This window comes from Prunus persica, chromosome G1 (genome assembly GCF_000346465.2).
Source record: "Prunus persica cultivar Lovell chromosome G1, Prunus_persica_NCBIv2, whole genome shotgun sequence".
Lineage (NCBI taxonomy): Eukaryota > Viridiplantae > Streptophyta > Magnoliopsida > Rosales > Rosaceae > Prunus > Prunus persica.
Window position 1 is genome coordinate 3181382 of NC_034009.1, and position 135943 is coordinate 3317324.

General features: G+C 37.0%; 23 protein-coding genes and 2 pseudogenes across 29 annotated transcripts in view; 13 read left to right on the forward strand and 12 right to left on the reverse strand.

The window, feature by feature from the left end:
• LOC109946889 lies at positions 2306-5217 on the reverse strand. Of its 3 annotated transcripts, XM_020556061.1 has the most exons (4): positions 4061-5217; positions 3032-3477; positions 2687-2920; positions 2306-2577 (listed from the first exon to the last, which is right to left on the reverse strand). In XM_020556061.1, the coding sequence occupies exons 1-3, from the start codon at positions 4071-4073 to the stop codon at positions 2738-2740; spliced, it is 642 nt and encodes a 213-aa protein (XP_020411650.1). In that variant the 5' UTR covers positions 4074-5217; the 3' UTR covers positions 2306-2577; positions 2687-2737. The 3 variants fall into 3 exon arrangements, with proteins under 3 accessions (XP_020411650.1, XP_020411649.1, XP_020411648.1); XM_020556060.1 differs by having other exon boundaries at positions 2687-3420; positions 4061-5189; XM_020556059.1 differs by having other exon boundaries at positions 2687-3477; positions 4061-5189.
• LOC18790117 (protein NPGR2) lies at positions 8109-13493 on the forward strand. Of its 2 annotated transcripts, XM_007225150.2 has the most exons (6): positions 8109-8412; positions 8887-9164; positions 10059-10311; positions 10678-11894; positions 12248-12401; positions 12911-13493. In XM_007225150.2, the coding sequence occupies exons 2-6, from the start codon at positions 8907-8909 to the stop codon at positions 13225-13227; spliced, it is 2199 nt and encodes a 732-aa protein (XP_007225212.1). In that variant the 5' UTR covers positions 8109-8412; positions 8887-8906; the 3' UTR covers positions 13228-13493. The 2 variants fall into 2 exon arrangements, with proteins under 2 accessions (XP_007225212.1, XP_020426370.1); XM_020570781.1 differs by lacking the exon at positions 8109-8412 and having other exon boundaries at positions 8433-9164.
• LOC18791613 (60S ribosomal protein L14-1) lies at positions 15958-17972 on the forward strand. The gene is made up of 5 exons (XM_007223790.2): positions 15958-16066; positions 16203-16304; positions 17194-17323; positions 17406-17518; positions 17699-17972. Exons 1-5 carry the CDS (start codon positions 16064-16066, stop codon positions 17753-17755), a joined length of 405 nt encoding a protein of 134 aa, XP_007223852.1. The 5' UTR covers positions 15958-16063; the 3' UTR covers positions 17756-17972.
• On the forward strand, positions 18805-22798 carry LOC18790265 (translation initiation factor eIF-2B subunit beta). The gene is made up of 10 exons (XM_020555594.1): positions 18805-18857; positions 18968-19125; positions 19787-20057; positions 20089-20093; positions 20229-20355; positions 21035-21142; positions 21229-21331; positions 21417-21542; positions 22138-22331; positions 22665-22798. The coding sequence occupies exons 1-10, from the start codon at positions 18805-18807 to the stop codon at positions 22777-22779; spliced, it is 1260 nt and encodes a 419-aa protein (XP_020411183.1). The 3' UTR covers positions 22780-22798.
• On the forward strand, positions 24683-28323 carry LOC109946623 (exopolygalacturonase-like). Its single transcript, XM_020555022.1, has 2 exons — positions 24683-25592; positions 27977-28323. Exons 1-2 carry the CDS (start codon positions 24683-24685, stop codon positions 28321-28323), a joined length of 1257 nt encoding a protein of 418 aa, XP_020410611.1.
• Positions 30984-32180, forward strand: LOC109946626 (annotated as a pseudogene).
• On the reverse strand, positions 38465-39651 carry LOC109946629 (annotated as a pseudogene).
• On the reverse strand, positions 40919-42262 carry LOC18791213 (50S ribosomal protein L28, chloroplastic). Its single transcript, XM_007223595.2, has 2 exons — positions 41949-42262; positions 40919-41394 (listed from the first exon to the last, which is right to left on the reverse strand). Exons 1-2 carry the CDS (start codon positions 42178-42180, stop codon positions 41162-41164), a joined length of 465 nt encoding a protein of 154 aa, XP_007223657.1. The 5' UTR covers positions 42181-42262; the 3' UTR covers positions 40919-41161.
• LOC18790082 (splicing factor U2af large subunit A) lies at positions 44069-54258 on the reverse strand. Its single transcript, XM_007224215.2, has 10 exons — positions 54050-54258; positions 50569-52070; positions 50336-50473; positions 47367-47438; positions 46258-46299; positions 46037-46126; positions 45663-45770; positions 45458-45550; positions 45230-45309; positions 44069-45142 (listed from the first exon to the last, which is right to left on the reverse strand). Exons 2-10 carry the CDS (start codon positions 51970-51972, stop codon positions 44353-44355), a joined length of 2817 nt encoding a protein of 938 aa, XP_007224277.2. The 5' UTR covers positions 51973-52070; positions 54050-54258; the 3' UTR covers positions 44069-44352.
• Positions 55921-58881, reverse strand: LOC18793646 (multiple organellar RNA editing factor 2, chloroplastic). The gene is made up of 4 exons (XM_007223680.2): positions 58360-58881; positions 57983-58080; positions 57801-57866; positions 55921-56342 (listed from the first exon to the last, which is right to left on the reverse strand). Exons 1-4 carry the CDS (start codon positions 58794-58796, stop codon positions 56200-56202), a joined length of 744 nt encoding a protein of 247 aa, XP_007223742.1. The 5' UTR covers positions 58797-58881; the 3' UTR covers positions 55921-56199.
• Positions 59477-61197, reverse strand: LOC18790160 (thaumatin-like protein 1). The gene is made up of 2 exons (XM_007227615.2): positions 60716-61197; positions 59477-60259 (listed from the first exon to the last, which is right to left on the reverse strand). Exons 1-2 carry the CDS (start codon positions 60765-60767, stop codon positions 59583-59585), a joined length of 729 nt encoding a protein of 242 aa, XP_007227677.2. The 5' UTR covers positions 60768-61197; the 3' UTR covers positions 59477-59582.
• LOC18794007 (cyanate hydratase) lies at positions 61865-64367 on the reverse strand. Its single transcript, XM_007223560.2, has 5 exons — positions 64015-64367; positions 63310-63381; positions 62985-63093; positions 62268-62332; positions 61865-62119 (listed from the first exon to the last, which is right to left on the reverse strand). Exons 1-4 carry the CDS (start codon positions 64281-64283, stop codon positions 62294-62296), a joined length of 489 nt encoding a protein of 162 aa, XP_007223622.1. The 5' UTR covers positions 64284-64367; the 3' UTR covers positions 61865-62119; positions 62268-62293.
• LOC18790051 (protein NRT1/ PTR FAMILY 5.2) lies at positions 68589-72924 on the forward strand. The gene is made up of 4 exons (XM_007221999.2): positions 68589-68886; positions 69968-70185; positions 71100-71665; positions 71757-72924. The coding sequence occupies exons 1-4, from the start codon at positions 68763-68765 to the stop codon at positions 72628-72630; spliced, it is 1782 nt and encodes a 593-aa protein (XP_007222061.1). The 5' UTR covers positions 68589-68762; the 3' UTR covers positions 72631-72924.
• On the reverse strand, positions 73159-77063 carry LOC18788577. The gene is made up of 5 exons (XM_007226967.2): positions 76467-77063; positions 75302-76186; positions 74617-75063; positions 74356-74542; positions 73159-74233 (listed from the first exon to the last, which is right to left on the reverse strand). Exons 1-5 carry the CDS (start codon positions 77061-77063, stop codon positions 73254-73256), a joined length of 3096 nt encoding a protein of 1031 aa, XP_007227029.1. The 3' UTR covers positions 73159-73253.
• On the forward strand, positions 79657-89200 carry LOC18793372. 2 transcript variants are annotated; one of them, XM_020555771.1, is made up of 25 exons: positions 79657-79864; positions 80066-80248; positions 82845-83062; positions 83439-83544; positions 83651-83752; positions 84048-84107; positions 84198-84276; positions 84488-84638; positions 84974-85097; positions 85302-85482; positions 85611-85639; positions 85899-86047; positions 86298-86400; positions 86526-86621; positions 86710-86765; positions 86865-86988; positions 87110-87172; positions 87274-87333; positions 87419-87580; positions 87705-87775; positions 87854-87947; positions 88093-88229; positions 88322-88402; positions 88619-88724; positions 88819-89200. In XM_020555771.1, the coding sequence occupies exons 2-25, from the start codon at positions 80075-80077 to the stop codon at positions 88894-88896; spliced, it is 2604 nt and encodes an 867-aa protein (XP_020411360.1). In that variant the 5' UTR covers positions 79657-79864; positions 80066-80074; the 3' UTR covers positions 88897-89200. The 2 variants fall into 2 exon arrangements, with proteins under 2 accessions (XP_020411360.1, XP_007227011.1); XM_007226949.2 differs by having other exon boundaries at positions 84491-84638.
• LOC18793354 (heterogeneous nuclear ribonucleoprotein 1) lies at positions 89474-93688 on the reverse strand. Of its 2 annotated transcripts, XR_002269911.1 has the most exons (3): positions 93199-93688; positions 90795-92117; positions 89474-90291 (listed from the first exon to the last, which is right to left on the reverse strand). XR_002269911.1 is itself a non-coding variant. In XM_007222880.2 (2 exons), the coding sequence occupies exons 1-2, from the start codon at positions 93418-93420 to the stop codon at positions 90936-90938; spliced, it is 1404 nt and encodes a 467-aa protein (XP_007222942.1). In that variant the 5' UTR covers positions 93421-93688; the 3' UTR covers positions 90507-90935. The 2 variants fall into 2 exon arrangements, 1 of the variants encoding a protein (XP_007222942.1); XM_007222880.2 differs by lacking the exon at positions 89474-90291 and having other exon boundaries at positions 90507-92117.
• On the forward strand, positions 95440-96935 carry LOC18789409. The gene is made up of 3 exons (XM_007224622.2): positions 95440-95600; positions 95700-95794; positions 95875-96935. Exons 1-3 carry the CDS (start codon positions 95514-95516, stop codon positions 96536-96538), a joined length of 846 nt encoding a protein of 281 aa, XP_007224684.2. The 5' UTR covers positions 95440-95513; the 3' UTR covers positions 96539-96935.
• LOC18791089 lies at positions 97503-100841 on the reverse strand. The gene is made up of 2 exons (XM_020555545.1): positions 100076-100841; positions 97503-97987 (listed from the first exon to the last, which is right to left on the reverse strand). Exons 1-2 carry the CDS (start codon positions 100306-100308, stop codon positions 97930-97932), a joined length of 291 nt encoding a protein of 96 aa, XP_020411134.1. The 5' UTR covers positions 100309-100841; the 3' UTR covers positions 97503-97929.
• Positions 102706-107626, forward strand: LOC18788175 (actin-related protein 2/3 complex subunit 2B). Its single transcript, XM_020562326.1, has 10 exons — positions 102706-102859; positions 104105-104171; positions 104541-104748; positions 105375-105541; positions 105672-105749; positions 105897-106029; positions 106321-106412; positions 106533-106589; positions 106739-106808; positions 107205-107626. Exons 1-10 carry the CDS (start codon positions 102801-102803, stop codon positions 107393-107395), a joined length of 1122 nt encoding a protein of 373 aa, XP_020417915.1. The 5' UTR covers positions 102706-102800; the 3' UTR covers positions 107396-107626.
• On the reverse strand, positions 108778-110215 carry LOC18793462. Its single transcript, XM_007224859.2, has one exon. It carries the CDS (start codon positions 109705-109707, stop codon positions 108841-108843), a length of 867 nt encoding a protein of 288 aa, XP_007224921.1. The 5' UTR covers positions 109708-110215; the 3' UTR covers positions 108778-108840.
• LOC18791326 (pentatricopeptide repeat-containing protein At1g80550, mitochondrial) lies at positions 110680-114693 on the forward strand. 2 transcript variants are annotated; one of them, XR_002269802.1, is made up of 3 exons: positions 110680-112957; positions 113406-113644; positions 113921-114693. XR_002269802.1 is itself a non-coding variant. In XM_007226294.2 (1 exon), exon 1 carries the CDS (start codon positions 110971-110973, stop codon positions 112336-112338), a length of 1368 nt encoding a protein of 455 aa, XP_007226356.1. In that variant the 5' UTR covers positions 110680-110970; the 3' UTR covers positions 112339-113711. The 2 variants fall into 2 exon arrangements, 1 of the variants encoding a protein (XP_007226356.1); XM_007226294.2 differs by lacking the exon at positions 113921-114693 and having other exon boundaries at positions 110680-113711.
• LOC18792704 (protein PROTON GRADIENT REGULATION 5, chloroplastic) lies at positions 115044-116430 on the forward strand. The gene is made up of 2 exons (XM_007223341.2): positions 115044-115547; positions 116099-116430. The coding sequence occupies exons 1-2, from the start codon at positions 115269-115271 to the stop codon at positions 116201-116203; spliced, it is 384 nt and encodes a 127-aa protein (XP_007223403.1). The 5' UTR covers positions 115044-115268; the 3' UTR covers positions 116204-116430.
• LOC18789840 (eukaryotic translation initiation factor) lies at positions 116846-120502 on the reverse strand. Its single transcript, XM_007227439.2, has 5 exons — positions 120065-120502; positions 119065-119233; positions 118595-118720; positions 117293-117358; positions 116846-117192 (listed from the first exon to the last, which is right to left on the reverse strand). The coding sequence occupies exons 1-5, from the start codon at positions 120298-120300 to the stop codon at positions 117145-117147; spliced, it is 645 nt and encodes a 214-aa protein (XP_007227501.1). The 5' UTR covers positions 120301-120502; the 3' UTR covers positions 116846-117144.
• On the forward strand, positions 127565-132271 carry LOC18793842 (putative disease resistance protein At1g50180). Its single transcript, XM_007226688.2, has 3 exons — positions 127565-128678; positions 129217-131008; positions 131929-132271. The coding sequence occupies exons 1-3, from the start codon at positions 127628-127630 to the stop codon at positions 131930-131932; spliced, it is 2847 nt and encodes a 948-aa protein (XP_007226750.1). The 5' UTR covers positions 127565-127627; the 3' UTR covers positions 131933-132271.
• Positions 134777-135943, forward strand: part of LOC18793097 (peroxygenase) — a 2344-nt gene continuing 1177 nt past the window's right edge. The window contains exons 1-3 of the mRNA XM_007227498.2: positions 134777-135017; positions 135541-135690; positions 135808-135893. Of these exons, the coding sequence (XP_007227560.1) occupies positions 134909-135017; positions 135541-135690; positions 135808-135893 (345 nt within the window). The 5' untranslated portion in view covers positions 134777-134908. The remainder of the gene's footprint in view (positions 135018-135540; positions 135691-135807; positions 135894-135943) is intronic.

Below are 135943 nucleotides of genomic sequence, written 5' to 3' on the forward strand. Positions count from 1 at the left end.
CCCGCTATAATTTTTATATATTATAAATATCTTTGTTTATGCATACCATATTGAAGTCACGTTCTAATTTGGTTGGGTGTTTGGCAGACATAATGAGGCCAATAACCATTCCAATGAAACTCCATTGAGGCCAATTCAAGTAGGAAGATATGTTGGCGAGATAGATATCCTAGTCCTATTAGGATATTTCTTTCTTATTCTGTTGAGTTTTTATTTATTTCTTTTTTGTATAGATATTATGTAATTAGGATTTCTTCTTATTTCTTAGTATAACCCTACTAGGGTTTGTAACCTTGTATTATAAATACATGCTTTCGAAGAATGAAATATATGTGAAAATATTATACCCATATTGTTTGATTAGATATACATACGAAAAACAAAAGAAACTCATCATGTTTGGCTCATTCTAGGGTTTAGGGCTTTCAAGTGATGTGTCCATGGTGGCAGCTAGGGGTGGTTGCGGTTCGGTAACCGCGAATTTTTACTCAAACCGCAAACCGACCGACTATTTGCGGTTTGGTGATTTTTGAAACCGCAAACCGACCGCGTTTTGCGGTTTAAAACCGCAAATTCTCAAGCATTCACAAAAATATAAATTTATAACCTAAATAAATAAATACACAACCTCAATTTCTCAAGCATATATAAATTCACAATCGATTCCAATTCTCAAGCATTCACAACCTAAGCAAATTAAAGTTACAATTCCAAACATTCCAATTAAAGTTAAACTTATCAAGCATTCCAATTCCAAATCCTTTAAAGTTACAAACCAAAAGCAAAATGAATTAAAGTTACAACCAAAAAGAAAAATCCAATTCAAAGTTAATTAAAGTTACAAACTAAAAGGAAAAATGCAATACACCAATGTTACAAACTCAAGTGTTGGTGGTAAGTGGATTTGAAGAACCCCTTTGTGTTGTTTGAGCACCAATGCTATCTACAAATAAAACAACATAGTTTAGTACATTTTATTATAAGAAGAAGCATAAATAACATTAGCATAAATAAACTAATTACTTACAAGTTGTCATATCTTCCATTTCCTTGTAGAATTCAACCTCATCATCCGTTGGTTCCTTGTAAAAGGAAAATTCGTCTGCTCTAAGCCAATCACTAGTACACACTAATGCCTCTACCATTTTAGGATGCAAAGAGCTTCTAAAAGGATCCACAATCCTCTTGCCTAGGCTAAAAGCATTTTCACTAGCAACCGTAGAACTTGGAATTGCAAAGATATCCTTGGCAACTTGTGAAAGAATAGGATATCTTGTTTGGTTCCCTTTCCACCAATTCAAGAGATTGAATTGTTTGCTCAAGGAGCTCTCAAAAGGATCCGTCAAGTACTTATCCACTTCATTGGATATCTCAACGGATTGCTCATCCTTCCTCTTTTGCACAAGTTGTTGCATTAGTTGAAATGTGACATCAACATCATCACCAATTTGTGCAACCTCATCATCTATCTCATCCTCATCAATTTGGCTCACACCCCCTCCAACCCCTTTATACTCATTATACAATTCATTCAAACACTTTACCACCTCCTTCACAATCTCATCTTGCTTTCTAGCATCTCCCCCAAGATTGCCAAAGCTTATTTGGAGCATTTGAAGCTTCATCCTTGGGTCCAGCACATTGCCCAAAAATATCAGCTTATTCACAACATCAAAGCTCCCCCAATATTTGTCAAATTTCAACTTCATTAAAGATGCTACCCGTTGCATAGTAGGATTTCTAGGATCCTTCATTTTAGCTTCTATTTGAACTTGTAAAGCAACCAATTCTAAGAAAATTATTGGGGATGTACAAGTTTTGGTTGCACTAAATTTCAATGTAGCATCATAAATTTTTTTGAGAAAATGCACAAAAGCTAAACATGTCTAATGCATTGGATTTTTCAGATATTAAGTATACATAACCATATCTTGAAAAATCATCTGTGAAAGTTATGAAATACTTAAAACCATCATGTGTTTTAGTGGGAAAAGGACCACATATGTCAGTATGTATAATTTCCAGCAGTTTCTCACTTCTTGTAGCACCTTTCTTCCTCAAATTAGTTAACTTTCCTTTAACACATTCAATGCAAACGTTGTCTTTGTCATGGTGGTTAAGTAGTGGCAACAGATTTTCTTTGTTTAGCAGATTCATTCTTTCATTCGAGACATGTCCTAGTCTCTTGTGCCAAAGTCTATATGATTCTTCTTTATCTGCTTTCCTTTTAGTGCTTATCAGATTGATGTTTAGATTAGCAGTACTTGGATTTGGTTTCTTGCAATTCAAACGAAACATGCCATCATCTAGAAAACCATTACCGATCATAACTTTATTTTTGAAAATGGAGAATCCAGACTCATCAAACTCAAACTGTAAGTTTGATTTTACAAGCTTACTAACTGAAATAAGATTCCTTTTCATAGAAGGAATATAAACTACATCTACTAACTCCAAAATAAAACCAGACTCCAAAACGATCTTAGCTAATCCAATGTACTCCACCTTGACTCTTTCTCCATTTCCCACGAACACCTTCATCTCAGCCTTGCTTGGCAACCTCTTTGTTTTGAACCCCTGCAACAATTAGCCACATGAACTGTTGCACCACTATCCAACCACCATGAATCTGAAGAAATCCCAATTGCATTAGACTCAAAACAAACATTTACTTGACTAGACTTACCTTTAGCCTTCTGTTTATCTAGCCAGCGTTTGTATCTGTCACAATTCCTCTTCATATGACCAAATTCTTGCAGAAGTAACACTTGAAACCTTCTGGTTCTAGCCCCTTACTTCCCTTTTCTTCCTTGTTTTTCTTCCAAGCAATTTTACCCTTTCCAAAATCCTTTTTGGGTTTGAAGTTGTGAACCATGTTAACTCTTTCTTCAGCCTTATCTTTCTTCATATTTTGTTCTTCCTGCACACAGATGCCTATGAGGTCAGTTACTGTCCATATTTCCTTCTGTGCTACATAGGTGCTTCTAAGGTGCTTGAAAGTGCTTGGTAGAGAATTTATTGCAAAGTGTACCATCATATTTTCATCCACATTGACTTTGAGTGCTTGCAGCTTGTTCCCAATTTCCAGCATATTCAATATGTGTGTTCTTACACACTTCTCCCCATTGTATTTTGCATCAGTAAGTTGTGCCATCAGAGTACCAATTTCAGCTTTCTTGGATTCCTGAAATTTTTCCGCAATAGAATCAATGAACTTCTTGGCATTATCAGATGGTGTGATGCTTCCTCTGACAGATGGTGAAATTGATCTCCTCATGATTAGAATAGCCATCTTGTTGGCTTTAATCCATTTTGCATATTTTGCTTTTGCTTCAGCAGATGCAGTAGCAGCAGGTTCTGCAGGAGCTTCTTCTTCAATGACCATCTCATAATCCAGCAATCCTAGAGCAATTTCCACATCTTCCCTCCATTTGGTGTAGTTGGAGCCAATGAGAGTTTCAATCGAGTTGTGATTAATTGAAAAACACATAGTATATATATATATGTGTTTAAAACTGAAAAACCCCAGAATCTTTAAAACATGATCAATTCTCACCTTTAGGTGAAGAAATCAAAACATGTTCATCAACACTAAGATATGAAAATCACATAAGCTTCCTGTACAAGAAAAGTTCCACATCTTTGGACAGAAGAACAATCTTGATAGCCTACATGTTTCATCTCTTATGCTGTTCTGCTGAAAATAATTGCATGATAAATCATTCACATCTTTGGACAGTGAATCATTCATTATGCCTTTATTTTCAACACAAGTTTGATCATAAAACTTTGAATGTACAGATCTTGTTGTGTCTGAGTTGCTTTGGCTTGCTCAGAGCACAGCAAGAACTATACAAACTTTGATCAATTTCTGTTTTGTCACAGCAAGGTGTTAACTTTAACTCTTGCTGTAACAAGTTTCTTTAACCTTGAAAACTTTAATTATCCTTCAATTTTCAAGTTCTAAAAGCTGCAACAAAATTGGTTAGGTAAAAGATAAAATAACTTATGCTCTGATACCACATGTAAACTTTAAAGTTATAATAACTTGAACACTAACCTTGTTCTGCCATTGAAGCCTTTTGTCAAACACCTGGGAGACAGCTCTTCTCTAAGATCACCGATTGCCTTATTCTCAGATTCCAGATGGGGTGAATCACTTGATGAGATTTTTGTGTGTATCGGCTCTTAGAGGGAGCTGTTCTATTTATATGCATCACTCAAGGAGTCTTGCCCATCAAGAGACTCCTTGAGGTATCCTTATTGCTATAGAACTTTTAATCCTAATTCTCATAGAACTAGAAACCCCTTTAGCTTTGTAATCCATATGGGACACTGACACAGAGGCTGCAGGTCGAGAGTTGTGTTGAGCTCTTGATTAGTCTTGAGTCTTGCAATCCGATAATGAATAGAAGACCAATTCTGAAAGGATTGGGATAATAAATTATCTTACAATGACATCTGATTTGGGGGTAACGAAAGGGAGGGTGTGTGGGAAGGAGGTGTTAGGATAAAGGTGTGTGTGTTGAGAATTTTTAGGAGGGTGCATAGGGGAAGGGTTTAGGGTTTAGGAGGGTGCAGATAGGTGTGTGTTTAGAAATTCTGATGGTCAATTTGTTGGGGGTTTAGCTGGTCCTATTTGCTGTAATTCAGCACTAGCTGCGGAAGCTCATTCAGCAATTAAAAGGCTTGCTTTGTCAGCTAACCTTGGCTTTAGAGATGTCATTATGGAAACTGACTCAAAATTGCTTATCAATGGGATAAATGGTGACTTTAGAAACAAAGTGTGGTCCATTATGCCCCTTCTTGAGGAGCTTCACAGAATCTGTGGGTCTATCATAAGGTTCAATGGAGTTGGGTGCATAGAGATTTAAATCGGACGGCTCATGAAGCAGCCATGATTGGAGTTAGAGCTATGGAGCTGGAAAGCTGGGTCTCAAGACCACCATTGTCTCTGGTGCAAGTTCTAGTCTCGGATGGACTCCCATGTCCTCCTTAAGTTTATTTTTGTTTTGGGTTGAAAGTTTTTCTTTGTTGGGTTGTATGGATTCAGTTGAAAGGCTTTTAGTTTTGCTTTCTTTCCTTTATTGTAAGCTCTTCTGCCGATTTTTCGGCTTGGAATGAAGTTTCAGACTTGACCAAAAAAAAAAGAGAGGAAGGAGGGTGGTGAGGAGAAGTTTTATTTTCAATTATAAAAATTATTATTTATTATTATTTTACAGACATGGACCATTTGTGGTACACATTTCAGCAAAAGGGAGGGTCCTATTCGTGCCATGTCAATATTTTTAACAGAATATTTAACAGGGGTAATGGATGTTTTAAAAAATATTTTATTTTCAATTATAAAAATTATTGTTTATTATTATTTTACAGACATGGACCTTTTGTGGTACACATTTCAGCAAAATGGAGGGTCCCATTCGTGCCATGTCAATATTTTTATCAGAATATTTAACAGAAGTAATGGTTGGGGGCAAAGTGAATTACCAAACTTTGGTCAAGGGGGTACTTTGTACCACTTTAACTTTTAAGGGATAAAGTGAGATTTGACCATAATTTCGGGGGCACTACAATAAATAAGTCTTTTCGAAATGAAATATGCTTTGGAAATAACATTTTCTCCACATTCCTCTCATTTTAAGTGGTGGCAACTGGGGACTCATAAGAATTCGTTTAATTATGAGAAAAACTTGGGTAGTGACTTCCCTTACCACATGACAATAATTAGCAGATCCATTGAGGGACGAGAGTGCAGACACTTGCCCTCACTCTACGTGGGATCAACCGATAAAATTGCCCAGTTGGTTTGTTATTATCTTGGAGCATATATGGAGGCAAAGCCTGCAAGATGTTTTACTAAATGCCCCAAATAGGAGGCTGAGACAAAGGAAAACCTAACATATACATCCATTGATTTTGTTTTAAAAAAGATAATGGGTAATTTTTTTTTTTTTTTACAAGCGATAATCTAAATTAGAGGGAAGGAGGTTTTCTTATACAGATACAAAACTATGATGCCATGGGGGTTTGAACCTGAGACCTTTAGTTTGCAAGTCAAAGCCCTTTTCCACTAGGTTAGACCCTGTTGGCATGAATTCACCATTGATGATAAATATGAATATTGAATCATAACATAACATATTTTAAATTTATTATTATTTATAATTCAAATTATGTAATACGGACACTCCATCAGGCTAAAGTGTTAGGGTGTCGAACACACGGACACTCGAACATGCCTCAGATACGACTTTGACACGGGTCAACAGTCAAGACACATTTTGGACACGGTCACTGAAGTCAAAACACGACATGGACCATTTTGAAAATTATAAAACAAAAACTAGGATCAAAACATAATTGTTGAAAATTATGTGGACATCTTTAAAATATTTTTAAAAAGTGGGCTAAATATGTAAATAATATATTTTTAAAATTTTTTCTTTGTTCCTTCATAGCAGCGCTGTATTTTTGGTTGACTTCTATTGATAGCAATTTGGTCGTGAGAGAAGCATCTTTTTGAGTGAGTAATTCATTCACTTTGTTTCTTTTATTTATTTATTTATGCAAACTCGATTCTTATTTTATGAAGTGGGAAATCGTTTTTCTTATTTTGAAGATGATAGATCATATATGAAAAATGTGTGAAATTTGGTTTATGATGAATCATGAATATGTGTATCATTCTTTATTTTATTTAGGGAAAGATGACTAATGCTAAGTTAACTCAAATGTGTATGAATCTGTTTTATGGTAATATGACATTGAAGTATTGAGTATGAAATTTCTTAAAAAATATATATAAGTATATAATATTATAATTTTATTAGAATTTATTATTATTTTAATTAACGTGTTTCTAGCCGTGTTCGTGTCCTAATGTTTTGAAAATTTTCGTATCGCCATGTCGTGTTTCCATGTTCTCATAACTGTGTCCGTGCAACATAAATATCTTGAATGAACAATACATATCACTCGTACCTACACAAGTTTTTTTTCATTAATATTCTATCGCTTATCATAAAAAAAAAATTCATTAGTTATGTGAGAGAGTTCAAAAAATTGTTTGGAATAAAGTTGGGTTCTATAGGGGGTGGTTGACAGAGATGAGGGAAGATATAAGGCCATATGCATTGTTAAAAAATCACCTAAGTTGAATTAGTTAAAAACAAAAACAATAGAAAACAACTTCAATCTAAAGTACAAGAAATTCTTACAAAAAGAAAGAATAAGAAAATCACCTAAAAGGGTTAGAGCACTTCCAGTAATTTGCCTTTTGCCATAGCAAGAGGGGGCTAGAACAGCTACTATTCACGTGAATAGTGGCTGCCCTTACAAAAAGCAAGGTGTGTTTTCAGCAGTTGTCATGGCAAAAGGCAAATACTATTCATTTTTTTTGTTTTTTTCACAAATTTTTTTACCTAAATAATTAATTTGGATAATATTTTGAGATAAAATTTTTGGGTTCATATGTGTCAATACTATTCATATCTCATAATCGGATAAAATTTTTGAATTAGATTTTTGGTTTCAAAAGTGAAGAGTATTGGTTGGTATTTATAGAAAAAAAAAGATTAATTTTTTGGTATTTAAAATAAAAAAATTCAAATTTTTTTATTTTTTTATTACACAAAAATTGGCTGCCGTTGGATTAGAGGACAAAAGCGATCGAAGAGCTGAGAGGACGCCACATGGGCTCACAAAAAGCCATGACATCACTCAGCCCTCAGGCCAGCCCAATCTGCTGGGCTCCACCTCCCGCCCTTGCCAGCTTTTGTTGCTGGAATCGATTTTTTGACCCTAGCCCCCCAAGCCCGAGTTTTGCCTGTACTGCTGGAAGTGCTGTTAAACATAGGGAAAGATGGTAGCTACTCAATACATGCAAGTGGGCAAAATGCTTGACAGACAGAGAGGGAAATTACCTTGCTGGGGCCGGCAGTTGACAAAATGTAAAGTGGAATGGGGTTCATTTTCAAAGTGGGCCTGGGGCATTTCCTTTCGAGTAGGCTGCATTTCTTAAATTTAATTTAATAATGAATTATATTATTATTATTATTATTTTAAATTAGCAGGATATAATTATACGTTTTGAAGTTATTAACAGGTGCCCGAAATCTTCCCTCTGTTCACACCTTTGAATGAAGACTCAGGGGGGTAGATTTCATAATTTAATGCAACAAACTCTGAGCTCCAGAACTGTTAGGAATATATCAAGCAACACATACAAAGCAATATACAAGACTTTCCTGAGAAAAAGAATAAAAAAGGGGGAAAAAAGGGGTTATTTTTGCTTTGGATTCTTGGGTAACAGGAGAAGTCCAACTGACCTTTCCTTGGATGAATTGGAGAGAGATGCATGGGGAAGTTGATGGCTTGTGGGCTCAGTCAATGCTTTTTGCCAACCAAAAGGTACTTTCTTCGAAGGTGTTTTGATCTCAGCGGTTTTTATGCTTTGATGGGGTTTTCTCTTACTTCAACTTTATGTTCCAAAATCATTGTGTTTTCTCTGACTGTGGTGTTGGGCGTGCTGAATTGAAACTGGGTTTTAAGTATTTCTTCTGCATTTTAAATCTTCCTTTGTTTTTTCATCTTTAATGAGATGGTGGGGTGATTAGTGTTTGCAATTGGTGGTTGTTGGAGTCTATGAAGTGGGTTTCCAGAATACTTTGTGAATTTTCCATTTGAATGGAAAGCTTGGAATTTTGTTTTCTGGGAATCAGAATTTTTGAGTAAACCATGTGTTTATAGTGTCAATGGTTGTGTTTCTGATCATCATCTAAGAATGTATGACCTACTAGGGCTGCTCTGTCATGTATGTTCTTTGAAGAGCTCTGCTTTTCTCATTTCTTTCAATTTTTGTTGTTGGTGCTAATTTGGAAACAGCTCAATTGGAATGATCCGGTATGAGAACTAAAAAGTGGATGAATAAGAGAAGATTCAGTATTAAAGGGAGGTTGCATAAGATGCTCAAGTGTATGCGTTCAGGGGAGCAATTAAGGGTAGATGAAATTGCTCATTCATCTGACTCCCTGGCAACTCGGGACTATTCAGCTAGTGGTGGCTACTCCGGTCGAGCAGGTGAGATTGAAACAAAGGTGGATAATAGCAATATTGAAGAAGCTGAGTCTTCTTTGCGTGAGAGTGGTTATCTCAACTATGAGGTTGGTTGCAAATAAGTTTTGCATAGCTCTTACGTTCTTGTTGGCTTTTGTTTTACTCCCTTGTATGTAAACCATTATTGAATAAGTTGAACAACTTTTAAGTGTTGAAAGAATCTGAATATCTTCATCACATGCTCGGTGCGGGTAGCAATTCATATTGTGGGACTGTTTCTTTGAGTTTATCCTTCTAATGGTTAATTTACGGTTATGAGCTGTTTTACTATATACTGTATAACTCAAATGAGTTCCTTATTTAGAATCATCTTCAGCGAAATTAGATATCCGGAAATACAGTAAATAATTCAAGTACATAATTCCAATTTTGACAAAATCCTGAGTTCCATTGCTTGACATTTAGATGAAATTGGAAGTTTGCTTTAAAAAATTCCAAAGACGGTATGATAGATTTGTTATAGTCCATGAATTTGCACTGCAAGCTCCACCTGTGATGAAATGTTTTTGAAGGGATTACACAGATGACATCAATTGTGAAGGCATGGTTGATGTTTGTGATAAATCAATGGCTTTAGTGATGCAGTGGTTTACTAGTTATTTTGTAATTTTCTTTTTTCTTTTCTGAGAACCAGGACCTTGAATGGTAGGACTTTTTGAAGCAGTGACTTATTGACTTTCACTGATTTCAAAAAATCACTAGTTTTGGATGATTATTATCATGGGGTACTCCCCAGTGACACTGATCAAGGTTAAAGAATTAGGCCAATTTTTCTCTTGATAGGAGTCTCTAACACTTTTCTATAATAGGAGATTCTTAGGATTTCCCAAAATTACTTCATATCAGATCATCTGCATTGTTACAGTATATGCTACTGTGGTTTGCTTGAATCTTCCATTGTCAGATAATTATTAAAGCTGAGAGATTTGCATATTTTATAGGAAGCAAGAGCTCTATTAGGAAGGCTTGAGTATCAAAAAGGTAACACAGAAGCTGCTCTTCATGTATTTGAAGGAATAGACATTGCTGCTGTGATTCCCAAGATGAAAGTCTCCATTTCTAGAAGATGCGAGCCCAACAGACGTCGTTCTCAAAGTGATGCTGTCCCACCCATGTCTATGCATGCTGTTAGTTTACTCCTTGAAGCTATTTTTCTTAAAGCAAAGTCATTACAGGGTCTTGGACGGTTTGGAGGTATTCCTTCCATCTCCTGTTCACTTTCCAATTCCTGGCTGTCTTATATGTATTCATACTTTTATGACTTTCTTGCGTCTTGTCTGGGATGTATTCATCTCATGAGCTTTGAATGAACCAGGGAACATCCTTTTGCTTCTAGAATTATAGGTAGTTTATAAAGGATATAGCTATAGTCAATCACACAATTAGATTTCGAACCAAAACTGAAATTCTTACTTGTGTTTTGATACATTTACTTGCATAATTTAGTTGCTTCTGCTCCGCTTTATACATACAAGTTTAAGAACTTTGAAGATTATTGAGAAAGTACATTTTCATAATAATTTCTGCAGGGCTAATTTTACCTGCTGACCCATTTTGCAGAAGCTGCTCAATCATGCAAACTTATTTTGGATACTGTGGAATCTGCATTACCAGAAGGCTTGCCTGAAAACTTTGCTTCTGATTGTAAATTGCAAGAGACTGTAGGCAAAGCGGTTGAGTTACTTCCAGAGTTGTGGATACTTGCTGGGGCTCCCCAGGAGGCTATCTTATCATACCGGCAGGCTCTCCTCTATCATTGGAATCTTGACATTGAAGTTACTTCAAAGATAGAAAAAGAATTTGCAGTTTTTCTTCTGTACAGTGGTTGTGATGCAAACCCTCCAAATCTACGTTCACAGATGGAAAGCTCCTTTGTGCCAAGAAACAATATAGAAGAGGCTGTTCTGCTGTTGTTGATTCTACTAAGGAAATTTGTTGCTGGAAGGATTGAATGGGACCCATCAATCCTTGATCATCTTTCTTTTGCCTTGTCCATTTCAGGGAAAATAAGGGCCCTAGCCCATCAGATTGAAGAATTGATTCCTGGAATTATGGGAAGACAAGAAAGATATTGCACCCTAGCACTCTGTTACTATGGGGAAGGTGATGACTTGGTTGCTTTGAATCTTTTAAGGAATGTTTTAAATAATCGAGAGAACACGGACTGCATTCTGGAATTATTACTGGCTTCTAAGATTTGCAGTGAGAATTTGGTTTGCATTGATGATGGGACCAAATATGCATACAAAGCACTTGGACGGTTGGATGGAAAATGCAGTCAAATGTTAAGTATTGCAAATTGCTTACTGGGTGTTTCCCTGTCGGTTAAATCCAGATCAGTCGCTTCTGATTCTGAAAGGATTTTGAAGCAGTCTGAAGCGTTACAAGCACTACAATCTGCTGAGAAAATTATGAGAGAGAGGAGTCCATATGTTGTATTTCATCTTTGTCTAGAACACGCTGACCAAAGGAAGTTAGATTTTGCACTTTATTATGCAAAGCAGCTATTAAAGCTTGAAGCTGGGTCCAGTACAAAAGCATATACTCTTTTGGCACGAATATTGTCAGCTCAAAAACGGTTCATTGATGCAGAGACTGTAATCAATGCTGCTCTAGATCAGACAGGGAAGTGGGATCAAGGAGAACTTCTGCGAACTAAAGCAAAACTCCATATTGCACAAGGCCAGCTGAAGAATGCCATAGAAACATATACTCATCTTCTGGCTGTTCTTCAAGTTCGGACTAAGAACTTAGGTGCTGAAAAGAGGCTTCTAAAGGTAATAGTAATTAATGGTGATACATTTATTTTGAACCCCTGCATGTTTGATATCTTTGAAAATCTGCTTTGCTGGCAAATCTTTTATTACTATTAGCCAAAATTTGCATTCTTCCAGTACTTTAGCTGACTATAAAATTCATGGTTAGGTTTACTATCAAATTTGGGTTTGACAATATTTTACGCATTATTTGTTATTTGAGATGCATAAATATGCTATAAAAATAAACATTGAAGTGGAGGAGAGGGGCTTAAAGCTTAGCTTTGAAGTCAGTACCCAATTAATGTTTACAGAAGACTGTTCCGAGGTAGCAAATTGTTGAATATTTACATTTTTATTTTTACATTGTACAGAGTAGGAGCGAGATTAATAGAAGCTTGGAAATGGAGACGTGGCATGATTTAGCTAATTTATACACAAGCTTGTCACAATGGCGTGATGCTGAGGTCTGTCTTTCAAAATCCCAGGCTATCAATCCTCATTCTGCTTCTAGATGGCATTCTACAGGTATATTGCTACTAATATATTTATGTAATACTGGTACTCTTTCCATCTTGGATGCTTATATTGATGCCTTTATTACTTCCTGATACTCATTGTCTCTGGTAGCAGAGAATCTCAGTTCTTGAAATATAATTTTGAAGTACAAAGTGAAATCGCCATAGGGTGTAACTTTCGGACCAAATTATTCAAATTTGAAGTGCTATCTCTCTTTCATCAGCCTTCACTTCTGGCTTCGAGTAATTGAGTGGCAACCGCTTCTTTCAGTACTTATACAAAACAGTTGCTTCAAATAATGAACTTGTATTTTGATCTTGATCCTAAAAACCCTTGCATAAAAGTTTTCAAAGTCATTTCTCTTGAATTCAGTTTGAATAAAAACTTTTTGCCATTTTTCTGATCCTCCCCACATTGAAAGGAAACCATAGTACATTAGATGTTGAAAGACCAAAAATTTGTTCAAAACTAGGTAAGGACCTCTTGTTATGGGATTTAAAACTTGGTTATTTTGCTAGGTTTACTCTATGAAGCTAAGGGTCTCCACCAAGAAGCTTTAGAATCATTCAGGAAGGCATTAGATGTTGAACCCACTCATGTCCCAAGCTTGATATCCACTGCCTGTATTCTCAGACAGTTTGGTGGGCAATCATTGCCAGTAGTCAGAAGCTTTCTCATGGATGCACTACGACTTGACAGAGGAAACCCTTCTGCTTGGTACAATCTCGGGCTGCTCTACAAAGCCGATGCAGGGGCATCAGCACTGGAAACTGCTGAGTGCTTTGAGGCGGCAGCTTTCCTTGAAGAACATGCACCAATTGAACCCTTCCGATGACCACCTATACTTCTGAACCTTCTAAACTATGTATGATTCTTCTGCACCTTCCAAACTATGTATGATTCTTCCGCACCTTCCAAACTATGTATGATTCTTCCGCACCTTCTAAACTATGTATGATAGTCAATCAACCAGCGGTTTGTCAATTATACAGAAAGGTGAAAACATAGAATATGAAAAATTGTTGCACCCTCATCTGTGTTGAATTTGCTTCACCTGAAATTATATTGAGTTCTTATCTATTTCTCTACCTTGCGACCTCCTATCCTTTGTACAAGCTGTTTGTTTGTTGTTTTTGATTTCTTTTCCTAAACAAGATGGTATGATTCTGGATTATCTAATGCGCTTTTGTGATAATATTTCTTTGACGGACTCTATTTTCACCCTTGCCAAAGCTAGTAGGCAATAGGCATCATTTTTATTATTGAAACTTTTCAGCTCTATGCGGGTGGGGTGGCTAATTATTTCTCCAATACAGAGAGTATAACCAGTAACCTCAACGAAGTTTTGTTTATCAACACACACAGAACCAAGAAACCTCGAGAAAGTGAAACCTAACCATGATTTTTCTAAAACCATAGTCCTGAATTAGAAGCTTAACCATGATTTTCCTAAACGTTAATTAGAAGCTTAAGCGTGACATGTATTTGCCAACATCTTGATGAACAATCAAAAGTTGAAGTGATATCATTTCGTGGCATGAAAAGCAGAAACATCTAATACGAAATACATGTTTACTACCTTCACCTTGCTAGCAAGTTGTAATAAATGCATCCCCTCATTTCAACGTTAATGCAGAAGCTGCCGTATCTTTCAAATAGATCTGCAATAATGGACCAGAAGTAATAGCCATTAGATCATTAGAAAGTTTCAGATCTGATAGCTTTCATACCACTTTTGTGAGAAGTACAAGGCAGTCTCTGCATGAATATATGTGCACATATATCTTACATGTCAATGAGCAACCATGACAAATATTCAGCTTTTGATCATTTAAAGGGCTGTATCAATTATGTAAATGACAGCATTGTTTTTCAGATTTAGATTCATTTTCATGATTTAAAGGGCTGGATCAATGATGTAAATTCAGCTTTAGATTCATGTTCATTACAACATTAAAGTAAATATCTTATGAAATAATGGGGAAAGAATGACAGGAAAAACACAATACCAATCTTGGTTGGGTAGAATTTGATTTTAAAATTTTACTGAACTAGAGGCTCCTACAAGCCCATGATCCAACCCGAACCTGCCAATTGAAAAGAAAAGAAGCCATAAAGCTTGACATGAAAAGCACAAATTTTATTTGTGCTCTTTGTTTCAAACAGCACAGATAACTGGGCTCTATGTAGATGGCCACGGTGTAGCCATTTTAAAGCGATCGGTCTCTTCTATAGCAGTTTTCATTGATTATAGAGCACAAATGTGTTGCTTCGTGGCAGGTATTTAGAGCACGAATGAAGTATTTGTGCTTTAATTTTAACAAATGATTGAAATGTTAGATGGACTGATTTAAAACCTGTGAGCTGAGCGGTTATACTTTTCAAATATTCTATTTAAAGAGTTTAGCCGCGAGGATATACTTGTAAGGTTTGGAGGCTTGAAAAAGGTTTGAGACTTGAATTTAGGGTTTGGTGGCTCAAATTCGTTTCTGGAATACTAAAATAATTTTTGAAAAATTGAAACTATTCATAAATTGAAAATAATTTTAAGGTCCACAAAATTATATTTAATAAGTAAATATAATTAATTAGTATTTATGAACTAATTTATGAAATTTATTAAAATATTAAAATAATTATTATTCATTAAATAAAAAATAATTAATATAATTAAAATAAGGCTAATATTTTACTTAATTACAAATATTAAACTAAACAAACTAATTTTGAAAAAGCAGGTGTCAATAGAAGACATAAGCTTATTGCACACGAACTGTACAAGCAGAGCCGTCCCAAGAATGTCAGGCTTGTATTCCAAGAAACAACATTACAGCTCGAACCTAAGGTTTTAACCATTTAGGGTTATTTAATTAATATAATTAGTAATTAGCTTTTAGTTATTATTTGTTTAGTGAATAATTAGTATTGAAATATTTTAATTAGTTTTATAAATTACTTAATAAATAGTAATTAATTATTTTGAATTATTTTGTGCACTTATCATTTATTTTGAATTAGTATAGAAATATTTTAATTAGTTTCAGAAAAGGCCAAAAGAAGAATTCAATTGTTAGTTTATTCAATTCGGCCATATTCGTATGTTCTTTTCGTTTAATTTTTTTTTGTCCGATTTTTAATGTTAAAGGAAATTATGGATTTTATCTCACGTTTTAAAAATTAAAGACTAATTTGAAGCAATGGTACTTTAACTTATTAACAAGTTACATTTTAGTCCTTAGACTTATCATTTAGTTTGTATAGTCCTTGTTAATGGGTCTAGTTTAGAAGAAAAGAGCGTTGATTTGCAAACTCGTGGTCTCATGTTCAAATTCTCATGGTATTATAGTAGTGTGTGAGAAATCCTTTTCCTCTTAGTTTAGACTATAGTTTATACTCAAAAGTTTCTATGTAGTCCTTCAAAATAGTAATTATTAAATGCTTGAAATAAAATTCCTAATGTATCCCTAGTTACGATAAAATTGATAGAAATAAAGGACTAAATGTGAGAATATAATCAAGTTGAAGGACTTCGAGAATAATTGCTCTAAATAATTTCTAATTCACCGTAACAAAAACCCTAAATCCCCAACCTTTGCTTCATTTGCTTTTCTACGCCCCGCCTCCTTCCTTGCTCAAAGTTCTCACAGTCGCACACTTGACCAGAACAAAAAATGGTGAGCTCTCTCTAGTCCTCCTCCCTCGTCCATACGAAGTCGTTTGCCTTCTGTTAACTCGCTTTGTTTGTACGACCTCGTGCCGTTCTTCTTTAATCTCATTCTGCTTTGTTTCTTCTTGTTTTTGTTTGGATAGCCTTTCAAGAGATACGTCGAGATCGGGAGGGTGGCTCTCGTTAACTACGGCGAGGACTATGGGAAACTCGTCGTCATTGTCGACGTCCTTGACCAGAACCGAGTACCTTCTCTTTCCTTTTTTCTCTATCAAGTTTTCAATTTTTGTTAATTTTGTATTGCGTTCTGTTTGGCAACTGAGGAATTGTAGGAAATAATTTTTGGGATTCATGCTTTGCTGTTAAATTAGCACGTTGGATAGTATTTTCTGAGCTACCAAGCTGAGATTTTTTCTTCATGAGCTGGGTTAGTTTTTTGTATTTTGTATTTTTGAATCTCCTACCAGCGGATAGATTTACAACAAACTAAACAATTCCTTAAACATTAATGGTTTTCTTGTATTTGATTATGTGAATGTTGCAATTCAACTGAAAGATTGATTTGATATTAAATAAAAGGGTTTAGAGTGAAATATGAATACTTGGGAGTTTGTTTTTCTTCCTTGTGTTGTATATGCCAACTTCTCTGATGTATCGTGCGATGTCTTTTGGTTTTCCGAAGCTGTAATAACTATTTTGCTCATTAGAAGTATAATATGACTACCAGGGGCTTTTCTTGGTTCTCTATTTGCTGGGAAGTGGTTATTCTTGTCAGAATTTGTTTTGCACTGATTAGAAGGGTTAAATCTTTTGGCAGCACATAACCCTCTTTACTATGGCTTTTCTTGGTTTGTAAGTGGGAAAATTTGGAGATATGAACTTTTCATTTAAGTCCAAATGTTAGCATGATTTCCAATCCAACCTAAATCGATTGGGTTTGTCTAGTTTATTAATGATTTGGTTGGTGTTGGTCTGGTAAATCACGACTGGAGAATTTTGGGTTGGTATTGTATTGGGCTTCAATCCGATCCAACCCGATCTCTGCCCATCCCTAGTTGTATGTTCGGTTAACATGCTTCACATCTCCTTCAACATATTTATAATGTTTCTTCTATTGTTAATTGTCCTCTGTAGGCTCTTGTTGATGCCCCTGATATGGTGAGATCCCAAATGAATTTCAAGAGACTTTCCCTAACTGACATCAAAATTGACATCAAAAGGGTCCCCAAGAAGAAGGAACTGCTTGCTGCCATGGAGGCTGCTGGTAAGCTCAATAACTTTTAAACATTGATGGTCCTATTTTCATGTCATACTTTCCTTTTGGATAATTGTATATATGTTGGTAGATGTGAAGAAGAAGTGGGAGAATAGCTCTTGGGGTAGGAAGCTGATTGTTCAGAAGAGAAGGGCAGCTCTTAATGACTTTGATCGATTCAAGCTCATGCTCGCTAAGATTAAGGTTGGTTATGCCATAAACAAATACTTATGTTTTAACTATGAGTTCCTTTATGCAAAACTGTCCTATATTTCCTTTATTAGCCACTGTTTCATATGAGTCTTATGGATGGATGTTTGCTATTAGTTCTTTGTCTTTGTCATGTTGAACCCTCCGGAGCTAATCGGTTTTCCTTATTTGCAGAGAGCTGGGCTGGTGAGAACCGAGCTTGCAAAACTGAAGAAGGAGAGTGCATCTTAGGAAATATCATGATATTTAGTTTACAATTTTGTCATGGATTTTCTTTTGAAAGCTTTATGTTTGAATGTAATCCCTTTGTTTTTCTTCAATCAATTTTAGTTTTCAGATCATTGTTGTTTCTAGTATTGTTGACAAATGTTGGCGCATCTCTTGATTAATTCTGCCAGTCTGTTTCACGTATAGAATACCATTTTCTTGTATGGATTTTTATGCTCAATTTTGGTGCACGCTTAGTATTATTCGTCATTCTGCACCCAGGTGGTGGCATAACACAAAAGAGTTGGTATATCAACAAATTGTGATCTGAGCTGAAATTGGATTGATTGATTGTATGTGGTGCGGTTCGCTACAAAACAGTTGGGGTGCTGAGTTTGATTAGTTCCTATACAATTCGGGAGTAAGATTAGTGATTTCAACTGTTCAATTTTCTGCAATAATCTGCGCAAAGGAGATTTGGCATGAGTTCTTTACCTTTGTCCTTGGCAAAGCAAATCGAATTCTGAAGACCAGTATCTGCTTTCCACTTACCCTCTCTCACACCACTTAGGCGAACTCTAATAGCGAGGGGTTTGTAATTCAAGTGTCTAATTGTTAGGGATTTGTAATTCAAGTGTTTAATTGTTAGGGGTTTGTAATTGAAGTGTTTAAAGCGTTTTGTGTGTAAAATACAAAATAATTATTAAAAAATTGTGTTTTACAAACACATAATAATGGCATAATCTCACTCTTTCCCAACCAAAATAGGAATGAAGTGGTTAATAACTTATATATCTCATTTCAATCTTTCCCAATTAAAATTGGAATGAAGTGGTTATATCTCACTCAAATTGGAATGAAGTGGTTATATCTCACTCAATCTTTCCCAATCAAAACTGGAATCAAGTAGTTATTAACTTCATATATTATTCTTCTCTCCATAAACCCTCACAAGATTTTGAGTTCGTTCTCACAGTTCGTACGAGAAGAAGCCTCTTCAGGTGACTGAAACGATCTCATCCTCTTTCTTTCAAAGTCCGTTTCTCAAAACATCCTTTGGGTTCAGGTTAATTATGGCCGACGTCCAAGGTCTCGTCAATGACTTTGCCACTAAGCTCAGCAAACGGTGCGTTTTGAACTGTTTCTGCTACGTGTATCTTTCTATGCATGCATGTGCCGGCTCTGTATTGTGTTATGTGTTTTTTGTTTGGTTAGAGTTGTTTAATGTGGTGGCAGGAAGGTGGAGGGTTCGAGGGAGACTGCTCGGATGACGGCGGAGTTGCTTCGGACGGTAATATCGCAACAGAAGATGACATCATCCACAAACCATGCCGCCGTTCTTATTGACGCCGTCAGAGGTGTTGGCGGGCGGCTTATTGATGCTAATCCTGTTGGTATGTTCTTTTAGAATTAGAAGTTTTACTTAGGAAAATTGATTAAATTACAATTTCTATTTTTAATTAATTAAGTTAAGAAAATACCCTAGGAACTGATAACGTTTCGGATGTGATTAGAACAGAAACTGTTCATGTAATTGTTATAGTAGTAAATGTTACCAAACTTACAATTGCCAAGGTGTCTGTCTTGTTATCTACTTTCACTGAAAAATTTGCAACTTATACTGAAAACCTAGGTTGCGGATATTTGTAATCTGTCAAAATATTCTCTTGTCAGATAGTCTGGCATGTTATGTTGTCAGATTGAACCATGGCCATTGATTAGGTGGATACATGTCCCAATGTGCAGTTCTGATTTATAATATAGTAACATAACACACCCAATATAGCTATAGCAAAAACATTACCCTTTTAATTGAAATTAAATATATTACATAAGCACTTGTCAGATTAGGTTTTAGAGTATCATCATCACAAGTTTTTAACTTTCAAGATCATAATCAAACATCATATGTAAATCTGCGTACACAATGTATGACTAGTAATGACAGGACGTTCCACACGTCCCAAGATGGCCCTAAGTCTTGTTCAAGTACATGAGAGCTATGAATTTGTTATGTGATTATAATGACTATGTTTTGGAATGGTGGGATTGCAGAACTTGCTGTTGGGAACATTGTGAGGCGTGTTTTGTATATTATTAGAGAGGAGGAGCTTTCACTTCAAGCTGGAGAATTGACTTTATCCTCTCAAGACAGTGATAGAGAAATTGATGAGGAAGATGATAAACTTTTCCTGTCGTCTGCTGCTACTTATCAAAGAATTCTGCATCCACCTTCATTGGCTACGCTGCTTGGGAGCAAAACCGACACACCACCAGCTTGCCATCCTTCAGCTTCAAGGAATCATGATATTGAGGGAAAAGGCAAGTTTGAGCTATCCTTGTAGTTCATATCTAAGATCCCGTAACACTTTGTTATCAAAGAATATATCATTGCTTTTGTTATTATTTACCTGAGAGTACAACAAGCGTCCAATAAAAACAAATTTAGGCATTTAAGAAAAGTATTTTAAAACTAAATTGAAGTTGTCCTTTATAGCTGATAAAAGTCCAAGCAGCTTGACATTGAAGCGCCATATCATGGAGGCAGTAAATGATCTCATTGAAGATATAAAAACTTGCCATGAGCAGATTGCAGATCAGGCAGTAGAGCTAATCCATCAGAAGTAATTTTTCTTTCACGCTATGAACATATTTTCTGCTACGGATTTTCTTCACATATTTAAACAGTCTCCTGAAATTTTGTTGTCTCCTCATATCCATTTGATTTATGATATGTGCATTCTAGCTTCAAAAATTTTTTGATGTCATATTTTGTGAATACTCTGTCCTGATCCTCTGATCCATAACATTCCTTCTTGATTGAATCCATCCTTTTCAGTCATATTTATATGGTTATGGTCCCTCTGGTTGTGAAGGATGATATTCAGGTGGATTATATCCCTATTTATTCAGTTCAAAAGACTTTACATGCAAAAAATAAACATGGTTGTTATATACTGTCGGTTTTACATCCATATTGAATTGGTTTGGGTGGAACATCATTATTAGTTTATTCCTGCCTTAAATATCTTAGCTCTGCTGCTCGGTAGCTCATATAACTTATGCATCTTAGTTGGCATGCAACCTCCCTTAGTTGAGAAGAAATAATTAGCCAAATGAAGCTTGTAGACAGCCCAATGAACAAGTATTATGAAGTGGAGATTTTTGTTCCTCTTGATTAAATGCCTGCTTGCACAGTGATCTATTGATAGACATGTTTCCTCAGACAGATAGTTGAACTTGTCGTATATGTGTTGCTTATGAATATGTACTGGCTTCATTACAACTGCAACTGTTTTTCAGCGAGGTGGTACTAACCTTAGGCCACTCAAGAACTGTGAAGAAATTCCTATGTGCTGCGAAGGAGAAGAAACGATCGTTCCAGGTGGTCGTTGCTGAGGGTGCTCCAAAGTATGTACATGATTAGAACCTACTTGTTGATTAATTGATCCTTCACTCTTTTTTTTTGGCTTGTTGCTTACTTGGTTTTTGCGTAGGTATCTTGGACATGTTCTTGCAAAAGGGCTGGCTGCAAAAGGTTTACAAACTACAATGATTGCCGACTCTTCAGTGTTTGCCATGATTTCACGAGTAAACATGGTAATTTTTAACTTTGCTTACTCTTTTACTTCTGTGCTAATGCTATGTAGAATCTAGCTGTACTCATCAAAAACTTCGCGTACAGGTTGTAGTTGGGGTTCGTGCTGTGCTGGCCAATGGTGGAGTCATAGCTCCTGTTGGCATAAACATGGTTGCACTTGCTGCAAGAAAGCATGCTGTTCCATTTGTCGTGGTTGCTGGCACTTATAAGGTATTGGCATGAAAAAACTTGTACACGTTTACTGAACTTTTGCAAAAAAATTGAAGAATTTCAATACTAAAAGGGAAATAACCTTTCAGTATATATGTCAGACCGATCAATTAAGTATACGGATGCATTATTGCAGTAATGCTCTTCATCTTTATTCACTTAACATTTAGCTGTTCATCATTTTTTTAAAAAAAATTGTAGAAGATCTCAAAACTCAATGTATATAAGGAACAAATTTAATCTTCTATGGATGTTCTGATGCTTATCAAGAAACTAAATAAAAAAAGCATGAATGTTGATTTAGATGCCACAGTCTATGTCAACAATACTATTAACTACCGATCTCATTAGAACTCCTTAGAACTTTACATTTTTATGGTAAGGAGTTTCTATCCTGTCATGCTGAAACTTTTAGACATGTATTGCTGATTTCTGGGCAGCAATTTATGGTTGAAGACTGGAGATCAGTGCAAAGCTTCTGTTTTGCAATTTTAGGATCATAACTTTGCTGCTTAAGAACACATTCTACTGATCTTTTGTGTTTTCTTCCCCTATTAATTTATATTGTCTTGTTATTTCCTTGTTTTTTTTACAGTTGTGTCCTTTGTATCCAAATAATCCGGAGGTTTTGCTGAATGATATGAGATGCCCATCGGAACTCTTATCTTTTGGGGAATTCTCAGATTGCATAGATTTTAGTATCGGCAGCGAAGCTCCTCTTCTTCATGTTCTTAATCCTGCATTTGATTATGTGCCACCAGAACTAGTCAGTCTTTTTGTCACTGATACGTAAGACCATTCTTTTTCCTATCCTTTTGTGCAGAATTAATTTGAAGTTCCATTCGTATTCTACTATAGTGCAATTGCTAGTTCATTCAAAACGTTCAATCTTAGCTTTCTGTTCAATATACAACCGCAGTTACTTTGCTTTAGGTAGTTGTCTTGCACGACTATGATGGGATGCCAAGCAAAAACAGCTTGCACGACATCCCAAGCAATCATTCTCCTTTCGCTGTAAACTGAAAATTATACTACTAAATTCAACTTTAAGTGCTTGCAAATCTTTCCTTTCATTTCTTTAACTGATATGATTTTTTTCATTTTCCTGAACTTCCTCTGCAGTGGGGGGCATACTCCATCATTCATCTATAGGCTCATTTCTGAATTTTACTCTGCTGATGATTTGGCTCTGCAACAAAAACTGCTTCCTGAAAGTGAACATTCTAATTCCATATAGAGGAGCTATTTTTTCTCTTTATAATGTAAGTCCTAGATACTATAGCTTCATTTTACTTTTTTACTTTTTCCGGCATACTGATTATGTCTATCAGTGTGCCTGTAGAGACATTCAGATATCTCATGATTTTGGTATATTTATACGTATTACATTTAAAATCATGGTTATTAAATATCAAGACTAGGTACAATTTCCCCCAAAGATGAAAAGTTTAGTTTGGATTAGTCAAACTTGCTTAGAAGACATTGATGCTTGATTTCCCCTAAAGATGAATAGTGTATTTTAGATTAGTCAAACTTGCGCTGATAAATTTGTTTCATTTTTCAAAGTCAAGATACAGGGTCCAAATACCAACTTCCAATTAATTTGCTCTCCAGACCGCATTTGGAACCCCCTAAATATTGTCCAAAGAAGCAGATAAGCTTGCATCAGAAAAGCAGAACATAAAGACACAGAATGCTAGCAGGAAAAAAAAAAAAAAAAAAAACCAACACAGCAAAGATATAAGAAAAGCATTTGCTTTGCTTACCAAGTTATGGGATAGCTCTCTCCTACAGAAATGAAAATTATTGTCTCAGTTTTTTTCAGTGTTCCATGAACCAACCGTCTTGAAGAAATTTTTTACAGATATTATGCAACGATAAGTTTGGTCTTACAAGCCTGTACCTGCCTGCTATAGTTTGATGTTTAATAATATCCGACTGCTTCCTCGTTTTGTTATGATTATTCTGGGAGGCGAGCTAGGTCAGAAAGTGATACGGTAGAAGGAAAAGGTAATTCAGAAACTTGGAATTTTTATTTTCTTTGATTTTCATCAAAATTAATACAGTGGAAGGATCAAAATCAAGCTGGCATGCTAATCCCAGCTTCAATTGGCCAAGCTTGGGGAGAAAGAATGCCCTCTTGTTGGCTTTGGACTGGTTGTAGGCCAAGAAAAGTATATAGAGTAGAAACTGATGCATTTTCTGGACAATGATGAATTAGTGAACGCATGTTTTAACGCAAGCAATTTATTTGCAAAGATTAAAGGGAGACTTTGGAAAAACCCAAAGGAGAGAGAAAATTTTTAAAAGAAGCAAAAATGGACAAAATTACCCTTATTTATTTTTTAATTTCCTAAGAAATCCTTTACATTTGCATGTCTTTGGTTTGAAAGTTGAGAGGTTATTCTGTCTTTTTTGAAAAAGCTTTGGCTTTTTCTAAAAGTGAAATTTTTTTTATGAGTAAAACCTAAATTTACTAAGATTAAATATATTAGTATTTTATAGGTCTTCAGAACATGTGAAGGTATCTGACCGAAGAAAAAAGACCGGTACACGCACCACAAAATATAAAAAAAATCAAAGAACACAACAATTTATCTTTAGTACTTTCCACTTCTTTAACCCAGCAGAGGTGGCACAGGCAAGAGTTTTCATCACACGAGTAATGGTGAGCCTGACATTAGAACATTTAGAGGTAAGAGAGCCTTTGTTTCCATGGTAGGTGAGATCAATGTCACCGGCGGATAGTAAGCAAAACCTTTGGATTATAAGAAAAATAAAAAGAATATGGTCAAAAATAGATGAACTAACCACCACAATGGTGCAAATAAATTATTTAAGCTAAGTATATGAATTAAAGTTGTTAAGATGTGACACTTTCTAGTTGGTTGATATTAGAAAAAGTATATATAGATGGGCCAACAGTTTAGGCATGCTCTTTTCCTGTTGATCTTGTTAACTCTATCCAGGTATGTATGTATGCATGGTTTTGGTCCTTTTCTGGAATATACATATATTGCAGAGTGTTGAGGAGGACAACAATATTACAAACAGCTCAGCACGTTCTAGATAGAGATTTGGTGACGAATATTCTTAAAGCTAAACAGAGAACAAAATAAGAAAGTGGAAGGAAAATCAAGATGGCTTTGAAATTAAGTTTCTTGGCAATGCTTTTGTTCTTATTGTTAGCATCTACAACTACAGCTCATACTAGTGTGTTTGACGTGACGAGTGCAACATACGGTGCAAAGCCTAGCTCTGATATCAGTAAGGCCTTGGCCAAGGCTTGGAGTGATGCATGTGCATCGCCATCGGCAAGTAAAGTTGTTGTTCCGAGCGGGACATACAAGTTAAAAGAAGCAACTTTCAGAGGCCCCTGTAAGGCTCCTATAGAGTTTCAAGTTCGAGGCACATTGCAGGCTCCAGCAAACACTGGCCAACTCACAAGGCCAGATACTTGGGTTGGTTTTCAATATATTGACATGCTCACCTTATCAGGTGGTGGGACTTTTGATGGCCAAGGAGCACTTGCTTGGAGTCAAAATGACTACCACAAAAACAAAAATGGCAAACCTATTCCCGTTAATTTGCGGTTCGAATTCCTCACCAATTCCAAAGTTCAGGACATAACTTCACTTAACAGCAAAAATTTCCACATGCATGTTTTTGGGTGCAACCATACTACATTTCAACATCTTACCATCACAGCACCTGACGAGAGCATAAACACAGATGGAATCCATATCGGGGCTTCGACTAGTATCAACATTACTCATGCAAAGATTGGAACTGGGGATGACTGTGTTTCTATTGGTGATGACTCCCACCAAATCACAGTGACTGATGTTACTTGTGGGCCAGGCCATGGAATAAGCATTGGAAGCCTTGGAAGATATAAGGAAGAAAAGGATGTGAATGGGATCATAGTTAAGAACTGCACCCTGACTAATACACAGAACGGTGTGAGAATCAAAACATGTCCAGATTCTCCTTCACCTAGCACTACTGCCTCAGATATGCACTTTGAGGATATTATCATGGTAAATGTCAGTAACTGAAAGGACCCGCCCCGAATTTTTCAAAACCCGAGGCGAATCCTTTGGAATTCCTGACATCACTCCGATGCCAGACCCAATTACTAAAGACCGAGACTTCCTGCCGAAATTTCGGCAGAGTCTCCCCTATAAATTGGACATTTTCCAAAATTACAACCTGCATAAAAACGCATTTAATATTCCCAACTGGCAGCATGCACAATATAATTTCATGCAATTCACACAAATGGCCTTCAGCCTTCCAATAATTCTTAACCAACTACCAAACAATTCAAATACCAATTATGACTAACATTTAGTCTGCGGCTGCACCTAATAACCTTAGGCTGCCTACGTACCCTCCTTGAGGGATCAAGCCACACGTAGTTCTTCCATAAAACCCAATTTCACACATAGGCGATACCTTATTTCATTTCTCTGTATTTCACATAATCTCCCCATACGCCGGTACAACCAACGCCACGTATGGGGCCTGTCAACACGCCGGATAACCTACGCCACGTGCGACCATGCCATACTATCATAATATCTCCCCATACGCCGGTACAACCAACGCCACGTATGGAGCCTGTCCCAACGCCGGATAACCTACCCCACGCGGGACCTCAACATCATGTCACAAATATCCCCATACGCCGGTACAACCAACGCCACGTATGGGGTCTGTCGACACGCCGGATAACCTACGCCACGTATGGAGTCTGTCGACACGCCGGATAACCTACGCCACGTGCGACCTCAACACAATATCACATAGCTCCCCATACGCCGGTACAACCAACGCCATGTATGGGGCCTGTCTCAACGCCGGATAACCTACGCCACGTGAGACCTGAACATAATATCACAAATCTCCCCATACGCCGGTACAACCAACGCCACGTATGGGGCCTGTCCCAACGCCGGATAACCTACGCCACGCGGGACCTCAATTTCACTTGGTGGTACTTGTAGTAAATCCAACATCCGGGGAGGTACCTAAAGTAGTGCGTATAGCACTCCAAACTGACATTCTAGACTCTGTTGTACCCTTGTACAACCATATATAATTTATAATTATATAAATTAATTCTAATATTGTGTAACCCTCCACAATCATCTAGTACCCGATAATCTCCCCTAGAAAGGTGAGATTACTCCGGGAGACTCACGGTCAACCAAGGGTCAAACTTCTCTAACACTGGTCAAACGGACCTGCGGAACCCACGACCTCCAATTTCCGATCCGAAGGTCCCTATGGGTTCTACCAGGTATAGGACACTTGTCCTGCAAGTTTGGTTCAGATCGAACGGTCGGATTGCTCACGATCGCACGATCTGACAATTAATATAAAATACAAACTTTAAAATTATTATTCGGAACATCCGGGGCTCCGATTCACAATCCGTGAATTCCTACACGATCCTAGAATTACCTAGATTAACATATATTAAATTTGGGACCATCCAACGGTCCCAACCTATCGAACCCAGATAACGCACAATATGCGATCGTCCGTTCGATGGTCAAACGATGTCCGAATTGAGATCCGCGAAATCCTACGCACTCATGACAACCTAAGGATCTCATTGAGACACAGTGTCACTTTTTCTACAGTGCCCACGCGCCGCCACACGCGCCGGCAGCGCGTGGTGCCCAAAGCGATAACTCTTCGCCGGAAAATCTCAATACCATGGCTCCAAACTCCTACCCTAGGTATAACACCCTATTTGGAGCCACTTTTATTCTTGGACCTACCCCAAAAAGTGGCCGGAAGTGGCCGATCACAGCGGCCGAAGTTCGGCCGATTTTCAATTCGAAAATCGAGTTGGCTACGCTAAGAATCGATCTAATCCTACCCAACAGGCAGCTAGAGCATGAAAAGTAGGTGAGAAACCATACCTTGCTCGTCGGAATCGGTGGCCGGAGGAGGGAGATCGAGCTCCTTGAATTTTGGGTTAAAACCGATCGGATTTTTGCATTTTTCGGCGAGCACAGGTGGTTCCAGTGGCTGAGATTGGTCGGGATGGAAAGAGGAAGATGGCACGGTTTTTTTGGGACCGGTGCCACCCCGAGCAGTGGCCGGATGCGGCGGTGGTGGCCCAAAAATCGCCGCTGTGAACAGTAACAGAAGGGGGCTGTTCTGCGCGCAGGGAGAGAGAGAGAGAGAGAGAGAGAGAATCTGATTTTTATAAAAAAATCTCATTTCGAAATATTTACGATTGTGCCACTGGGCTTCTTTTGACCATGTCTTTCTCGTTACAACTCCGATTCGAGCCCACTACGTGTCTATGAACTCGTCTCAGTACGACCTATCCAAAAATACTAGTCACTGCCCCAAACTCTCTCCGGTTAAAAATATGACTAAAATACCCTTAAATAATTAAATAATTAAATAAGGGTTAAATTCGGGGTCGGGGTGTTACAGTAACCCTATCCTCATAGACCAATTGTACTGCCCATATACTCGGTGTGACCAAAAACCTCCGTCAAAAGTTAAGATCAACAATGTCAGCTTCAAGAACATTAAGGGCTCATCTTTCACTCCACTTGCAGTCAAGCTTGTATGTACCAGAGGCATACCGTGTGAGAATATGGAGTTGACTAACATTGATCTCACCTACGGTGGAAACCAAGGCCCTCTTACCTCTCTGTGCTCTAATGTCAAGCCCAGAATTACTGGCGTGATAAAGGCTCTTGGTTGTGCTACATCGTCCTTGGCACCTCTTCCTTTATCCAAGAAATAGAAAGCACTAATTAATGTTCTCTACACATAAATTAATGTGTTCTACTTTGCTTTTGTGCTACAGGTTCTCTCCTTTGTATCAAGATAAATAAATACACAACACACTTTTCATCAATGCCAACAAGATTTAGAGCCCTCTTATAGCATTGTTGACCTGTTTGATCCCAATTTTCATCACTGAAAACTTCCCTTGTGAATTTGGTAGTAACACCGCATTATATTTCTCTGTCTTATATGAAAAACGACCAGATAAATTCAGAATTTTTTTTTTCTCATAATCTTTTTGGCATGCTGTTGATGGAAAAAAAAAAAAAACCATTCTTGCATTTTTACTGTGGTCTGAAAATAAAATCGTGATTTTCTTCGCTGACACTATGATTTTTGGTGTAAATCAACCTCAACCAACATTCAACAGCAAAAAAATATGCAAGCCAATTTTTCAAGTTAGAAAATTTGTAGAAATATGCATGCCAATTTTGTGTAATGTTAGGCTTACCACATTTTTATACTACATTGTGTACCACCTCTCTAATAGAGGTGGAGTCCACCAATACAATGGGGCCCACCTCTATTAGTGAGGTGGTACACAATGTGGTATGCCTAACATTTTCTTATTTTAATATGGTTGAAGTTTAATTACTATTTTAATTCCATTTCAATCAACTCTAAAGCATAGGCAGACAGTCTTTCTATTTCTATTATCATCAATAATACTAATGACAACAAAATGAGGTCCATAAAATACAAGCATGCAATAAAGCTTTACACTGCGACAGGAGCACCAACCACAAACATAAGGGATGCAACTGACTATGCATGAACTGAACCAATAACGCAGACTCACTCTCAAGGGCATGTCTCCTAACGCATAGTCATTCAACTACAAGTACAATATTACTTTCTGTTCACATATACAAGTACAATATTACTTTATACCAAGCAAGATATTTAGTTTTCTGTTAGGTAGTTTTATTGCTTCTGCAGAAATGGTACGACTGTACACGTTACCTGTAACGACATACGCTTGCACTTTCACTCTCGGATTTTTTCAGTTGCCCCATTACAGTCCTTCTCGGGAAGGAAGTGTCCCACTATGATGTGTGGGATGTCTAGTAAAAGGAAATTTGCATGACATCCCAAGCAATCATTCCCCCGTTCACTATTAAACTTAGGTGCTTCGCAAATTATTCCATTCACTTTGGCATCCTCCTAGTTCTTCTAGTGTCAAGTTGAATTTTGACGGGGTTGTTAGGGGTTTCTCGGGGTATGGAGTGATTTTTCGTGATTCTACTGGTTCGGTTTTGAGCTGTCCTAGGGGTTTCTCTTGGATAGGGATCTGCTCTTGAGGCTGAACTTTTGTTAGTTGCGGCTGCTTCTTATTCTTAGGGTAATAGGTGGCATAGACTTTGGATAGAGGTGATCTTGTGCTTCACTATTTTTCTTCCCATTCTTCTTCTGTCCCTTGGCAGGTTCTTGTTAGATGGAGGAATTGACTTGATCAGTTGCGTAAAATACACTTTCATGTTTCTCATATTTTATTGAAGGTAACCATGTCTCTGATTTTTCATTAATGACTTTCCTTGTTCCATCGAGTATCTATTAAAAACAAGTTCATTCTACTTGTGATGTCTTCAAGATTCTATAATATATTACTTCTCATTGTTCTTAACTTCTTCTCAATATGGAGACTTCATCATACATCTATAGCCACATTTCTGATTATAACTCTGCTGAATATTTGGCTCTGCAACAAAAACCTGCTCCCTAAAAACATCAAACATAATAGTTTCAGTGAAGGAATGCACTATTCCATTTTCAGATCACAGAAAAAAAAAAAAAAAAAAAAAACCTTCACTTTGGCTGGTCAGTCAATTATTTTTACCGAATTCAGGTACCCTGTTCTTGTTAATTGACTACAAGGAAATGACTGCATTGTCTAATAAAATTTCATGCAACATTCATGCCTTTTCTAAGTATTTAGCGAATAATCGAAAAGGCAGTCAGAAATTATTAGATATTAGACAACAAGTCTCGGATGAGTAAATGTAAAATGAAAAGAAGTCTGAGGAGTGCATGAAGATGATTGCAAAAGTAATTACAAAATTTCAATGGATATTCAACAAGATAAAACTGGAGTCACTAGTTTGGGCCGACTCTTATTGGCTTTCCCCAACAAGGTCACTGTCTTTTCATGCTGATCTTCTATCCTAACTCTATCAAGGTCTTGCAGGTTATAGATTTGGTCCTCCACTCTGCCGAAACTCAAGAAATATTGAGTGATCTTGCTGCTAAATTCTCAGTGGACACTTTCAGGGATGAAAAACGTGATGGAAGAGGTAAAAAATGCTATAAGATAACTGGTGTGCTCTAAATCCTGTTGGCATTGATGCTTTTCAAGGAAATATTTGCAGCATAGTGCTGTCTTCCGGTGAACACCTGCGTTTTCTTGGTGACGGTGTTTTTTAGGCTAAACAGCTTACTAATTATAGTATAGAAGTTGAACTACAATGCATCTTCTTAAGGAAACCTATAAAAACTGCTAGTGGTTGGTTGGATATTTTGATGGTTTTGACCCTAGTTAGACTAAAAATTGGCCTCGAAGCAAAATGGAGCTTCATCATCCTTCCCAACAAAAAGAAAATAATCAAGTGAAAAATCAAGATGGCTCATAAATTGAATAGCATGGCAATGATTTTGTTCTTATTGTTAGCATCTACAGCTAAAGCTGAGCCAGGTGTCTTTGATGTCACAACTGCAACATATGGTGTAAAACCCGGCCCTGATATTACTCAGGCTTTGGCCAAGGCTTGGAATGATGCATGTGCATCGCCATCCGCGAGTATAGTTGTTGTTCTGAGCGGGACATACAAGTTAAGAGAAGCAAGTTTCAAAGGCCCTTGCAAGGCTCCCATTGAGATTCGAGTTCAAGGCATATTGCACGCTCCCACAGATGGCAGCAGACCGACCAAAAAGGATACTTGGGTTGGTTTTGAGCACGTTAACATGCTAAGCTTATCAGGTGGTGGAACTTTTGACGGCCAAGGAGCACTTTCTTGGAGTAAAAATGACTGCAACAAAAACAAAAATTGCAAATCTAATGCTATTAATCTCAGGTTCAATATCACCAATTCAACAGTTCAAGACATAATAACTTCACTTAACAGCAAAAATGTCCACATGAATGTTTTTGGGTGCAAAAATGTTACATTCCAACATGTTAACATCACAGCACCCGGAGAAAGCGTAAACACAGATGGAATCCATATCGGGCATTCAACGGCGATCAACATTACTGATGCAAATATTGGAACTGGGGATGACTGTGTTTCTATTGGTCATGGCAGCAAGGAAATCACAGTGACCAAAGTTACTTGTGGACCAGGCCATGGCATAAGCATAGGAAGCCTTGGAAAGTATCTGAATGAAGAACCTGTTGTTGGAATCAGAGTTAACAACTGCACCCTGAGAAATACACAGAATGGCCTGAGAATCAAGACATGGCCTGCTTCTCCTTCAGCTAGTACTGCCTCGGCTATACACTTTGAGGACATTATCATGGTTAATGTTGGTAACCCTGTCCTCATAGACCAAAAATACTGCCCGTGGAATCAGTGTAAAAAAAAGTTCCATCGAGAGTTAAGATCAGCAATGTCAGCTTCATGAACATTAAGGACTCATCTGCCACTCCACTTGCAGTCAAGATTGTATGTAGCAGTTGCATACCATGTGGCAGACATTGATCTCACCTACAATGGAAAGAAAGGCCCTCTTACCTTTCAATGTTCTAATGTCAAGCCCACCATTACTCGCGTGACAAAAGCTCTCGCTTGTGCTACCTCTGCTGGATTAAAGAAGTAGAAAGTACACTACAGACAAATTGTATTGTTTTCTTTGACTTTTTCTGCTACATGTACGGGATTTTTTTGGGTCAGATACCTGTACTTTATCTAAGAACTAGAAATACTAGTGTATTTTTTCTTTGCAAATAAATTTCTTATACTTCCAAGATTAAAGCAAGTGAGTCCAAAACTGACAGAAGACCTAATTTGCCAGAGGGTTGCTTCATGAAAATTTTAAATGATATATATTATACATACACACACAGAGGATGGACTCAGGAATCTTAACTCGTAGGGTCATAGTGTAAAAGTTCAAAAAAAAAAAATTTAAGATTAAAATAACATTGAAAATGAAACTATAGTACATTCATTCATAATTCATGTAAAAAACAACATTACAAATTACAATTGGCCATGATGAGGTTTCATATTTTGAAAACGTAGCAGCAATGGAGGAGTCGGGGCTTAAAGGCTTGGTGGGGGAGAGGGTTAAAGGTTTGTGAGGGGTGGAGATTGGGGATTTAGGTTTGAGGGTTGAGGAAATGGGGGTTTTGGAGTTCTCAACTCGGGAGGAAGGGTTTGAATAGATTATACAATCTGTTCTTTTTTTTAATTTTTTTTTAAAGACCTAGACCAAAACGACGTCGTTTTGGCCAGGTCTTTAAAAAAAAAAATTCGCTGAGCTGGTCCAAAACAACGCCGTTTTGTCCAACTTCCTTTTAAAAAAAAAAAAAACAGAACCCCTCTTTAGCTTCTTCTTCCTCATATCTGCAACATCCACCTTCAACCATTCATGGGGTCCCATTCATGGGGTCACACCCATTCAAAGGGACCTTTTACCTTGCTTTCATGGAGTCCATAGAGTCGTTTGACCCAATTGATCCTACTGTGAGTCCTTCCCTGCACACACACATATATGTGTTGAGGAGGACAGCAATACTACAAACATGTACGTTCTAGAGAGTGATTTGGTGATGAATATTCTTTAGGCTAAACTGTTAGTCAAATAAAGATAATTAATTACTATATTTACAGAATTTCGAAAATAAAACTTCACTATAAATTCGAAATAAATACAAGAAAATAACGACAAGGAAAATTAAGAATGCTTTACAGATGATCTCGACAACTTGGTTCTATCTCCTTAAGACGAAATTGCCTCCTCACAAGTGTTTTTAGGATTTGCTTAGTAAACATCTCCCAAGATACAACGATCGACTTCTTGTTGAAGTAACATTCCAATCCCCAAGAAAAGCTAAGTCAAACTTGTGTATGAACTCTTTCTTACTAACTCACTATATTTCTAAAAATATAATGCTATGAATGCTCCAAAAACTACTATTGTAGGATGATAATTGGATTAAGCAGAAGTCTGGGATTGCTCTCTATTTATAGAGAGTTATGCATATGTTCAGGAAAGATGCGACTGAAAAATTTACACATTGTTGTGTGTTTTCAGGGGAGAACCAGTGTAACTTTTCATGTTTAGGCAGACACTACTTTTGGTTGTCAGTCTTGATACACGCGGATACACCATTTACACAACAGATACATTAGCACGTTGACCAAGACCAGAGTAATGGCAACGTTTAACACTTCTTTGCAATTTTGAATTGCAACCTTTCATAAAACATTATTTTATTAGTGACTTTTCATAGAAAGTCTCATCCCATCAACCGTAAATGTTGATAATAAAATATTGATTTTATTTTGTGTAACTTAAATAGTCACCCATAGGGCCAATGGTCATATACCAAAAATCCGATGATCATGTAACATATTGAAAAGTCACTGGTCCACAACTTAATATAATTTTTATTCACATTATTATAATATTAAATATTTATAATTTAATTTTCTAATAATTCTCCACACTATGAGGATATTATCATAGTTAATGTCAGTAACCCTATCCTCATATACCAAAAGCATCCGTGTACTCAGTGTGACCAAAAGCCTCCGTCGAAAGTTGAGATCAGTAATGTCAGCTTCAAGAACATGAAGGGCTCAACTTTCACTCAAACTGCAGTGAGGCTTGTATGCTGCAGTGGTGTACCGTGTGAGAATGTGGAGTTGGCTGACATTGATCTCACCTATGTTGGAGACAAAGGCCCCCCCTTAGCTCCATGTGTTCTAATGTCAAGTCCACAATTATTGGCGTGATAAGTTCCGTTTCTTGTGATACATCGTCATTGGCCCTTTATATATCCAAGAAGTAGAAATTAGTAATTATTGTTGTACTAGCGGATGGACAAGTAGACCATGTCTTCATTCTTACGCCATAAAGATGTATTTTAGAGACTAGAGCACATAATAATATTATTTCAGAATTTATGATGTGTATTTGAGCATGTGTGAGTTGAAGAATACACAGGTCCCTCATCGAATACTTAACAAAATACACGAGTTCCATATCAGTTAAGTATCCGACGTGGGCCATGTATTGATCTGAGTCTTTTTGTTACTGATATGTAAGGCCTTTCCTTTCATTTCATTCAACTCTAAAGGCGGACTGTTTCTGTCTCCATTATCATCAATAATACTAATGACGTCAAAATGAAGCTAATACAAGTATGCAGTAAAGCTTTACACTGCGACAGGAGCACAAACAATAAACAAGGGACGTGAAGACTTCCACTGACTATGCATGAACTGAACCACTAACGCAGAGTCACTCTCAATGCCTGTATACAAACCACTCACGCAGTTTCACTAACGCTTGCAGATTCATTCTACGCTTTCGCTATCAGCTTTCTGTTCACATATATACAAGCACAATATTACTTTCTACCAGCAAGATATTTATTGGTTTTGCAGAAATAGTACGACTGTATACGTTTCTGTTGGTATTTTAGGGTGTTTCGCTCTGATACCATTGTTGGGTTTAAGAGTGAAGGGGTTTTAGGATAGAACATAGCTTTGTGTACATATGGCTAGATTGCTAGCTTATTATTAGCTTAGTTTCCTAGCTTTCTAGCTTGATCATTGCATTGAGCTCTCAACACTTATTTATATATAGAGAGAGTTTGTTGACATTGCCTAAGTCCACCGACTTTGGCCTTTTTACTCAAGCCACATATTTTATTTCTCTGGACTTTTCTAGTAGATAGGATATTTCTAGTCTTTTATAATAATTATGCCATGCAGCCTTGAGCTTGCCGACTTTGCATAGTCGGTGAAGTCTTGAATCTCTAGATTTTTCTTGAATTATCAAGCACAAGCATTATATTCAACAGTTCCATATATGTATATCAACACACACTTGTACATCCACTCTGGGATTTTTTTCAGTTGCCCCTTTACAGTCCTTCACACAAAGGAAGTGTCCCACTATGATGTGCGGGATATCCAGTAAAAAGAAATTTGCATGATATATATCCCAAGAAATCATTCCCCCTTTCACACTATTAAATTTAGGTGCTTTGGAAATTATTCCCTTCACTTTGGCATCCTCCTAGTTCTTCTTGGGTCAAGTTGAATCCTGACGGGGATGTTAGGTTTCTCAGGGTGTGATGGTTATTATGAGGGATTTTTCAAGATTCTACTAGTTCGGTTTTGAGCTGTCCTGCGGCTTCTCTTGGATAGGGATCTGCTCTAGAGGCTGAACTTTTGGATAGATATCCACTAGAACAAAAAATGCTGTCGTATAAGTGAGCGTCATCTCTTGCAAGGCATCAGACGCGTCATATGTTAACAAATCAGACGACGGTTCTAGTGTAAAAACTGTCTTCTATGTGAGTTTAAATGAACCGAAACATGCTATTTTCGTTGTCCGGATAAACTTGAGAAGACAAATTCAGTTATTTTCTGTCAATGACAGTTTTGAGTCTTATAACCTTCATCTGGATGACTTGTGTAGAAGAATACTAGTCATAACACATTTATATACCACCTTGTGTACCACATCTCTAAAAGAGGTGGACCCCATTGTATTGGTGGATTCCACTTTTATTGGAAGAGTGGTACACAAGATGGTATACAAATGTGGTATGCCTAGTATTGCTCATTTCACAATTTTCGGTTTTCATTTGCATTTAATGGACTATTTCAATTGGTCACATACACTTTAAAAAATATTCATATATTACTTTCCATAAATTTCATCAAATCATTCTCGTACATACCACAACACCAATATGATCTACCATACAAAATAATTCATCAAAAGCCTTTGAAGCATACAAACTATTTTCTTGCAAAGTTACAAACTTTAGCTATAGATAATCGACCCCATAGCTTTTCAACCTTCCACTTGTTGAGATTAAACGTACGTTCTTGGTCTCTTGCAAATGCACTGAAGTTGCTGTAAAGTAGAATCCATTTAGTCTGCAAACAAACCAACTCTTACTCAATTGGCAGGGAGTGATATAAAATGACCACGATAATGAAATAAGATACAGTGAGGAGTCACATCTGCAATGAATGAGAGCAGGAGCAAACTGAGATCTTTTGTCCTTGTTAATGACCTTAGATCATATACATGTACAAGCACCTTCCTTTAAACCATTCATGATTCAACATATATAAGCACATTCCTCTGTGTTTACCCGGAGGAGAGATGCCGGACCAGGCAAACTGAACTCTTGCTGGATCAAATTAGCATGTGGTGTGACTTGAGGCCCAAGTAACAAGCCCGGAGGTTTGTGAGATATTATCATGCGGGCACCATTTTAAACAGGTAGGAAATGAGGGAGGGGTGGTAGAAAATACATGGAGTCCACACGGTAATAATGTTCAGACATCCACATAGGAGAATTTATATATATATATATATACACACACACACACACACACACACACATACATATACATATATTTACAAAGAGCTTCGGTTGGCGGATCCCTCAAATAAGATAATCTCTACAAAAAAATAACTTAAATTTGAAATCATTTAAGCACTCAATTAGATGGTTGTTATTATAATCTTTACTTAAAGCACCGTGTTCGTCTATTTTGTTGGTCCTAACTAAGTTCATTAATGATTTTTTGCAAAGATGATCTATGAATAAAGACTTGAAAATAGACGCTGGGAACCCTAAAAGGTGTCCCTCAAATAAAATTATTTGAGGAATCCCTTAATAGAAAGAGGAATATATATATATATATGTATGTATGATAACAATACCTCGTAGCCCCAATCAAGAGCATCTAAAAAAATTAAAACATGAACCATATAAAACTTACAGTCCTGATCTCTTGGACCACAAGAGTCCAAGAGATTGTGGTCACTCACCGTTGGATATTAATCTAATGGTTCAAAAAAGTTTCTTAAAAGGAGTTCAAGATTGAGTGAACCGTTGAATTTACATCCAACGGTGAGTGACCACAAATCTCTTGGACTCCTGTAGTCCAAGAGATCGGGACTGATAAAACTTAATAGATAAAGTAAAACTCACCAAGATTGAACCCCAAATTACACCTAACCGAAAATAAAGTTAAAACTAATACCTAGACCTCTGGATATGCGCATTGGAGGAGAGAAAGACAAGCAGGAGAGAGAGTCGAGCGAGAGGGATGGTCGATCGAACGAGCGAGAGAGAAAGAGAGACATAGCAACATTGACAAAAGAAAGAGAGGTGGAATAAGAGGGGTCACTCAAATTCTTAGAGTCTGAGTTTTAGGTAAAAAGATCAAAATCAGAACTCTATATATGTTTAGCAAGATTATTAATTATGAGCAATATAGAGTACCAGACTTTGTTGACCGAATGTTTCATTCATTAAAATATATGAGTCCAATTTGTATTTTTGTTAGTTGATAGCATGTTATAGGAACTTCCAGGATATAATATATTGACATGTGTAACACAAGATTCATATGCTATGAAGCGTATAGTATAGATAAATAAATATGCCTATTACAATATGAATGGATTAGTCACATCATCACGTGGTGCAACACCTAACTAGAAACATTGCGGCACTTCTCACAGTCGGTGTATTTGGTGTATCTAACACGACTAATTTTTGCTTTAATTGTTGGCTATATGCCGAAGCTGTATGGTAAGCATGTAATAACCCGGTATATATTGCTGTGATCATCAATTTAAGTTTTTGAAATTTGATCGAATCAATATGTACCGGGATTGCTATGGTGAGGGATTTTGTAGTCTATTATCTTTCTACATCATATGAATTGAAATATGACGCTTTATTTCATGTTAATTGCTCCGGGTTAATGCTTCTCTCCTTTGTACATGTTCTACATGTTATTTATTTATTTATCTTGATACCAAGTACGATGTAGCACAAAACCAAAGTAGAACACATCATTTTATGTGTAGAGAACATTAATGAGTACTTTCTACTTTTTGGATAAAGGGAGAGGAACCAAGGACGATGTAGCACAAGCAAGGGCCTTTATCACGTCAGTAATTCTGGGCTTGACATTAGAACATAGAGAGGTAAGAGGGCCTTGGTCTCCACCGTAGGTGAGATCAATGTTAGTCAACTCCACATTCTCACACGGTATGCCCCTGGTACATACAAGCTTGACTGCAAGTGGAGTGAAAGATGAGCCCCTAATGTTCTTGAAGCTGACATTGCTGATCTTAACTTTTGACGGAGGCTTTTGGTCACACCGAGTATATGGGCAGTACAATTGGTCTATGAGGATAGGTTTACTAACATTAACCATAGTAATATCCTCATAGTGTATATCTGAGGCAGTGCTAGGCGAAGGAGAATCTGGCCATGTTTTGATTCTCACATCGTTTTGCGTATTAGTTAGGGTGCAGTTCTTAACTATGATCCCGGTCACATCCTTTTCTTCCTTATATCTTCCAAGGCTTCCAATGCTTATTCCATGGCCTGGCCCACAAGTAACATCAGTCACTGTGATTTGGTGGGAGTCATCACCAATAGAAGCACAGTCATCCCCAGTTCCAATCTTTGCATGAGTAATGTTGATACTAGTTGAAGCCCCGATATGGATTCCATCTGTGTTTCTGCTCTCATCAGGTGCTGTGATGGTAAGATGTTGAAATGTATTTTTGCTGTTAAGTGAAGTTATGTCCTGAACTTTGGAATGGGTGAGGAATTCGAACCGCAGATTAATGGGAATAGGTTTGCAATTTTTGTTTTTGTGGCAGTCATTTTGACCCCAAGCAAGTGCTCCTTGGCCATCAAAAGTCCCACCACCTGATAAGGTGAGCATGTCAATGTACTGAAAACCAACCCAAGTATCCGGTCTTGTGAGTTGGCCAGCGTCTGCTAGAGCTTGCAATGTGCCTCGAACTTGCATCTCAATAGGCAAGGACCTCTGAAAGTTGCTTCTTTTAACTTGTATGTCCCGCTCGGAACAACAACTTCACTTACCGATGGCGATGCACATGCATCACTCCAAGCCTTGGCCAAGGCCTTACTGACATCAGAGCCAGGCTTTGCACTGTATGTTGCACTCATCACGTCAAACACACTAGCATGAGCTTTAGATGTAGATGCTAACAATAAGAACAAAAGCATTGCCAATAAACTTAATTTCAGAGCCATCTTGATTTTCCTTCCACTTTGTTATTTTGTTCTGTGTTTTTTTATTTATTTGGAAGGATGATGCAACTCAATTTTGAGTTGAGGCCAATTTATAGTCCGATTGGGAAGGCTCAACACCATCAAACTATCCAACCAATCACTAAATATTTTTATACGAAGTTGCATTCTAGTTCAGCTTTTATATCCTATAATTAGTAAGCTATTTAGCCTTAAGAATATTCATCACCAAATCTCTATCTAGAACGTGCTAAGCTGTTTGTGTCCTCCTCAACACCCCGCAATATATGTATATTCCAGAAAAGGAGGACCAAATTGTATATGACTTGTTAAACACTTCTATTATTTACTTCTACGTGTTTAATTATATTATAAAAAACAACATGCCGGAATATATATTTTCCAAATTGAATATGACTTGTTAGTATTGCTGTCCTCAAAATACCCGAATATATACACTCCTAATTTTGCAGAAAAAGAGGACCAAAATCAACAGGAAAAGAGCATGCCTAAATTGACCCATTTGTTCATTTTCACCATTATCACTAACCATATGACTCATTTTCACTAACCATTTGATCAATTTTTTTTCCAGAACTAATCATTTCGTTATTGGCCAACCATTATATTTAGTTCTGCCGAAATAGTTAGAAATTTGATGAAGGTTGCATGAAAAAAATTGCTAATAGACATTCCCTTGTAATCAATTAACAAATTTAGGCTGCCTAAACTCATTGAAAGAAATGGACCAGCTAAATTGAGTAATAAAACAGAGTGAACCGACTTCAAATTCTTTTCATAATATTTTAGGAAATCTGGGTTGAAACGAAAAGACATTCCTGCATTTTGCTGTGATCTGAAAATGGAAATGGAGAAGTGCACTCTTTCGCTAGACCATGATGTTTGATGTAAAACAACCTCTACCGTATTTTGACAAAATATGCACACCAGTATACATGGTAAGTAAATAAAAAGGGTCTGCACAAAAGATGTCTTTGTCACCCAAGGAAAAGAACAAACCAACTGTATTTGCATAGAAAAGCATACCACATTTTCATGCTCTGTTATGCAAATTGAGTATGCACATAAAGATGTAATCTAGGGGAATAACTTACCTATTCCGGGCACGTCAAGCGACAGAGAGAGAGAGAGAGAGAGAGAGAGAGAGAGAGAGAGAGGTATTGCACCCACGAGAGGGGAGTTCCTCTCCTAATCTAGAGACTAGAGCAAAACAATGCCCTTGACACCAAGAAAAATGGCAAAGTGATCGTTTGCAGAACGTTGGTTTTCTCTTATAATTTCCATATCTCAGGCCCTGGTTTATCATTGAAAGCAAGGCACAAATGTAAGAGGACATTGCCAGTAGAAAAACATTCCTTGTGCTTTAAGCAAATAAAAGTCATAGACTCAATCTACCAAACATACATAAGAGAGCAACAAGGACTTGTAGACTGCAGTAAGGAAAACTAAAACTGAATATTGAACAAGATAGAAAACAACACAACCCCGGCTATCATAACTTGCGAAGATCTATCCCAGCCTTCTTGGCAACGGCATCAATTCCGTTTTTCTCTATGGTTTTCAATGCTTTAGTTGACAAACGCAGTTTAAGAAAGCGCTTCCCAGCTTCCCACCAAACTCTCTTGTATTGTAGGTTCACAAACTGCAACTTTTTGGTCTTGTGAGCTGAGAAGGAAATCTTGTTTGCCCTGTTTGATTTCTTCCCAGTGAAAGGACAAATTCTACCTGAAGAAATTAACCAATTCACAAGATAAATCAATTTCCACCATTCTAACAATTAGTTGTAATGACCCAAATGACCATGAGAACAATCAAGAAACTTCTCAACTAAATTAGCAATCAAGAAACCCCATTTATGGGACAATCCATTCAACTTGATTCCACTACCAGACTAAAATTACTATCCCCTACTACTATATAGAGGAAATGCAATTGAACCCATATTCCCACTCCCCAAAACAAAGAAAGGAAACAATTGTTTCAGCTTCTTTTTTCTTTTTTTCTTTTTTTTGGAGAAGATTGAGCTTCATTTTTACTGCCATATCACATTGTCAACATGTAAAACAATTTTCTACAATTTTCTATGAAGCCTCTACCTTTAACCATAAACATCAAGTTTCCAATTCTACAAATTGATTTTGAAGTCTCTCAGCACTCAAAAAACATCAAAGTGGACAACCTTAAGTTATCTAATTAAGAACATGAAAAATGACTACCAAAATTCCTAAAGAAAAATAAAAACAGAGAAAATATGGGAAATTGAAGGTTAGAGAAATTACGGGCAACAATGGGCTGAAGGGCAGGTGGGGAAAAAATGGAGATGGACTTGGGCAGCTGAGACGACATGTCGTAAGAGATTTTGATGCCACCCAGCTGACTGGTAACGAACCCAATATCCGAAACTGCTTCGGCCTTAAAAGGCTGCAGCAATCTCTTGGAAGACTCTGCTTTGCGAAAGCATAGACTTCGGGTGTTAGCGAAAAACACTCCAGCTGTTGCCGATGCTGCCATTGATGCTCCTCAGTCTTCACTCTTCTTGGTTATCTTTCTTCTTATCTTCTTTTTCTGAAAAAAGGAAGGATTGTATTGGATTGAAGCGTCTGGTTTTGAAGGGCCATAGCCTATGGCGTGCGCCGTGTGTGTGATGGGCATAACGCGGGCACTGGGCCTTGAATCTCTTTTGAGTGGGCTTAACCCTGAGACTTTAAAAAATATATTCAGATAACCTTGTCGATGGGAAAGAAATTTATTAAATATGAAAAATATTTGATACGGGCTTATAGTTCAAGTGATTAAATGCATTTACTCATGTATTCTAGGTTCTAGGTTCGATTCCCCCCTCTCCATTATCACTTTGTATAATTAATATATATATGTCACATTTGTGCATATAGATGTGAGCAATCAACAGTTGATGAGTCCAATAGAAGTCCTAAATTTGAAGGTTTAAGAGCATCCACAATCATGCTCTTTATTTTTTATTTAAATTTTAGCTAAAAACATATAAAAGTTATTTTAGGAACTCTCTATAAAATTTAAACTTCAATCATACTCTCTAGTTTAGGGAATCATAAATGCTATAACTCTTTTTTGATTGGTCCATCTTTATTTAAATAAAATAAAATAAAAAATAGTTAGCATTTAATAAAGGTTTGAAATATTCATTAAATAAAACAGCATTAAATTATAGGGAGCCACTAGGAGTCCTTTCTCTTTCCTCATATTTAGGAGCTCATAGAGGTCTCCCTATTTTAAGAGGTGGATAGGGAGCATGGTTGGAGTTGTATTTTTACAATTTTTCCCTAAAATTTGTCTAAGGTGGTGATTTAGAGAGTTCATTGTGGATGCTCTAAGCAATTGAGAGAGAGCGAGACTGCGAACGAGTGTAGGTGTAAGGGGATGAGGGGGAAAGATAATACAAACCTGTATCTTATTTTTATTTTAGTTTTTTTAATTTATTTTTGCGATTTAGAATAATTAAAATGGTTATTTGAGTAAAACAAATAGTATGAGTGAGGTTAGTCTATATGTGCATATTGGACTAATCTAAGGGTCTTTATTAAAAAGGTCCTCCCATGTACTCATTTTTAGGGTGAGCGAGCGGGACTGCACAATCACAGTTGCATGATATTTTGAGGAGAGATTTTTGATATTATTGATTTCATATCAATAAAATCTAATATTGATATGAAGTCTTATTTCTTTGTTGTTTTGGCATAAATCCTTGAGGCTTTTTGCTTTCTACTTGTGTCAATACCGATTGTTATAAATTTGGCCATGGAAGTTGGAAACCCCAATTTTGGTTTTCATATTTCTCGAAGGTAGGGTTAATTGAAGAGGAATGAAATATAGACTATAGGATTATTAGCAGATGGGAAGGTAAGTTGTATAGTTAGCCAAATCCTCTCCATAATCATCCTCATTATTGTGGCCCCGTTTGGTTCATAGAATGAATTTAAGGACAAATCATTTTTCATGTCATTCCCCAAGGAATGGAAATGGAAGATCCCTTTTCCACGTTTGGTAATGCTAGGAAAGTAACCGGAAAATATCACTTTATTTCATTTCCCATGTTTGTTTTGAGTAGGAATGGAAAACAAAATTTGTATAAATTTTCAATTATACCAATATATTTAAATAAAAAAAGAATGCATTTAATGATATAATGTAATTCTAAATTGTTAATGGGGATAAAATGGTCATAAAAAATATGTATTTAATGTTAGCTCATTTTCCCAAACTTTCCCATGAGGAAGGAAAACAAAACCCAAGTTGGGAAGATAACTTCACTTTCCCCCCTACTATCCCATGAGCCAGGCAACGATTCCCCATACCTAGACTTGAGAAAACAATTGATTTCTCATTTCCAAGTCTCATTTCCTGTGAACCAAACGGGATCTAAGGCTTTAACTAAGGGCATCGTACCCGTTTCACATTTCATTTCATACTCTGGAACGAAGCTCCGGTTAGATTAAACATCAAACTGAATCTTTTTAATAAGATTTCAGCATCCTCAACCTGGTCAACTCTAATAATATTCCAATACATGTCATGGCCAAAGCTCAAAGACAACATATTAACAGGGCTGGAAAATGTTGACTACGGAGACACCAGCATAGTTCGATCATGGAGCCTGTCTAAATGGGTAACATGTCATTACAACACGAGCATTGTCAATAGCAATCAAACATGCTCAATTTTGAAATGAGCCCTGTAATGATCAAGTGAAATGTACTCCACTGTCACAATTCGATCCTCAAACACCCGTCCATGTAAACAATGTGCTGCCATTAAAGAGGCTTCTATTCTTCCAAACTCCACAAAAACGCACCCTGGCTCAAATATACTTCCAAGATCATAATCATGCTCCTTCCCATGATTCTGTTCCTTAATTTCAATCTTCTCATTAGCATCCGACTCTGTTCCCAAACTACAGTCCTTTCCAGCAAAACTTCTGAGTTTCTCACCATCAGCTTCCTCTTGAGTTGATCCCTCTTCTTCAGCCATTAATTTGTTTTCCAAACTTAAGTCATTTATTTCAATAGCTTCAGTAGCCTTAACATCAAAGCATTTGGAAGCATCTTTCGTGCTGTTCAGTTGGTTGTGGAGTTGCTCAGGAACCCTGTTAGATGGGTTCTCACTTCCTTTGATTTCGATATCATCACCAAATTGACCTATTTTACATGATTTTTCCTCCACAAAATCATCTGTAGGCTCATCATCTAAAGCAGTTACACTAAAGCAGCTACCTTTGGTGACTTCATCTTCTTTAACTTCTTTGGCATTGCTAGGAAACTCCACGAACTTATTATCAATATGTTCTTCCAAAGTATCTGTTTTTGCTCCCTTTTGTTCAAACTCTAAGATGTTCTGGTACCCCCCAGATTCTGCATCATCAACGGCTTCAAATACCCCTGTGGTGACGTAATTGTTGCAATGCTTGACAACTTTTACAGATTTGACAGTTCCAAACCTGCATAATTGAAGGGCTTTAAGATTTACTCAAGTATAATTTATAAAGAAAACAAAAACAAAAACTGAAAATGAAATTCTCGAGGACCTGGCACACTCTAATCGCACATCTTCCAGAACTTCTTCTACCTCTGGTTCAGATAGCAGTGAAATGTGCTCTAGATTTAACTAGTTCACATTGAGGAAAAAAAGATTAGGAAAAATAATAATAAACTGATCCATATAAACCGTACTTCTTACTAACCCAAAATTGATCCCATACAAACTGTCAATTTTCCTAAATAAATTAAACATAAAATCAAGCATGACAGCATACCACGTTTCTAAGCTTTAGGACCTGCGAAGGTTGTTTGAGAAGCGGCTTTGCATATTCTGGGATCTCATGTAATGATGCATTTCCACTATTTTCCTACAATATGTCGATTCTTCCATCAGTACGCATCTCCAAGTAAAATAACAAACACGGTCAAGCAATCAAATATCGAAAGTTGTTTGAAAAGGGAAGAGGGTGGTCTTCGTACCAAGGATGATGCATCATGAATTGCTTGAACTGCAGTTAGCACTCTTCCACCCAATTTCATACCATTCAGACCCGCACACGCTTTGAGAGTAACCGACTGGTCTACATACTGATGCAGCATCCAGATGTCATTGGGAAAACAGGGGGGAGAGGGAATTGATTTATGAATATGAGAAAGAGTGCAATATTATAGTTCTAAATCAACAGTGGTAAACACTAAAACGCATGCTTCTCTTCCAAATAAATGTATAAGAACAACAGTATTTCAAACAAAGACAGATAAAACTGACGCTGTTACCAAAAATTAACACATAACGTTTACAAAGAATATACTAGAAACAAAAACTAACTTGAGCCATAAATGTGCTTTATTACCTCCAGAAAAGCATGTGGTTCATTAAGTTCCTTATTGACCTCAAAGTGGTATGCCTTCAAAGGTCCAAAGACACTAATGAGCTCCATAAGCTGGAAAAGCAGCATAAAAGGCCTAGTCACTAAAGTTGATGGATGAACATTGGAAAAGAAAATGAAAAGAGGAGATGAATTTTTGGTGGGAAAAAAGAACTATTTGCATCATAAACATCGTGTCATATTACCATTTCTGATGAAAGAGACTTTGAAATTCCACCAATGAAAATCTGCATAAATAAGGGGAAAATGAAAAAAGAAAAATTAATGAATTTCCAGATAACAACAAAGGCAAGTAGCAATCACAACATTGAGATGTAGTGTGGAATCAAAGAACAAGATAATATCAATCTTCATAAACTATGAAGCTTGGATATATTAGTAGAACCTATATGCTAGACATCACAAGAAAAAGGGTCTACGATGCCCGTGGAGCAAAATTGATGCAATAATACGAGTCTACACATAGGTCTTTTCATGGATACTTAAATAGCCTCTGGGTACGCACTAGAGACTCTTCAGCCTCTGTGAGAGAGAGAGAGAGAGAGAGAGAGAGAGAGAGAGAGAGAGAGGGTAATATCACTTAGACAAACGTTGTCTTGATGCCATATTGTGTCATTATCTTCACAAATATATTTGATTTCACTAATAAGAGTATATCCAAATACATTTATAAGTGCCGTAGATTATTTCCAAGGCATGGCATAAGATGGTTACCAAAAGTAGGGGCAGAAAAAAGATTTCAGTCATCCGTTAGGTATTTACAAGTACTTATCAGGTTCCCCATGCAGTTATAAACTTATGATAATTGCCCTGTATTAGAAAACAGAAATTTGCAATTTTGTAATCATCTTTAAGGATAAAAAGCAACTTTGCAATATTGCAAGATTAATCAACAAGAACATAAGGATCATGAACCATAAAGGTGATGCACAAGGATTGAGTCCTTTTCGCTACCTTAAAATTTTAAGTTTACTAAAACATTACAGGTAGCAAAAAGCTTTCACTATTGAGAAAAACAAGTGGAGGATAAATAACATCAAAAGACCCTGATCTCTTAAAAGTAGCATGCAACAGATCAACTACTTAAGCTTAGTTAGAATCCCAGTCTATCAATGATGTAGAGAATAAAGCAAGGACAAATTTATAAGAACAAAGCCTGGATGATGATGTGACCAACTAACAAAACTAGTTCTCCACTACCCTGAATTCATGAGGAAGTGCATGCACAGTGGTCTTAAACTAATTGTAGCAGCAATTACATGTACAATTACTATATGTTGTATCACCAGCTTACCTTGTTGGGTGAATCCTTCACAACATCACTAATTGTCTCAAGCACAGCCATTGATTTATCTGGGTCACCAGTCTGCATGAAAATAGCAACTGTCTGAAAACCTGCTCCATGGATAGTAAGCACAACATACCTCAGAATTTGCAAAGCAGTAATAGAAAGTAGTTTAACAAAATAAAGTTAAGCTTGAGCATAGAAGAGTAACCAGATTGTACTCAAAGTAAGAATTAATTAAATCAAAGCTTTTTCACTTATGTCTTTTTATTTAAAGCACTTATTATCCAAAAGAAAACATACATAAATAAGTTTCATTGTAATTAATTTGTTTATCATATTTGGATTTTAATTGGATTGGATCCACCCAAATCCAGAAAATATCATTTATGACAATCTCAATTCAGATTCAAATTCTAAAAAGTGGTATGATAAGCAAAACTCAATACGGTCTTTTATCTTTGACCCATTAATTCATTCCGAGTAGGAAACCATGTAATTAAAATTGAAAGAAGGAAACTGTGCTAGGTCCGATTCTGAAATCTGTCCTCTACCCTAGGCTCTCAGCTTTCTTGACACAGAGTCAATACAATGAGATCATCAATTTTTTTTCCAAGAATACCAATAAACATTAACAGATAGCATATGTCATCAAGGTTAATAATTTAAAGGGAAGCTAATTTCAATAAATTGTTAATGTAAAAATAAAATAAAATAATTAAACTATAGAACCTTCTGACTTTCACGGAAATTGCTATGAGTGTTATATCTCTAACAATAGAATACAGCGCATCCATGAGAAGCTAAAGAGCCATAGACTAGACAGAAAGCACATAAAGACTACGGGAGAAAACGTTTGGCCAGATAAGTTTTTTCTCATGCAGGCATGCAACAAAGACAAAAGGCAACATGGAAAGGACGAATGCTTATACTCAACATGAAAGAGAGACGCATGAAAATCACCACAGAACTTGATTTGATCTCTAACTATTTAGTATCTCTCTCTATCCCACTTCCTAACGTTAAAATAGGGCGTCTCTGGATTGGCTAGAAAACTGGATGGCTTCCATCCATTCATCTTGAGCCCATGGTATTTGTACTAACTAAACAATCAAGCAAAGAACTACCCATGCTGACAGCATGAAGCTCATACTCGTCTAAGCGTGTTCCTTGTTTCTATCATGTCTTGTGATGCCAAGATTTCAAAAAAGTTTCAAAAACACTACACAAGAAGCATATTACAACATGCTAATTGCAAAAAGGATGAAATCATATCATGACTGATGCTTAAATTGACTTAAGTCAAGCACATCCATCAGAAAATTCAAGTTGCAGATAATACCACTGGGAATGAGAGCCAGTGTCCTAAAAGACTATATTACATGCAAATTATATGTTAAACGCTAAATAAAGCAAACACTGTACTCCATGTCATTAAATATTACTGTTTAATCCTAGATCAGTAACCCAAATCCAAATCGAGAGAAGAAGCTGCAAGCACATCAAACTTGTCACTACACCTGGAAATCTTCTTATTTAGGAGTCAGCTTCATCATCGCCCTGAATGTGAATTACGACACACCCAACATAAACATCCTATTTAAGAGATTCCAACATGACAGTCAGAAAAATTCTTGTGTAACAGGACAAAGACATTATTCCATGTACAATAGAAAGCTTGTGAACCTACAGTAACATATCCCAATGTCAAATTTAACAAACAACCTTGATTCTGCTTCCAAAGTACAATAATAATACAACCATATAAAATTTTACAGCTAAGAACCAATCCTAGTCCTAAGAATGAGTGTCTATGGCCAACTCCATCATCTAGCGAACGTGCAAAGACCAGGGACTCAAGAACATGATAGATTCAATCAGATATTCAAGGCTACGCATTTTCTTGCATTGCAATACCTCCATCCCTCCCATTTCATAAAGAAAAGAAGGGTGAGGGAAGTTTGTATTAAAACAATAAAAGGTAAAAGAAGAATTAAAATTATCACTTTGTTAGATCGTGTAATTTGCAAAGCCATTCATATAAAAAATAATTTTACACATGCTAAATTGTGTGCTTGTGAAGTAGTCAACATATTCAAAATTTGTCCTATACATGCTTTTGTGACCGCATATTATCCTATCATAGAACATGGAATCGCCGACAGAATATGGTAAACAAAATAAAGAACATAAAATTGGAAAGCTATTTGGAAAAATATGTTTCTTTAACTTGGAAAGCAGGGAAAGAGGGAGTTTAATCACTTACAAACTAGCCATTTATCCTGCCTAACTATTGTCCAATAAATGGCAAAAGGCATGTCACTCTACAATCATGCCATCTGTTCTGTTTTTTTTTAAAGAATTCTCCTGGGAAGAAACCATTGGTCAGGAACTTAGGATTTGACACGGCATGCTGACTTATGGGGCTGTAGGCTTTCTATAGACCTTTGACCCCTCCTTATAACCACCTAGTCAATTAGGGCTCGAAGTCCAAATTTTACTATAGAAAAAAGTTCGTTTTTGCTGAATTTTTGGGCAACCTGGGCAACACCTTTTTCAATCAAGGTAAGCGAGAATTGAAATGGCTTCTGCTCTGTTGTGTGGCAACAGATGGATAACAGTTGGACTTGGACTTTGATTGAACAAATTTGATAAGTAAGAAGACAATTAGACCAAACCATAGTGTAGATTAATAGTCGCCCCTAAGACATGTAATAAATAATTAAAAAATTACAACAAATCAGTATTAAGAAAAGGATTCCACAGTAGGTGAATGCATTATCAACAGATAAACAGACAAAAATACGTTGACCAGCTAAAAGAAGAATATCAACTTCAAGCAACATAACTTCGTAGATCATATATCAAAAGGAAAAGATCAAACAACCAACAACCAACAGAAAACGGTATAAAGCAACAATGAGATAAGAAAAGAAAAGGTGAGATGAGAAATAAAAGGTGAGAATTATCATTCTTACAGCCACTTCAACAAAGTCTTTAGGGCGCCTTATTTTAAGAATGGAACCAGAGAAGTCACTGCCGTCAAATGATAGAGCAGCCAAAGCATCTTCAGGCGTAAGAAACTCCACAACAGCTTGACCCTTTTCTTTGTTAATCTGCAGTTAAAATAGTTAAAGCACGCCTCATCCCAAAGTCATACTTGCATGTATCACAAGGATAAACATTACATGCTCAAAATTATTACTCTTACCGAACAACTAATGCATGGTCGTGTTCCTTGGATATGGTTGACACCCGAAGACAACAAAAAATTATTAAGAGATTCCACTAAAGTGTTCTCAGAGGTTGAAGATGGAACATTTTCTACACAAAGCCTCCTCATAGGCCGGGTAGCTTGTGTTAGTTGGACAGAGTCAATGGAAACATTCTTCTTAGACAATAAAGAATTAGGAGAAGCCCCAGAGATAGATTTCCTAGTAGCCGAAGCAACAGCAACAGCAATGGCCATCTCATGTACATTTGAGGACATATTACTGTTTGATGAATTAAAAAGAGAACCAACTGAACCAGATAATACCTTGTCAGTCGCTGTTGGGGGATGATCCCACCTGGCTCTTTTCTTTTCAGGTGAACGATCAGGTGGGGATGGAGTCTTAATAGCAGACTCAGTTCTTCTCTTCCTCGGTGAATAGCCACCAAGCCTATTCTCAGGCACACCATGTCGCCGATAGTGGCTACTTGAGCCATTACTAGATACTCTGCTCCTGTCAATATCGGAATGCTGTCTTTCAGATCTATCTTTGAGCACATGTATCTCGCTGCGCATCCCTAAATTATGAGATGTATACTTTTGTGCCCTTGGTGAGACGGATCTAAATCCATGTCTATCCTCACGGTCTCTACTTCTTGACCGTCCCCTTTTTAGCCTTGATTTTTCCAAACGTGATTTTGATGGTTCTTTCCCCTCCTTTCTCTCTGAAACTTCTACAAGGTGATGTTTCCCTGGATCGTGTTTCTTTGGAGCATTTCTGTCTCTAATTTTGTCCTCATTTCCATTCTGGTATTTTCTCTTGCTTTCTCGTTCAGAGTTTCCTCTACTTAGGTCCCCATGTCTCTCCTTTCCTTTTGAGTCCCTTGAATGCTTTTTCACAGATTCATTTGGAAAGTTATCAATTGAGCGTTTGTCAACTTTTTTTCTGCTGTGTACTTGTTTTTCAGTTTTTCCTCCTTTTGCTTCAGTTCTTGTATCTTTCTTCGGTTTATCCTTCAAGCTTTCTGACTCATGGCCTCCTCTATCTTTCCCTTTAGCAAAATCAACTTCTGTTTTAGCACTCTTGGAATTATATGTTTCTTTCTTTCTGGAACTTGCCTTCACAGCTTCCTCTGAGACAGATTTTTCAACAAACAGGGGTAAATCTTTATGGTGTCCGTAATCCCCTTCAGATTCAAAACGATCTGAAACATTTTCAACAATAGATTCCCTTGGTATATTCCCTAGATCTATGGCATTATCACATAACTTTTTGTTGTTCCTCCTAAGCATAATCTCTTCACAGCTGAAAGGCCTTGTCCTAGCAGCACTTTCTTCATCATGATGCAGGGAAATCCCACTACTTTTTCTGTTCTTTTCTTGTAGCCGACTAGATATGCTCATCTTGCCCAATATAAATTCAGTGAAACAATTCTGAGGTTCTAATAGAGCATGGGGAACAGTTAACCAGCATTGTGATGGGTATGTCAAAGTGAATATTGCTGCACCAAGAAAAAGAAAAACGGATGTGATATTAGTCAAACACCCATGTGGATCAACAAATTTTAGTCCCTCTGACTACAATGCAGAACAGCATGGTAAAATAGTTGTAACCAAATTGTAGACTACAAAGAAGACTGGAATAGGTCAAGAAATTATAACATCATGCAAACTAGTGAAGCACATGTGCTTTTTTTTTCTTTTCTTTTTTCTGGTTATGTGTTATCTAATTGTGTATCAGTATCATGTGACAAATTGGTAAGCTAAATGCAGGACAACAAGCACGATCTGCACTCCATTGTGTACCCCACTACTACTATTTAATCAAAGACAACAACTCCAATTGGAAACTACCTGTGGGCTTTTCAGTATAAGGAGACAAAGATGGCAAGATAGTCAACAAGCAATCTGTTATACATACGAAAAACTTAGTAATCTAATCTAGGTCTGTCCATCTGTCTGAGAAAACCAACCTGCCCAACCAGATATGGTCAAATTTGCTTGGTTTCCCTTTATTTTTGCTCAGCAGTAGATGCAATTATCAGGATCCTGATTATTTTGGTTTGGTTGTCAGGTTTGAGTGCTGGAAACCCAATCAAATCTGGATGGATATACATTTTACATAAAACTTACGAAAAGAAAAAACCTCACCAAACATATATTCTAGATTATAACACTAGAGGCTTCTTTTCACTACAGTGGGCACCCGCAGGATCCTTAGTGAACCTCAAAACCCTAACCCTTCATTCAGCTCTCTAAAACCTACAACGCCTCAATCAACCACACCCTCTCTATTCTCAATCTTCTCATCACTAATTTTGACAGCTCAAGTCTAGATTTGCACCACTCTCTCACCTCAGAAAATATTTTCCCATGCCATGATGTGTTCTTCGCAATCTTTTCTACCACCGTGAGTCATCATCAATGCCACCTCTGTCAAGCACTTGAGGCTCCATTGAGGCCTCGCACTTCCTGTTCCAATCCAAGCCCGCCAAATCTTGGATCAGACGGGAAATTGTTTTGGAAGCTTAGGATGACATCAAGCCACCCCAAGAAGAAATGCTGAATTCAGATGGAATTTGGGCCCTAAAACAATCCAACTGACCCTAAACATTTGTATTCTTATCTTTATTTTGGAAATTCTTCCATAGGCTAATATTTACATCTTTATAAACATTTGAGGAAAACATGTGAGGCAAACTTACAATGAGACATCTGAAACAATTTAAAATACAAAATTACTCTTTCCCTAAGTAAATTCAGTCTCCTTGTCGACATATATGATAGAATTAGGTGCATTATAGCAAGTCATTGTCCATTACATCCGCCTATCTCAAGAAACCTATTTATCATGTAGGAATTAAATCAAGATGTGTCATCCATCCAATCACCTCGTAAACAAAAACAATCTAAAATAGAGGAATTTTCTCATACACACGTCACATTTGCAATACATATTATGGGTCGTTTCCTGCATTACCACACAAAACCTACCCAAATTCAGAGCTCTCGTTAAACTGAATACAACTTTAGGATATGAAAAAAGAAAAGAACAAAAAAAAATCTGCGTATATTGTATCTTAGAAAAGATGGGTACGAACATAATGCTATCTAATTTATCATTTAGCACTAAGCGAAAAACACATATTACATTTCAAAATGAAAATGTAACTGAAGAAAGCTAAAATCTCCACACTCCACTCACTAACCAAGAAACAATTAACTCAGCCAATACGTTTTGCATTGCCTCTGTTTTCCCAGAAAAAATATTTCCATTTTTACTTCTCCTTCCCTTTCCTCTGTTTTCCCAGAAACCAAACGGAATGGAGTAGGCAAAAGAAACCAATTAAACCCAAGTTCAAATTACAGACGAACATTCAATTAGCAACCTCCATTACTAAATAAAGAGAAAACAAGTTTCTTATAAAAGAAACGTTTCTCTTTGTAGAAAAGGAGAAGATGATGCAAGTAAAGATTGTACCTTTGGGACGAAGATCTGGCAGCGAGTTCAGTACGCCGAGAGAGGCGTGCGTTTATGAAGGGCTTAGCGGCAAGAAGCGGACGTGGCCAAAGAAATTGAGAAAATGGGGAAAACCTAAAGAAAAGCAGAGAGGCAGGCAGTTATCCTCAGACACAAAGAAAGCTGCGAGCCTGCTAGTTTGGCTTGCCCTTCGGCCACTTGACATTTCCTGGATATTTATTTTTTGTTGGAAATTTTCCTGGATTTTAACACTTGTTATTTTGTTTATTATTAATAGGAATAATCTAATCATCAAAGGATTTCATAAAATATTGGTCACCAAATCATCAAGTATCATGAATTCACGATATATCTTATCCATTAGAGCATCTTCAGTGGAGGGTTGTATAATAGGGTGTATGTTAAATATACATTATTTGTTATCAGAATCACCTGTAATGTAGAGGTGCAAACGATTGTAAATTTGCATCACAACTGTGATATGCAAATTTATATACACATGTGCATCCTTTTTTATATCCCTTGCAGGTGGGGCCTTACAAGAGAAAAAGTGAGAAGAGGTGGACAAAAGTGAGCAAAATCAATTATACATATTTAGATTTACATCTTCCTCATTTGAGTAAAAACCACATTTACAACCCCCAAATGTGTAAAAGGGATGTAAAAGTGGCTTTACACCCCTGAAAATACCCCCCCCCCCAAAATACTGTGGATGCTCTTAGAAATAAATAAATGAGTCTAAAAGTAAATAGTTAATTAATTGACAAGATAATAGGATTTAACTTGACATCTAAAGCCAATGGGGTCTAGTCCAACGGTCTTAACTCGCAGACAAGATGTTTCAGGTTCGAACCCTATGACATCTTAATTATGTATGTGTGAGAGAAATTCCCCTCCCATTTAATTTAGACTATCGCTTATACTCAAAAAACTTGACATCTAAAATACTGAGATTTTATTATTTTGGTAACACATCAATTGGGAACAAACTCTATTTGTATTATTGCTCATTTGTTTCTAGTTTTCTTAGGCAACACTTTACCTCAAAGGAATCAAATTGAGTCACCTATATGATGAAACCTCGAGAGTTAAAACTTAAAGATTGTAGGAATAGATTGATTTTTTTTAATCAACTCAAGGGGAGAATTCGAATTTGTGACATTTTCAAACATCAAGGAGATATATTAAAATTAACTTGATTTTCTTTCAAGCGACAACGCATTTAGAATTACAATATATCATTAAATGCATTCTTTTTTTATTTGATTTAAATGGGTATAATTGAAAATTTATACAAATGTTGTTTTCCATTCTTACTCAAAACAAACATAAGAAATGAAATAAAGTGATATTTCCCGATTACTTTCCCAGTATTACCAAATGTGAGAAATGAATCTTCCATTCACACTCCTTGAGGAATGACATGAAAAATAATTTCCCCTCAAATTCATTCCATGAACCAAACGGGACCTAGAGGAATACAAAATGCGTTGTTGGTTTGTAAGAGCTTAGCGATTAAAGAGAAAATTGGGAGGTTTTAAAGTAGGAAATGCTAGCAAATATAGACAAATAGAGATAAAATTGAAATTTCTCACGTCTATCTATGCAATGTTTTCTTCATAATACACTGCTTATAGACCGAGTATATTTAAAATCCTTTTTTTAAGCGTATTTCAAACAAAACAATACAAACTTTTTTTGCAACAAATAATACACTGCTTATAGACCGAGTTCCATGCTCGGCAAAAACAAATTATGAATAACAAATGCTTTTGTGAAAAGAAAGTGTTCATCCCCAATCACGAGAATTTCAAATTCATTCCATTTTGCAAATGGTTTTGTGAATAACAAATATCGATTAAAAAGAAAACTGTAAAACTGGGCATGGGAGCAAAATAATAATTTATATGGGGCCAAAAGGTCTCTAGAGCACTAATATATAGTGTCAAATTGCATACATAAAACTACTAAACTTGAGTTTTGGCATTGCTCAAAGCCTTGAAGGTCCATATCCATAACAACTGAAGGGTTTGCGAACAGCAAATAATGATCATCCAATTTCGTAGTTACAACTCACAAGTTCAACTACCAAGGCAAACAACCTTTTTCTTCACCATAGATATATGTACATAGCTGGCCTTGCATTTATTTTACCGCACATTTTCCCTTCGGCGCACATATCGGGTTCTGTCATTGTATCTTGGTCTGTCCTGAGCTCTCGAGGGCTGTGGCTCCACCCTCCTCTGCCTTTCAGGCGACCTTTGAACAATTTCTCCATTCACAAATAACTCAGCTGCATTAAAGAAATTAAACAATATTTAGTTACAAGAACAAGCCTTTAGAAAATTCAAAGATAATTGAGACTAATAATAAATTTAAGACTAGACATCATTTTAAAATAGGGGTGAACATGCAATGAAGGCACACTGTTTAGTAGTAAAAGGGAACAATGCAACAATGCATATGGCACCAAATCAAACAATAACATATACTCATGACAACAATGCTTGTTGATGAACCATTAAGAGTATATGGCACCAAATCGAACAAGATTTACAACTCTGAGATGATCATACTATCAAAATCACAAATTGTTACCATATGTATCCACTCCAATGATTCTGAAACTCCACAACACCCAAGAAGCAACAGAACAGGATGGAGGGAATTATTATGAGTCCATTAGCATTCAAAGCTAGACATCACCGAAGGCTACTAGCATTGCCAAGATGGACTGGGAGTTAAAAGAAAGAAAAATTCTTGTTAAATCCAGCAAACTGTCAGCAAAGATGTCTTTCTAATGATAAAGGTCACCAAATGTATCAACTCCAATGATTCCGACACTCCACAACATACAAGAAGCAACAGAACAGGATGGAGGGAATTATTATGAGTCCATTAGCATTCAAAGCTAGACATCGCCAAAGGCTATTAGCATTGCCAAGATGGACTGGGAGTTAAGAAAAGAAAACTTCTTGTTAAATCCAGAAAACTGTCAACTGTCAGCAAAAAAATCTTTCTATTGATAAAGGTCACCAAATGTATCAACTCCAATGATTCCGAAACTCCAAAATATACAAGAAGCAACAGAACAGGATGGAGGGAGTTACTATGAGTCCATTAGCATTCAAAGCTAGACATTGCCAATTGAAGGCTATTAGCTTTGCCAAGATGGACTGGGAAGAAAGAAATATGTAAGTTAAACCGAACAAACAGTTTGGTATGGATGTCTTCTAATGTATGTTAAACCAAACAAACTGTAGGCAAGAGTAAAAATTCCTAAAATATGTTTCATCTCCCCTGATCTGCATCTCCATGAAGTATACGAAGCACAGAACAGTTAAGAGAGACATTTGATGTAAGTAAATTAGCATTCAAAGCTAAATAATGCCTCAAAGGCCTATTTAACTTCTCCAAGATGGACTGAGAATTATAAAAATAACTTTGAGGGAGCCAGAATCAATCCCTTCGCACTCTGGTTAACCCATTCTCACTGTGATGTTAAGTATCACACTGAGACAGATAAACAATGAATAAAATCTTCTAAAGCATAATACGTATGCCATTTTATCAAATAGATGGGTGAACAAAGGTGTAAAAAAACTCAAATTACTAAAACCTCAATAAGGAAATCAAATTACTTCAAGAAACTTCTTTATTCAATTGTGAGTGCAAGAGGTTTTAAATAAGAGAACATGATATCTGAAGACGCATAAGTGGTTAACCATTAAATCCTCAAAAAAAAACTTACCCCCGTAGTCTTTATATTCGGGATCAACATATGAATCCGGAAGCACAAAAAGAACACCAGGCATGCCTGAAAAGAATGAAAACAAAGAGATGTACACTCATGATCACATAAACACATATAAATAGTTTGTAGAATCACTTAGAAACAGGTAGCTAAAACATCAATGCAATTTAAAAACAGACCTTCGAGCTTATTCGAGGTCTCCTCGTCAATCTCACAACCAAAACCAAAATACCTCTCGCAGGACACATTGTAAATTTTCTTCTTCGCTTCTTCCTCGCTGTCAGATCACAACAAGCAACAAAACAACAAAAGTTTAACGCATACAAACACCCACGATGCAAAAATAAATAAATAAATAAAATTTGCTTATTCAATTACAATTACAAACACATTTAATTATAGCTACGAACAAATAATTTTTTTAAAAAAAAAACTAAGAAATTCCAACAAGTACACTACAAAAACATTTCAGATATATAAAAAAAAAATCATTTTTTTTCCGATTACATTTCCACCATTTTCCTACTAATCAAACTCGAAATCAAAGAATCATTACCTCCCAAGGATTTTAGCCAGGGTCTGAACATAGCAATCGATCATCTGCTGCTTTGTAGCACCCTCACCTCCAGGCTTGTCCATGACTATGAGCCAGTGCTCATAGTCGCATCCCGGGAAAAGCGGGGCCATTTCAGTGGGTGGACGGTCACTGAAGTTTGAACCGGAGTTAAGGGGCGAGTAAGAACCGCCGGAGCGGTTCACCCGGCAGCGGATCGGAGTGTACCGGGTGGTGGCGGTGGGTAATCGGACGGCATGCGAGAGAGGGGCCAGAGAGCGACGGCCGAGTATAAGAGATGGGACGGAGGGAGGCTGGGTGAGTCTGGATGTGGAGAAGAGACGTTTGGGTACGAGGAGAGAGATTGCGGAGTGGCGAGAGGCGGTGGTGGTGGTTGCGGCGGCGGCCATGGCAATGGCTCGGACTAGGGTTTGAACCATTTTTGGGGGAATGGGACTGTGGGAGAGGGAGAGTGAGAGTGAGGAAATCAGATGAGGGTTTAGGGTGTCGGGGGATAAGGGTATGAGGAAGTATTTATCTGTTTTTAGGAATTTTGGGTTGGGCCGCTACGGTTACTTTCTGGGCTTTGAATGATGAAGATCAAGTAATCCTTCTGCTTCTCACTAGGCCATATATGAAAGGGTTTGATTCTCACTAGCCCATATATTTTCCTGAGTAAAAAGTTAAGAGTAAGATTAACGGTCAAATCTTTCTAGTGGCATAAAGATTGAAATTATCTTGAACATGGTATGCGTTTAATTTAGTAACAACGTGATTTTGTATTGCATATATAGGTTAGGTCAGTTGGTTATGGCAGTACTGAGTTCGTCCTCTTACATCCAAGTTCAAATCCTATTTCCCATTAAATTAGATTAATTTAAAGTAATATAGACTATCGCTTATACAGAAGAACAAAAAAAAACCGTGATTTTGAAGTATTTAATCGGCATGATACTCAATAGGGACATTGTGCTCTTAGTTAGTATAACTCCTTTTGTGTGAATAATCTTCCATGAGGAAATCATTCCTCCACCTAATAACTAAAGAGTAATTTTACATGATGACATAAATTTATACTACAATAAATAATAGTGAGCACGCATTTGGTATTAAGCAACGATATTGAACAATCACCATATTTGGTAAAAAGAAATAAGCAATGATGTATTTGCCTAGTAATTTTTATTTTACAGTATTTCTTGCCACTGTAGGCACATTTAATTCTATCAAGGACAAAAAGTGATGGCATAGTTAGGTCCACCAGTACATGTGAAAGTGCTAGTTTTATCATCAAAAGCATAACTATAAGCTTGAGGGCACTGGCGCTTGAATATCTTTGAATAATCGGTAGGAGGGCATGTATCAGGGCTCCCGAATGTGCCGGTGCAACAATAATCCGGCCGGTTGAAAGCCAAACACGCACTTTTGCAGGCAATCGCACCGCCATCTGACCCTTTTATAGCCAACTCTGCCGGGCAAATACTATTGACATTAGCTGGGCAGCTTGTGGCGCTACATCCACCAGACCCTCCTTGTGGGGCTAATTCGAGAGGCACGTTGAAGCCGTCAACGAGGCTAATATCGTAGAAATCTTGCCCTCCACCCGGGGCCAGAGTTAATTCTATCAACGATGCTGGTGGGATTGCACCAGCACCATTGCACGCGACTTGACCAGAGCCGCAGTCTGCGGTGCCACAAATAAACTTTCCTGTGGCATCTGTGGAGCACTGGGTCCGGCCCCAGAAGCGGCCGGACCATGGGGAAGGGACATCCAAAGATGAAGAGGCCCCGGATGCTAACTCGAATCCGGTTGAAGATAATTGTGCACCACTCCCCGTTAGGGCTCCTGGCCAAACTGTGTAGGGGCAACGGTTTGTGAATGTGAATGTAGCTGAATTAGCCCCTGCACGTCATGGAAAATGAATAGGTTCAATGATTTTATGGTAAACATGAAAAAAGAAAAATTAATTCTAAATCAGTACAAAATAAATGTTATTAAAATAGTAAATCATATATCAAAACATGTGTTCGAATCCTCAACTTAATCATCAAAATCTTACTGTTGGTTTCAAGTCTAAACTTTATCATTTTCCTAACATAAACCGTAAATGCTTAAAAATAGGAAATTAAATCCAAACTCAAATATTCAAACATGGACATAGCCAAGTTAGCTGGAATGGATGTGCTCCCCATTCTACACCCAAGTTCGAATCTCCCCTCCCCGTAGTTTAGATTAGGGTTGTATAAAAAAAATAAAAATAAAAATCTAAACACTAGGTTATAAGCACAACATTAAATCCTAATTTCAAACACAATAACATAAACAAAAACCTAACAAAAAAACCTAATGCTTTCTTACCTGATAGGAAGACAGTGACCAAAAGAAGAGAGAGCAAAGTTTGAGATGCCATGGTTGAGTGGTCTGAAATATTGCTGCTTTGGATCTGATTTTGCCGATGATGCTTTGGGTGATTGAGAACCCAAGAGGTGGTGGGGGTTTAAATAAGGCTATAAGCCCTGAGAATTGGCTTTAATTAAAAGGAGAAAAAAAAAGAAGGAAAAAAATGGAAAATAGTGCATGCATCAAAGCTGGCATGCTTGCCCATAAATTGGTTCATTGTATTTTATATTTCTAATGGATATCATCTCCAGAAAAGGAAAATTAAGTGGGCTGCGTTGAATTTATAAAGAAATGCGTGAATTTCTTGATTTGTTTTGCTGATTAAATCCCTTACTTTGTGCTAATTACTGCCAAGTGTTACATAGGACCGGACCCCAATCTTATCTAAACTAAAAATAAAAAATAAACGAAAGAAAAATAAACTATTAATTAATGTTGATTATTTTTCCTGATAGAACTAATACGACGGGTTTTGATTTGATTTTAAAACTAAAAAAGTGTAATTTTAAACTAAATCATAGTCAGTTTAGTTTGATTCGATTTGGTCTATATGAAAACCGCATAAATCGAACCAAATCACCTATACTAATTTTTTTTTTTTTGGCACTTACTTTCTTATTGGTCTCCCACACATCGGCATCAATTTGTAATATATGTTAGTTTGCTATTTTGGTGGAATATTGAATGTTATTAGGATGTTATAAGTTTAGAAATTGGAATGGTGAATGCAACTTTATAAGTCCTCTTGAAATTGTTCAGATTGTTTTTTGAGCAACTGTTAAGTTGATGATTTTGGCTTCACAACAAGCTTACAAGAAGTAAGAAATATTTGATGTGCTTGTTTCTACATTCAAGTATAAAGTTGTGGATGACAAAAAAAAAGCAAAAAAAATGTAATGTTTCATTTCACTTGACTACTAGATTTGGAAAGTGTATAAATACAAGTTCTGTAAAATTTCATCCAAATCAGAGATCGTTTAGCCACTTGAATGTATTGTAAACATTTCCTTCGATAACATATTGTAAACATTTCCTTCGTTATCGAAAACATCGCGTTCCTATAAGTTTTATTGCTTATTCAATGTCAAAGAACTAGGAACTATCAACTATAGGGAAATGCAAAAAGTTTATTAACCAAGGGGGCAAAGTTTATTATCTTCCATGCAGAGTATGTGCTTCCGACTTTCTTACAACACCATACTATAAACTAAGCTTGCATTTAACAAAGCCAGGAAGCACTAGCAGCTACAGAGCAATACAAGGAGTGTATTGATAAAAGGGGCATAAGTTTACAAGTTACAACACCTGCCTGAGAATGAGGTAAATTATTTCCATCGCAGCCTTGAATATGTGCGCCAATTTCTGTCCATAAACATTGAAGATTTTGAGCATAATTAAATAAAGGATCATACATCATGTCAACTGAATAAGATTTTGTTTAGAAAACAGCCAGGAAGCACCAACAACTATATGGAAATGCAAGGAGTTTACTGATAAAAGTTTACATCACCTGCTGAAGCATGAGGCTGTACTTTATCATTCCAAATGCAGCCTTGAAACCATGTGCTCTGACTTCTGTCAATGGAAATGAAACATTGTAAGCACAATTAAAGAAAAATATAGTAAGGGATGTTAACTGAATATATGTCGTGGCTCAGACCGATAGACATAAAGTATGCAGTATTTCTAAGGGCCAGGAGATATATAGGTAAATAATTTTCAGGTTCTTCAACTGTCAGCCTAGAATCTCAGTGACTCGGCCTAGAAAGTATACATGCATTTCACAAGCCAAAAATATAATAAACATTTTAAACAGGCCCAGCCTTGTCAGCAGGCCTTGAATTTTCCCAAATTGAACAAATGAAGAAGGTTAGTATTATCATCTAATCATAGTCCTAGTTCTAAGGTTAATGCTTTACCATTCTAATTTCTCTGTCACCGTATGGGAAAAAGAACAAGAAAAAAAAAAGCAATATGTCACATGAGCAGTATATTTTGCCAACTGAGATGTGTCAAACTTGCACGCATTAGTTTGATGTTGCTCGTTGTTGCATCTCAAGATTAGAGCTGAGCATTTTCAACTAGGAAAAACTATAACAAAATTGAATTTCTAAGTCTGCTGCTGCAATAAATTACTAATTCACAACAATTTTTCGCTTAACTTTCTATTTTTCAATTTTAATTTTCTGCAAGTTACTATCAGAATAAGGCAGCAGTAGCAACTGACCTGCTCAGAATGAGGCAAATATTTCCCATCAAATATTAGGGCTACCCGGTCCTTGCCATCCACACCTTTAACTTTGTCGACTGAACAGTAGAAATCTATAGCTGACATACTATACATAAAACAAGAATGATCAGTTAAAGAAACAAAAAAGCAAAATAGATTTTTATAGCCAGGTATATTGGTTAAAACATGTCACATACAAATTTCACAACAGTTTTTGCAACAACCAACTCAGCAAATTTCATCAATAACTAGTATGTCAAAAACTTTATTGTAATTCTATAGCATTGTGAATCAAGACACAAAGACACAAAATGAAACTTACATGCCATCACCAAATTCCTCGTTGATAATCTCCTTGATGCTTTCACCAAAATGCATAACTGCTTCATTCAACCTACAGAATTGAAAATCAGCAAATGGAAGGCATACCAGCTAGAAGGATAATTCATAACTATGAGGAAAGAGTAAGCTCCTTCGACCTATTCTTAACATCAAGATCTTTGTAAAATATGAAGGTAATGAATGTGACTATCATGGCGGGTGTTGCATATTACACCTTCCAAGGAACAATATCAGCTTTGCACTGAATTTCAATATCATCATTGTTTCAAATATTTTATCAATATTTTCATTATTACACATCTCTTACATTCCAATTGGATTCATGATACCGTGGGACTCAAACTATTTGAGACAGTCAGGAAAAGAAATGCTGGAAAAAAGTTGGGTTCCATAGTATCTTCTTTTAGCCTCAATCACATCCATTTTAACACAAGAAAACATGATCCACTTCACCATCAATATACCAATATCAATATGATAACCCATATAATCCACAGAGACCTTCATCATAGTCTTTAAGTCTTAAGTCAATGATTACAAACAATTAACAACATGGTTTATATATTATATATGTATAAGCCATCCAAACTGCTTTTCATCACTCCCAAACAAAAACCCATTTGATTATCAGAAGTTGGAACCTAAACTCATGACAAATTAAAGGACACAAATTGAGATGACCCACCTGTAAATAGTGGGATCTTGGATCAAATTAGGGTCATAGGACCTCAAGGGTGGAATCATCATCTCCTTAATGAGCTCTTGGGGCAGGCCGGGAAGGGCAGCCTGCAACTTAGGGGCAGTTTCAGGCTTGAGCTGAGCTTGGCGCCTCAGAAGCTGAGCAACATACACGTTGGTGAGGCCTATCTCCTTCGCTAGCTGACTATAGGACTTGCCAGACTCGCGCTTCAGAGACTGAAGCTGATGGGTTATGATTGCTTTGTTCTCTGCCATTTCAGTTTTCTTTCACTCTCCATGTCCCTGTGTGCTTTTATAGACACATACGCACGGTCACTGTTGGAGCTTTACACATTTTTAAGAGGAAAGCCCAACGATGTTGGGTTGGGTTGGGTTGGGTTTCTTTGGATAAGTTCTGCTTTACATGATTTCTTTGGATAAGTTTTGGCGGCTAACCTTTATATAATTTCTTCACTAACTCTTGAAAGAGGTTTTAAATTCGAATTCTTTTTTTTTTTTTTATACTTTTTTTATATGCTTTTATATAATTTTTTTTGGTTGCAATTCAACCAATTTGAATAGTGTTAAGCGAGTTTAAGTGAGAATAATTTTAAGTAAGCAATCTTTAAGACGAAAAAAAAATTACGAAACTTCGCTTTAATGATGAAAAAGTGGAATTATGTTCATCTCAAGTGAATTCCATTCTTTATTTTAGGACATTTCCTATTGAGAGGGGCGATAGTATATTAAACTCACATACACTACACGGATGCTAAGACTCGAACCCAGAATTGCTTCAAACCACATAATGGGTCCTTTGCAAGTGAATTCCATTCATTGAAAATGCATCATGTAATCAACATCCAGAAAAATAAAAAAAAATGAAGAATTCAACAAATTGAATAAAATTCTAATGTCCTTAAAAAAAAGGCTAAGTTTTTTGTTTTAAAACATTCCTAACTTTTTTATTTAGGGTTCAAAAAGTCATAGTAAGTGAAACATATTAGCAAATTAGCAAGAAGATTATTCAAGATTCAAGCAATAGCATACTAGGAATGGCCACATATATTTTAATTGCCTCTTTTAGCCAGGTCACTTTCTCTAGGATTACCTTGCAAAAGAAGGAACAAATTTACTTCCTTTATAACGGGAACCTAGAGAATCAAATCATATGTGCACCTTCTTAACACCAAAAAAGCTACGCTCTTAATCACTCTTTCGTTGTGTCTTTGAGTGGTTGGAACTTGGCTGGGCTATATCCATGGCTGTCATTAAGGCCACAATGGTTCTTTTCTTCTTGATTGGACTTGTTTTTTCTCAAGATTGTGCACCTACAGGGTCGTCTGCAAAGAATCTCCCTACTTCTGTCGTTGACATGCCTCGTGGTGAGTTCTTTTTCTGAACCTCGTTGTACAAAGGATTTTCTTTTTGTTACTTCAATGCTTTTGAGAGATTGAGAATTAACGGATATAATGTATACATATATATTGTTCCAGGAACTTAACCCTATAGCCTCGTTTGATGGCTTGGCCTAAACTCGATTCAAATCGAGTATGAGTCATCTCGCCCCTTTAGATGAGAATTCTAAACTCCATTGGATTGTTGTCCAATTAATACGTTCAGTCTCGGCATTTATAAGTTCACCAAACATCAGTTATGACATTAATTCAACTAAATTGAAATAGTCGAGCCACCGAACGAGGTTTATATATATGCATAAACTACTGTACTTCCTGGCTACATGATTACTATGTGCTTTATTTTTGGCTAGCTTCTAATTGATCCTTAAAAAATACCCGGCATAATGATTTATTAAGTTAAACTGATTTCTATATACTTTCTTTCATATGATATCAAATTATATGAACACTGAATATTCCTAACTTCAAAGTGACTAATTATATTAACGTACGGTTTAAACACGTGCAGATCTACATCCATGCAGCCCCACAGATCATCGCATAATGCAAGAAACTGAGCAAGATTTTATGTCAAGCATCAATGAAAACCACTCTGGGTCGGATGATGAGATCAAGGTCACAACCAAACTATCAAAATCAAAATCAAAATCAAAATCAAAATCAAGGCCGAGGCCAGTCAAAGCTTCACCTGCCCCTGACACTTCTGGTGCTCCAAAAATAGGATCTATGGAAAAAAATGTTCTTCTCATCGTTGCCATTTTTCTTCTTCTAACAGTTGCTGGTCCTTTTATTGCGTTGGTCATGCTTGGCATTATTCCATTCTTGTTGTATATGGCGACACGATGACCATGACGGGTGAGGAAATAGCGAGCTGTAGGCCTAAGATGATCTGCTTTGTATATCAACCTGTTTTCTTCCTTTGTTAATTAACCATATCTTATTGAAATTGTTTACTTCAAAAGTGTTTTATTATTATTATTATTATTAAGAGAGAGGGTGATTCGAACTTGATAAACTTCTTTCAACATGAGTGACATATATTTAGTGAAGTTGATATGTCACTAGATCAAGAGTTAGGTGGTATGATTGGAAAGTCGCTTAAAGTTATTAGCAAAATAATAAAAGCTATTAAAATTGTTATATTATGAATATCGCATCTAGTTTTTTCTCCATATGTAATAAATCAATTACCAAAGGCTCAGACATCACTTATGCACATCTAATTAATACTAGAGGGATAAAAGTAAGGATCCGGATCCTCTTGTATGATTTTCTCTGTCAGATTTGCTTGATTTTCATTCTCCACATGTCACCTTATTAAAATTTAATATAAAGGACTTGACACATCACCTTTAAAATAAAAACTCAATTTATTGCTAGGGAGATTTTGAAAAAGGCCAAAGGAGAGAGAAATTTTTTAAAAGAAGCCAAAATGGACAAAATTGCCCTTATTTATTTTTGGATTTTCTTAGAAATACTTTACATTTGCATGTCTTTGATTTGAAAGTTGAGAGGTTTTTCTGTCTTTTTTTAAAAAGCTTTGGCTTTTTTCAAAAGTGAAAGTTTTTTTATGACTAAAACCTAAATTTACTTTATTTTATTGGCTAAATGATAACGTGTCAAGTTTAAATCCTTTAAATTAAATTTTAATGAGATCACATATGGAGAACGAAAGTCAAACAGATCATGTCCAAAAATAAATCCCAAACTACAATATCAGTTATCCAATTTATTGGATTATATAGATATATACTGATCCTCTGCACTCGTTGAAGATTCTATTGAGTTTTTAGTAATTGAAATATCACTATATATAATATTATCTGTCGCATTATTTGATTATATCTAGAATTTATATTTTTCAGTCTCTATTTGAATGATTATAATTTATACACGCAAACCATTCATCTAGATCATGGCCCAAGTCGACAAAATTACGTACTTGGATATTTTGGCATTGTATATTGTTGGCCCTACTGGACAAACTAATACTGCCAAACAAAGTTTATTCAATGTATATGGACTAGGAAACTTCTGATCAACTATCGTTTAATTTAAACCCATGGTTGGGTGCAACCTAAGATAGATTCCTTATTCATAACCCAAAAAAGAAGAAGATAGATTCCTTATTTAACAAAAGAAATAACCATATATTACTATTGGCGCTTTTGCACAATTCAACTTAAACCGTCTATCATGTATGTCTTTTTCAACGATCATCTTCTCGCAAAGTATCGTGAGGTTTGAAGATATGTATTTACATATTTTGGGAAAAAAAAATGTTATATTTCTATTTAGATCGGTGCACTAGATGCTAGGTTATATTTTATGAGTTATTGACTTATTGAGGTTTGATAAGAGTTTAAATTAGGTTATACCTTGCGGCTCAAAATCTTGTGAATTAAGAAAAAATTTGAAGCCAATTAAAGCCTATTTATTTCCTTTTGTGTGAACCATTGCTTGATAGTCAAGTCGAGCCTTGGTGATGAGTAGAGACAACCCTATATAAGTGCTTTCATCTGACACATTCTCTAACCTTAATCTCATCATAAAGAGAGAACTAAAACCTTTTCTAAGAGAGAGAGAGTAGAAATCTTAAGCAGTTCGTGTCTTCTTGTTTATGTTGCTGCCGCCGCTACTGTCGCTGAATGAGTTCAGAGGTTGTGTATTCCAGAAAATGGTGTCAGGTATGTTTATATGTATTTTAATTTCGTGTGAAAGATTATGGATGCAAACAGAATCTAACCCAAAAAAAAAAAAAAGCTTGCTGAGAGCTAAGATTTTTGGGGTAGACATTGCATAAAAAGGAAGAAGAAGAAAAAAAATAGAATAAATTGCTAGAGGACGTTAAGTTTCTCGTTAATCCAATTAGGGCATTTTATTTCTTTTTTAAGGATGATTTATTAACTTTAAATTTTTAAAATTAAATTTTAATGAAATAGAGTGTGAATAACAAAAGGTCAAGCGGGCAGAAAAATAAAAGCAGATGGTCAAAAAAGTAAGAAGGGTATAATAAGATTTTTATATATATAACAACTGACAGAGAGTGTGTCTTTTTAATAATATAAACAATAAAAAAGTCAATCATAACTTTTAACTCTTGTATGGATAACGAAAGTCCCCATTATTGAAGCAACATGATATAAAGAAAACTTGTGTATTGGCATTTTTTAAAAAGAAAAAATACGTTTGTATATGTTTGTACAGATACGTTTGCCGAATGAAAAAGCATTCAATCGAGGTCTATAAAAAGGCCATTGGCTTTGGCTAGTGAAGTGGGAAGACCAAGTTCAATAAATTACAGAGAGCTAATTAGAGCTGCAGAAAGAAAGGCATGGCAGCTGAAGAAGGAGGACAAAGGGTCGATCAGTACACACAAGATGGGACTGTGGATCTTAAAGGAAACCCTGTGCTTCGATCCAAGAGAGGTGGATGGACTGCTTGCTCCTTTGTTGTTGGTACGTATCTCTCTCTCTCTCTCTCTCTCTCTCTCTCTCTCTCTCTCTCTGAGTTTATTGCTCTGGGAAGTTGTTAATTTGACCAGATTATAATTGGTCTGATTTCTGAGCCAAGCAACTCATTTGTGATGAGAAGTTTTATTGGTTCTGTGTCTGAAAATTTGCATGAGGAAGATATTAAGCAGTCAGTGGATGATGAAATTGCATGAACATTCACTGATTTGCTTAATTAATTACCAGCTTATATATTATTGTGCGTTAATTGTGATTGGTTGACTGATCTGGCTCATGAGTGAATGAGGGTGTATAAACCCACTCTCACAACCCACACCACACTAGCTATCTCACTACCTACTTAGAGCATCCACAATTTATTTCCCCATTCCTCCCGCACCACACCTATCTCACTACCTAACCCAACACATATAGTTGGCTGGCTAGCATTGCTTGCATTTACACTGCTGTACTCTCTCTCTCTCTCTCTCTCTCTCTCTCTCTCTCTCTCTCCCCTAAGCAAACAAAAACAAACAAATAGCATTGCACCAGCTTCCATACAAGTCATAGGTCAGTCACATGATGAAACAGATTCCCATTTCTATATTTGCACTTCTTCTTTTTGTCCCCTTGGGGTTCTTAAAAAAGTGTAGACTAACCTTACTACAAGTTAAACCTACAATTGTTTAAAATGAAATGTGTAAGTAATCAATCTTAGCCACCCAATGAAACAGATAAATATCTTTAATATTGCTTTGATTATTTTAAGAAAATAATATATTTCAAAAAACAATAGTTGCTTTAGATATTTATTTTGTCTCTAGCTTTCTACAACATCCATGCACACACATCGATCAATTTAAAAGTAACACGGAAGAAATCAACCCTTTGTAGATAAATTTAAAAATAATACACTGAAAATTTCAAGGAATGTTAGTGTAAATAATTTTAATATATATGACATTCACATGTGACAGATTAGCTCAAATCTTCAATGTCCACATATATCCATATGGCCAACTTGGACTTTAAATGCATGCAATTTCTTCCCCCCAGTTGATTTTCTTTGACTTGTATTGTATTGCAGTGTATGAGGTGTTTGAACGCATGGCATATTATGGAATATCGTCGAATTTGGTCTTGTATTTGACCAAAAAGCTTCACCAAGGGACTGTGACTTCTGCGAATAATGTGACCAATTGGGTTGGCACCATTTGGATCACTCCTATTTTGGGAGCATATGTGGCCGATGCTCATCTGGGTCGTTATTGGACATTTCTCATTGCATCCATTATCTATCTATCGGTAAGTCGTTCAAACCACTCATGCACTTGTGACTGGTCTAAAGTCAACATATTTGTTTGCGCCGTCCATTTCTACCATGATTTCAAACCTAAATGTGTCGTTATTAACACGAATAAAGAATTGAACTCGAGTACGAAAAGAGAAGCACGTAGTCTAATTGGACTAATTGCCTGCTACACGATTATCTGATGACAGAATATTTTATATGTACTTGTTTGATAATCATTTTAACTATAATTACGTACATAAATACAAATCATCTATTTTTTAAGTTTACATTCATAAATCATCTTTACAAAAAAATTAGACAAATCGGAAACCATATCGACATCCAATTATATCATACAAAATCAATAAGCACGGTACTTCAAGAAAATACTAAAATTTCAATAACACAATTCAAGTGGTCAAACTATATATAATTATTGAAACTTCAATAATATTGCTTTGATTGGATTGGTGCACGAAAGTTCATTGACTTGGAAAATCTGTGTTTTTAAGACAGTAGTAGGAAGACATCGTTGTCATCTAGACTCTGTCTGATGTCACAACTGGGCGACTAGTTTGAATTTTTCTGGCCGGCGCCGGTCATATATATATTTTAGTTATACGTCTTTTTCTACGTCTATACATTTTCGTCTTAGCCTTACAGAGTATACAGAGCTGGATTTCTTGTATATTTCTCTTGATTCAACTATACAGGTCCACATTAATCAACCCATGCATGTGGATATGGTCCAAAACATTTTATTCTAAGCTAGGAGACATATGTATGAGGAGGGGCATGATGATGTCAAGATTGGGTCGAGAAAAATACAAGAATGACAAATTAATTAATTAATTATTTGATGGGGTTTAATTAATTATCTAATCTCATAATTTGTTTTTTTTTTTCATTTATAATTAATTTGCAGGGAATGTCTGTATTAACCCTTGCAGTTTCACTTCCTTCTTTGAAACCACCTCCCTGCCGAGATCCCCATGTCGAAAACTGCAAGAAGGCCTCCCCATTACATCTAGCTGTGTTCTATGGTGCCCTCTACACTCTGGCCATTGGAACAGGTGGAACAAAACCCAACATATCAACCATTGGAGCAGACCAGTTTGATGATTTTGATCCCAAAGAGAAGAACCAGAAACTCTCCTTTTTCAACTGGTGGATGTTCAGCATCTTCTTTGGCACACTCTTTGCCAACACAGTTCTTGTCTACATACAAGACAATGTGGGCTGGACCTTGGGATATGGCCTTCCAACTCTTGGCCTTCTTATATCTGTTATAATCTTCTTGGCTGGCACACCATTTTACAGGCACAAGGTGCCTACTGGCAGCCCCTTCACAAGGATGGCTAAGGTCATAGTTGCTGCAGTGAGGAAATGGACTGTGACTTTGCCTAGCGACCCTAAGGAGCTCCATGAGCTTAACTTGGAGGATTATACAAAAAAAGGAAAATTCAGAATTGATTCCACACCAACCTTAAGGTTTGTAAATATACATTCATTGACTTAGGCTTTTTATTTTATTTTTAGGTAACTCTGTTCTGAAAATTTGGTGATGTGTATATTCATGCAGGTTCCTCAACAAAGCTGCTGTGAAAACAGGCTCAAACAGTCCGTGGAAGCTATGCGCAGTAACCCAAGTAGAGGAGACCAAGCAAATGATACGAATGGTCCCAATCTTGGTAGCCACATTTGTACCAAGCATTATGATTGCACAAGTAAATACCTTGTTTGTAAAGCAAGGCACCACCCTTGATCGAGCTGTCGGGAGCTTCAAAATCCCCCCTGCAAGTTTATCTGGATTTGTGACCCTCTCCATGCTTGTCAGTGTCGTGCTCTATGACCGGTTCTTCGTCAAGATCATGCAAAAGTTGACAAAAAATCCTAGAGGAATCACTCTCCTTCAAAGAATGACAATTGGAATGCTTTTCCACATTATAATTATGGTCATTGCATCTCTAACTGAGAGGTATAGGCTTAATCTTGCAAAGGAACATGGCGTAGTCGAAAATGGAGGACAAGTTCCCATAACCATATTGATTTTACTTCCCCAATTTGTGCTCATGGGAACAGCTGATGCTTTTCTAGAGGTTGCCAAAATTGAGTTCTTCTATGACCAGGCACCTGAAAGTATGAAGAGTCTTGGGACTTCTTATTCCATGACCACTTTGGGGATGGGAAACTTTCTTAGCAGCTTCCTTCTTTCAACAGTTTCACACATCACCAAGAAGCATGGTCACAAAGGATGGATTCTGAACAACCTAAATGCTTCTCATCTTGACTACTACTATGCATTTTTTGCCGTACTAAACGCCTTGAACTTCATTTTCTTCTTGGTTATGACTAAGATGTATGTGTACAAGGCTGAAATTTCGGATTCGATAAAAGTACTCACAGAAGAATTGAGGGAGACAACCTACAAGCCATCTAACAAAGAAGAATCATAGACATAGCTAAAATAAGCAACCTATGCCGCAGAAATTGAAGATGAAACTGAAATTGTTGACAGTCCCCAGCTCAGTTTGTTAAAAAGGCCTTTAACAGAGCTTGTAGATAGGAATGGTGGATCATGGTAGTGTGTGTAAGGGAGGCGGAAAAATATAAAGCTGTGAATGCTTGCTAGTATTTGCCGGTAAGTACATCATTAGAAGTTGAAATATATATATAGTACTTCCAGTTCTCAAATGAAGGATGTGTTCATGAATATCTTAGAATATCTGAATAGAAACAATTTCTTGAAACTCTTGTCAATAACTTTAATAATGGTGGTAGGACAAATATATTCAGAGTTCAATTTGTTTTGTAAACTTGGATGAAGGATAAGAAAAATGACCTTCACAAACTCCATTTGCCCAATGCCTACAAATAATGATAACGAATTTGTACAATCATCTCTCTATACCCAGCAATATATTGGTTTAGCATTAAAAGTTCAGGAAATTTGGATACAATGTGCCCCCTCACATTTCCCTCAAATTTTCTTTTTGGTCACACTGCTGGAAGTTAGTACTAGAATGCACCAAGGATATAAACACACTGATTTCAAAATGTACATGAAAATTCATCCTCATCACCTCCTCTTTGCTAGCTGGAATGTCCTCTTTAAGAATTGGTTTGCTGCTTTGTCATTCCTGTGGCACAAAACCCTCAATATTGTGTTTGGATCTGACCTGTTCCATCTTCCTGTTGTTGGAGGCATGGGCAGCCTTTGCCCTGAACCCGCAACTCCAATCCCACTTGTTTCGCAAGTCACAATGCTGAAATCTTCCATTAGTTGTTCAGTACATTGCCCCATCAATTCTATCACTCCTTCCGTTGTCTCCCCTTCGTGTTCCACCACATCCTTGGCCATCAACCCTTCTCCACAAGTGCAAAAAACCCGTTTTAAGCTGTCCAAGTCTTCCTCAATCATCTCATGGTCAGTTCGGTAAAACACCCGGGAGCTTCCTCCAGCAACCAAAACCATAAGGAACGCTTCAAAAGAAGCCCTCATTACTTCTTTTATCGCCAAGGCCTGAGCCCTGTCGGTGAGGATTGCACCCAAGAGAGTCAGGTTCTGCTTGAGAATCCGCAATGCAGGTTTAATTCGTGCATTGGCTACATCACCAAGGTAGAGGCTATCATAGAAGACAGAGTTTGAGTCAAGGAAGATCAAGCGGTAGGCAGCTACTTCTGAGACATGTTGGCATGCTGCTTGGATGGCTAAGTGGGCAAGTTCAAAGTAGGAAGAGGCATTGCCGTGATTCCTGCGGCTGTTGGAACAACGGCTACGGGGTGTTGAAGGAACGATTTTAGGGGAGAGGGAGAGGTTTTTGTCAAGAGAATGAAGGTGGGAAAGAAGATAGTGCAAGGTGTTGAGGCGGATGTAGAGGCGTTGCGTTCCTCTGCTTGTTGATGGGCGAGGATTGTTACCGTCATTTATTCCATTTGGGTGACAATCTTCTGCTCCAATACTACATGGGCTAGCTTTTTTCCACAGTTTGAGGAACTTCGAGTCCCGGTTACATCTTGTTAGAGGAGGAAGCGTGGGGATATAACTTTGTTTCGAACCTGAGATAGAAAGACTTTGATTAACACAAAACCTTCCAAGAATCTTTAACTGCTACCAAAATATACTTTGACATAAAAAATATGGATATTAAGAAACATGTAATGTATCTCCATGATCTTACCACATGAAGCAACAAATGTAGTATAGTCCTTGAAAAGATGCTCCAACCCATTAGCAAGATCATGAACTATATTTTCGGTAATTCCTATTGGAATTTCAAAGAAGTCCTCCACTGTTTCCTTGGCCAATTTCATTAGCTCCTCAGCTGATTGTGCATATGGCTCCGATTTGGACTTCGGATTCCATGTCTGCAACACAGATAACTTGTTCAAGTAAGTCAATTTTAGTAAGATTTGATTGTAAAGCAAAGCTTAAAACTTACCTCGCTTTCTTTTGCTCTATTAACACACTCTTTCCCCGCTTTCAATCTCTCATTAATCCATCTTTTCAAGAGGTTCATAATGATTGAATCCACTTCATATGGAACCATCTCTCTCACAATTGCTTTGCCACCATCTTCACATTCAGCAGAGTCCTCAACCACCATTTGGAGCAGAACCTTTTCTAGCTTTCCTGCCCTCTGCAATATCTCAACTGTCTCAGATGTAAGTGTGGATACCCCATTTAAGTATTGCTTTAGTACAGCTCCATAGCAATTGTGCAGTGTCACGGCTGCGACCCCAGCTGCAGTTGTGTGCCACCTCTTCAGTATGGGACTGAAGCTCTCCCTCTCCTTCAAGGCTAAATCCTCTGTCTCTTTGGCCAGTTTAAGCAATGCTTCAGTCACGGCGTCCTCTGCCACTTCAGTGACATTCCCAGCTTCCATAATCTGTTGTAAGGCACAATAAAAGGGAAGATTAGAAGCAAATCACACTTATTTTCAACACTATGTATAATGGGAAATGTCTCTTGTCACACTAGCATGCTATCTCACCAAATTGTGAATCACGACCGTTGATTAAGTGAAGTCACATTAGAATATGCAATTTTAATTAACAATCTGACAACATAACATATCAACAACTAATTAACATTAATATAGTAGTAATTAAGGAGCACATAAATACCTTTTCAAAAGCATTTTTCATGGAAGATCGAATGTAGTAATCCACACGATCACCGGAGTTGTCCACCACTTTAATATCACCTTTCACTCCTCCTCCCCTTTCTGTGATTGTAACATCTTCACCCAAGATCTTGGAAGAAGACAAGGCCAAAGGGAGAAGGTTCTCAATTTGGCCAACTGTTCCCCTCTGGAAATAATCATGGTAGCTCAACAATTTCTTTTCTGCCCACCCCTGCATAGAGCACAACACCGAAGACAAGATCTTCACATACAAAGCCTCCCTATCCGGCCTCTTGGCATTGTTCGCAACTTCAGCCAACATGGCATGTGCAGCACACAAAAGGTCAGGCTCAATCTGCGCGGTTGAGACATATTGCTGAAACAAAACCCATGTAAAGCACACGTTGTGTATAGGCCTAGTGATGCCCAATGTCGACCATGTCTTCTTCATGAGCTCGAGGAGCTCATCGACTTCATCGAGTACTAATGTCTCGTCTCTGATATCGAAGATTGAATAGAGAAGAGAAATATAGATGTGGATGTTGAGGGGGTAGCCATCAGCCCAATGACAAACATCTGTTGGAGTTCCGTTGGAGCTGCGCCATGATAAGGAGACAACAGAGTTGCAAAGGGTTCTCATGGTGTCTGAGTTCTTTCCAGTGTCTATGGCTTTGGTGTCAACCGATCTTATGATATCTCTAAGACGCATGGCGAATGTGTTGGACTTGTCTAGTGGGATTGAAGGGTGGAGAAGGAGGCCAGCTTCGAGGATCTTGAGTTGCCGCTTTTGCCAGAAATGGTACTCGTGGGGGTCGTTAAATTCGGAGGGCTTTAGGTGCCGAAGGAGCTCGAGTGGGAGGATTATGGTCTCTGCTCGCCTACCCATCTGCTCATTAAGAAGATGAGTAAAATTATTTGTACCATATTTACAGAGAGGGAAGTAAAGAATCACAATTGTAACGAAAGTGAGATTCACCTTGTGCAATCAAGGCATTCTAAATTCCTACGATACATTTTATATCACTTTGTGTCTAAATTTTATATTTTATATTCATTAATTATCATGCAAACAAACACACCTGACTCACACATTGCATGTGTTTATATATATATATATATATATATATATATATATATATATATAGAAAATAGAAATGAATACGTACTTGGCCTACGAGGGTCCTCATGAGCGTCTTCCGAAGCCGATTATCACTCCCTTCCGTGACCCTCATCTGCTGCCTCATGATCTCGGCCGACGTCATCGGCCGCCTCGGCCTCGACGGTGGCACGGTGAACGATATCCCGGGGGACCCACTACTATTCGATCCATTCGGAGAGGATGGACTAGACCATCCACCATTTCCGGCGCCCGACACCATCCTCCTCGACGGCGACCGCTTGAGCATCTTCAGCCCAAGTGCCCGCTTTACACGGCTCGTCGGGGTCGTCACCACCCCATTGGGCTTCGACCCCGATCCGGACCCACTCCCATCCCCACCACCATTGTTGTTGCTATTGCTATTATTGTTCTCGTGGTTAGAGTAGAAGACGAGGGCGTTTCGTCCCCCGAAGCCTGGGGCCGAACGACACGCGGTGAAAAAGATCTCGTACGCGGTCTCGCGTACGTCATCGCGGTCTATGCCGTCGAGCTTGCCAAATGGCCAGATGAGGTCGGGGTCGGAGTCGTGGTAGTCGGGGCGGGGGGCGAGGAAGGAGCTGCATAGGGAGTCACGACGAGCGTGGTACTGGTGGCCTGGGCCCATGGCAGCTGCGGCGGCAGGCGACGAAAGGAGAGATGTAGCGGTCGGAGTCAGATATCCGGCGGGGGAGACAAAGCGGGCATTTCTCTCTTAAAAGAGGAGAAAATAAAAAAGAAAGGAGAGAGGATTTGAGAGGTGTGCGTGTGTGTGAGATGATTTGGTTGGTATTGTGTTCGATTGGTTATGATTTATGACAGCGGTTTTGTGAGAGGAAAGAGAGGCGAGAGCCAAATACAGGAGAGAACCAAAACGCTGTTGTGCGAAGAAAACGAGATGCAATGCGACATAGATAGCAAAGTCGCTTCCGAATATTTCTGCTCCTTCTTAATTATTATTATTATTATTATTACTACTCTCTTAATTATTTCTTTAATTGTTTTTGTTTTTGCTAATCTTGGATTAGATTAATATTCGTCTTCATCAAACAAACAGATTGATCTTTTAAAGCTAGTTAGATTCTAGTACTTACACTCCAGCTCATCTGGAGAATGATTTGATTTAGCTTCACACGTACTTGCCTCGGTGTACCAGAAATTTGTTGGTTTCCCTACATTATTATCCACTAATCTCTTTTTGGTAATTAACACACTGTAATTTGTCTGTCTTTTCTGTTTATGTTTATGCGCTCTACTTGCCACGAAGGCTTGACGTAGTGGCTCTATCTACACCTCATGTTTACTATTTCTCTGTTTGGGAAATTTTGCACTACATGATTGTAACACTGTTCTGCAGTGTTACCCATCCACCCACTTATGTTATAAAATAATAGGTACCCTAAAGTAAAACTTCGTCATCCACTCATATTATAATATGTCGATGACTAAAAATCACGTGCATAGTTCTAACATAATGAGATAGAGCTTGCATATGGGGTAGCCTTAAAAAAAAAAAGCATCAATAGGTATGGACATTGGTCTCCACAAAAAGGGTTTATATTGACAGTTTTCGTGCCCAATATACTAAAGTGCTAATGCAAATATTTTTTTTGTACAAGCGATCTAAACTACTCTAAGCGGGGACGGCCGCACTCCCTAACAGTTGTGGTACATAATGGTAAAATGATGAATGTGATTGATTGAGTAAAATAAAAAAGAGAATCAAAATACAAAGATAAAATCGAAGTGTAAAATCTTACCTATATATTTTTGTTTGAAACAGGGTTCATGGGCCAAAAGACGACTTGCCAATTACCATCGATCTGAGGCAAGAGAAGCCCAACCCAACTAGGACCTACAGTAAAAGATGCTCCCAACAGGGGGACGCCCATCAACAACCGTTAAGGCTGAGAACATATTGAGTTTCTGAGTATCTTTTGCAAGTAATCGTAAGCTTAATGGCGGAGGCAGCTAAGGTCTAGGAGGGTTAGTTGACCCTTCTACCATATTAAGTTTCTGGTTAGTGATGATTTGTATAAGTGTCGGCTGAAAACAACTATATTGAAGAAGCTTCCGAAGACAAAAATTGAAAATAAAAAACTACTACCTCCGCGAGTTCTGTGGCAAGATTACTAGTACACCACGTTTCTTTTATCCGAGAAACCCATGCCCACCGCAAACAATTAGTCATTAAATGATTGCCACACAAAGTATCAAAATTGATGATCAATGAAAACAAACTGCCTTGTTAAAAAGAAATGAGATAAGAGATTCTATTTTTTCTTTTATAGGCAAACGATAGTTTAAAGGAAAATCGAACTCGGGTGTAAGGGGTCAAATAGAATTCGGATCCTCTTATTGATTTAAGAACTCGAAAAGAATATGAAAACATAGTTTTTGACTGGAAAAAAAAAATATATGAACACGTGGTACAACTAATCTACGTGTTATAACATGGGTGTATAATTATTGATATTATGTTGTAAAAGTAAAAAATATCAACTATATTGTCCACATATATTATAAAATATGGACTGATTATTCAACGTGACTATATTTCAATGTCACACAATAATGACTTAAGCTCATGACATATCAATCATGTTGTCCACACCAAGAGAAGAAAAGATAGTGTTGGATACCTAAATCAACAATATCATGTTTGCTATATCCATGTCTGCTATATTGCTTTTGGAATGACTCTCTTTACAGTGTTTTTTTAAATATTTGTTCTTATTAATCTAATAAAATTCTATCGCTTTTTTATACAATTTAAAAAAAAAAGAGTTTATATTTTCTTCATTTCAAATTCAAACACATGCACGTATTTCTCGGTAGCAGAAAATTAACCATCAAACTATTTAACTGGGAAGGCCGAATTGGATTGGATATATGGTGTCTAATTGATGACCAAGTTTCGATGAAACTTGGCAACAACCAGGCAACCAAAAATGAGTGGATGGTAATACATTAGAATCTTTATTGGCTCGTCACAATCCGACAGAAGACAACCACCACTGTCCATGCTCCATCTTTTTGAAAATCATATTAAAGGCAAACTTTTGTGTTCCAGTAATTACTAAATTTAGAAAACGAATTAATGAAGTAATTAATAAAATAGTATCTTATACCTAACTAATTAATTTGCTTGGAAAATCTTTTCAGTAATATAAATGGGCCATGTTCCTGGACCTTACTTGGCTTATCTATTTATGCAGAGAGAGAGAGAGAGAGAGAGAGAGAGAGAGAGAGAGTTTTAGTGGCCTTTTGGTTCCCTTTTCAGTGCTGCATTAGTTTCTCCTCCTCCAATCAAAGAAAAGAGAGAAGAAGGAAGAGGGTTTAGGGGAATGCCTGTTATGTTTCCAGGGTTTTAGGCTTTTGGATCTGCAAATTAAACCCCAACAACTTGGAAGTGCTTCAAACTTTGTGGTAAGTTTTAGAGCTTTAAATTTATCTGCATAAATTATGACATGAAATCTGCATTTGAGGAAAAACAGTGAAGTTTTTGTGTGTGTTGAGAAAGATTAATGTGCCTGAATTTAGACCTTCCATTCAACTTATTTTCCTTTACTTTCTTTTGCAGTTTTGATTCATTTGTTCTTTTCTTTTTCTTTTTAAATTCAAATGCAGAGAGAAAAGATGAGAGTGGCAGTGATTGGTGCTGGGATTAGTGGTTTGGTTTCAGCTTATGTTCTTGCAAAAGAAGGGGCGGAGGTGGTGTTGTTTGAGAAGGATGACTACTTGGGCGGCCATGCCAGGACTGTCACATTTGATGGTGTTGATTTGGACCTTGGCTTTATGGTCTTCAATCGTGTAAGTAATTATTATCTCAATGCACCTTTGCTTATTTTTGCGAATAAAATCTCATTTTTCTTTATTGGTACGTATGTTTGTATAAGAAAAAAAAAAAACTAAAATACTAAAACTTAACTTTTATCATTCTTAAAAAAATAAAAAAACACTTAACTTTTGTCAGGTTTAAGTTAGTTTGATTAGGTTAGTTTATATATATTCTGTTTGGTTTATGTTTTACTATTTAAACTTGTTTTATTTATAGAAATGATATTGGGAGAGGGCGGAATCGAACTTAAGACCTCAATTTCATAAGTAAATTTTTTTAACCACTTGAACTACAAACTCTCTGCAATTTGACTATTCAAACTTGAAACTTAATTTTTTATTTTAATAAAAACCTGAATTTTTTTTCAAATATTATTTTAAACATTAATTTCTTTACTAAAATTTTAATTTAAAAAAAAATAACTCAGTGACCCTGCTTTAGTTTTTTTTTTTTTGGGTCAGAGAAAATGACCCGGCCTTAGCTAAAAACTTCATTAAAAAAAATGGAGATGATAGAATTTTGTTTTTATTTTCTAAATGGGGAAAAAGTTGGAGTAGTGATGGGTTCCCATGCAAACGAAGGGTCCCCTATGTTGGGGGTAAAAATTGATATTTTTGTTTTTTCCAAAATTTCTTTCCCTTAAATTTAAACACATAACTACTCTGTCATCCGCGCTTACACTTAATGTGTATTTTTATTTTTATTTTATCTTTATTTAAATAACTTTTTATTTATTTATGGATATTAGCTCTTCTTTTCTTGTTTTAATTATTTTATATTGTATTCCACTATTGTTTTACTTATTTGTCTCTTTAAAAAAAAATTGTTGTGATTTAAATAACAGTAATTTTGCGTAATTTGCAAACTTAAATTACTATTAATACTAGCCTCTCTGCACGCGCTTCCGCGCTTGCGAGAGGTTTTTTTAAAAAAATAAGTAAATTTATTTTAAAATTAAAAAAGATAATGGGTAGTTGTGTTCCATAAAAATAGGATCCATTATCTGCTTTTTCTTTTTCTTTTAATTTTTTTAAATATGAAAAAGTATGAATTTACCATATTATCCTCATTTAATTAATAATTTGAATTCTTAATGTTTGCATTAACCAAGGGCATTTTCTGGTATTTTGAATGTTTCACCATTCTCTGCCTTTTGCTTTATATATATAGATGTAAAGAATTTTTTTTTTTTTTTGAGTCAGAATAAATATGTAAAGATTATATACATATATATATATATTTATTGGACCCAATCATGCAACGTCCTTAGTTGGTAGCTTAATATGAAATTATTATAAGCACGTCATTAAACATGTGACATGGGTTGTTGGATTGGAGGCAATTGGAAAGGACATTACATATGGTCCCAACTCTTCCGCGGTGGGTGGTACTACTGGTCCTTGGTCTCTTGATTTAATTTATTTTATTTTTTAATAGAGATTTGTCAATCAAAAAAGAGTTATAGTATTTATGATTCTCCAAATTAGGGAGTATGGTTGGAATTGAAATTTTTTAGAGAGCTCCTAAAATAGCTTTCTTATATTTTTAGCTAAATTTTAACTAAGAAATAGAAAGCATCATTGTGGATGCTCTTAGGCAACTCTCTCAATCCCGTCCATATTAGAAGCAGCCAAGGAGTTTATAATTCGGTATTTACAATGTAGATTAGTAATAGTACATGTTTATTTGAAATGAGTAAAGTCGTGAATCAAGTAAGTTAGGTATTGGCGGATCTAGTAAGGAGCCAGTGAGGACACTAGCCTCATTTAGTCTTATTCTACACTTATAAAGGTGTCAAGTTTTCATGATATTTTCTTTGATAAAATGCCTCAAGGAAGGCTAAAGTAGGGCAAGGGGGCAAAGGAATGGCTGAGACTTAGGCTGCATTAGGCCAGTCTTTACAGGTTGTTGTTTGGCGCCGTTAGCTAGTGCATGCTAGGCTAGATTTTACAGGTTTTGCCCTAGGAAGGAAAATTTCTGGATTCATCAATTGGTAAATAAATAAATGGATATGAGACCGACTATTCCCCTTAATCAAATATTGAAATAACATGAAACCCACTTAATTTTTTGATTCCTTATACGTCAATAAACGTGGAAACCCACTTAATTTTTCTCAACTGATAAGAATGTAAATGAATGAATTTATACATCTAACAATAGTCACACAAAGCTGTACTAACAAAATAATTGTGGTCTCTACTTTTAATTTGATGCTGACAAATAGAGGTGTACAATGCTGACACCCGTTTCATTTATATTAAGTTTTTAAAAAAAAATTGTATTTAGCTAAAAAAAATATATTTGGTTAGTTAATCTCAGGATTTAATCATATAATTTTTTAAAATTAAGTTTTAAAAATAAATAAAGAATCTCTCTCTCTCTCTCTCTCTCACTTATTTAAGTTCTGATTTAGATGTTGAGGTTTGATCTATCCAAAACTAATTGATAATGGTAGGGAGTTCCAAGAGTTTATGTTTTGTAATGCAAGACTTGGAATTTTCGATGTCGAATTTGTATACTCTAACAAGAAAAAATAAATAAATTGATGGTTTGAAAATTGGACAGGTAACCTATCCAAATATGATGGAGTTGTTTGAGAGACTTGGAGTTGATATGGAGACATCTGATATGTCCTTCTCAGCGAGCTTAGACAAAGGGCAAGGCTGTGAATGGGGCAGTCGAAATGGCTTGTCAAGCTTGTTTGCACAAAAGAGGAACTTGTTCAATCCATACTTTTGGCAAATGCTTCGAGAAATCACCAAGTTTAAACATGATGCAATCAAGTAAGTAACTTAAGTGATCATCCTGCGCATTATGTATTAAATTTGCAGAAATAAATTTGTACTTTTTATGGTATCCTGAATTTAGACTACATATTCAGACAAGAATCAATCTCATTAATGATCTAGATTCACGTAGAGTTGGATATAAACTTTTTGGAGAAATTCTTCAGTATGCACTCATATTATAACACGTGTATTTATTATTAATATTATTATTACATACTAGGTCCATGACATATCAATCATATCGCTCACGCATATTATAACGAAATGAAATGGTACTAGAGTCGGGCATATAAAAATGTTGGGTTTATTGCAGTTATATATCTTAGTGATGCAATATATGTGTATGTTTCTATTTTATTTCCTGTTCCAGTTACCTTGAGGAGCTCGAGAACAACCCAGACATTGATCGCAATGAAACCTTGGGGCAGTTTATCAAGTCACGAGGCTACTCTGAATTATTTCAGAAGGCTTATCTTGTGAGATCATCGAACCGTTAATTTCTGTAACATCTTTAGTTGGACCTTTTCAAGTCACCTGTTTCCAGTTAAGTTAATTAGTTCCTTGGTGGAAAATATTCTGCAGGTTCCAGTATGTGGTTCAATCTGGTCTTGCCCTTCAGAAGGGGTTATGAGCTTCTCAGCCTTCTCTGTTCTCTCATTTTGTCGAAACCATCATTTACTTCAGGTACATTATTTTTATTCTCCTTTTAGCTGACCTTAAAAGCCCTTGTATGTCAACGGGTCTAGCCCAGTGAAAAAAGGCATTGACTTGTAGACTAGTGATTCCAGGTTCGAACTCTCATGACACCTTGGTTGGTAGTATGCGTGTGCGAAACCCCCTCCCCTTGTAGTTTAGACTATCGCGTGTATTAAAAAAAGAAACCTTTTTATTAAATTATGCTTTCCCAATTTGTATGTTTTGAGAGTTTTCATGCCTATAGGTACTTACGTTCTTGCCTTGGCTTGGTTTGGTTTTGCAGCTATTTGGCCGCCCACAGTGGCTTACTGTCAGATGGCGTTCACATTGTTATGTCAAGAAGGTCTTAATTGTGTTGCTGAATCACCCAATATTGCTTGCCTCATTTTTGAAGTAAATGTTCCCTGTGGCTGATGTTTGGTTAACATTTCAGGTCAGACAAGTGCTGGAAAGTAAAGGGTGTCAGATAAGAACTAGCTCTGAGGTACATAGGGTTTCCACAACCGATGAGGGTGAGTAATTAAATTTCTTTCCATTTCTTGATTTGCTATTGTATGAATTCCTGTAGGATTATAATAAAAAATTCTTGGTTCAGTTTGCTAGTATATTGAGTGGATTTTATGAGCTATGCCTGATAAGTTTGGTTTTATATGAAACTAACCATGCATTATATCTACCAGAACTATAACCTCATTGTATTAACAGAGTTTATATGAGAGATAGCAGGTTGCAGTGTACTCTCTGGTGATGGTTTGGAGGAAATATATGATCGCTGCGTAATGGCTGTCCACGCCCCAGACGCTGTGAGAATACTAGGAGACCAGGCAACATCAGATGAGTTGAGAGTACTCGGTGCTTTCCAATATGTATACAGGTACCTCATTGAATTATCATTTGCAGTGACAATTAAGTTCAATTTTCATTTCAGTTTTTTCCCAAAGTAACCATTTTCTTTCTTCATATTTATTCAGTAAGTGTCATTTTGATTGGAAGATGGTAATTGTTGCTCCTCAGAGCTTAGGACTAGGACACTTGAAGTGTACTCAGAATATAATCAATTTGTAATAGTGTACTTGTTCATGTGCTTTCTCTGCCTTTTTTTGGTTTGGGAAAACTGGGTTATATGCTGAAGTTGATTTGGCTTTGGCCTGTGATCTCCTATAGCTAATTCATTCAATGCACAATCATTGTTCAACTCTCTATTGGCAGTGATATTTTCCTGCATCGTGACAAAACTTTAATGCCCCAAAACCCAGCAGCATGGAGTGCATGGAATTTTCTCGGAAGTAATGGCAACAAAGTATGCTTGACATACTGGCTCAATGTGCTTCAGGTAACTAGTGTGTTCAACTTATGAGAAATAAAGTTCATATTAGTTCTCAACATCAAATGAAACATTAAAAATATGGACTTTGATCCAATAGGTTTGATGTTTAGCCTCATTTTGTAAGAGAAGTAGAAAGTTGAGGAACTCCCAGAATTTTTTCCCTTCGCTGTTAAATGATTTAACCATTCCCTGGAATTTCTGAATGTGCAGAACATTGATGAAAAAGGTCTACCATTTCTTGTGACTCTCAACCCAGATCATACACCAGAACATACCTTGCTTAAGTGGTCAACAAGCCATCCAGTCCCATCTGTTGCTGCGTCGAAAGCTTCCGTGGAGCTTCATCGCATTCAAGGAAAGAGAGGAATTTGGTTTTGTGGAGCATACCAAGGTGAGGTTTACTCTCTGGTGGCCAGAATTATGTTTAGCTCTATCTTGCATTAAAGAGATGATTACGACATTTTCATCGCTCAGAGCTTGTAAAATCAGCTGAGTGTATGTTATATTTTTCTTTTTCAGGTTATGGCTTCCATGAGGATGGACTAAAGGTATGACATGATGGAATAAGTTATTAAAGATCATTTTGTTGTATAACCTATTCAAATATGTTATATGGTAAGATATGAAAGAATGATTGACATCCTAGGTAATTTTATTCATTTTCGGTTGAGCGATACAATGCTGACTATATAAAAGCCCTAGCCATTTGGAAGAAGGGCTGCCAAACCTATGTTTTCTCCAAGGTCTCTTCAAGATTATATCAAATTAGTGGAATTCAGCTTAACAGTGAAGTGTTCTACTGTGCAGGCTGGAATGGCTGCAGCACACGGTATGCTTGGAAAAGGATGTTCCCTCTTGAGCAACCCAAAACACATGGTTCCATCACTGACAGAAACAGGGGCACGCCTTTTTGTTACTAGGTTTCTTAGACATTATATATCTACTGGATGTTTAATGTGAGTAATATTAAAAGGCTAATATTCTAGACTTTCTTCACTATAAAGCTCAAGCTAAATCATATAAATCACAATCTTGTAGTTAATGATCTGCATTCCATGTGCCAATTATCTCATTAAACTCTTCTTAACATAAGAATGAGATATATATGCATCCCCACTACATACTCCTTTAGTTTTCTTTCATCATGTGGAATAATTTTTTCCTTTTATGGAGATTATTAATATATTGTGCCTTCTCCTCCTATAGTTTATTAGAGGAAGGAGGTACAATTTTCAACTTTGAGGGAACCAGAAAAGGGTGTTCTCTAAAATGTGTTCTTAGAGTTCATACTCCTCAGTTTTACTGGAAGGTATGCATTCCTAGTTTGATTTTAACACTTTTTTTTTAATGGGAATTATAAACTACATGGTATTGAAGTTAAAAGGAAAAGTTCTTAATCACTTCCACTCATAAGTAGTAGAATGCATTTGTCAGGTAATGACACAGGCTGATTTAGGCCTTGCAGATGCATATATCAACAGGGATTTTTCTTTCATTGATAAAGACAAGGGCCTTCTAAATCTTTTTATGGTAAGATAATTGATCGGTGTCCAGTGCAAAATCATTTGGTTACTTTGCCGATTCACATAAGTTATCATCTTGCTGATTCATTTTCCAGATTCTCATTGCCAACAGAGATTCAAATTCTTCTGACTCAAAATTGAACAAGAAAAGGTTTGATGAGACTTGGTTACCAGCTTAAACTTGAATTATGATATAGCTAGTAGTCATCAGAATCTCACTGAGCTCAGGACTCACCTTTGTTTGCTATAGGGGATGGTGGACGCCATTGTTATTCACAGCTAGTATAGCCTCAGCAAAGTACTTCTTTCAGCATGTTTCAAGACAAAATACTCTCACACAGGCACGCAGGAACATCTCTCGTCATTATGACCTGGTATACAATTTATGACCTGGATTTAGTTTTCACAGAGATTTAGTTTGTTTTCATTTAAGGTACTGAATTCAATTAGCATCAGGCATGCACAAGCTGATTATTACCATTTTGTGTGTTGCAGAGTAATGATCTATTTTCTCTGTTCTTGGATGAAACAATGACATATTCCAGTGCTGTATTTAAGGTCAGAATCATCAGTTTCCATCAAGTTTACAGTAAACCTAGCATGAAAAAAGGTGTATTGTTTAATTTTTATTTTTATTTCTGTATTGAATTATTTTATAGACTGAAGATGAAGATTTAAAGACTGCACAGCTAAGGAAAATCTCTCTTTTCATTGAAAAGGTGAGTCTTTTATGTAAGAATTGTGAGCTTTCGATATCCTTTTCTGTGCACTATTCCAATCTATTTTTCCTTTGAATTAATCTAGTCTAGAATTGAGAAGAACCATGAAGTTCTAGAGATCGGATGCGGTTGGGGAAGCTTAGCTATTGAAGTTGTCAAACAAACTGGTTGTAAATACACTGGCATCACTCTGTCTGAGGAACAACTCAAATATGCACAAAAGAAAGTGAAAGATGCTGGCCTTCAGGTATCAAATTTTGTAAATTCCATGCTTACATATAAGCACATGCACATGCTGCTAGATGCATGTCAAGGCTTGAGGCTTACTTAGAAAAGCCTTTCATGCATAATTTCAACTAAATTTCTTCCAGGACCGCATCAGATTTCTTCTGTGCGACTATAGGCAACTTCCCAACTACAAATACGACAGAATTATATCTTGGTGAGTACTGATCCCACCAAATTTAATTCATTAATAATATTCCTCGAAAATACCTTGACCTGCGGTGGAATTTTTCAGCGAGATGCTCGAAAGTGTGGGGCATGAATTTATGGACGAATTTTTTGCTTGCTGTGAATCTGTGCTAGCAGATAATGGCCTTCTTGTTTTACAGGTAACATCCCATATAATGCTGTCCCAAGGTAGAACTAGAACTAGTTAAATATAGTTGTTCGACTATTTTGACTAAAAAATAAACTCCTATAAACGGTAGCATCCAACATCTTGCTAATAGTTAAGGGCTATTGATTTTGCTTCAGTTCATATCAATACCGGATGAACGTTACGATGAGTACAGACGAAGTTCAGATTTCATAAAGGAATATATTTTTCCTGGTGGATGTCTACCTTCGTTAAGTAGGGTAACATCAGCAATGGCTGCTTCTTCCAGACTCTGGTATGATCTGTTATCATGACAACAATTTCATGGTTAGGTTTAACTTCCTTGTACATATTTTTATTCGACTTCCGGGAATTCCATTACTGCAGTGTGGAGCACTTGGAAAACATTGGAATCCATTACTACCAGACATTGAGATGTTGGAGAAAAAATTTCTTGGAGAGACATAGGTAAGAAGAAAATCATGTAAACTGCAATAATCCTCCCCAAAGAAACATAAACTTATCATTGCTGCTTGTTGCTCTCTGTGCTTTTCTTTTGCTACAAAATGCATATTCTGAATTTATTCTCTAATAAAAATTGTTTTTAGACATACATGTATATATGTACATATGTAACTGAAGTTTGGGATTTTAACGTTGGCACAATGGCTTGGATGTTTGTAGTGAAATACTGGCTCTTGGGTTCAATGAGAATTTCATCCGGACATGGGAATATTATTTTGATTACTGTGCTGCTGGTTTTAAGACATATACGCTTGGAAATTACCAGGTACACATTACATATATGTTCCTGTAATTTTCAGATATTTTAAGCTCTTTGGATCCACAACTAAAGAGTTGCAAACTGTTCGTCTGTGATGTAGATCGTGTTTTCGCGTCCCGGCAACACTCCGGCCTTCGCCGATCCATACAAAGGCTTCCCTTCAGCTTCAGCATGTTGATTGTTCTGTTATATGATCAAGCTTCACAATTCAGCATACAAAGTATTGCCGGGTTTCTGTTTATTTTTTTCTTCTTTTATTGTTAGCAGTTATTTTATCATCTGTGTTTGGATCGAACAAGCTTCCGTGAAAAACTGCCTATCTCCACTATTTTTTAAAAAAATACCAGAAGACACGAGTAAAATTTTTTATCATTTAGCTTTCTGTTGATGCTGAACAGCAAAATGTTGAGTAAGTAGAGCCTAGTAGCCCACTCCACTGAGGCAGATCATAAAATGTAACGTAACATAAGGTTGGTTTATTTTCTCTCTTTCCTTGCCACAAATCTTAGTACAGAACAAAATGCCCACGTCTAGCACAATCAGTGACCGTCTAACATCGGCCATTGAAATTTAGACACACCAAGTTTTGCAGAATGCACAGACCATGTTCTAAACATACAGGGTTTTCCATACCAGGGTAACCCATTTTACACCATTTTATCTCTAATATGCTTTACATAATCCAAGTTGCGGGAGAGAGGGGCAGAAGATGCCAATAAGTTATAACCAAGGAACGCTCAAAACAACAAGGCATGTATGTATGCTTAAGTTGCTAAGCAAATGCATCACTATAGTCATTTCAAAACAGATCATCGTCTGGTGGGTGCAACATCTAAGGATTCTAAAACACTGAACAAAACGTTCAATACAGAATCAGACAAGAAAGCCCTCACACCCTCAGTATTTTTGCCTTTACTATTTGACAGATTCCTGTAGTTCAGTCAAAACTCCCCCACAAAGAATTGAGATAACAAGGTAAGAACACATGGACGGAGACAAGAAATAGGGTAGGCTACTCTATACTATAACAGGGCAGGAGAAAACAGTCTGCACTATTACAACAGTCAATATTCTTATTGAAATAATGCATCATAAATCTAGCCTGTGTTCTCAAATTTGGAAAAATAAATGAATAAAAATGCAATGGGTGTTCTACTTCATTCTAAAGTTCTAGAAACACTATTTTAACAGAAGCACCTCCTTTCTGCTTCTCTAAATTCCGGAACCATCTGCTCCTATGAATCAAAACACCGCCTTATACAATCAAATTTTAAAGCGAATCTGGCTAAGCTGCTCAAGTCAACATACCGTACGCTGTTCACCTCACAATCTGTCATGCAACCAAAACCAGGGTGAAGTTTACGATATTAGTGACATGAGCTTGAGGACTCTGCGAAATTTGACAGTGTTGGCAATGGCATGGCCTGGCTGGAGAATGCCTCATTAATTTCATGTGAACAAACTTCCAAATATTTCATTCCATGCTGAACACACCCCCAATGAACATGCCCCACCATGAAGCTCGTTTCAGCCATGATGGACACTTCACTTTACAACTTGTGCACCTCTCTTCCTGTACAACACAAGGGCAAATACAGGGGGAAAATGATTATGCCATCGTCAAAGTGTCAACTACCACTATGATTATCGCTACCCAAAACGAAGTGACCAGCCCATAGCTCCATTGCTATCAGAAAAATATCCTCACTACATCTTTGTACTCCTACTTCTCATAACAAATCAAGCATAAGCACCTAATGGCTAAACTTTCTACAGCATCTAATCCTCAGCCAAATTAAATTAAATTAAAATAAAGCACTAATAAGATGTCAAACAACAGAATACTCAAATGCAATAAACAAAATAGGTAAGGTTATATAAGCTACTTTAGCTTTAACACTACGACCAAAAACGTAATTGCCACTAGCAGCAAGTAGACAATTATAAGCACGCCAAATTTAACACCACTCAAAAGCAAAAACTAAATACGAGGAGCATCTAGTGCGAACTAAAATACTACTTATTATAGACTACCAAAAGAGTAACTGCAAACTACTAGAATTTAAGCAATCCAACCAGTCCCAAAGCATTGCCATCCAACTTGAGCTGTTCCTGCTACTGCCGCTGGTGATGAGAAACCATTACTAGCTCGTGCATAAAGAGTTACAGATCCATAAAACAGGATGAAATTCCCATTGAAACAGTTGACCATCAAAATTACTGCTGTTGGGATTGTCGTGCCTGAGCACTGCCATACCCACCACCATAACCAACTTGTCCACCATTTGCCTGACCACCATAGTTTCCTGAAGCCTGGGATGGATCAGATCTCCAACCAGCATTTCCATAACCTGTATTTCCATTTGAATCGCCATAGCCACTCCCAACATAGCCACCACCACTACCTTGCTCCCCACCTGCGCCACCAACATTGTTATTTGGGACACTCCCTGAACGCCCTCCAACAGCACCATAACCAGACGGATTTGCATAGGACGCATCACTTCCACTGTACCCACCATAACCATAACCTTGCGCTCCATACCCAGCCGCTGCACTAGGTGATTGACCAGCAGGTGCAGAACCAGGGCCGCCACTGCCTGCACCTGCACTGCCACCTGAAACACCCCAAGGAGCAGTATTCCCGTATCCCATAGCACCATATCCAGAGGGGGCCTGAGAACTCCATGAACTTCTAGGGGCACCTGGCGGACCACTAGCATAGCCAGCATTTGGGGCATTAGGGTTTCCATAGGCAGCAGCCGCTGGACCTCCATAGCCAGTATTAGTACCACCGTAACTTCCATAACCGCCATAACCAATTCCATTACTGGTAGGACCATACCCATAACTAGGTGCATTATACCCAGAAGAACCATAAGGTGGAAAACCACCTCCAGTACTCTGAGATTGCATGTACCTGTTGGAGTCCATTCTACCATCATATGCATTTGGGTTGCCACCAGATGCGCCATATCCTTGATAACCACCACCAGCTGCACCACCGCCACCTTGACCACCCCCCATGCTACGGCCACCCCCACCAGGATTGGCATCTTTGGGAAGAGCCCGCTTAACTTCCACTTGCTTACCATTTAAATCATGAAATGTTTTGTGCAAAACCCTATCAACTGCTTCTTCAGTATCAAATGAAATAAATCCAAATCCACGAGGACGTCCGGTACTTTGGTCATACATTACTACTACATCAGTTACATGGCCATAAGTTTCAAAATACTCACGGAATCCTTCTTCACTAAGCGTGGGAGGCAACCCTCCAACAAATATCTTCTTGGTCCTAATATTTCCACCATTTCCAGCACTTCTAGTAGGGTTAGCATTTCCAACTCTGCCAGTGGTTTGCTGCTCCTCTCTCGATAGGGCCCTCTTAGCCTCAACCTGAAATATAAAACCAATGGTTATGCAACAGAAGTAAAGATCACCTATGGTGTCCTAACCCTTCTCATTTTTTCCATCTTCCTAATTTTTATGCAATTACAGCAACCCAAAATCATCTTCTCTAATTCTTCTGATTAGTAAAATCTCTGCCATCCATAACCTACTATAACCAGAGACAGCACCCACCCGTTATACACGAATCCTCTCCCGGGGATCACCCTCACCCACTGAAAAGTGGTAAGAGAGACCACAACAATCAATAAAATATCTCCGGAGGTGCAAGTCAAGCTAAAAGTATTAGCAGCATCATAATTCTGGGATGTAAAACAATTGACATGCAAACCAATACAAATCTTAAACCCTAAACCCAGTCGCATACGTAGCAATGAATTATTTCATAGCAATGTACCTCCAGACACATTTGCTCACAAGAATAACTCTATTACACACTAGTAGACCAATAAAAGGGCAACGATACAATCTATTATGCCATCAGATTAGATAATGACATTTGTGAAATTGCCTTTAAGAATGTAAAAGGGGGTGGGTGGGGGTGTAAACAAATTCTTCAAAACTCTTAATAATTAACTATAACATTTATAACATACAGCGACAAAATATTTGAATCAATGACTTCGAATTCTAAAGTTCTTATAGGGAAAAAACAAGGAAATATCATGTTCTATTCCACCCCCGCACCCCACGGCTATATCAATTGAATCAAGTTCCACCTTACAAACTTAACAGCAACCCGCAAACCAGAAAAAATGCAAGTACATGCTTTCATATCTAATGAATCAATCTCAACATAAGAACTCAAAATATATATACTTTAATATCTAACAGAATCAAGCTCAACATATGAACTCGACGAAGATACATACAACCATAATTGCAGTATTACAAAAGCAAAATGAAACTAAAAATACAAAATCTAAAATTAATTGTTAAAAATAAAATAAAATAAAATAAACAAAAAACTGAAACACGCACATAGAAACAGAAAACAATTAGCTTTAGACCTAATTAGCACTTAAATAAGCTCTGAAAACGAGCCAAGAAATTGGAATCTGAATCTCACCGTTCTACCATCGATGGTGTGCTTATCCTGAAGAACCCTATCAAGAACAGCAGGATCTACAAAAACAACAAACCCAAAACCTCTAGGGCGTCCCGTGACTTTGTCCCTCATAACCACTGTTTGCAAAACGTCGCCGTAGTTGCTGAAGTACTCCTTCAGCTTATCCTCCGAGGTTTCCCATGAAATCCCACCAATAAAAAGCTTGCCTTGATCTGAATCCATGTGGGTTTTCACTTCCTCTCCCTCTCACTGCCTACGTGAGTGAAAGATTCGATCTTTGTTTATTTTGGAGGGGTTTTTTGGATTTTGGGGGTTTGGGATTTGGAGAGGAAGGGAAGAGGAAGGGTTTGTGGCCGACTAGAGAGAGAGAGAGAGAGAGCGCGTGGGAAAGTGAAGTATGTATGGTAGGCTTTGAGACTCTGGTGGAGGGGTGGGGATTGGGACTTTGGGGATTGGGAAGTAGGCGTTTGGACGGATGAGATTTGCTGGATTGGTTGGTCGGGAATCATTTTGATGGGGGTGGTAGATGTTGTACGGCTGAGATTTGATGTAAGTCGCCATCCGTCAATGAGGTCCAAGTCTTTGGCTCTTTGTCACGTGACGTGCATACTAGATGACATATGATTTTCCTTTTTCTTTCCTTTTATTATTCGAGAATTCAAATTTGTAATCTCTTGTAGCATTTGCCCGGCCCGTTTGTTCGGATAAGGCCTGAGGCCCAGCTCTGTTTGTAATTATTGATAATTATTGAATATTTATGAAAGGATTTCAAGCCTCTGCATTTGCAAACGGTGTATTTACTTACATTTCGCAACATTTAGGTCATTCTAATAATCTAACGATTTAATATTTGATATTTCACTTTTAAACTTTTTACACTCATCCATTTAATGAACTTCAACTTAACGGTGTTAAGTTTAAATAAAATTTAAAAAATTTAAAATAAAACCTAGCAACTATCCCACCTCTTCGATAACTCTCTACCTCTTCCATGAATGTGCCTTTTTAGCAATAACAAGAAGACGGCAACCCAATCCTAGATGGGTGGAGATGCCTCATAATTGTTTTGAACATCAATGATTTCCAAGTGTTGGTGGTATTGTCCCAATGAATTTATTAAAACTGAGATTCATTGCAATCTGAAAGATTGAATAACCTTTTTTTTAATTTTTTATTTATTTATAGTTTATTTATGTATTTTACAAATAAAACACTCAAATTTGTTTTGTTTGAAAGAGGGGGGGGAGGGGGGAGGCTAGTTGTGAGGAGGGAAGATGTTGCCGTGAGTGTGGGTGGGGCAAAAGTATTTTTTCTTTTTAATTTTTTTAATTATATTTAAACTTAACACTGTTAAGCTAAAGTTAATTAAATGGATGAGTGTAAAAAAATTTAAATGAAGTGTCAAATCTTATGTCATTAGATTATTGGAATGGCCTAAATGTTGCGAAATGCGGGTAAATGCACTGTCTGTAAATGTAGAGGCTCGGGATCCTTTATGAAAATCATAGAGTATATTCATATGATTATAAACATTTTTTTTAATCAAGAAAGCTTATAGTTGAAGTGGTATTACAATTTTGTAAGGATTTAACAAATCTCAAGTTTAAATCCCTTTTTAAACAAATGGCAAAGTCAAAATAACCTAATCAAATGTAAATTTAGTATAGTCATATAAGCTCAGTTCAAAAGCAGTCCATGAGCCTAAAGAATTTTGGACCATAGGAAGGCATGAGTCTAGTATATTTGCGAGACGGGTCAGTCTTCGAATTAGTTTGAGCTAACAAATAATGTGGTCAACAATATAATTAGAGCTAAGGTATAATGTGGTCGATAATGTGATTCGAGTTAAGCATAATGTGTTCAAACAATGAGATTAGTAGATGGCCTACATTGATATTTTCTCCGTCTCCAATAAGGTGGCTTCGAATTTTGTTGCAGGCCAGCCGTTAACTTCTCTTTTTCCTTTCTTCCATATGCACAACTTGTCAAAAGTACCAAACAAATATGGGCTGTTCTGTTCTTGACTCCCCTTCATAAATTCTCACGAGCCAAAAAGGCAAACGAATAAATGAGGGCACAAGTAGGAGAGCCGCATTGTACAATGTAATCACAGACAAACAAACAAAGCTTTTTCTTGTCATTTCCTCCTTTATTAAACTCGTGCACCCACCACATCATTTAACTCCTCCAACGTTACTATTTTCAAAACCCTTTGGAGCCAAATGCATTTAAAATTCCCCTAACCCACCCTTTCCCTTCTATCTGCCTATATGAACCACAATCCTCAGTGTTGGTGACACTAATGAGAAGCTAATATGGGGTGCTTCCTTGCCTGCTTTGGTTTTTCTAAGAAAAAAAAGCGGCGAAAACCCGGTAACAAAGTTGCAGCTGCTGGAGACCATGTAAAACTCTGGTTTTTGTTTCTGGATGTGTTTCATTGTGTTAATTAGTGTCAGAATATTAAACCCAATTTGGGATTTTTATGATTTTGTTTGCTGCAGGGACGTGGGAGCTATGTACCATTAGATTCATCTCTGACGATTATTGGTGTCGATGGTGCAAGAGAAAGTCTCCATAGTGCAGGTTCTGAACTCAGGTTAGTTCTTGCTTATAGTCTCCTACTTTGTGATGATATGTGGAATATATTTCCCTTTCCTTGAATGTTGGTTGTTTTAGAGACAAGCCTAAGGAGCAGACAAGGTTCAAAATCAGAAAGAAAGTTAGCTTCAATCTAAATGTCCAGACCTATGAGCCTATTTCGACTGGTTATCATTTCTTGGAGAGTGACGAGGAGGAGGAAGTGGAAAAGAATGTCCAAGAAGTATCAAAAGGAAGCCTTTCCACTTCAGCATCTCAAAGGGATTCAACTACATTGCGGATGGGACTTTTTCCTTCAAATTACAGGTACCAAAATGTTCGAGACAGCTACGACGAAGACGACCATATAGCAGATGAGGAAAGTGATTTAGATAACGATGATAACGACATTGATGATGATGATGACAGTGAAATTGATGATCAAAGAATAAGCCAAGAGGGGTTTTCAAGGCAATTCTGTTCTTCCTCTATAAAAGGAGAATTGGAATATCCAAATGCTAGAGGCAATTTCCAGTATGTACATTCTGTACTGAGTCCAGTAGAGAATCTGACTCAGTGGAAAGCAGCCAAAGCAAAAGCAGCAGCACCAAAGCAGCAAAAGGAGAATATAGCAGCATTATCTCAAGAACCCCGGATGCCGCCTTCTAGCAGATCAAGTTATAACCAGTCCAAACCTCTATTGCAAGAAATCCCAGTTCATGCCAGTCTTTCAAGTTGGTTAAATTCACAAAGTACAAATTAGTCCTAGACCATATTGATCACCAATATTTGCACAGCTTCTGTAACTGGGACCATCTCATTCACGAAATTAACAGATTTGAAATTCAAGCTCAGTCAAATCTAAAGCGTTATGAGAGAAAGAAGTAAACATAGCTAATTTGATACCAAAAAGTGAAGAGGGCAATAAACAGAAGTGTAGTTGAGGGTGCTTTTTAGCTTTGTAGCACATTTTGGACAGAGTGTATTTTTTGAGGGCATTGTTGTTTGTGTTGGTTTGTTTGTTTTTGGTTCTCTGGATTTTCTTGTAAATAAAGATGTTTGGTGGATTTGTACTTGTGTTGGGCAGTAACTCTGTTCAAGGAAAATATGCAAGTCCAGAACAATGGCTTTGCAGAAAAATACATGTTGGCTTTACATTATATTTCCTTACGTCAGATGTTGAGTGGGGCAAGTTGGTCGAATGAGTTTTAAAATTCCATCTACCTAATAATGCAAGGATATAGTCTATGATATGACCAATAATGGGGCAAATGGAGGTATAGATTCCAAATAAAGATTTCATGTAGAAGCAGAATCAATTCATCAATATTTTTTCGATAAAATTTTATGTCAGAGTCAAAATAATATCAAATTATACAAGGATTTTGAAAATTATATACTAAAAATTCCATCATTGCAAGTTTGCAAACAATTTTCAATATTTTATTGGGGTTTCCAGGAACAATGTATACAAACAAACAGCAAAAAATTGGTACCACCTGAGTGATGCGTGGCACATGCTCTTTCTTGCAGGAACATTGCAAATCCACTAGGTTCAAATTATTGATTCCTTAGGCATTTAATATTACATAGAAGACATTATTTTGGCCGAAACAGTCAATGGAAATTAGACAGAAGTATGTCTGGAACACAGCCATATTCAAACTGCAAGATGAATAGACTTTCTTCTTTCTGTCAAGTGCTGAAGGAATACAGAAGAGAAGAAATAAACAGAATTGAAGTACCTTTTATTGAACAGGATGATTATCAAAGTATTCTGTCATTCTAAATACATACAACATACAAATATGCCTTGTAAAGCATACAAAATCTCAACTGTATTTAATATATTACATATGAAACCATATTGCCGTTACCTTATCTGCTTTCACTCCCGGAAGATGATGGTCCACTCAGTTTGCATCTGGTTGTAAGAGAGCTCACAGCAAGTTAACCGAAAAAAAAATCGTACTAGACTTAGATGCAAGACATGGGAGACTGCCTTGCCTTGGTCTCAGGACCTTTGGTCCATCCTTGACACGGTAGGTTAAAACAGAGCCAGTTTGTATAAAAAGCATCAAAATCCGCTTGGAGAAATTGCCTAATTGATTTATCCAGCAAATGTACCCTGATAATTCGTGTACTGAATGATATCTACATAATAATACATATGCAAGAATCCGCATCTTCATCATCAGAATCACTAACATCGCTGCAGATGAACAGGAGAAAGGGTGAGAGAATAGTAACTCCACAATAAATCTATAAACAATTATTCAATATTGATGTAGATAATAGTTACTCCTTCGGTAATTCTGTTTTCCAATTTTAACTGGTATTACAAGTAGATAGGGAGATTGTTTATTTCAATCTACGGAAATGCAACCAAGCAGATTATCTTGAAAAGGATGTCTTGGTTTGAGCAATCAATAAAGATGTGGTAAACCAACAACTTTTGGAATAAATTGTATTCCCAATTCCTTTAGTTAGCCAAAAACATGCAAACACAGTAACACGCTAAAGGACAACTGAGGAAGTTACTTCATATGAAAATCAGAGAGTGCCCTTATGTGTAAGCAGACACTTCTGTGCTAGATCAAGGGATATTTCAGGATAATGCTTCACTAGAATACAAGAGATATGAAGGTTCCAATGATCAAACAGACCAAAGATATAAAGATTCCAATGATCAAACAGACCAAAGACATGAAGGTTTAGTGTAAATCTGCATAACTTCACAAATTGGATGCAAAACTTCGTCAAAGATAACCATTTTCTTTAACAAAAAGAAAAAGGAAACTATGTCTTGAAAACATGGAAATTAGACTGACCAAACCTATATATTCAACTGACAAACCCAGACTAAACATATAATAGAAAAACAATCGTGCACTACATTAAAATGGAACCTGAATTGATCAACTCTCAGTCTTACTAACAATCCACTGCCTCAAAATCAAACAGTTTTTCTAGAGTAGGAACAGTAGATAATCACTGCAACTCTCGTTTGTAACAAATAGCCAGTCAAGTAATTAGCTGAACTCCAATAAGCTAAAGGTCTCCCAGCAGATGCTAAAATTACTTCTGTATATGATGCAAAATATATTTTTTCAGGAAATACGAAACCTATGATTGCAGGAAAATGCACTAAGAAAGACTACCACTGGATAAACAAAAAAGGTGGTTAAAGGCTTGCAAGTTGCAGCTATGTCAGAAGATCATGGAAGTAAAAGGAAAGGCAAACCCCAAAGAAGTAAAGTTGGCTGGTAATGGTCATTACAAAAGACTAAACAAGAAGAATGGCTTATGTAAAATGGATAATGTTGGAGAGCAGAATTGAAAATTAAGTGTCACCACAGCTAAAAGGACAATTAAAAGATAAATGAAGATGGTGAATTCTGGAATTAAAGCTCGGCTGAAATAACATCCCAAATCAAAGTTGAAAAAAAAGAGCACAGAACACCAACAAGAAATAGGAGACAAGGATTTGCCAAGAGTTTACAGGTGTGAGATACCCTGTATCCACAATAAGGTAGAAATACATGAGGTAGGGGCTGCTCTTTATATTTTATCTTGCAGTGAATATGCTTTCACTTTTGCTTTATTGGGAGCCATGGTTATAAAGAGTTAACTGGTTAGCCCTTTGCTTTTCAGTTTTCACTCTAACATTTCCCAAGAAGGCTTGATAAATTCCTTCAATCTCCTTAGACCAAACTTCTACCCTGATGAGAGGAAACACAACACTACCATTTAATGGGTACACTAAATTACTAACCCCAAGCTGTCATCCTGATTCCTGACACTAGTCAGGTAATTCTGTTAATGGAGCAGGCAGAAACAACAACACCTTCGTTGAGAAAACTCAAATAGGTCAAACTCAGCTCACAACAAAATCGCTGAATCCAATTAAAAAAAAATTCTCAATGCATAATGAAAAATGCAAACATAGTCATAAAGGCATTCAGGTCAAAAAGTGCCAATCAATTTGGATAAAATCTAAAACAGTTTGACATGCCCAAAAAGGCAAGTGTTCTTCTTTATAGTCAGAAAACACATCAAAACATTTGCAAAGTTAACATATCGTATAAGCATCCATTATAAAGAAAACCACCACGGCTAAACCACATCAAAGCACAAGCAAAAAAATCAAAGCTCAAACAAGTAAATTAAATCATAAAACTACATCATGAAACCAACAACAACACAAACAACAAGCATAACTAAACAAAGAAATCAAAATTCCTATCATTTGATCAAGACAATGCACAAGTAAAGAAATAGAATTCAGCAAATACATTACCTTGGTTCGAATTCCAACACCTCAACAAGCTTATTCCCATTCTTATCATTCCACTGCACTTTTCGTCGGGTTTTATTCGTTTTCCTTGACATACCGCCTCTCCGAGGCGGCAACAAAGAATTAGACTCACTATCTTCATCTCCATTAACATTTTCCTCAACTCTTTGAGAGTCTGTGGTCTCCGACTTCTCAGTTTTACAGCCATTAGTAGCATCCTTAGCATCCGTATCCATTAACAAATTCGAAGCACGACCAAGAAAAACGCACACCCGATATCCAAATTCAACCAGAAACTATTTAAAATTCTGTAATTTATCAAAAACCCAATCGACCCAAATCCCTGATGTTGAAGAATTCGCAAACCCTAACCCTAAAGTTCAAATCTTGCAGGTCGTCACGGATGTAAATTGCCATTTTCCCCAAAGTCAACGCCCATTCTCGACACGACCAGGGCTTGAATAGCAATGAGATAAACTAGAAAACACGATCAAATTTCGAAAGAGAGAAAAAGGAACCTGATAATTGCTAACTAGGGAGATAACTGGGAAAAGTTTCACATTTTCCCGAGAAAGTGACGGAAAATGTACAGTTTCTTAGATCCTATACGAAATAAAAGCAACGGAACTACTATTCTGAAACCATTTTGGTGCAAAAAAAACAAATGAACACTAACAATGAGAGTTTCTGATTTTATTTTGTTGTGTTTCTTTGAAGTGAGAGGGGATCAGACCCATGATTTGATAGTAAAAGTAAACAACTCACAACAATTTTCAGCGTTTACTTTTTATTTATTTTCTCGGTCCCTTTTGTAAATCGTTCCATAAGATACTGAAAATTTAGAGGCTCACACGTGGCATCATACGAGTCTGTGTGTGTTAGTTAATATCGTTGTAACAGTGAGGAGTTGGCGGTATGTTCACTGTGAATATACACCAAAACGTACAACAAACATATTTTATATTTTCCTTTTATTAAAACACCTAGTACATTTTAGTACCAAAAAATAAAACACAGTACATTTTTGTCAATTATGGTGCAACTTATAATGCTAGAGTCAATCGCTTACTCGATAAGCCAGCCAATTGTGTTTATGCATGCACTGTTTTTTTTTTCTTCTACTGTTTAAAAGAAGAATTCAACAAAGGTCGAACTCTAATATTGTCGTCACGTGAATATTAAATTTATAATTTGTAAGTTGTCATGTCATTTCATAAAATTGACGTTATGAGATGAATCTATTCGAAATTATGTTTTCATTATCAACGGGAAATGAATAGTTGAAAACTCTTTCATCATTGAAAAGAGAAGTGATATCGTACTAACAGCTAAGCAATTGTTTTATTATATTTGAACTTAGCCAAAAACAAAAGTGGGATAAAATTTTGTAAGTGGTGACTCATGATTGCTACTAATATAACTATTTACATGTGGGTGTTCATTTTTAATTCCCATACATGTCATTTCAACACAAGTCATTTTTAAGTTGTAAGTCATATTAACGTAGCAATAATGAGGTTACCTGATTGTCCTACATGAGTTTCTTTCCTATTAGTATAAGCCATACATCTTGTGCCACTATTTGCAACTTTGACTTCTTTATTTTTAGGGGAATTTTGATGGGGCCATCCCACCCCACATGTTCTTAGAAAATACATAATCCGGCGGCATATATCATTCTCACAACACCACATCTCATGCAAAATATCTGAATTTTATATTGCCATTAAAATAATTATAATGTAACTCGTGTAAGAGTCTAGATTAGTGGTAATCCCATAGTTTATATTGTAATTAGACCCATCCTCATCCAAGAGATCTCAATGTTTGAGAATTTTTTTTATTATTTATTTTTTACTTTTTGGAGGCTGTCAACAAAGAAAATTGATTCGTCGAACAGGTAAATTACCTAATTTGATTTGTGGTTTAAATATAATGCGATTGATTGAATAGTTACATTTATTTATCATATATTTATGAAAGTATAGAGTAAATGTTGACTATATATAATAATAAAAACTCGCTAAGAGATTCTCTTCATAAGAAAATGAAAGCAAATTTGTAATTTTGTAATTTGAAGTAATCTCTCTTCCAAAGAATGATGGGGCCCAACACTCGACATCCCATCATATTGCAAACCTAACCAAGTGATGGCAGGGTTTTGAAGTCTTCCTTAAATGATAGTTGGATCTCTAATCAAGAGTCAATACTCAATGCTTCACCACGATAAATATACTCAATGCTCCACTGTATATAAATTTTTGTTTTATCCAACGCCAATAAAACTGTCGTTAATGATATTTGAACTTATAATCTTCTCCGATGATGGGATTAGATTAGAATTTAACCAATTCAGATATATTAAAATGGAAGATATTACTTTAATGTCTTCTTTACTCTGTTTTTTTTTTTTTTTCTCAATAACTTGGATTGCATGCAAAGGCATAAAGAAAATAAAACCTACCAAGATGAGGATGCTGACAGAAAATCACTTTAGTATGTTCTTTTTTTCTGACAAGTTAGCATTAGCAGCAGAGAAAGAGACAGTTTGCTTCAGAGGTTGCTAAACTTGAGTGCAAGGTTGAACTTAAATTTTACTCAAACTTCATAGCCTCCAAAAGTAGTTTGGGTGAGAAACTGTATATCACACTATACATCCCTCCACATAAGTTCCATTTGAGATGAGAACAAGATATCAGAGGTAGAAAGATAACTTTCTGGAGGCAGGATGGCATGCTTAGAGAGGGCATCCCCAGCTTTGAAGAGAATCCTGCTCAAATTGGACCGGTAAGTATATTTTCGGTACTTGTGATTCGATTGCCTAATTCGAGTTATGCATCGTAACACAATAATGTTAAGATTTTGCAGAGCTTATTAGCAGCTGTTTTGCTATAAGCATATTGCATTTTTGGTTGAAAATCTACATTACAACAATGTCTCATGTCTGCATGCATGAAAAGAGTTAAAACAGCCTAAGTCAATGATGAAACAGCTTATTTGCTGAACTAGCAGAAAAAGCAGCATCTCCATCCACTTCATAATTTAACAAGTTACAAGGTAGTGTTTTGCGAGCCATCGATAGTGAGTTACAGAAATGGCGACCTTCTGTAAGTGTAGGAAGAGTGAAAATTAAATTGATATCAAGAAATATTGGAAGCAAAATTCCACATCATAAAATTTCTTTAGTAAAAAGTACAGCCGAAGTGACAGATTTAACGAATCTTGACAAATAGTAGGAATTTGGTGACAGGAAGATGTGTTATCCAGGTAGATAAGCATTATGTGTCCAGCAATAAGTTGTATAGACCTGTATGGTTCTACCACTAAAATCAGCAACTGCAAAAAACTTCACCACATGGAAAAGAAAAGTCATGTTCAGCATCATTGTCCAAACTCAAAAACAGCCCTTGTGGGATGTTTTTGTGGTGTTTAACTAATAATGGAAGCAACATGATAAAGTACTAAAAACTATTCCCAGAGGCCGGGAAAAAAACAATAACAGAATAGCATAGAGGAGATTACCATATCATCAAAACAAGGAAATAACAAGAACTAATATGGTCCCCATCACATAAACAGAACTGTTATAATGATACATGAGCAAATGAATAAAATTTGGATCTTGGATTCTTCCAAAGTTCAAAAACTTGTTAATGGATTGGAAGCAGACTATGGAAGGATAACTTTGCTAAAAAAATATACTAAATTTAAATCATAAATCATATACATCAGAACTTTTGGAATCAATGTCGTGCGTGTATATGATGCTTCTGGTTTTCAGTGTGAATCACTTATCAACAAATTCATTAGGCCTAGTATAAAAAACAAATGTTGTACTCAGATACAGATACTAATGGTCAAGATGGCAGGGCTTTTAGACACTGAAATTAGAGTAAATAGAATTTATAAAGCTTATACAATCTACTGTTTTCTTAAATACATTTAGTAACCAAATCTGCGAAACAATGAAGCTGTCAATGGTTTTCTAAGTAATACTCATTCTGACGATCAGTATTGTTGCTTTCATAACAGTGAAAACAAGTCCATAGAGATTGATCATCACTTGTATGAATTTGGGTCTGTGGAATACCATATCCAGGTAAGCCGTGGTCTTCAGAAATCGAATTTGAAATATTCTAGTCAATCTGTTCAGTGTTCATTTTCTGCCTTTTTACCTAAAATCAGTCAAAGCCCTCAGTGGAAAAGCATCAAGAAAATGGTTTTATCATGCATCCTCAACATTCAAAATCAACTCACATAAAAGACTAAAATGGAAAAACATGATTAGCATTTTAGGATTTAGGAATTTCACTGGTTCTTTTAAAGAAATCAATTTTAGAGGAACGACACCTTCATGTTTGGATAAAATAATGTGTGAGAATTAGTGTGAGTGGTCAACACCTAATCATATGGGTTTTCCAGCAAGCATTTTGATAACTTTTATGATGATTTTCTTGTAATGATACAGTCTTCAACATCAGATACACATTATACCAACTTGTCAGTATCAACCCCGCTCCTTTCCCAAGGAGGCATACTACCAAACGGGATTTCGCATTATACTAAACAGATGGTAAAGGGAATTTGTCCGGATGTTGTGGAGATCATAGAACCTGCAAAAGAAGGATACCAGATTACTTTGAGACTTGATTTGTCTAAAATTCCAAATGGAAAAGGTTTGACAATCTTTCACATTACCTCAATAACATAAAGAAAAATTTAATCATATTATTTGTCTTAAACGTCGTTATTTCTTAATGCATGACCATCTGCTTTGATAAGTCAGTACACTTGGAGCTTCTTGCTGTTACATTGACTATCTCATTTTGAGTAAATCAATGGTCAGTTTGATAGCCAAAAGAACAAAAAGAATGAAACTTTGTAACTACTTACACTAAGCAATGTTTTCTTGGATTCCAAGCTCCTTTTTCCTCCGCTCCCTAAACCAGAAATTATAAGAAGATGACATAAGTTGTCCATATTGTTACACACCACTACATTGGTGAAAGTCCGAAAGCAAGTCTGAATAGTAAATTTGGAGACAGCTGTGTCCTGTGCGCTAGCACTTAATTAGGTCCTGAAGTACTGTATAACCTAGTTTTCTGACTGTACTGTTGAGGCAGACTTCTTGTCCACAGTTTTGTAGTTTTTGTGTTGGTCACAAAATTCTGCTTCTTTCGAAAAATTGACAGTATGAAAAATGCTTAAGCTAACATAGTAAAAATTTACAGCGAAATTCTGCTAAGATTTTCTTGAATCATATTCATAATTCTATTCATGAAATTCTTTTTTCTTTCTCCAGAATCTATAAAGGTAATTGCAGACATTTCTGCTGTGCAAGCAGTAATCCTAAGTTCTCAGCTGAAAGAAATGTTGATGAATGTCAGCTCCCAAGATACATTTCAAGGAATGTATAAGACAATCAAGCTTGTATATCACCCAAGAGAGCCTTTCTTTATTGTTAGACAGGTAAACTTCCTTCCTAAGGGGAACATCAGACTACCATATAATGCAGAACAATACTTGTCACTTTAGAGATAAACACATAAGACCACCATATAATGCATGGATTTTAATGAAGGTATTCATGTTTTGACAGCCACAGAAAATCTTAGCAGTATTCCCGATACGTTTTAAAGACAAAACAGACGTCATTATTGCAACAGCCTTCTTTCAGGTTTGTGGCTGATGCAGTGAAGTAAATATTTTCTCATTAATACTAGTAATGAAATCACACTCTTCTTTCTATTCCTAACAAAAATTTGGTTAAAAATTTCTTTTCCTCGATTTTCTATTTTGATCCCCTTCTGGGGAATGGAGACAGGAACTTGTGGATGTTGGAAGTTCTGAAAAATGGGCCAAAGCACCACCTTGTTGCTGGTCACCCATTCCACCTCCAGAGTTAAGAGGAGAACCTTTTGAAGATTTGAGTACCAACGGAGGATTTGTCTCTTTTGGTATCTTCTTAGACTACAGTCTTTAAGTGCAAAAGTCATGAATTGCGTGGTTACAAACCAAATTATATTCACCATTAGTCCAAATATAAACTTTCCTCTTAAGCGCCATGGATTATCTAACAATAAGTTAGAGAAAGATGGAACACTTTTTATAAATCTTATAATAATTTTTCTTAGTTAATTAATAGAATCAGCTATTGTTTTATCTTTTTTAATTTATGGTTGGTTTTCCATGTACCAGATAAAGATTTGGTATACTCAGTCTAATACGTGGTATTAACTTATATGCAGATATTTCTTCACGCCATGTCAGAGGTAAAAGACTAGACAAGACTGTATGGAGTTTGTTGAATTTCTATGCCTATGTTAAATATCATGTAAAGGTAATAATTCTACATTGTTTTTTGGTTTGTTTTATCCTTGTGAAAATTCATCCTTAGTATTCTAGAAATTTTTAAGCATAGCAATGCTTACATTTTTAGCTAACAAGTTTGTTCAACCAGAGCACCAGAAGTTTTATTCAGAGAAGGATGAGAAAGCGTTTGCAGAGATTAGTTGAGGTACTGAACTGAAACCCTTTCATACCCAAGAAACTCAAGACCAATGTTTACGAGTATACAATCTCTTCTCCTTCTCTCATATCAAAAGGAATTTTGGATTGAAGACCCCAAAAAAGATAAGAGAACTAATATTCCTTACATGCTTGTAGGTCCTGCATAAGAGAAGCACGCAGGAAGAAGAAAAAGAAGAAGAAGAAGAGGGAAACCATAAGGTTCAAGGTACGGTTTCAGTCTGTGTACTTTCACAAACTCATAATAAGTAATAAAAAGATAGCTGTAAAGTAAAGGAATGAGCTAAAAACTTCCCTCAGAAGGAGGCAGCAGCTGGTGCCTTCAGTTTCTGATGGACACAAAGTTGGAAATGAGCTTAGCTAAACTCATTACCGCTTAATTCTTATTAGACAAAAAAAAAGTATTACCACTGATTCCGTGCCATATATGAAATAAAGTATTTTAAAAAGTTATCAACAACAGAATCTTTGCAATGATATAATGACTGGTAAGTCCATTATTCTTAGTAACTTCTGTAAGAGAGATATGGTAGACCAACAAGAATTCATATTTTCTTAAAATCTGGTTATAACTCTCTCATTGTTTGCTTTCAAGCAAATGCAGGATGCATGTTCATGAGAAAAATGATCAATGTATCAAAACCTAAAGTCCTAAAACGAAGATATAATGACTTGAGCGGGAAGATCAAGAGAATCCGTTCGCGAATTAAAATCCTGGGATTTGGGCGTTTTCGTCGACGATGGTTGAAAATGCCAAAGTTTTCTTCTTCAATGAGATATACCAAATTAGATTAAGTTCTTTCCATATGAGGACATAAGTTAGGATAAAGAATCATTGTCCTATACTGCTTCTTATTCAGAAACATACCATGACATTGTTTCATCACATTTAAATAGCAACTGAGTGCTGTTTTAAAGCCTTCATATTTATCGAACTATAGTGACATAACTGCTTAATTTGTATGTCTTAATATGTCTTTCAGTGAAAGTCAGATAAATAAAGCAGACAACATGTTGCTTAAAATATTCAAAGGATTCAATTTGCTTTAGAATTGAAAATAGAAATAAAGATAACCTCGCAACCATTTGGTGCTTATAAAGTTGTGGCAACATCAATGAAAGAACAAAGTAAAGAGCACTAAGACAGCAGATATGTATAACCTCAAAACTTGAAAAATTAATATAGACATAGATTTGGAAATTAAATTTTAGCCAAATAGAGGATAGCAAGATAAGTTTTGGGGAGCTAGTTTAGTTGCTGACGAAATAAGCAACAGTTTACGATCCGAAAATTCAAACAGAAAGATCTGAACATGAATAGCATCAAATAGTATTTTACCTTTTTTTTCCTGGATTATATTAAAAGGTCTAGGATTGACTTACCAGGAAATTTGTCAGCTGCACAGTGAATCATAATCATAGGACACCTTAAAATTTTCAGTTGTTACTAGTGTCTCCAACTTCTCAGGAACCCTTTCAAATTTCAACTCTCATTCTCCTTCCTTCAAATGGATGCGGTTCATTGTACGCTTGATTTTTGAAGAGTGACAACTTTGAATGCAGATGGTAAATTATTGATAAACATCTACCAAAGTATGTATGTAGCCACGAATTTGCATCAGATGCAATGGCCCGGATTGTAAAAGTTCGCGTTAGGCTACCAGTGCACCAGATGCAGTGCCATTACTTATTTTGAACTCACAAAAGTCTTAATAACAAGGAGCGCCAAAATTGAAGGTAGATATGCGGTATCTACAAAGACAGATTACAGGTGCTTATGTTTTTATATTCTTTATTTTTTGAAATTTAAGTACTAGTATTACTGATCATATATATCGAAAAGTCTGCTCTTTTAGATCATAATCACTTTATAAGGATTACAAACACATTGAAAGAAAAAGAAAAACAAGAGGCCAAAGAGTGAGAAAAAGGTCATGTATGTATTGACCAACAATTTGCAGTGATTTTATAAGCATGAACTCTAATACTTCCGCAACATTCAGAACACAACGAAAGTTATCCATTTACTACAACTATAATACAAAGTAAGCATCTAATACTTAATTTAAATTCATGATCTGAGACAATCCAATATCAAATAACCGCATGCCATAAATTTTATATAAAAAATAAAAAAAAGTAGACACTAGCGACCTGAAGAATGAACAAATGAGTAAAATCTCCATTATCTCTGAAAGTTTCTACCAAAATTGACAGTAAACAAAAACAGAACATACATTTCATTCCATATCGAGGTCGAGGCTAGAAGGCATCAACACATGCCCCGAATCAAGCTGCGCTAGCAACGGGCCACTGGCCTCACCACACCTCAAATTCCAGTTACTTGCCACCAAAGCAAACAACATCAAACTCAATAGCAAGACTGCAATTGCATGCCCAATGAACAGCAGCGTCATCAAAGAAACACCCCTCAAACCATCCTCCTCAAGATCACATTTCCACTCAGCATTCTCCTGGTTTGGCCAAACTGACATTTTCTTGCACCCTTTTAATCCAAATGCATCAGTGTACAAGGACAATCCAAGTTGCAAAATCCAAGTGCCCTTTAAGACCAATCCAGAGGACAAGAAAAACTCGGCGCAAAACGAACAGGGCCTAATTGATAAATACAAGGAACAAACAGCACAAACAAGGGTCAATGTACCTAATATATCATACATAGCTCCACCAAGACCCGAAATTCCCTTGCCGATCACCGAATACTCGACCAGGAACGAAATGGCTGCGATAACGAAGACGAACCCTTCATCGATATGCAAAGTGTCAATGTTTTCACGGCAGATGATCAAAATGACGAGTGCCCAGAACAAGAAAATGGCTGCTGATTGCTGGAAAAACGCGAAACGATACGTGGGGTGGCCCGAAAAGGCCAAAAAGATAAAAATTTCGGAGAAGGAAGCAATGGGGAGGGCTATGGTGAGAGTGTACAAATCAAAGTTTTTCCATTTGGGTTCTGAGAAATACCAGATTTTGGATCGGTAGAGAGATGGGTTCTTGAGGTAGAGAGAGGAGGAGCAGAGTAGGCGACGTAGGCCTACGGGAAAGAGCAACACGAACGCTGAGAAATGGGTTGCTAGTGATGCCATGTGAATTGTGATGCAGCTGTGAAAATTGTTGCGTTTCTCTCTGCTTCTGTATGTGTTTCTGATTTTCCTGCGTTTTTTTGTTTTCGTTCCCTCGTCGACGTTGTGAGGAGAGCTGTGAAATTCAGAAACGGTTTTTTTGTTTTTGTTTTTCTGGTTTTGGTTTTGGGCTCAAATTTTCAGAAAGAGAAGGTTAAAAGTTAAAACCATTGGCCAAATGACACTTTTCACCTTTTTTATCTTTTCTACTATGGAATTTTTTTGTTGTTGTTACATTGAACGCGATCCTAACTTTAACTTACATTAATTATTACATTTCAAAGTTTTTTTTTTTTTTTTTGTTGAGAAGACATTTCAAAGACTTATGTTTTCACTTTTCTTCCATTATTTACCCACCATAATGTTGTCTACTCATATTATAATATATAAATTAATAATATCATGTAATAATGTGAGATTCATATTTAAGTAAGTGTTTTCCCTAACCTATTACTGTGAGCAAGTTCATATCATCATCTTGCCAACATGAGCCTTCACATTTTTTATATTTCCCTTTACTCAACCTAGTAATACCGCTGCACATGATAGGGAACGTGCCTAATTTTAACGTTGCAAACACAAGATTTGATTATTTGGATGAATGTTGTAAACACTTGGTAACTACGAGGATAAAATATAAAAAAATTGAAACTACAGGAACGAAACTAAATAATCTATGTGGACCAAATGCATTTTCCACCTTAAAAAAACATTGATACTCATTAGACATGTCATTCTATAATAATGGCCTTATATATGGCCTTTGAGTAAGACTCTATTTCTTAATGTTGGATTAAATTGGTTAGTCGTTTGATCAAATTAATTAGAATGATCCAACAGTTAATAGATAGGGCCTCGCCTAAAGGCTATATATAAGGTCCTCACAATAAATTTTTTGCTCATTTGACACCCCTTAGTTGGGCTTTTGGGCTCAGATGAAGCCATGAGTAAGATAGAGCCCATGAGAGGCCCACTTACTCCTTTTTTCTTTTTCTTTTTTGTGTCAACACACTTACTCATCTTCAAGCCGAACCGGAGCCAGTGTGCGGTTTCATTCCAGGTCACCCTTTTTCTGATGAAGAAGAAACCACTTAAAATTTGCTTAAATCCTGAATTTTGTTGTCTTTCATTCAAATAATTGTAAAACCCCACCGGCCACCCTTTTCTTCTTTGTCACTCTGCAAAGTTCGGGGGTTGGAGCTGGGTTAATAGAAACTACAAATAACAATGCTTTCTTCAATTACCTCTCAACGGCTGAGACCCTTTCTTCTTCTTCATCTCCGTCACGCTCAAATCCTCCTATATTCCTCTCTTCCTCACTCTGTTTCCACCAAACCCATTTCGATTCACAATCCTACTAACCCAGAACCGCAATCAAGTTCAACAATTTATGACCACACCACGGTGCGTGAAACGCTTTCTTCTTACTGCAATGACTGGAAGAAAGCCTTGGACTTCTTTAACTGGCTGGAAACTGAATGTCACTTCCTACACACCACTGTAACCTACAATCGCATGCTTGACATTCTTGGTAAGTTCTTTGAGTTTGAGCTCTGTTGGAACTTAATTCAAAAAATGAAGCAGAACCCAGTTTCTGTTCCTGATCATACTACATTTCGTATACTGTTTAAGAGGTATGTATCGGCACACCTTGTAAAGGAAGCTATAGATACTTATAATAGATTGGAAGAGTTTGGTTTGAAGGATGAGACCTCCTATTGTAATCTTATTGATGCTCTTTGTGAGTATAAGCATGTGATTGAAGCCCAAGAATTGTGTTTTTGGAAGAACAAAGATTTGGGCTTTGATAAGAGTACTAAGCTCTATAATTTACTTCTTCGTGGGTGGTTGAAAATGGGGTGGTGGGGTAAGTGTAGGGACTTTTGGGAAGAGATGGATAGGAGAGGTGTTCGTAAAGATTTGCATTCGTATTCAATATATATGGATATATTATGCAAGAGTGGAAAGCCGTGGAAGGCTGTGAAGTTGTACAAGGAGATGAAGAACAAAGGGATCAAACTGGATGTGGTGGCATATAATACAGTTATTCGTGCCATTGGTCTTTCTGATGGTGTTGATTTTTCAATGAGGTTGCTAAGGGAGATGAAGGAATTGGGTTGTCAACCAAATGTCGGGACGTATAATACAATTATAAAGCTTTTGTGCGAGAATGGGAGATGTAAGGAAGCATTTTCGTTGCTTCATCAAATGCCTAGGATGGGATTACTACCAGATGTGATAACATATCATTGCATTTTTAAGCATCTAGAGAAGCCAAATGAGATTCTTAGACTGTTTGATAGGATGACTGAAAGTGGGGTTCAACCAAAGATGGACACTTTTGTGATGCTTATGAGGAAGTTTGGAAGATGGGGATTCCTCAGACCAATGTTTCTTGTGTGGAATAGGATGGAAAAACTTGGGTGTAGTCCTGATGAGTCTGCTTACAATGCTTTAATCGATGCTCTGGTGGAAAAAGGTATGTTAGACATGGCTAGGCAGTATGATGAAGAGATGCTAGCAAAGGGGCTTTCAGCTAAGCCAAGGGAGGAGTTGGGGACGAAACTAGTGAGCAGTGAATCTGATGATGGGTAATTGCAATATGATTTTGATGCTTCGAAAGTACCTACATAGCATCTGGAATACACAGGCATTTCCACCTGCATTTTTCTGTTGAAAAGAAAATGGGAGCTAAGGAATACCATCTGAATAATGCAAACAGTGCTGAAGGATATGGTATTTATGGCTCCCAGATACATATTATTATGAAGGTGTGCAGCTGAGAACATTGGTTACACTGAGGAAAGAGTTGGGGTGGTAACCACAGATCATTCGACGACCTTTTGTGCTGAGCTTGTCATAGCACGGATACCTATTTCCTGCTCATAATAAAACTAAATGTTAAAGACCTTTTTGATCTAGGACATGGATGTGTGGGTAAATTTTCCTGCAAAGCTGATATTTGGAGCCCAGAAGCATGGCTTCCATTGGTTCAGAAGTAGGCAAAATGTGGGGAGAGGATATTCTTGTCAGTGCCCTTGTTCTTGCCGATGCGTTGGAATTGTTTCCAAATTTAGATTCCTAGGACATAGTTGTTCATCCATTTTGTCTTCCACTCTAACAGTCATGGAAACCCTATGATGATAATAAGCAAGTTGCCAGTGGTGACAGTATGCAAGTTGCTGTATTGGTGTCTAGCTGCACACTGATATGGGTAACTTTATTGTCTCTTTCAGGACATCTTATAACAATTTTTTCCTTTTTTAGTTGCTGGGGAGGGGTGTTCTCAGTTTGTAACAGTTCCTTATTGGGAAAACTTCTCAATCGATTCCTAATGAGCAATTAAATTTAGAGTGAGAAACATTTTTGCTTGTGTCTGGAAAATTGAATATGAAATTGGATGCACTGTATTGGGCACTTAAAATAGTTATCGGAGTCTCTGTAATGTTTTCTTAGAGCCTTTTCTCCCTTCCATAATTATTTTATGCAGTTGCTAGTTTAAATATTACTCATTTTAATATATGTTAGTACAGTTGGTTTTGTACATTAGCAGCCTGGGTGAGTTGATGTCTTCTTTTATTTTCTCTCCTTTCATTGCATGCATCCAATGGACCTGCGACCACTGCTTTGGATTAAAACTGTTTATTATATTGGTTGTCCAGAGTCCAGACTATGCTTCTGTTGCCCAAAAGGTGTTATTTTACTTAGGATCATATAGAGAAGCCAGTACCCAAGTTAGAAGAAAGAGTTGGACTCCTGGAAGAAGGGTCTTGCATGGATGCCACAATCCTTTCCTTCATGGTTCTTTGCAGCTTGAAATGCAGGAAAGCAGAGACTTTTGTACTTTAGATGTAATTTTTGGGGACTTGTGTGGTTGAAATGCTTCATCTTTGGCATACAGGTATGTGTAAGGAAATTTGTATACAAACTAATGCCTTGATGTTATGTACATTCTTTCTTTTCCCCTTCATTGTTGGTTTATATTTCTGTGTATAGAATGGGAGATTTGCTTTCTTCTCTCATTGTTCTTAAACTTTGCTTTACTGATATTATTTGCGTTCTTGGGTGATTCAGTCGGTGCAATTGTAAATGAACAGTTTGAATACTGATCTGTTTGAATCCTATGTGAAAAATACTTGAAACTGAAGTTCACTAGGGTTTTTCACTTGTTTGACAGAGTAAACAGCCAACCAAGTCTTCAGCAGACCTATATATAGTGCAATTCCAATCTAGAAACAATGTTTAGTTTTCACCCAAGGAAGCACTCTAGTGATCGCATCCTGGGAAGTGCCATTAATTATACCCTTCCATGGTCTACCAAGTTCCTGGATGTAGCAGCACCTGAAATTCAGTGTTCTTCTCTTGTTGGTATTGTTCTTTTTTTGAAAATCTTTGGACCTCCCTGATTTTTATATTCTCAGGTTTGATTTTCTTGATTCTCTTTCCTGTAAGATCAATTTCCTTTTTTCCCTGTCTTTTTCTTCCCTTCCAGGCTTTCAGGATACAATTGCAGTTCCTTGCTTACATTGTATTGTTCAAGTCTACTTGGCTTGTCTGTGGTCTTAAAAGAAATAATAAACACACGTCATTACCAATCTCAGAGAAATAGATTTTGGAACATCAGTTTAGTAGTTTCTAAATTTAGTTTTTTTAACATTTTAAAAAGAAAAATTCCCGTGGAAATGTTTGTTCAGCATGTTTTTTTTGGGGGCAAAGTTAGGATGGGGTAGGAGAGTTTTTTCAGAGACACCATCAAGGTGTCATGGACTCATGGACGTCTGTTTTGTCTAGGGTTTCGAAATTCCAATTTTCTTGGAAAGCTTGTACTTTTTTCCTACAATGACACTTGCGATGTGCATCAAACACCGCCCTCAGGAAGCAAATTTAAAACCGTTCTCTGAGTCCTCTTATGACTTCAAACATTCAGTGTTGAAAATTCATGTTGTTCACATGCAGCTGCCTGGTAGGAACGACGCTACAAGGACTTGTAAAAGATGCAAATCTCGCCATTTAAACGGTCCCAATGAAGTCCTTTGGCTGTTATGCACCATACAATTTCATTCATAGTTTGCTTTGTAAAATGTCCCTACATGAAAATTTCAATAAAGGGTTCTAGAATGAACGGCCAGGATCATCCCATCCATGACTCAGGGGCTTCTAAGAAGGAGACAAGTGGACCAAACCAAAGACACAGTAGCTAGAAATTCAGATTCAGATCCTCCTAACAAACGGAGACCGTCAGTGCCAACAAGACTCTGCAAATAATACAACATATGTTGTGGAAAACTAAAAACTAAAATCCAAGTCCATCAGTTTATGTGGCTCCTAATGGCTCTTGAACTCTCTCTCACACTGCTATCCAATAAAAAAACCAAAGGCTCTCAAAATTACACCAAAAATATCCCCTCCCTTTTCCACAATAAAAGGCCATTAACAACAACTCGCACAACTTCTAACAAGCAAAACATTAAAGCCCACAAATTTTCTCACAGATTAGAGCATAGTTTCTGGTTCTTTCTTTTTCAATGGCAACTTCAATTTCTGCAACTGGGTTTAAAGGAAACTTGTGTTCCTCATTCCATGGAACTTGGGCAACTTCAATAGTGGGGGAAGATTATGCCATGCTGGTGAAATCAGTGCCAAGCCATGTGAGAGTTGGGAAGCCAATCAGAGCACAACCCATGATGAAGAACGTCAATGAAGGCAAAGGTATCTTTGCACCTGCTGTTGTTGTTGCACGTAACATCATTGGCAAGAAGAGGTTCAACCAAATTAGGGGCAAAGCTATTGCTTTGCACTCGCAGGTAATTAATATGGTCTTAATTCCCTTTCTCACTAGCTTTCAGTTAGTCTACACTAAGCTTAGCAGTAAATTAATTCTCTCTTTGGAAACTTGGCTAAACTAAACATGTTTGGGAGGTGCCAAAAGTGCTCTAGATAATTAAAAGCGGTTTTCACAATGTTTTGCCAAAGATTAGACGAAATAGATTTTTGCAGTTACAGAAGTAGAGCCTGGTAGGTGAGAAGTAGAGTCTAGTAGGTGCTTCTTCATAAAACACTTCCAGATAAACTAATGGAAACACTGAAGTTTTTAACAAAAAAAGATTGTGTGGTTCTAAACAAAAGGGCTATACACGTACTGTATAGACTCCCAAACATGGAATGAAATGAAACGGTATTTAGAATTGTGGGGCATATAATTAAAGCTGCAAAATCTTATTGTGTAATCATAGTAAGAGTTTGACTCTCGTCCTCTGTCAAACCAAAAAAAAAAAAATTCATAATAAATAATTATAATAAAGATTTCGTATTTATATAATTTGTTAACAAGTTTGACACATGTATTTCTCTGCAGGTAATTACTGAGTTCTGCAAATCCATAGGAGCTGACGCGAAACAAAGGCAAGGACTGATTCGGCTGGCGAAGAAGAATGGAGAAAGGCTAGGGTTCCTGGCATGAGAAAGAAATCAGTAGAGCATGCATGCCTCCATTTTGTTGTCAACATTAGAAATTTATTGTTATAGTTAATTTCATACTTCATTCTCAAGGACTTCCAGATGCATATACTCGTCCAGCTGGGATTTCCTGAACATCTTTCAGAATGTAAAATTTGTTGTCTGCTCCTCCATATTCATCTCCATCTCCCTCTCCATCTCCATATATTATATATGCAGTTGTCATGATCATTCTCCAGTTTAGTTGCAATTAAAACTGAGAAATTCGCTTAAAATTCACTTTAAACGTGATTACATGGAGAATCTCTCTATATTTATTATACGGAGAAGCGTGTGGCCACAATAAAGTCATCATGCACTACTCCTCTATACAAACATAAATCCGTTATAAAAACATAGAGAAGTGCAAGTATGAATTCAGACCCCGAGTGAATGCAAATCTTTAATGGCTTATTGGCTACACAACGTCTATCTATAAAAGGCTTAAATAGACAAAGGCTTAAATAGACAAACATGGAGTTAGCCAAGTTGACTAGAGCAAATGTGCTCCCCACTCGCATCCGAGTTCGAATCCCCTTTTCTGTAGTTTTAATTAGATTAAAGTAGGATATCGTTTGTATCAAAGAAGAGGCTTAAATAGAAAATCTAGAAAACATGTAGATTTGAACCATTCAATTAGCAATTCAAGTAAATCACAAGTGTATTACAAACTAAACTTACTTTTAAGTGTACTTTAGAAATATTCGATATTACAAACAAAACTTAGTTTATCAGTACTTGATAAAATTTTCAAACCGTAACATAAAGAACAAGATCATAGTACATTAGAGAAAAATAAGTTGACAAATGTTTCCTCTAGCTTTTCTCAACAAAAAATTTGTGACGGTGTTCATAACTTTGGTAATGGAGAGCGAAGACCTCTGCAACAAAACAATTGAGGAATAATCAAACATTGTATCGAGGCTTTGCTGATCTTTCCCTTTTAGAATCGTCCTGCAATAAGAGAAGATGTGAGAAATAGAATATCAAAATCAAATAACACTTCCAACCAAACATTGAAAATTAAAATCAAAGAGCACCGAGTAAAATTTACATGGAAGCTGTAGGTGATCTTATCAGTGACATCGATTATCTCCTTCCACTTCCTCCCAATGCCCATCTACATGACAAGATAACAAATTCAGCCACTTGGTCCAAATTTCAAATTTGCAACAAAACATGGGACTACAAAACTGTAATGGTCACACTCTAACCAAAAAAGTGGAATATCAGTTGTGCGACTGTACAAGTAAAAATCAGAGTCGTATAATAAGAGAACTGGTATAAGCCGAGAACTGGCACATAAAGGAAGAGATGTGCCATAAATGCCAAACCCAACACAGTTGAGGAACATGCCATTAGGAAATACAGAAGCAGCTGCACTCAGGCAACTATAGAAAGTGGTACAAGAATCCTCCAGAACACCTTCATGCAAAAAGCTTGAGAGGGAAGCCAAAAGATACTAAAAGAATCGATAACCTTTGCCCAAAGGCTCCCTTCCCTTGAACAACTAACCCAAATCACATGGATCTATCATTAAAAAAAAAAACTCAATTAATAAGGGATCCACCAATTCCTAGTGAGACAGAGGTCAAGTAAGCACATAACATCACATTTATCTTGCTGTCGATACTATGTCTCAGCTGATTTATACAGCGTAATTGGTTAGTGCTTTATGTGTTGAGATCCTTCATTAGATAGGTTGGGTTTATCTTGTCATTTTGTATAGCTCTCTTTCATGTAGGATTTATGCTCTGTTGAACGTATATGCCTGACTCCTAGGGGTAAGGTTCTATATATCAGCCTGGCCAGGTGTCATTTATCATTCTTTTCTTTTTTCATAAGGTCTACAGCTTATGGTCTCAACTTCAACCTCCCTCTCATTGCTGGAGATCCATTTCTTTTACAAACGGGTCTTGGAAAGCCTTTGTAAAGATCATAATATGACATTGATGAAGATTTTAGCAGATTTGATTTTTCTTAATGGGTGAGACTTCACTGAAATTATTTAATTGTTCTTCTTCTACCCTTTTCTACTTATCTTTTTCTGTTTTAAAAATCACAGCTACTATAAGTGTTTCGATCGTCTAATTTTCTCTTTATTCTTTTTTCTTCAGGGAACAAATATTTGAGGTTTTAATTTTCCTTTTGGTTAAGCATTTTCATTTAAACAACGCACACTAAGCACCCAGCAACAAACACCTCATATCAATATAACAAAGATTGTGGTGAAGATTCGAATATGTTGGGGCTTTAACCCTAGTACTGTTTAACAGCAGAGCAGATGAAGAATCATCAAAAGAGTAAAATAGATCAACCAAACCCACTAACTTAAAGTGTAATTTGAATCACACACCTGGGCAGCCTCGTTTGCAGCATTCCTAGTCCATAATGCAAGTTTGTCCTGCCTCTGGCGCACACTTGCTACCACCCCGCAAATCTCATCAGCCTCATCAAATTGCTCTCCAATCAGCGCCATCAACTATCCAATGAAATAAGAGCCCATATTATCAGAATTCAAATAAACCCTAATGTAACATGAATCAACCTAGTACTTAGTCCAATACACACAAAGTCATCTTCAGCCCACAGTGACCAAGATACATCAACCGTTCTCACTGATGAGCAGATGATGAGAGTAATACTCAATGTCCATATAGTTTGGCATGCTATGTTGCACTGTCAATCAAGACAGTTAAGTAGGTGAAATCAAATCTCAATGTATGCCTTCATTCAATGTCTGGCAACATAGCATGCCAGACTCTCATTCCTCTACATATGTGTGCGTTAATATAATGAAAAATGATGGGGAAAGCAACAACTCACGGTCTCTAGCCACATGGTATCAAGGCTGGCCTTACTCCTGCTGGTGACAGTCCACTTCCCTCCATTAGCACACTCAGGATCCTCCCATTTTGGTTCAACCCCAGCCCTGAACAAGTGGAAATCTGCATTTGGTGGAAACTTGCTTGGCTTGAATACCTGATCATACAGACTGCAAATACATTTCGCATCTCAAATTCAAATTGAGGGATTGGAATCAGATTAAAGTCCCGAACTTGAATCATACAACCAAGGTTTGTGGGTCCAAAATTACAAATTTAGAACAATCCGCTAGCATTTCTGTTTAGCCAAATTAACGGAGAAAGGGAAAAGAGAGAGGAGAGAGAGAAGGAGATAAGTTAAGTAAGAGGTGAGAGATGAATAAAAAGTAATCATTCCTTCCTCACCTCTATCATATGTGTTCTCTCTTCCCTTTCCTCTCAGTCTCTCCCCTCAAACTTTAATTTAAATTAATAGCATGAAACTATAACAGGATGGAAAAAAAAAAAAAAAAAAAACCAAAAACAAAAAGAGGCTAGAAAACCAAAAGACTAACTGGGTACCGTATTTGACCGGATCAACTAGAATTGTAAGCTAGACATTAAAGCAGGAAAAGATTAACCACAGGGAACAAGGTTAAGAACGTTGGAGCTAGCACTTTGGGAACAAAAGCTCCATCAAGCAATGCATAAATTAAAAATTCAACCATTTATTTTCCTCTAGATATTCTGGCAAGTTTTCTAATTTTTGGAAACAAATTGACCTATATTCCAGTACATTACTTGGCTTAACAGAAAGTTTCACCAAAATTTCCCCAACCAGACAGAAGATAAGGGCATATCAGTTACCAATCAACAAACATGAAAGATCAGCACAAACCCACATCACCAAAAAAGTAAACAATCTGAAAACACAAAGCAAAAAACAATACAGGGAAGCATAAGAAAACCAAAAAACAAAAGGGGCGGAGATGGGGATTAGGTTTAGATTATGTGATGCATACCACCAGAATTCTTGAACGGTTTCGAAGGTGTAGGCCTTGCGAAGAGAGGAACCCCAAGCAGCACCTTGCTTGGGCTTGGATTGGTTATCGAACCAAAAGGTCCACTTCCTCTCCAGCTTGTGGGGCCCACTGCTCGGCTGTATCTTTGCCTCGGCCGCCGCCGCCTCTAACCCACTATTTTCCTCAGCGTCTAATTGTGGTGGCGGAACTGCTGCTGCTGCTACCTCTGTCGCCATTGTTGTCTTGTGGAAACCTTTTTGATTCGTCTGTATGTCTGTCGGGGTTGTGTTGTTTGGAAGAAGAAGAAGAAGAGGAGGAGGAAAAGAGAGGCTTGCTTTCTTCGCAGTCGGGCGTTTATATTGTGGGGAATCCGCGGGCCTGCAATTTTGCCCTGACTTGATACGGTGGGTCGGCCCGAATGTAGAATCCTATAGTGAGGGCATATCTAAGCCTGATATGATATGACATGAGGCTATATCTTTAAATCACTGGATCTAATTAATTAGTCGTTTAATTAAATTAATTATTTTAATATAATAATTAAGAGATAAAACTTTATTTAAGGGTTTTAAATAAGACTCTCACTATAAAATGACTTGGGCCTATGAACCTAACTAAATGGGCCGAACACCAATCTCACAAACTTGAAAGATCTCTACACGTTTTTATTTTTCCTAATTAGTCACTTTAGTACCACTTCAAAAATCGAAAAGATATATTAATGTGTCACTAATATTTGTGTAAAAGAAAAAACTTTATAATAGAGAGGGGGAAAAAAGGACAAGCATATGAATTGTGAAAAATTCTCATGTGGATTCTTTTATGTGAGGCATATTTACTACTTTGTAATTGGATTAGGAGGAATTGAAATAAGGAGAACTAAATTTCGAATTCCTATTAAAGTTGTATACTAAACTATATGGATTGAGGGAAGTTTGATCCAAATTTCTACTAAAGTTGTTTACTAAATCATATGGCATTAGGGTAGGAGTGGTACTAATTACTAAAATGTCGTCGTTGTTAGGTTAAAGTAGATGACAAATTTATAATTTTTAAAATTGTGTGATGATATAATAGGTAAAAAAGATATTCCTAATGGGTTACTTCTCCAGGAAATAGAATACCACCTCCCACCTAAGAATGCAATTCCTAATTTTGTGTGGGCCCCATTTACTTTTCAATTCCTTAATGTGAAGTAAATACAGTAATCCTCCGTATATGAAATTCAATTCTTGATGAGAATTCCAATTCCTGATAAGCAAACACTAGTGTAATTCATTCAATTCCTGATGAGAATTCCAATCCCTGGCTTGGAAATGTTATCTCTGATCCTTTCCTTTCCTTTGGAGAGTTCTCATCCTTGGGACTTTTTGGTTTCAGTAGAATTTTCAGTAATATGGCATGGAACACATTGTTTGTGTATGTCTGTTCTTAACCAAGTTATGATTCTTCAGAGCTGATGGTCGTTCTGCTTTGATCCTGTTTTTTATTTCCAATCACCGTTCATTTTCTGAAACAAAATAACCAAACACAAAGGTAAGCAAATAGACTGTACAAGATGTTGATCATATTTTCAAGGGAGACTTTGGAAAAGCCCAAAGGAGAGAGAAAATTTTTAAAAGAAGCAAAAATGGACAAAATTGCCCTTATTTATTTTTTGATTTCCTAAGAAATCCTTTACATTTACATGTCTTTGATTTGAAAGTTGAGAGGTTATTCTGTCTTTTTTCAAAAAGCTTTGGCTTTTTCCAAAAGTGAAAGTTTTTTTATGGGTAAAACCTAAATTTACTTATTTTCAAATAGATACACTAATGCTGCTGAAACGTCCATACAACCTAGGATTTGGAACATGCTGCTGTTTCAATTACTACATATGGTAATTTCTTCAATCTATCAGAAAGAAACATCTTAATTATTTAGGATTTAGGTGTTCCTTGGAGATCAATGGTAACAAATTCTTGGTAATGAAGACTAGAAATTACCAGGACTTGATAAGAAATGTAACACCCCGATCCCAAATTTCCCCAAATTTTACCCTCATTTAATTATTTAATTATTTAAGGGTATTTTAGTCATATTTTTAACCGGAGAGAGTTTGGGACCGCGACTTATATTTTTGGATAGGTCGTACTGAGACGAGTTCATAGACACGTAGTGGGCTCGAATCAGAGTTGTAACGAGAGAGATATGGTCAAGAGAAGCCTAGTGGCATAACCGTAAATATTTCGAAATGGGATTTTTTATAAAAATCTGGTTTTCTCTCTCTCTCTCTCTCTCTCTCCCCCGCGCGACCTCTCTCTTCTCTCTCTCTCCCGCGACTCCTCTCTCTCTCCCGTCGGCCTCTCCTCTCTCTCTCTTCGTAACTCCGGCCACCGGCCGCGGCTGCGGACGGGGCCGGTGTCAAAAGAACCGGCTCGACCTCGGCGTCACGACCCAGCCCATCCCCGCCATCGGCCGCCGCTCCAGCCGCCGGAAAATGGCGATTTTCGCCCGGATGTCGCCGGAACTTCAACGCCGTCGATCTCCCTCCTCCGGCCACCAATTCCGTCGACCCAGGTATGGATTTTGAAGCTCTCGAGCTGCTCTAGCTGATGGTTGGGTAGGATTACATCAATTCTTAGCGTAGGCAACTCAATTTTCGAATTGAAAATCGGCCGAAACTTCGGCCGCCGTGATCGGGCATTTCCGGTCACTTTTTGGGGTAGGTCCAAGAACAAAAGTGACTCCAAATGAGGTGTTTTACCTAGGATAGGAGTTTGGAGTCTTGGTTCCGAGATTTTTCGACGAACCATAATCGCTTTGGACACCCGATCTGCCCGCGCGTGTGGCAGCGCGTGGGCGAGGGTGGTGGAGTGACTCTGGGCAGTTTTGAGATCCTCGTGCCGTCACGAGTGCGTAGGATTTCGCGGATCTCAATTCGGACGTCGTTTGACTATCGAACGGATAATCGCATATTATGCGTTATCCGGGTTCGATAGGTTGGGACCGTCGGATGGTCCCAAATTTAATATATGTCGATCTAGGTATTTCTAGGATCGTGTAGGAATTCACAGATCGCGAATCGTAGCCCCGGATGTTCCGAATAATAATTTTAAGTTTATATTTTATATTAACCGTCGGATCGTGCGATCGTGAGAAATCCGACCGTCCGATCTGAACCAAACTTGCAGGACAAGTGTCCTATACCTGGTAGAACCCATAGAGACTTTCAGATCGGAAATTGGAGGTCGTGGGTTCTGCAGGTCCGGTTGACCAGGGTGAGAGTAGTTTGACCCTTGGTTGACCGTGAGTCTCCCGGAGTAATCTCACCTTTCTAAGGGAGATTATCGGGTACTAGATGGTTGTGGAGGGTTACACAATATAAGAAGTAATTTATATAAATATAATTATATGTGGTTGTACAAGGGTACAACAAAGTCTAGAATGTCAGTTTGGAGTGCTATACGCACTACTTTAGGTACCTCCTCGGATGTTGGATCCACTACAAGTACCACCAAGTGAAAGTAGGTCCCGCGTGGCGTAGGTTATCCGGCGTTGGGACAGACCCCATACGTGGCGTTGGTTGTACCGGCGTATGGGGAGCTATGTAATATTATGTTGAGGTCGCACGTGGCGTAGGTTATCCGGCGTGTCGACAGACCCCATACGTGGCGTTGGTTGTACCGGCGTATGGGGAGCTTTGTGATATAATATTGAGGTCCCACGTGGCGTAGGTTATCTGGCGTTGGGACAGGCCCCATACGTGGCGTTGGTTGTACCGGCGTATGGGGAGTTATGTGATATGATGTGCAGGTCTCACGTGGCGTAGGTTATCCGGCGTTGAGACAGACCCCATACGTGGCGTTGGTTGTACCGGCGTATGGGGAGATTATATGAAATGAAATAAGGTATCGCCCAAGTGGGGAATTGAGTTTTAGGGAAGAACTACGTGTGGCTTGATCCCTCAAGGAGGGTACGTAGGCAGCCTGAGGTTATTAGGTGCAGCCGCAGACTAAATATTAGTCATAATTTGGATTTGAATGGTTTGGTAGTTGGATAGGAATTATTGAAAGGCCAAAGGCCATTTGTGTGAATTGCATGAAATTATATTGTGCATGCTGCCAGTTGGGAATATTAAATGCGTTTTTATGCAGGTTGAAATTTTGGGAAATGTCCAATTTATAGGGGAGACTCTGCCGAAATTTCGGCAGGAAGTCTCAGTTTTTAGTAAGCGGGCCTGACATCGGGGTGATGTCAGGAATTCCAAAGGGTTCGTCTCGGGTTTTTGAGAAAATTCGGGGCGGGTCCTTAAAGTTGGTATCAGAGCTCTAGGTTCAATTCCCTGTGGACCCTGCACTTTATGTGCATCCCTAAATTGTGGGGATCAAAATGGGTTCCATCTCGGACCGACTCCGCCGTAGCACGATATTGTCCGCTTTGGGCCTCCCTCACTGCCCGCACGGTTTTGTTTCTGGGAGCTCACGAAGCAACTTCCCAGGGTGGTCACCCATCCTGGGATTGCTCCAGCCTCCCACTCGCTTAACTGCGGAGTTCTTACAACTCCGAAGCCAGTGAGCTCCCAAAAGGCCTTGTGAAAGTTGGAGGTGGGCCCCATCCACACTAGCACAATATTGTCCGCTCTGGGCCTGGACGGCGCCAGCCCGCACGGTTTTGTTCCTGGGCCTGCCTACATTCTCAGCAGCGCCCAGAAGGCCTCGTGCTAGATGGATGCGGGTGTGCCATATAAGGCACATCACCCCCCTCTCCGTTGGTTTGATGTGGGATCTTACAATCCACCCCCCTCAAGGGCCCGACGTCCTCGTCGGCACACTCGCACCACACGGCAGAGTGGCTCTGATACCAAATTGTCACACCCCGGACCGACTCCGCCGTAGCACGATATTGTCCGCTTTGGGCCTCCCTCACTGCCCGCACGGTTTTGTTTCTGGGAGCTCACGAAGCAACTTCCCAGGGTGGTCACCCATCCTGGGATTGCTCCAGCCTCCCACTCGCTTAACTGCGGAGTTCTTACAACTCCGAAGTCAGTGAGCTCCCAAAAGGCCTCGTGAAAGTTGGAGGTGGGCCCCATCCACACTAGCACAATATTGTCCGCTCTGGGCCTGGACGGCGCCAGCCCGCACGGTTTTGTTCCTGGGCCTGCCTACATTCTCAGCAGCGCCCAGAAGGCCTCGTGCTAGATGGATGCGGGTGTGCCATATAAGGCACATCACCCCCCTCTCCGTTGGTTTGATGTGGGATCTTACAAGAAAGCACACGGCATAGGGATGGCTCTAATATTTTGTTTACCCTTCTCTTCCATTTTACTGTCCTCCGTTTCTCCTGCCAAAACTGGAATCTAAACCTGTTTGAAAGAACATATTTTTCGCCTTAATATGATCGATAGAAATGAGATTTGTATTGTCAATAAGCATATGATTTTGTAACTAAACCTTCAGCTACAGATATTCATGGCATCAATACACTTGGGACACAAGATTTTGAAATTCCTGCAACAGTGGGTGGAGAAACATCTTGGTGCTCCTCTGTAGATAAAATCCAATGTCAAAACACCCAATGACCAATAAATACTCCGGAAAAATAAAAGGATGAACAAACATTCCTTCCTAACATTAAAAACGGTACAGAGAAAGGGGAAGGGAAGGAATTGCATCATTTTTTTGGAGTAAGGATTGATCATAGGAGTAAATCAATCGAACAAGCTCCAAAAACTCAATCCGAAATCAGACATTTAAACTGAGACTTCTTTTGTCTGAGGAAAACATATCACAAACTTTTATATCTCAAGTTCACACTGATTGGAATGAACAGATCCTTGTAGTTACATATAACGAGGGATAACACCAAAGGCCTGAGCTTCATCTACAAAGATCAAGCCACAGAGAGAGAATTAGTCTGGAAAACCAAATCCTAAACTGATAAACTGATCGCCTAAATAAATAAGAAACATATTCTTCTTCATTTCAAAGCATACACACTTTCATGACCCTACCCTGTATGCATAATCGCAGAGTTAAAGAGTAAAGACCATTTGTATTTTTTTGCGAGAGAGAGTCTTGAGATCGACAGAGAACGAGAATTTCCATTTTCATTTATCTGGAGTAGTAAGGATTGGTCATAGGGTTATCAACAATACAAGCTCTGATAACTCAAAACTGAAATCAAACATTTAAACTGAGACTTCTTTTGTCTGAGCAAAAAAATATACTGAACCAATGACCTGAGCTTCATAAACAATACAAACTTTGACCACTACCGACACAAAACGATGAAATCTGATAGTTTCGTAAACCTCGTTTTGTGATATTAAGCATTTATAAAAAAATATAAAAAAAGAAAATAGTATCGCCGATCGGCTATACACGGTATTTTTCCGTCTTTTTTTTTTCTAAAAAAACAAATAGTATAGCCGTGCGACTATATGCCATTTTTCTAATTTTTAAAAAGAAATTGTACTGACGCACGGCTATTCTCAGTTTTTTTTTTAAACGATATAGTATACCCGCACAGCTCTACTTGGTTTTATTTTTTATTTTTTAAAGAGAAATAGTATAGCCGGGTTTTTTAAAAATTTTCCTAAAAAAACGTATAGCTGACTGGCTACACTTGGTTTTTCCAAATTTTTTTAAAAAAGAAATAGTATCACTGGTTATTTATTTATTTTTAAAAAATAGTACAGCCCCACGGCTATACCCGGTTATTTTATTTTATTTGTAAATAGTACCGCCGGTCGGCTATACTCGGTTTCTAAATAATTTTAAAAGCAATAGTACAGCCGCCCGGCTATATTTTGTTTTAAAATTTTTAAATAGATCTAGTATAGCCGCACGGCTATACTTCTTTTTTATTTTTTTTGAGAAATAGTACAGCCGTGCGGCTATACACGGTTTTTTTAAAAAAATTTAAATAGTATAGCCGTACGGCCATACTCGGTTTTTAATTTTTTTATAAAAACATTATAGCCGCCCGGCTATACGCCTTTTTTAATTTTTGAAAAACAGTATAAGGATGGAATTGGTCCAATGATAATTGAGGGAAGGTGGTCAGAAAGAAAACGCCAAAATTTACTACTTTTTGTTGGATGGAATTGGACTTCATACATAGACAGCAAGAAATTGCTCTACCGATAAAGAGATATTCTCATCAATCAATCTAAAAACCGATCTTGTTTACTTGTTTTCGTTTTGGCGAAGAGAGAGTAAGTAGTAGAGAGAATGGCTGACGCAGTTGTTTTCTTTATTTCAGAAGATAAGAATAAAGTGATATTAGAAAGAACACCGAATAATTTTATTAGAAGATAAGAATTGCTCTCGGATGAGAATGAACTGTGGAACACAATTTGCATTGATTCGAGTTTCTTTTCTTTTCTGGCGAAGAAAATAAAGATACGAAAATGACAAAGTGGTTTTGGCCAACTATTTATCTTTTGGTTTAGTTTATTGGCCACATTTCATACATATAGATGAAAACAGTTGAGAGAAGATTTCATCGATCAATCTGCAAACTAAATCTGAAGGTTTAGTTGTTGTTTTCGTTTTGGCGAAGAGAGAGTAAGCAGTAGAGAGCATGGCTGAGGCAGTTGTTTCCGTTGTGCTCGAAAGTGTCAGAGACTTCGCCATTCAGGAAGCCAAGTTCTTGTCTGGAGTCAGCCGTCAAGTTGAAGCTGCACAAACTGAGCTAGAATTCATGCAGGGATTCCTCAAAGATGCAGATGCAAGACAAGGACAAGATACAAGAGTCCAGATTTGTGTTGCCAAAATTAGAGATGCGGCTTATGATTTGGAAGATATTATTGAAACTTATGGCTTGAAAGTCGATTCCAAGAAGAAGAAAAGAGGCCTCAAGAATGTTCTCAAAAGATTTGCCTGCATCTTCAAGGAAGGGGTTGATGTTCACAGGATTGGGGCAGAAATTGAGAATATCACTACTAAAATTTCTGCGTTGAGATCGAATTTGCAGAGTTATAACATAAAGGAAATAAGGGACAGGGACAGCGGTGGTGGTGAATCTTCCTTGCAATTGCATGAGAGGCTAAGGAGAAGTTATTCTCATGTTGTTGAACGTGATGTTGTTGGGTTAGAGTCCAACGTTGAAGAATTGGTTATGCATTTGGTGAAAGATGAAAATCGTCATCAAGTTGTATCTATTTGGGGGATGGGCGGTTTAGGGAAGACCACCCTTGCAAGACAGCTTTATCATCACAAAAAAGTAAGGCAGCATTTTCATAGTTTTGCTTGGGTCTGTGTATCTCAACGTTTTCAAGTAAGAAATGTTTGGGAAGGAATTTTAATTGAACTCATTTCTGCAACCAAGGAACAAAAACAAGAAATTAAGGACATGACAGATGATGAAATAGCAAAGAAGCTTTTCCTTGTTTTGCAAGAAATGAGATGTTTGGTGATACTTGATGACATATGGAGAATCGAGACATGGAATCTTTTGAAGGCTGCATTTCCAAATGTGGAAACAGAGAGCACAATATTGCTTACTACACGCAATCAAGCAGTAGCTTTGCCCCTAAATAGAAATGCTTTTCTCCACGAACTCCAGGCACTAAATGAGAAAAAGAGCTGGGAACTATTTGAGAAGATAGCAATATCTGGAAGGGCTGATATCGGTATTTCTCACCCTTACTCTTTTCTTTTCCAGGTTCTTAGTTATATAGCAAGCCACATAGAAACCATTACATTGCATATGACACAACTTATGTAGTGTTTTTTCTTTTTTCAGTCATTGTTAAATTTTTTGAATATTGTCGAACACGTGGCAATTTTATGGACTGCCTTACTTGGTTAGACATTCGTTTTTTTTTTTTTGGGGGTCACTCATTTGTTAGGTAGCAAGATGGATGGTAATTTATATTATGCAATAGCAAATAATAATCAGGACAATGCTAGCTAATTCAAAATTTTCTCCCAACCTTCTCTTCCATCCAACGATATCCCATACGTTTTCTGTGTTGGTGCAGATTTAACTTTTAAATGTTCTCCATTTGGCATGTATTAGCAAATCCAAACTTATAATAAGATAAAGGTTATGAATAAATTTTGGGATTTCACAATTTTAATTTTAAATCATTCGAGCAAGGAATATCCACTGAGACTGCTCATACTACAAGTTCGTGTTTGATTTTTTTTTCTTTTCCTATTTTTCAGACTTGGGAATGTACACAAAGAAGAAAGACTTAGGAATGAAGATGCTTCAACATTGTAAAGGTTTGCCATTAGCCATCATTGTGCTTGCTGGAGTTCTAGTCAGAAAAAACTCCATTAGAGAATGGGTGAGAGTGTATGAGAATGTTCGTGAATACATAAACAGGGGCATCGGACATGAAGAAGAATATGAAGGTGTATCACAAGTGTTGGCATTGAGTTATGATGACCTACCGTATTACTTAAAACCATGTTTTTTATATTTAAGTCATTATCCTGAAGACTCTGATTTTTTTGTGAGCGAATTGACTAAATTATGGGTGGCAGAAGGTCTTATCTTCTCGAGACAACAAAGACATAGTTTGGGGGAAACAATGGAGGATATAGCACGTGATTGCTTAAGTGAGTTGGTAGAAAGGTGTTTGGTTCAAGTGGGAACAAGTGGTTCAACTGGGACAATTAAAGATTGTCGAATCCATGATCTTGTACGAGACATGTGTTTGTTAAGGGCAAAAGAGGAAAGTTTTCTCCATATTAAATATTCTTTGCAAGAAAATACTTCTTCTATGGCAGCCGAGGCAACACAATTGGGGAAAATTCGAAGACTTGCAATTTACTTGGATAAGAACACAGATATGTTGGTTTCTTCAAGAGATGAAACAAATGGTCACATAAGGTCTCTATTCTTCTTTGGCCTAAGAGAATGGATTCCAAAAAGTGAAAAAGGATTACTATCTCCGTTGAAGGATTTCAAAGTGCTTAGAGTTTTGAAGGTTGAAGGTCTTCGGGCAATAAGAAGAGTAGAGTTGCCAAGTGAAATTGGAAATATGGTACACTTAAGGTTTCTAAGTGTGAGGAGGAGCAAAATAAAAACGTTTCCGCCATCCCTCGGTAATTTAGTATGCTTGCAAACTCTTGATTTTCGTGTTTCAAGTTATATTGACAAGGTCATCCCAAATGTGATAAAGAAGATGAAACAATTAAGACATTTATATTTACCTTGGAATTACAGAGCAAAGGGTAAGCTGGAGCTGTCTACTCTTGGCCATCTACAGACCTTACATAACCTTTCAAGTGAGTATTGTGATTTGAAAGATGTTGGTAGATTAACCAATCTTAGAAAACTGAAAATAAGAGTGTTAGGCTCTTTGCAAAATCTGGAGGAAATCTTAAATTCTACAGGCAGCACGCTTAACCGTATCCGGTCTCTAATTGTGAAAAATAACACGAATAGCGGTGAAGAGCAAGCTATACAAATAGTATCAAGTTGTCGGGGTATATACAAATTGACGTTGGATGGGCCAATCGCAGAATTACCGAAAGAGCTACACGACTATCCAAACCTCACAAAGTTAGTATTGTGGAGTTGTGGTCTCAAGGAGGACCAAATGGGAATACTAGAGAAGCTGCCAAACCTAACAAATTTGAAGCTTTTTGAAAAACCTTTCGAGGAGAATACAAAGATACTGGTTTTCTCCAAAGGAGGCTTTCCTTCTCTTCAATTTCTTGATGTTTGTGGCCTGAACAGAATAACAGAGTGGAGAGTAGATGAAGGAGCCATGCCTCGTCTCTGTCGATTGGAAATTGAATATTGCCCGGAATTGACTACACTTCCAGATGGGTTGAGATATCTTACTAATCTTAGGGAATTAACCATCAGAGGGATGAGTAGAGAACTCCACCGTCGGATTGAGGAAGATGGAGAGGATTTCTATAAAATTCAACATGTACCTTCCCTTGTAATTGGAGAACCATTCCCCCAAATACTAACCACCACCGATGCAATGATGGCAAGGTAATTTCTTTCTTTTAATTTTTAAATTAAAAAAAAAAGGTGCATTTTAAAGCAAAATGGGTGGTTTGGTTTGTGTTTATTAGTTAAAAAATGAAGCAGCGAGAGAATATTAAAGTAGAAAGCCAACAGAATACGGGCTTAGCTACGTTTTCTTTCTCCATTTTTATTGCTTTTTGCTTGTGCTTGTGACTTGTGTTGTGAGTGAGAAGCTTAAAAGCCAACAGGTTAAATTTCCTTATTTTCAGACCATATATCTTATAATAATATTTGATTTGTTTTCTTCGTCCATTTTTGCTTGTGAGTCCTGTCTCCTAAGCCTTGTCATTTTCCAGTTTCCAAATATTTTATTAATTATATGTTTCTTTGTCCATTTTGATTGCTTTTTTGCTTGTGCTTGTGAGAAACTTTAATCTAAAAGCCAACAGGTTAAATTTCCTTATTTTATTATTTATAAAATGAAGCACCGACACCGAGAGCACAATATGATAATTCTATCACATTCCAAAATCTGATAATAATATTTCAAGGCATGTTAAAATACATCACCGTTAGATTTAGATGTTCCTTTTGAAGTCAATCAAGTAAGAGTTGAATATTTATGTGCATTTCAGAATCTTTGAAATGGAGAATCTTTCCATTGCTACACGAACAACAATTAGAAAACTCCAGTCCATAAGCAATATGATTTTTTTTCTAGTTGATTATGTTAACAACAAGTTATCCCTTGTTGTTTTAGTAAAAACATAAAACACAAAGCTTAAATATATACTCTCTTTTTTGGCATACTGGATAAATTATTACGTACAAGTAATTATTTTGGAGTAGTAGATTGAAATGAGTGTTTTTATTTACGAAATGTAGTACAATATTACTACTATATTCATTTTGGAATGCAAGTTTTGACAAGTAAACTGCTGCAGGTAGGAACTGATATTCAGAAACTATGTCGAAGCTCTGCAGCAGAGAGAGCATGTGCGAAGCTGAACTTAGCTGGAGAAGAAAGAAATGCTCTGTGAAATCAAGAGGAGCAAAGATGTGGTCAAGTAGTTTAAAGTTCGTTACAAGCTTTTGGGTCTAGTGGTTGTCCAACACTACATTTATATTTCACAACTGAAATTATTGTATTTGTATTCCTCTTTCGTGTCTGCTTTCAATTATGAATATTTGAGCCTGTGGGCATGGCATGATGCCTTTGTTTATTTCACGGTTAGCATTCCCAACTTGGCCCCATGTGCCATATGATATACAGGATTTGCTGCATAATTGAAGGAAAACCTCGAAACAAAAATCAATTAAGGCATGACGATCATCTTCGTCTTCTTGTTGCCTGACCTTCACCTTTGGCTACCTTTGGCTATACTTGATTTTTCCTAATTTTTCATAGAGAAATAGTATAGCCGATCGCCTATACTTGGTTTTTAAATTTTTTTTATAAGAAATAGTATAGCCGTTCGGCTACACTCGGTTTTTTCCTATTTTTTAAAAAAGAAATAGTATAGTTATTTTTTAAAAAATAATACAGCCGTACGGCTATACGCGGTTAATTTTTTTTTATTTTCAAAAAATAGTATAGCCGGTCGGCTATACTCGGTTTTAAAATAATTTTAGAGGGAATAGCATAGCCGCGGCGATACTTGGTTTTTAATTTATTAATTTTTCCTAAATTCGTCATAAGAAATAGTATAGCCGCGCGGCTATAATTGGATTTTTCCTCTTTTTTATTTGAAAGAAATAGTATCGTCACCATACTGCACAAATTAGCAACGATTAATATGGTCTTTGAATAAATATAAGTACTCGAAAATTAAGTAACACCCGGAAAACTACGACCAGCAATTTGAAACATCAACAGAGCCAAAAAGAAGATGAAAATGATATCAGGAGGGGAACCAAGAATTTTGAGAAATTTGGGAATTTTGAAAAAATTAGGGTTTCAGAAATCAAAATCAGGTAGCAAAAATGCAAAGACGATGAGATCGATGAATAAGATGATATCACGACATAAGAAAAACTGTAATCGACAATGCAATTGTAAACAGAAAAGTGTTTTAAAAAAAATTCCAAACTTTCAACAGTATATGAGATGAAAGCAAAAAAACCCAAAAATCAAAAGGGATTAGAACATTGATGGGAAGTTGAAAGCATACCTAAAGAAATCAAATACAAGCTCTGAAGCTCAGGCGTTGTTGCAGAGTGATAAAAGGGAGACAGAGAGCGATAGATTTGAGACGGTTGGAGAGGTGCTTGGCGACGAAGGGTTTTGATTCTTTTGCTTTCCTGATCTCAACTGGAATATTTATAATCGAGTTGGGAAAATCCTGTGGGTTCAGAAAATAAAAGGAAAATAAAAGATAAGAGATGAGAAATGAGAAATCAAACCACCACCGCTATCATCCGATGGAGATTAACTTGCAGAAAAATAGAAGAAGAAAATAATAAGGCAGAACCCATCACCAGGAACTGCCATTGATTGACAAAAATCCCCGTCATATCGGGTTCCGATTTCGGGTTAAAATTAGGGACAAGTAAAGTAAGGAGATCCCCGAATATTAGTGTTTTATTATTTTAAGGAATTTTTATTGTTTTTATTGACACATCAACACAAAAATGGGTCTCACACTTGCCACATCATCAACTTTAGAGAATACCGTACAGTCAAATTGAAAGAACGTGTAAATTGAACAAATCTTAAAACGTTGAGGTGCAAATTGTTGAAATTGAAATCCTATTGCCCTTTTCGATAATGCCCCCAAACCTATATGGGGTAAAATTTAGTCTTAATTATTTTTGTAGAAATGTCACCTGAACTTATATTTCAGTTTCAATTTGTCACTTTAAATAAAAATTTAAGAGAAATGTCACCTTAATTTTTCAAATTCCATGATTTGTCATCTGACTTTAACATAATTTGATTTTCCATCCATTTTAAAAGGTATTTTAGTCTTTCCATTTTCAAGCGTATTTTGAATATGGAAAATTCATTATAAAAAATTTGTATCTTCCCCAATCTCATGTGCGCCGCCAGAGACTCTGACCAACCCCACCCACCTTGAAATCCATTCCCCATTCCCTCTTCACATCCCCTTTCTCCATTCCCCCCTTCCCTCTTCCCCTTCCCCTTCCTCCTTCTCTCTATACCATGTACCCTCTACACACAAATTCCCTCGGCCCACGCAAACCGAGTTCACCTTTTTCTTCTTTTTTTATTATTTTGGTATTTGTTTCATTTGCATATTGAAAATTTGTGGATGGAAAGAGAGAGAGAGAGAGAGAGAGAGATATATATATATATAAGTGGGGGGAGGGGGTTCTGTGCGATGTGATTTGGGGGCGGGTGGGGGAGAAAGGGAGAGAGGTCCCTTTTTTCTCCTTGAAAATAAAAAGACTAAAATACCCTAAAATAGATGGAAAATTGAATGGTGTTAAAGTGAAATGACAAATGATGGATTTGGAAAAATTAAAATGACATTTCTCTTAAATTTTTCTTTAAAATGACAAATTAAAATTGAGGTATAAGTTTAGGTGATTTTTCTACCAAAAATACCTATTATTTGTGTGAGTTTGGTTGCTGAAAGTCAAGCAAACCATAAAATAATTGCAGACAATACAGCACAGGGAGGGTGGCCAAGTGTAAGATGCCTATCAAACAAGATCTGCATGCCCTTCTCGCATCTAGCCACAACTTGCCCTTCAAAATCAGGTGTTGTTTGCATCACTTGCCACGCAATATACTCAAGACTTTCTCATTTGCCTTTGCTGTTTTCTCTCTCTCCCTCTACCTTACTCCTTCCTCCACCGCTAGCTCTTTATAAAAGCAAAGTTGAGCTAGCCGGTCTTCTCTGTGCCTCCATATGCCATAGAGACGGAAGAAGAAAAAAAAAATTTCAATATTCATATATCATGGCTGCTGTGATGGAGGGTGAAGCATTGGCAACAGAAGCTCCGTATGCACCTGTCACTATTGAGAGGAAGGTCAGGGGTGACTTGGAAACCAAACTTCCTAAGCCATGTAAGTTCATTCATCTCTCTCTCTCTCTCTCTCTCTCTCTCTCTCTCTCTGTGTATAAACGTTAGGGTTGTTTGTTCTTCTTCCACTATTCTCTAACATGATCTTCAAGAAAATCCGAAGTGATATCTATTTGGCAAGTCTGTTTTTAATGGAAGGATTAATTTATCATGGGGCACTATAATAATTTGACACATAGTCTAGGATTATTTGAATCAAAATCATGTGGTTTATGACACTTCTTTAGTTCTGTTTTTCTTTTCCAGAGATCCTCATCCATTCCTTGAGATAAATCTACATATTGAAAATTTCTTTAAACTAAAATTCAAATTAACAAGATTGATTTTAGTTTCTATCTCTAGATTGAGCAACTCCCCAACTGAAGCCCAGCTACCTAATTAATTTAAGTTGATATTGCTTCGTTTTATATTATTGGAAAACTTTCCTTGACAAATTAATGGCAACTACAACATGTTCAAGTGCGCTAATATATTTTGTATTTTGTTCGACAATATCCCAATTTCAGACATGCCAAGAGCATTGGTTGCTCCGGACACAAACCATCCAACAGGAACACCGGGCCATCAGCACCGCGACATGAGTGTTCTTCAGCAGCATGTAGCTTTTTTCGACCAGGACGACAATGGGATCGTCTACCCTTGGGAAACTTTTACTGGTAAATCTTCATGTGTGCCTGCTTTCTGGCTTCAACTTATTTGTTCAACCTCAACAAGCATCCTTTGTACTGAATTTATTAGGTTCTCATGTACTTTGTTCTTTTCCCTTTAATCAGGATTGCGAGCCGTTGGTTTCAATCTCATCGCTGCCATTGTCATGACTGTTCTTATCAATGGGGCTCTGAGTTATGCTACTCTGCCTGTAAGTTGTATATTGTTTGATACACTTCTTTATACCACTGTGGTTGAATT

Excerpts from the sequence above, each read along its gene's own strand:
- LOC18790117 (XM_007225150.2), top strand. The coding sequence starts at position 8,907 with ATGAGAACTAAAAAGTGGATGAATAAGAGAAGATTCAGTATTAAAGGG. Across the intron at positions 10,312-10,677 it reads GGGTCTTGGACGGTTTGGAG|AAGCTGCTCAATCATGCAAA; the intron begins GTATTCCTTCCA and ends CCCATTTTGCAG. Across the intron at positions 11,895-12,247 it reads CTGAAAAGAGGCTTCTAAAG|AGTAGGAGCGAGATTAATAG; the intron begins GTAATAGTAATT and ends TACATTGTACAG.
- LOC18791613 (XM_007223790.2), top strand. Across the intron at positions 16,305-17,193 it reads ACGTCCTTGACCAGAACCGA|GCTCTTGTTGATGCCCCTGA; the intron begins GTACCTTCTCTT and ends TGTCCTCTGTAG. Across the intron at positions 17,519-17,698 it reads TCATGCTCGCTAAGATTAAG|AGAGCTGGGCTGGTGAGAAC; the intron begins GTTGGTTATGCC and ends CCTTATTTGCAG.
- LOC18790265 (XM_020555594.1), top strand. The coding sequence starts at position 18,805 with ATGGCCGACGTCCAAGGTCTCGTCAATGACTTTGCCACTAAGCTCAGC. Across the intron at positions 18,858-18,967 it reads GCCACTAAGCTCAGCAAACG|GAAGGTGGAGGGTTCGAGGG; the intron begins GTGCGTTTTGAA and ends ATGTGGTGGCAG. Across the intron at positions 19,126-19,786 it reads TATTGATGCTAATCCTGTTG|AACTTGCTGTTGGGAACATT; the intron begins GTATGTTCTTTT and ends GTGGGATTGCAG.
- LOC109946623 (XM_020555022.1), top strand. The coding sequence starts at position 24,683 with ATGGCTTTGAAATTAAGTTTCTTGGCAATGCTTTTGTTCTTATTGTTA. Across the intron at positions 25,593-27,976 it reads TATTATCATGGTAAATGTCA|GGTTAAATTCGGGGTCGGGG; the intron begins GTAACTGAAAGG and ends TAATTAAATAAG.
- LOC18791213 (XM_007223595.2), bottom strand. The coding sequence starts at position 42,180 with ATGGCAGCATCGGCAACAGCTGGAGTGTTTTTCGCTAACACCCGAAGT. Across the intron at positions 41,395-41,948 it reads CCTTCAGCCCATTGTTGCCC|GTAGAATTTGTCCTTTCACT; the intron begins GTAATTTCTCTA and ends TAATTTCTTCAG.
- LOC18790082 (XM_007224215.2), bottom strand. The coding sequence starts at position 51,972 with ATGAGCATATCTAGTCGGCTACAAGAAAAGAACAGAAAAAGTAGTGGG. Across the intron at positions 45,551-45,662 it reads TTCATGATGCATCATCCTTG|GAAAATAGTGGAAATGCATC; the intron begins GTACGAAGACCA and ends GACATATTGTAG. Across the intron at positions 45,143-45,229 it reads GTGCGATTAGAGTGTGCCAG|GTTTGGAACTGTCAAATCTG; the intron begins GTCCTCGAGAAT and ends TCAATTATGCAG.
- LOC18793646 (XM_007223680.2), bottom strand. The coding sequence starts at position 58,796 with ATGGTTCAAACCCTAGTCCGAGCCATTGCCATGGCCGCCGCCGCAACC. Across the intron at positions 58,081-58,359 it reads CTGGCTAAAATCCTTGGGAG|CGAGGAAGAAGCGAAGAAGA; the intron begins GTAATGATTCTT and ends GTGATCTGACAG. Across the intron at positions 56,343-57,800 it reads CGAATATAAAGACTACGGGG|CTGAGTTATTTGTGAATGGA; the intron begins GTAAGTTTTTTT and ends TCTTTAATGCAG.
- LOC18790160 (XM_007227615.2), bottom strand. The coding sequence starts at position 60,767 with ATGGCATCTCAAACTTTGCTCTCTCTTCTTTTGGTCACTGTCTTCCTA. Across the intron at positions 60,260-60,715 it reads GGTCACTGTCTTCCTATCAG|GGGCTAATTCAGCTACATTC; the intron begins GTAAGAAAGCAT and ends CATGACGTGCAG.
- LOC18794007 (XM_007223560.2), bottom strand. The coding sequence starts at position 64,283 with ATGGCAGAGAACAAAGCAATCATAACCCATCAGCTTCAGTCTCTGAAG. Across the intron at positions 63,382-64,014 it reads CAAGATCCCACTATTTACAG|GTTGAATGAAGCAGTTATGC; the intron begins GTGGGTCATCTC and ends TCAATTCTGTAG. Across the intron at positions 62,333-62,984 it reads ATTTGCCTCATTCTGAGCAG|AAGTCAGAGCACATGGTTTC; the intron begins GTCAGTTGCTAC and ends TTCCATTGACAG.
- LOC18790051 (XM_007221999.2), top strand. The coding sequence starts at position 68,763 with ATGGCAGCTGAAGAAGGAGGACAAAGGGTCGATCAGTACACACAAGAT. Across the intron at positions 70,186-71,099 it reads CATCCATTATCTATCTATCG|GGAATGTCTGTATTAACCCT; the intron begins GTAAGTCGTTCA and ends ATTAATTTGCAG. Across the intron at positions 71,666-71,756 it reads GATTCCACACCAACCTTAAG|GTTCCTCAACAAAGCTGCTG; the intron begins GTTTGTAAATAT and ends ATATTCATGCAG.
- LOC18788577 (XM_007226967.2), bottom strand. The coding sequence starts at position 77,063 with ATGGGCCCAGGCCACCAGTACCACGCTCGTCGTGACTCCCTATGCAGC. Across the intron at positions 75,064-75,301 it reads TGAAAAATGCTTTTGAAAAG|ATTATGGAAGCTGGGAATGT; the intron begins GTATTTATGTGC and ends GCCTTACAACAG. Across the intron at positions 74,234-74,355 it reads TACATTTGTTGCTTCATGTG|GTTCGAAACAAAGTTATATC; the intron begins GTAAGATCATGG and ends TTTCTATCTCAG.
- LOC18793372 (XM_020555771.1), top strand. The coding sequence starts at position 80,075 with ATGAGAGTGGCAGTGATTGGTGCTGGGATTAGTGGTTTGGTTTCAGCT. Across the intron at positions 86,048-86,297 it reads ATATCTACTGGATGTTTAAT|TTTATTAGAGGAAGGAGGTA; the intron begins GTGAGTAATATT and ends CTCCTCCTATAG. Across the intron at positions 86,622-86,709 it reads GCCTTCTAAATCTTTTTATG|ATTCTCATTGCCAACAGAGA; the intron begins GTAAGATAATTG and ends TTCATTTTCCAG.
- LOC18793354 (XM_007222880.2), bottom strand. The coding sequence starts at position 93,420 with ATGGATTCAGATCAAGGCAAGCTTTTTATTGGTGGGATTTCATGGGAA. Across the intron at positions 92,118-93,198 it reads ACACCATCGATGGTAGAACG|GTTGAGGCTAAGAGGGCCCT; the intron begins GTGAGATTCAGA and ends TTTATATTTCAG.
- LOC18789409 (XM_007224622.2), top strand. The coding sequence starts at position 95,514 with ATGGGGTGCTTCCTTGCCTGCTTTGGTTTTTCTAAGAAAAAAAAGCGG. Across the intron at positions 95,601-95,699 it reads TTGCAGCTGCTGGAGACCAT|GGACGTGGGAGCTATGTACC; the intron begins GTAAAACTCTGG and ends TGTTTGCTGCAG. Across the intron at positions 95,795-95,874 it reads AGTGCAGGTTCTGAACTCAG|AGACAAGCCTAAGGAGCAGA; the intron begins GTTAGTTCTTGC and ends TGGTTGTTTTAG.
- LOC18791089 (XM_020555545.1), bottom strand. The coding sequence starts at position 100,308 with ATGGATACGGATGCTAAGGATGCTACTAATGGCTGTAAAACTGAGAAG. Across the intron at positions 97,988-100,075 it reads GTGTTGGAATTCGAACCAAG|CGATGTTAGTGATTCTGATG; the intron begins GTAATGTATTTG and ends GTTCATCTGCAG.
- LOC18788175 (XM_020562326.1), top strand. The coding sequence starts at position 102,801 with ATGGCATGCTTAGAGAGGGCATCCCCAGCTTTGAAGAGAATCCTGCTC. Across the intron at positions 105,542-105,671 it reads CTTTCTTTATTGTTAGACAG|CCACAGAAAATCTTAGCAGT; the intron begins GTAAACTTCCTT and ends ATGTTTTGACAG. Across the intron at positions 106,413-106,532 it reads ATGTTAAATATCATGTAAAG|AGCACCAGAAGTTTTATTCA; the intron begins GTAATAATTCTA and ends TTGTTCAACCAG.
- LOC18793462 (XM_007224859.2), bottom strand. The coding sequence starts at position 109,707 with ATGGCATCACTAGCAACCCATTTCTCAGCGTTCGTGTTGCTCTTTCCC.
- LOC18791326 (XM_007226294.2), top strand. The coding sequence starts at position 110,971 with ATGCTTTCTTCAATTACCTCTCAACGGCTGAGACCCTTTCTTCTTCTT.
- LOC18792704 (XM_007223341.2), top strand. The coding sequence starts at position 115,269 with ATGGCAACTTCAATTTCTGCAACTGGGTTTAAAGGAAACTTGTGTTCC. Across the intron at positions 115,548-116,098 it reads CTATTGCTTTGCACTCGCAG|GTAATTACTGAGTTCTGCAA; the intron begins GTAATTAATATG and ends ATTTCTCTGCAG.
- LOC18789840 (XM_007227439.2), bottom strand. The coding sequence starts at position 120,300 with ATGGCGACAGAGGTAGCAGCAGCAGCAGTTCCGCCACCACAATTAGAC. Across the intron at positions 118,721-119,064 it reads ATACCATGTGGCTAGAGACC|TTGATGGCGCTGATTGGAGA; the intron begins GTGAGTTGTTGC and ends TTCATTGGATAG. Across the intron at positions 117,193-117,292 it reads AGATCACCTACAGCTTCCAT|GACGATTCTAAAAGGGAAAG; the intron begins GTAAATTTTACT and ends CTCTTATTGCAG.
- LOC18793842 (XM_007226688.2), top strand. The coding sequence starts at position 127,628 with ATGGCTGAGGCAGTTGTTTCCGTTGTGCTCGAAAGTGTCAGAGACTTC. Across the intron at positions 128,679-129,216 it reads ATCTGGAAGGGCTGATATCG|ACTTGGGAATGTACACAAAG; the intron begins GTATTTCTCACC and ends CCTATTTTTCAG.